The following is a 130,554-nucleotide window of genomic DNA, read 5'->3' on the forward strand; positions in this document are numbered from 1 at the left end:
GTGTGCCCTGTGTTATCACGCTGATGAAGGCTTGGTGCTGAAACACCTTATTTTTCTGACCACAATGAAACACAAGATTTGTTCTGTGTGAGTGCCGCAGTTTTGTCATTTATAAGTTTTAAGCCTTCGAGAAGTTTAGAGTGCTATTTTTTCAAAGGGCAGCAAACTCTGACTCTGAATCTCAAGGCCTATTCTTTTCACACGGGCGTTTGATTGATGTTTTCTTTCCTCTTGTCTTTTTCTCTTCCTTCACCTAATTCTGTTTGGACTTGGTAACAATAAACAGGGATCCACGAGGTGGCAGTATACACCACAGAACAGTCAAACACCAGGACACACAGTGTAGGTCAATTGGCTGCATGAGGTGACGAAGGATAATGATTATAATAAAACTTGAGAGAAAGATTCTTGTGATAAATAAATCAATTAAATAAATCCATTTTAATTAAATACTCTCCTTAGTTTTTGTGTCTTATTCTATAATTCATGTTGATTTACAGCAGAATGCAGCAGAACAGTCCAGTCTTAATTAAAAGTTTGATAAATATCAAGAACAGTTCTTCTGATGGTGGCACTAAAGCAGCGGTTCTCTTTCTTGGTTCATTTGATTTACATTTGAGATTGTTTACATTCTGGACTGACGCGCCTGTGTGATGCCTGATGTGACACTGAAGCTCATCGAGGACACATACAGGAAGTGTTCATGTGATTACTGTGAGCCTCTGAGCAGTACGTGATTTATAAGCAGACACACACCATTTCTTGGTAAACCCTTTGTAACATAAATTATAAAATCACTCCTTGCTATTTGGTGCCATAAATACGGTGATTTGGCCTAAAAATAAAGGGTTTTTTTTTTTTCAACAATAACTTTTAAGAAAGGAAACAACAACTTACTTCCCTTTTTTAAACTATTACTTTTGTCCTGTTTATATTGAATATATTGTTTATTCTTCACACTGTGTTTTGCACTGTTAATGGAGTTGGCTTTTTTAAAGGGATAGTTCAGGTTTTTTGAAGTGGGGTCATATAAAGTATATATCTATAGTCGATCTGTTCCCTACCATAATCACCGATCAGCGCAGCCTCAGTTTGGAGAAGCAGAGAGCCGCTCCAGCCCAGAGGCTCAGCTTTGTACTGCAGTGAACAGAGTCCAGAGAAAAGCAAAATTTAACCATCTAAAACAAGGCTCACCCAAAAAAAATATATAACAGTTCAAGTGTACGTTGTATAGAGAAAATTCACACAGCTTTACATCGCTGTCAGACCGGCCTTTCTTTTTGCACAACATTTACTCAACCGTAGAACCTCCGCATCCCTACGCATTAGCGCAACTGGGCAACAGGTGATCTGCGAGTGGTGAAATACAGTGCGAGGCCCAGTTGCTGGAAGGGAGCGGCTCTCTACTTCTCCAAACTGAGGCTGCGCTGATCGGTGATTACGGTAGGAAACAGATCGACCATAGATATGTACTTTATATGACCCCACTTAAAAAAACCTGAACTATCCCTTTAATCTCATCGTACATGTGTACAGTGACAATAAAGGAATTCTATTCTATTCTATTCTATTCTATTCTAACAAGGCTTGGGGGTGATGGAATACATGTAACAGGATACCGTTATTAAGATACAAAAATATAAAAAGTGTATTCAGCTAAAGCTACAAGACGAAACATATGTAGTTAGATTACAGATGTGTAAAAGTGCAGAAGTGACTGTTTTTAAGTATTCTATATTGTTGCTTGCTGTGTTTTTATTTGCTTAACTTGTTTTGTTGTATCGCATGCTTTTATTGTTGCAAATTGGTTTGTGTCTGCACTTCCTGTCACTGCTTGACTTATGCAATCCGCTTGACAAATTTGATTGCCTGATAACCTGCACCTGGTGAATCTCTTGATTTTATAACAGGCACCGGTGACCACCAACTGGCTTTCTGAGAATGGTGCAAGAGACCAGTGACGTGGTTCAACAGGTGGTGCCAACCACCTGGGTCATATATTAAGGACAAGGAGACTGGCACAGAAGAAAAAAAAAGGAAAGAAGGCATTGGTGTGGAGAGACACAGAGAGATGTGTGGTGGTACACCAGGTGGTGGAGAGAAAGAAAGAGACTGACAATCCACCACCTTTTCTCTGCTGCGCCCAGACTGGACTGCAGGTTTTAAGGGATGCTGGGATTTGAACATAGTTGGGACTCTGAACGCATTAAAAAAAAATGTTCAATAATTTTGAAACTTTTTTAACTTGAAATTTGGCTCTTTTTGTCTCCTCAGTGTTGCTTTCCACCTGATAAAGAATCTACTTTTCCCCCTTACATTTCTTTTTGTGGTCAGGAAACTCATTTAAGAATAAAGGTAAATAAGTCAACAGTATTTAAGACTATAAACAAAGACAAAAAGTACACAGTGTATAAAAAGTGACACCGCCTGTATGTCAGAAAAATGTGTTATTATCCTATCATAATATGCTACTGAGACGCGACAATAGAGATTTAAAAAGATCAAATCAGAAATGTCCAACATCACACAAGGATTATTCTAGCAACAGAAACATACATGAAACAATAAACAACCAAAGAAATTAAAACTGTGTCACAAAAGAGCCAAAGATCAAAGAAAATCAAAACATTTGCCTCCAGTTAGAAAAATCTGGTTATTTAAAAAAACACCTAACAATGAAGGAACTAGAAGACACAGCTACAAGATGAAAAGAATAAAATGAAAGAACACTGGACACATTTTCTATGTGAACGCACAGACTGGTTGATAAAGGGTAGGATGCTGCTTAAACAGGCTCACCTGTTTTAGGAAATGAGCATCAGGACAGGAATTCCTGCTACTTGCTGATTTAAAAAAAAAACCTGAATTGAACAATAAATAATGAAATAAAACCAGATTATTACAGGTTGGATGAGGAGGAGTCTCACAGCCTGAGAGGAGAAGCTGCTCTGTGGTCTGGTGGTACAGCAGCAGATACTCCTGTGTGGACAGACTGTGTGTGGGGAGGTTGGGTGTTGTCTTCTTGCATCCTTTGGGATCTGCCTTGGCACCTCACCACACAGATATCACTGATTCTCGGAAGATGTGTTTTAATCACCGGCTGTATAACATGAGTCATCTTTATTATGCCACTTCACGTCTGACCACACCCACAAGTGCATGTAGAGAACGAGAGAGAAAGATTTATTGAGAAACAGAAGTGAAAGCATTTTAATAAATTGTGATGAGGAATTCTGTAAAGATGGATTGATGGGGAGAAGTAAACAGCCACATTTCAACTCTTTCGCAGCTTGTTTTGTTCTTTTGACAGACGAGCTGAGAGCTGGCTGGTTAGTGAGGTTAGCCAGCCTTAGCCAGATTGTCCCTTCACTGTGTGGTTCAGTTGGAGGAGCTGAGCGTTTCACCGTTGGGTGTGAAAAAGTCTCATCAAATCAGTTCTTGTCCGACACACCCACAGTTGCACCACACCATAAAACAATTTACTGAACAACAGAAGTGAAAGCATTTCTCAAATTGTAACAAGGAATTATTTAAAGATGGAAACTGAAACTTAACATGGCAACAACCAATTGTGCAAGATGATTGGCTAAGAGGAGGGTTTATAAACACACCTGCACACTTTGATCAAACACTTTCAGACCTACAACTACAACTCTCACAGCTTTTTGAATGAATATTGGATAACAATTAAAACAAACAAAGCGAGAACTAAAGGATCACATTTGTGTCACCAGCAGGGACTGACATTCCTAGTTTTCTGTAAATCTTATCAAACAGTAAGATTTTTGTTTTCAATTTACAACCTTAGAAAACAAGGCTTGTCAGTCCCTGCTGGGATGGCCCACCGGGCCAGACCCAATCTGGTAAGTCACAACAATTTTGAACAATCTCTGTTTTTTTCTATATGTATGGTGTTTGTTAGTCCTGGCATTTATGTGTAAAACTGGCTGATAAAATCCTGACATGCTTAACACCAAATTTGAAGCAATACAAACCATTGCTTTTAAATATGTATTGTTAATTTAATGTCACTTGTCTTTGTAGGGTCCAAAGTGTCGCGCCATAGAGGTAAGTGGTTATTCTATAGATCCTACACCATATACAGTTATATATATATGTATATGTGTATATATATATTATGGATGAGCGAGTACAGCATTATCTGTATCTGTATCTGTTAACCATATGAATGATCTGTATCTGTATCTGTACTCTGGGGGTGACTGTGTTCTATGGATCAAATAATCTGACGCTGTTTTTCAGATCTGCATTGACTTTAATGAAGACCAGTTATTTCACATGGCTAGGGTCTAAGTTTGCACGCTGTGGACTGACCACATTTACAGCTGTGCTAAAAACACGCTCAGACTGGACACTTGTAGTGCGTGAAGTCAAAAAAACTGCTTAGAGCCAGCTGACGGTAAAAAAAAAAAAAAAAAAAGGAAAAAAAAATCTCCGACAGGCATAGACACAATGCGAGTCACATTCTACCAAGCACCACGTCTGAACGAACCCACGTTTACCAGATTGCATGCTTAAAATAACATACCGGTTTAAAGCCACACCCATTTTAAGACAACCTGACCCACGTCCTGGTTAAACCCCGCCCACTTCCAGGTTATGTCCCGCCCACTCCGAGTACAGATACAGATGATTGGTTAACAGATACAGATACAGAAAATGCTGTACTCGCTCATCCCTAATAACTGAGTACAAACCTAAGTAAAAACAAACCTGAAGCTGAATAAACCCTAAACGTTAACGGAAAATACCGCAAACCTGAATGACTGAGGGAGAGACAGACAGCTGTTCTGTGTGTGAGTGAGCAGAGCGGGACACAGAAACACATCTGTATGTGTGTAAGGGAGGGGCGCTGTGACTACTAGCCTATCACAGACACAGTCAGCTACCCAATGAGGATTTTCATTCAATCCGAGCACAGATATTGACTCGTATTACTCGTATAATACTCGTACTCGGCAAAAGTGCTTAATCCGTACAGGATACTCGTTTCCGAGTATCCGGCTCAACTCTAATATATATATATATGTATATGAATATATATATTGCAATTACAACCATAGTTTAAAAAAACAATTGTAAAAACTGTGAAATATCAAAATGACACATTGTTTGTAAACCAACATCAAGAGATATTCAGTTCAATACTTTGATATTGTGGTACTTGGATTAGGTTACTGACAACATTTTTTTTTTGAGCTAATTAAGGTCAAGGTCGAAGTAAATTTTATCATTTCCAAATTAAATTTTACACATAAACAGGACAGAGAATGACACAGCGCTGTTTAGCAGGCTGATGGTAGCAGGAAAAAATCATTTTTTGAATTAGAAACTGTATCAGATTAACCCAACATCCAAAGATCTTCAGTTCAGATCACTTGAACCTACTTCTGAGAACATGTAGACCCACTTTTATATGTGCACTTTGTGACTGATGGTAATGAATGTACTTTTCCTCCCTAAGCCGGACAGCAGCAGACAACAAATTCCAGAAAAGCGTCAGAGACAGGAGACACCATCGACCAGTTCCACCGAACTGCAGCCCTTCATAACCCAAAGGTACTCTAAGAAATAAAATGCTGTATTTAGTCAGTCGAGTTATAGCAACTGGTGCCATGAAAATGAGATTTAAAAATCTCTCAAGAACCCAAGACGAGCTTTCTGCCCTGCTCCTTATTCCTGACAAAGATTCTCATGTCCTCCATTTGCACTAGAATTATCAACTTAACAGTGGAGGAACGGAAGGTTTTTTGATGTGACGTGTAGGATGACCTCATTTGTTTGTGACTGTTGAGGAAACAGAAAGTCATCTGTGGTTCCTTCAAGCAAATGAGTAACTTGTTTGCTCATTTACAAGCTCACATGAGTTCCTCACTAGTTAATCAAAGTGTTGATTTTCTTTAGAGAACTGTTTTCCTGGACTTTGAACTGTAATCCATCGTATTGAGCAGTTTCAATGTGTTTTGTCAATTTCTATTTCAAAGCAGAGAGAGAATAAAAGAAACATTTTTCAGCTCTTTCTAGGCAGTGCATGGGGTATCTTACAAGTGAATAGTTAAACAACATAATTTTTAATTATATTATATTATTATTTATATGATTTTGTCCTGTGTGTTAGTTAATGTTTTACCTTTGTCATTACCCAGGGAAGAGGACCAGCAGCAGGAAGATCATCTCTCAAGCCCGGAGAATATTATTTTTACAGAATTAGCTCTAGAAAAATGTCATTTGTTTAAAGTCCAGGATATAAATTCATGGAAACCATTCATTTTAGGACTTATTGCTTACTGTAAAAGCCTTTGCTTGCCCTCAATTGAAAATACCAATAATTTAAACCCAGTGACATCAACAACAGCCAGTGCTCAAGATTCACAGGCTGTGGATGTTTCACCAAATAACAACTCCTTGGATGGTTTTACTTATGATATAAGAACATTTAGACACTTGTTAACAGAGAGGTTAAAACAAACCAAAGATGATGACGAAAAAACTGTGCTGTTTAGTGGAATAATTAAATTACATTCAATGATAGAAAAATTAATTATCCCTTCAGTTGATCCAGGTGGACACTTGCAGTCCCTCTTAAATGAACACCAAAAGAAACACTGCGGAGAGGAAAAGCAGTACGCATTTGCTATTGTGTATTTTAAAGATCGTAAAACTGTGATTTCTTCTTTATGTTATCCATGTCATTCAACAAAGAGAAGTCATTCTGATTCTATCATTAGAGATACATTACACAGTGAGGAAATATTACTCAAAAACCTTGATCATTTCTTTCAGAACAATGGAGCAAATGTACAGCATGTTTTTATCTACACGCACAACAGCCCTTGTACGAAGAGAGAAAAAGCTCATATAGATCCGTGTATGTCTCTACTGCGAAAAAAAGCAGATCATTGGCACAATGAATATGGATTTTCTACTGGTGTGGCTTTCAAAGAGTTTTGGGGACAAAGTCGTCCAAACTATTTCAATTATGTCACAGTAATTCCTTCAGACGGCAGTGCTTTTTATCCATACATTGGAAAATGTGAAAGTATCCCCTTCAAATTAGACTGGAAAGACTTCAATAAATTAAAACCCGGGGAGATCCTGAATCTCAAAGATGTTGAAGACAGAAAGAGGCCGAAACAATGTAAAGACATTCAATCTGTTATTACCAGTCTTAAAAAATTGGCAAAAACATTATTTGGTCTGAAAACACATCATGTTGAGAGGGGAGAGAGAATGATTGTCCAAAGTCTTGAAAACTTCCAAGATCTGGACATTGGGATAAAAATCTCCAAAACTCTGAGAGAGAAGTGGGTTGAAATGGTGAACAACAGTTTCTTGTCACTTATTAGAAAAACAATAACTGCTGATTTCAACGCTGCACAGGTTCATCTTGCTGTAGAAGATCTTCAGCTGGGGGAAAACAGCCCCTTACAGCTCTATCACATCCTGGATAGAAATCAGAATATGTTGAATTGATAAAAAATACATTTTTTGAATTGATATATAAACTCTGGGTAACAATTGTAATTATTGTACTGGTTACAATTGTAACTCAAGTTTGTTCTGGATCTTTGTTGTCTGCTCTGTCCTGAGCTCCTTACAATAGAATTTTAATAATCTAGAATGTGTGTGTGCTTTGCTTCCTCGTCATCGTGTGTGTGCGCTTTGTTGAAGAATGAAGACATTACATTGTTAATACAAACTCAACACTTCCTGTGTCCGTCTCAAATTTAAAGTCCTCTAGCATAAATAGCTCAGTAGGCTTTTTAAACATTTGCACAGACTTCATCGTGGAAAACTCGTTGACTTTCGAGGGCCACATAGGCACTTGAAATGTAGCTACTGCCACCTTGTGGGGCTTGTACATTACAAAACTGCCTGAAACACCTGCAGTGACTGAAATGGGTCCAGTGGCGGTTCTATACCAGTTTTAATAGGAGGGCCAGGTTGGGGCCGGCTTTTTTGTTAGGGGGCACATACAACCCGGAAAAAAGGATAAATCCTTCATTCAGACAAAGCAGTGTTTACAATTTCAGCAATTTTGATCGGGTAGCAAACTGCTGAGACACTTTATTTCTGCCTTTCCCTTCAGAACAAAATCATTGCAAGAAATCTGTCATTATATAATTAATACAGACTCCCTGTCAGGGGGGCCACAAGGGGGTCCAGACTCAGAGTTACGGGGGCACTGGCCCCTGTTGGCCCCCCGCCTAGAACCGCCAGTGAATGGGTCACTAACACTTTAGATATTTTACAACTGCTATTACTAGAAATAGGCCTAGTAGTTACAATAACACTAATAACAATTGTTACCATCATTATTATTATTATTATTATTATTATTGTAATATGTGATGTAATTCTTGAATACATCTGAATAGTTAGTAGTCAATGAATAAAACTGAATAAATCTAACATACTCTACAATTAATTAAATCTTTTATTTGCTTTATGTGTTCCTCAGAGGAAGTCTTTATTTGCATTTGTATTGAGGTAATCCAGAAGTAACTTAAAGTAATCAAGTAACATTACTTTAATATTGTGGTACTTGGATTACGTTACTGACTAAATTTTTTAACAGGTAATTAGTAACTGTATCGGACTACATTTTCAAAGTAACCCTCCCAACCCTGATTATAGTGAAACTTGACTGAAAGATGCTTCTGATAAGAAATCAATTATATAAATCCATTCAAACTAAGAACTCTCCATAGTTTTTCGTGTCTTATTCTATAATTTATGTTGATTTACGGCAGAATGCAGCAGAACAGTCAGTCTTAATTAAAAGAATGATAAATATTAAGAATAGTTCTTCTGATGGTGGCACTAAAGCAGCTGTTCTCTCTCTCAGTTCATTTGATTTACATTTGATATTGTTTGTATTCTGGACTGACGTTCCTGTGTGATGCTTGATGTGACACTGAAGCTCATCGAGGACACATACAGGAAGAGTTCATGTGAATACTGTAAGCCTCTGAGCAGTATGTGATTTCTCAGCAGGCACACATCATTACTTAGTAATCCCTTTTTAGAATAAATGATAGAATTCCACCTTGCTATTTCAATTTGGTGCCATAAATACAGTGATTTAACCTCATTTCCTGTTTGTAAAGGTTTTAAATCAACCGTAACAGGAAATGTAACTTTTTAAGAAGGAAACAACAAGGCTTGTGGAGTGAGGTAATACATGTAACAGGATAATGTTATTAGGATACAAAAAGAAAAAAAGTAACTGTATTCAGCTAAAGCTACAAGACAAAACATATGTAGTTACATTACATCTCCATATCTCTCAGAGAGAAGTGGGTTGAAATGGTGAACAACAGTTTCTTGTCACTGATTAGAGAAACAATAACTTCTGATTTCAACGCTGCACAGGTTCATCTTGCTGTAGAAGACCTTCAGCTCGGGTTAAACAGCCCCTTAAAGCTTTATCATGTTGTGGATAGAAATCAGAATATGTTGAATTGACAAAAAACAAGAGATTTTTTGAATTGATATATAAACTCTGGGTAACAACTGTAAATGTTGTGCTGGTTACAATTGTAAACTTCCTGTGGTCACATGACTACTTTTGTTAATGGTTACGGGGTGAAAGTAACTAATAACAACTACTCAAATTACTATAATTAAGCCATGTTTTGGAGTACTTAATTGTAATTTAATCTGTAATTTTACACATACTTAAGTATGCATGACACCCATGTAATCTACTCAGTGACTAAAATCATAAAATTTTACACTCTGAATTAATATATAAACCTATAATCAGCAACTATGTAGCAAATAAAGCTTCTGATCACAAACTGGCTGATGAAAACCCTGATGTAAGGTGTGTGGAGCAATTTAGACTGAAGATGTGGAGAAACAGAAACACTATTCTTTTCACACAGACTTTTGATTGATGTTTTCTTTCCTGTTTTCTTTCCTTTTCTTTCATCTAATTCTGTTTGGACAATAAACAGGGATCCACGAGGTGGCAGTATACACCAGAGAACATTCAAACACCAGGACACACAGCGTAGGTCAACTGGCTGCATGTGGTGACAATGATTCGAGCGAAATTTAGGTGAAAGATGCTTGTGATAAATAAATCAATTAAATAAATCCATTTAAACGAAATACTCTTGTTAGTTTTTTTGTGTCTTATTCTATAATTCATGTTGACTTACAGCAGAATGCAGCAGAACAGTCAGTCTTAAAGTTTGATAAATATTACGAGCAGTTCTTCTGATGGTGGCACTAAAGCAGCTGTTTTCTCTCTCAGTTCATTTGATTTACATTTGATATTGTTTGCATTCTTGACTGACGTGCCTGTGTGATGCCTGATGTGACACTGAAGCTCATCGAGGACACATACAGGAAGTGTTCATGTGAATACTGTGAGCCTCTGAGCAGTACGTGATTTCTCAGCAGGCACACATCATTACTTAGTAATCCCTTTTTAGAATAAATAATAGAATTCCACCATTCAATTTCCATTGATGCCATGAATACAGTGATTAACCTAACTTCCTGTTCATACAGTGTTCAATCAGCTGTTAAAGGATTTGTTGCTTCTAAGAAAGGAAACAACAAGGCTTGTAGAGTGAGGGAATACATGTAACAGGATCATGTTATTAGAATACAAAAAGAAAAAAGTAACTGTATTCAGGGAAAGCTACAAGACAAAACATATGTAGTTAGATTACAGATATGTCAAAGTGCAGAAGTGACTGTTGTTGCTTCCTGTTTTTATTTGCATGACTTGTTTTGTTGTATTACAATGCTTTTATTGTTGCAAATTGGTTTGTGTCTGCACTTCCTGTCACTGCCTGATGTCTGCAATCAGCTTGACTCACTTGATTGCCTGATAACCTGCACCTGGGGAATCTCTTGATTTTATAACAGGCACCGGTGACCACCAATCGGCTTTCTGAGAATGGTGTAAGAGACCAATGTCGTGGTTCAACAGGTGGTACCAACCACCTGTGTCATTTGTTAAGTATGAGGAGACTGGCACAGAAGAAAAAAAAAAGAAGGAAAGAAGGCAGAGGTGTGGAGAGACACAGGGAGACATGTGGTGGTACACCAGGTGGTGGACAGAAAGAAAGAGACTGACAAGCCAGTGGATAAAAAGTGCACGTGTCAACGCCTGTATATATAAAGGATTTGTAATTATCTTATCACAATATGCTACAGAGACCGATTTATTTATAGAGATTATAAAGATCAAATCAGAAATGGCCAACATCACACAAGGATTATTCTAGCAACAGAAACATACATGAAACAAAAAAACAACCAAAGAAATGAAAACTGTGTCATAAAACAGCCAAAGATCAAAGAAAAGCAAAACATTTGCCTCCAGTTAGAAAAATCTGGTTATTTAAAAAACAAAAAACTATGAAGGAACTAGAAGACACAGCTACAAGATGAAAAGAAGAAAATGAACAAATGCTGCACACGTTTTCTACGTGAACGCACAGAGTTGTTGATAAAGGGCAGGATGCTGCTTAAACAGGCTCAGCTGTTGGAGGAAATGATCAGGACAAAGTTCCACTTCAGGATCTTTTTATAAGCATGATACAAACAGGATTGTACTACAAGATGATAGTTGTAGTTCCTGCTACTTGCTGTATAAAAACAACATGAATTAAACAATAAATTGTGAAAATAAAACCAGATTATTACAGGTTGGGAGAGGAGAAGCTGCTCTCTGGTCTGGTGGTACAGCAGCAGATACTCCTGTGTGGACAGACTGTGTGTGGGGAGGTTGGGTGTTGTCTTCTTGCATCCTTTGGGATCTGCCTTGGCACCTCACCCACTGTATAACATGAGTCAGCTTTATTATGCCACTTCCCGTCTGACCACACCCACAGCTGCATGTAGAGAACAAGAGAGAAAGATTTATGGAGAAACAGAAGTGAAAGCTTTTTAATAGGGGTGGGCGATACTGCAAATTGTGGTATCGATCTGATACCAAGTAATTACAGGGCCAGTATTGCCGATACCAATACCGATACCGATACTGATACTTTTTACTTGAAAATTCCTGAACATTGAGTGATTTAGTACTTTTGCCTTTAATTAATTGACCATGATTATGATAACGATAAAACACAAGACAAAGATTTTAGCCAAATAAGAATATTATATTTAACTTAATTAAATCTATAACCTATCTGCATGTAGCCTAAATAGAAATACTGATGTTCCTTCAACAGATACACAAAAGTGTTATTATATTCTGCCATATTCAAACTTCAGGTTTGAGGTAGGCTCTATATCAATATAAGTATATATTTTTGAGTTACAGTTACAGTGAACCTGAGTGAGAGAAGTGAAGAGGGGTGTTGTGCTCACACAAACTCAAAAGAAATACGAATGCTTTGCTGAATTTATAGAAGAGAAAGTACAAGAAAAATATCGATCTCATCACGCTAGTATCGATCCGATACCAATACTCACCTTGGTATCGAGACTATCGATATTTGGATTGATCCGCCCACCCCTACTTTTTAATAAATCGTGAACGGGAATACTGTAAAGATGGATCGATGGGGATAAGGAAATAGCCACATTTCAACTCTTTCGCAGCTTGTTTTGTTCTTTTGACAGACGAGCTGAGAGCTGGCTGGTTGGTGAGGTTAGCCAGTCTTAGACAGGTTGTTCCTTCACTGCCTGGTTCAGTTGGAGGAGCTGAGTGTTTCACCGTTAGGTGTGAATAAGTCTCATCAAATCAAATCTTGTCTGATGCACCCACAGTTGCACCACACCATAAAACAATTTATTGAACAACAGCAGTGAAAGCATTTTTTTCAAATTGTAACGAGGAAAGGTTTAAAGATGGAAACTGAAACTTAACATGACAACACCGATTGTGCAAGATGATTGGCTAAGAGGAGGGTTTATAAACACACCTGCACACTTTGATCAAACAATTCCAGTGTTCACTTTCAGACCTACGACTACAACTCCAGACAAACGTCAGAGGCAGGAGATGTCATCGACCAGTTCCACCGCGCAGCAGCCCTTCATAACCCAAAGGTACTCTAAGAAATAAAATGCTGTATTTAGTCAGTCGAGTTATGACAACTGGTTCCATGAAACTGAGTTAAGTAAATGTGAATACACAGTCTCAGTTTTACTTTCTGCTGCTGAATTATCTTTTTTTCAGTCTACCAAAGTCAGTCAAATATATCCAGTTTCACTATTAGTCTTTATTCAAGTTATTACAAATTAGCAACTGTAAGATATGACAGCTTGTACAACTTTGTCAAATCCTTCTGAAGATTTCGATTCAAAATCTCTCAAGAACCCAAGACGAGCAAAATGTTGTTATCTTCAGAGAACAGTTTCCCTCGACTTTGTACTGAACTCCATCATATTGAGCAGTATTACCGTGTTTTGTCACTTCCCATTTCAAAAGGGAGAGAGAATAAAATAAAAAAATGTCAGCTGTACTTGGACAGTACATGGGGTATCGTGCAAGTGAATAGTTTAACAACATCATTTTTTATGATATATTTAGTCAGTCGAGCAAGCCTAAGAGGGGAAGACAACAAGTTCCAGATAATGCTGAGCGAGACGAGCACAGCATTTGACCAGTAAAAAAAAAAAAGAAAACTTTCTGGAGGTTATGGAGCTTAATCATTTTTGAAAAAAACAAACTATTAACTGTCAGTTTGACACAGGTAAAAAACAGCGTTCATCATATTTAGCACATGATTTCGTCCTGTGAGTTAATTGAAATTCAGCCTTGTTCATTACCCAGGGAAGAAGACCAGCAGCAGGAGGACCACCCCTTAAACCCTGAGAAGAATAACAATAACATATCCAATCATCCAATAGAGAACGTGTTTGTTAAATATTCTGATGATATGGATATGAATCATCTAACAAAAACAGTCCCACTGGATTCACCACATTTTATAAATCTGGCAAACTTTTATAATAAAAGTACCTCCTTGGATGACAATACTGATAATACTCCCCATCCAAGAAAATGGTGGTTTAAAATTAGGATAAAAGAAAGAAGCAAAAATCATTGCAAAAGAAAAACTAAACTCCTTATTGACATAATGAAATGGTATTTGAAAAAAAAAAAAGAAGTAAATAATGTTGAAGTTGGTGCAGGTTGGCCCTCGCAGTCTTTCATAGACAAATGTGACCGTATGATTCAAACAGGAAACAAAAAACAATACGCATTTGCAATTGTGTCTTACAAAAAAACTGTCCCTCAGATTTCTCCTTTGACTGAGCCAGACACTTTAGCAGTGAATAATTCCAATCCTCCCATAAAATATCTATTACATAGTGAAGAAATCTTAATCACAGTTCTTGATCATCATTTTAAGAACAATGAAAACAATGTTAAACATGTTTTCATCTACACGCATTACAGCCCGTGTAAGGAGAGAGAAGAAGAATGCAGAGAATCGTGTATGTCTCTACTGCAAAGAACAGCAGATCAGTGGAAAAATGATTATGGATTTAGTACTGAGGTGGTTTACAAAGAGTCTTGGGGAGTTGGTCCAGACTATTTTAATTATCTCAAGTATTCTGACATCTATCCCAAGGGTAAAGTAAATAAATTTTTTGAACAATTTATTGATAGATGTGACACTATCAACTTTAAATTAGGCAGTAAATATTTTGTTGAACTGGATCCTGAGAAGTTCGAGAACAAAGAAATCAAAAATATTCTTAAACAGCTGAAGGAACTAGCAAACTCAGTTGGGCTGAGAAAAGATCATTTGGAGAGGGGAGAGGAAATTATTGTTCGTCTTGAAAACATCCAAGATCAGGGGGAGAACATCGTGAGAAAATTGAAAACTTGGAGAACGAAATTGTATGAAATGATTAACAACTGTTTCATGATACCGATTAGAGAAACAATATACAAAGATTGCAACGCTGCAGTGGATTATATTATTGCAAAAGACCTTCAACTAGATGACAAAATCCCTTTCAAGCTTTATCACATTCTAGATAGAAATAAGAATATGTTGAAATAATAAAATTAATCCTTCTTTTTGATCACAATATCATGTAATACCAATTATTTTCATGTATTTTTTAAAATATCTTCTAAAGTTGGACCTTCGCTTTTTGCAGTGACACCAAACTTTAGGGTTCTTTTAGAATACATAAAAAAAAAACTTTTTTGAATTGGTAGTTAAACTCTTGGTACCAGTTGCAATTACTGTACTGGTTACAATTATAACCAGTACAATAATTGTATCAGACATTCTGTCAATATAACTTGTAAACTGTGATTTGTTGCTCTTTTCTGTACACGCGACATCTATTGCACGTCTGTCCGTCCTGGAAGAGGGATCCCTCCTCTGTGGCTCTTCCTGAGGTTTCCTCCATCATTTTTTTTACCCTGTTAAAAGGGTCTTTTTTTTCAATCAATATGGCAAGTTTTTCCTCACTCGAGTCGAGGGTCTAAGGACAGTGGATGTTGTTCACTGTACAGATTGTAAAGCCCATTGAGGCAATGTGATTGGCTATATGAATAAAATTGATTTGATTTACAATTGAAACTGGAGTTTTTACTGGAGCTTTGTTGTCTGCTCTGTCCTCTGTCCTCTGTCATCATCATCATCATCATCATCATCATCAGTCTGCCTGTAGTTGAACCATCACAGCTCTCTGGTGTTCCCTTGGCATGTCCGGACATACACAGGGCAATAAATTAGACTGAGGAGTGAAGCTTTGTCTCATGGAAAGACACACATGATGAACTCTCTGCTGCACCTCCAACCGGTCAGTGGATTCATCATGTGGGACGCTTTCAGCTCCATCCAGTCCTGTGATTGGTCGGTTTGTTCAGGTCCTGATGTTCAGCTGTCTGCAGATAGTCTCACTCATTTCTTTAATGAGTTTGTTTATATGGTTATTTCATCATTTTACTGCAAAATAAAAGTGTATTTGTCTCAATTAATAGTTACTATACACACCTCAGGTTGTTGTGTACCCAGGCAACAAATTAAAACAAGTTATCTAACTATGATGCTTTCAGAACAAAGACCGATCAAAGAAAAGTAGTCCTATGGCACAACTTGCCTCAACCTGCCCTGGAGGTAAAATGAGCCCTCTAGTGGTAAACAGCCAGCAGTAAATACTGACATCTCTCTATAAAAGCAAGAAATCTCTGTCTGTGTGTGTGTGTGTGTGTGTGTGTGTGTGTGTTCCTCAAATATCTCTGCAGATCAGGATCAGACTGACCTGAGATTTTCAACATGGCTGCTGCGTGGTTTAAGGGTGTGCAACGTCGGATTTGTTTGGACTACAATGATACCGTTAATAAATTGTTTCATAAATTATTTACGAATTCTGCTACCATTGTCAACTGTAGCCACCACAGCCACGTGCACAACAGAGCCAATCACTGCAGAGCTCACTCCCACGACACACTTTAAGAAACAAGCAGATTTATACCTGCAGCGGCGCGAGCTGGACCTGGATTTTGCTGGCGGTTCCAAGAGTTCGGTCCCATTCTGTTCTGTGAATCTGAATCTGACTAAACGAGTCTGGACCAAATCTGTTCGGGTCTGAGGAGATCCGGATACACGAGGACAACAAACTAGAATAGGAATCTGTGGATGTTCATGTGTGGCTAGCTGCTAGCCCACCCCCACAGCCCACCTCCTGAGTCGACGGACGCGCCGGCACGTCCAAAACTGGATTTACGAAAAATAATGTCCGCAATGCTTTTTCGAGAAAAATGCCATCACGTTTTCTTTGTGTCTGGTGCAGGAAGAATTGGTAAAGACGGGCTTTTGTCACGAAAGTGTCTACAAGCAGCAAGTGTTTGCAAGCAAGAAAACTCGTTTCTATTGGTGGAAAAAGGCACCACACCAACCAATCACAAAGTAATATGGCAAACCACGTGATTTGGTTGCTGAGGAACGGGGGAAGTTGTGGAAGGGACTTTGGCGATAGACTTACAGCAGCAGTGACGGTGATAGGGACAGCGATAGAGATAGCGAGTTTGAGAGTTGGGAGATTTGTGACATATAGCATGCTTGGAGTGTATAGTAGTGTGTTATGCAGTGTTTGGTGCAGTGTGTTTTAATGTGTAGTGGAGTTGGTTTTTTTGTGTTGTTAGTCAAAACAACAAGGAGACGGCTGAATGTGAAGAGGATGAGCTGAGAGAGACCTGAGTCTGACGCATTGCCTGCATTTAAATGTAAATAGTTACATACAAGTTTGCAAATTTCATAAACTCTTGCACAAATTTCACAAACAACAATTTATATTTGCATGATAAGTAATAAAAATGGTTTGTTAAACATATTTGTGCTTTTCACAGTAAAAAAAACTTTTTCCTACTCGGATTTGATGTTTTTTTGTGATTTTAGGTCCATCGTGTTAGTACATCATGTCAAAATGAAAAAATAACTATTCAGTCACACATGTGAGGTTGTGCTGAAAATAATGACACCAAACAAGGCAAGGTAAATAGTTTTTAAGGTGAAATAATATAATGGTATAATCAAAAGTAGTCAAAAACGGCCATTTATATCCCTGACGTCCCACCTTCAAACACAACCTCATTTGGCCATCCATGAAAAAGCTACTTAATCTCCCACTTTTCTATAGGAATACATACTTCCTACGGGCAATGCACTAGTATAAATGACACAGAATAAACTTTATTAATGCCATGAATTTAACAATGGCCCTTTTTACCCTCTTATTACCCTTACCCTTTACCCATTTACCTTTTGTCCTCTCGGGTCAAATTGACCCGGTCTCTTTTGACTGCTAATAATGCATCAGGTATAAAATGATCACCAATTTTTTCTGTTTCACCTTTTTGGTGAACATATTTCTTACATATCTAACATATATTTTACACTTATTTTTGTCATTTATGGTATGATATACCTCATTTACATAAAGTATACCTCATTTTAAATAACCAAATAAAATGAAATCATCAATTAGAATTAATTTGTAAAAGTGCGTGCGTGCGTGCGTGCGTGCGTGCGTGCGTGCGTGCGTGTGTGTGTGTGAAGTGGCTCAACTAGCTGCATGTGGTGGCGAAGGATGATGATTATAGTGAAACTTGAGTGAAAGATGTTTCTGATAAAGAAATCAATTGAATAAATCTATTTTAAGTAAATACTCTCCTTAGTTTTTTGTGTCTTATTCTATAATTCATGTTGATTTACAGAAGAATGCAGCAGAACAGTCCAGTCTTAAAAGACTGATAAACATTAGGAACCATTCTTCTGATGGTGGCACTAAAGCAGCTGTTCTCTCTCAGTTGATTTGATTTACATTTGATATTGTTTGCATTCTGGACTGACGTGCCTGTGTGATGCCTGATGTGACACTGAAGCTCATCGAGGACACATACAGGAAGAGTTCATGTGAATACTGTGAGCCTCTGAGCAGTACATGATTTCTCAGCAGGCACACATCATTACTTAGTAATCCCATTTTATACTAAATGATATAATTCCACCTTTCAGGAAATCTAGGCTTGGGGAGTGACAGAATACATGTAAAAGAATAATGTTATTAGGATACAAACGAAAAAAGTAACTGTATTCAGCTAAAGCTAGATGACAAAACATATATATAGTTACATTACAGATATGGGCCAAAGTGACTGTTTTTAAGTATTCTATATTGATGTTTGCTGTGTTTTTATTTGCATGACTGATTGTATTGTTGTATTGCATGCTTCTAGCAACAGAAACATACATGAAACAATAAACAACCAAAGAAATCAAGAAGATCAAAGAAAAGCAAAAATCTGCTTCCAATTAGCAAAATCTGTTTTTTTAAAAAACCATCAAACTTTGAAGGAACTAGAAGACACAGCTACAAGATGAAAAGAAGAAAATGAACGTACACTGCACACGTTTTCTACATAAAAGCACAGAGTGGTTGATAAAGGGCAGAATGCTTGAACAGGCTCACCTGTTGGAGGAAATGAGCATCAGGACAAATTTCCACTTCAGGATCATTTTATAAGCATGATACAAACAGGATTGTACAACAAGATGATAGTCGTAGTTCCTGCTACTTGCTGTATAAAAACAACATGAATTGAACAACAAATCATGAAAATAAATCCAGATTATTACAGGTTGGGTGAGGAGAAGCTGCTCTGTGGTCTGGTGGTACAGACTGTGTTGGGAGGATGGGTGTTGTCTTCCGAGCATCAGATATCACTGATGCTTGGAAGATGTGTTTTAATCACCCGCTGTATAACATGAGTCCGCTTTATTATGCCACTTCCTGTCTGACCACATCCACAGCTGCATGTAGAGAACAAGAAAGAAAGATTTATCTGAAACAGAAGTGAAAGCATTTTACTAAATTGTGAGGAGGAATACTGTAAAGATGGATCGATGGAGAGAATAAAAGAGCCATGACATGACAACAACCGATTGTGAAAAATGATTGGCTAAGGGGAGGGTTTATAAGCCAACACACTTTCACACTTTGATCAGACCTACGACTAAAGCTCCTTGAATGAATATTGGATATCATTCAAAACAAACAGAGCAAGAGCTACAGGATCAACTTATTGTACCCAGCAGGGACTGACATTCCTATTTTTCTGTAGAATCAAGGACTTAGACTCATAGATCTTATCAAACAGTAAGACTCTGTTGGTTTTTGAACTCAGAACCGTAGAAAACAAGGTTTGTCAGTCCCTGCTGGGATGGCCCACCGGGCCGGACCCAATCTGGTAAGTCACAACAACTTTAAACAAGCTCTGTTTTTTTTCTATATGTATGGTGTTTGTTAGTCCTGGCATTAATGTGTAAAACTGGCTGATAAAATCCTGACATGATAAACACCACATTTAAAGAAATACAAACCTTTCCTTTTAAATATGTATTATTAATTTAATCTCACTTGTCTTTGTAGGGTCCAAAGTGTCGCGCCATAGAGGTAAGTGGTTATTTTACCCTATAAATTCATATATATATATATAGATAGATAGATAGATAGATAGATTGATAGATTGATAGATTGATTTATATGAGAGACTTATTTAGATATATTCATATTCATATATATATAAATTTTTGCATTTCCAACCAAAGTGAAAAACAATTATAAAAACTGTGGAAAGTAATATCAAAATAACATACTGTTTGTAAACCAACATCAAGAGATCTTCAGTTCATTACTTTAATATTGTGATGCTAGGATTAGGTTACTTTCGAGATTTTTTTATGAGGTAATTAAGGTCAAAGTAAACTTTATTATCCCTGGGGGGAATTTACACATAAACAGGACAGAGAATGACACAGTGCTGTTTATCAGGCTGATGGTAGCAGGAACAAATCATTTTTTGAATTAGTAACTGTATCGGATTAAACCAACATCAATAAATCTTCAGTTCAGATCACTTTAACCTACTTCTGAGAACATGAAGACCCACTTTTATATGTGCACTTTGTGACTGATGGTAATGATTGTATTTTTCCTCCCTAAGCCGGACAGCAGCAGACAACAAATTCCAGAAAAACGTCAGAGACAGGAGACACCATCGACCAGTTCCACCGTGCTGCCGTTCTTCATACACGAAAGGTACTCTAAGAAATAAAATGCTGTATTTAGTCAGTCAAAATATGATGACCCATGAAAATGAGACCCCAAATCTCTCAAGAACCCAAGACGAGCCTCCCTCTCTGCTCCTTATTCCTGACAAAGATTCTCGTGTCCTCCATTTGCACCAATGTTATCAACCTTAACAGTGGAGGGACAAAAGGTTTTCTGATGTGATGTGTAGGACGACATCATTTGTTTATGACTTTTGAGGATACAAAAAGCCATTTGTGGTTCAGTGTTCAACAACCAACCTAACTTTCCCCAAGCAAATTAACAAATTTCTTGCTCACATGACTTCCTCATTTGTCATCAAAGTGTTGTTTTTCTTTAGTTTTCTTTACAGTTTCCCTCGACTTTGCACTGAACTCCATCGTATTCAACAGTATAACCTTGTTCTGTCAATTCCCATTTCAAAAGGGAGAGAGAATCAAAGAAAACAGTTTTCAGCTCTATTTATAACATAATTTTTTATGATGTTAAATTTATATGATTTTGTCCTGTGAGTTAATTAATGTTAAACTTTTCATTACCCAGGGAAGAGGACCAGCAGCAGGAGGATCATCACTCAAACCTGGAGAATTATCTTTTCAAAGAAATATCATATGAATATGATTCTTTTAATAAGTTATTTAAAGTCCAGTATATAGATTCAAGGCAGCAATTTATTTTAGAACTTATTGCTCATCATGAAAGCTTGTGTTTGCCCTCAATTGAAAATACCAGTAATTTACAACCAGTGACATCAACAACAGCCAGTGCTCAAGATTCACCGGCTGCGAATGTTTCACCAAATAACAACTCCTCGGTTGGTATTACTTACAATACAGGAGCATTTATAATGTGGTTCCAGGATAAGTTAAAAGAAAGCAAAGATGATGAAAAAAAAACAGATCTTTTTATTGACATAATGAAATTATATTTGAAATTAGAAAAATTAATTATCCCTTTAGTTGAAGCAGATGAGCCTATGCAGTCTCTCTTTGACAAACACCAAAAGAAACACAGCCGAAAGGAAAAGCAGTACGCGTTTGCTATTGTGTTTTTTAAAGATGGTAAAACTGAGATTTCTTCTCTATTTTATCCACGTCATTCAACAAAGAGAAGTCATTCTGATTCCATCATTAGAGATACATTACACAGTGAGGAAATCTTAATCAAAAACATTGATAATCTCTTTCAGAACAATGTAGACGATGTGCAACATGTTTTCATCTATACGCACAACAGCCCATGTATGAAGAGAGAAAAAACACATATAGACCCGTGTATGTTTCTACTACGAAAGAAAGCAGATCAGTGGCTCAATAAATATGGAATTTCTACAACCGTTGCTTTCAAAAGGTTTTGGGGACAAAGTCATCCAAACTATTTCAATTATGTCACAGACATCTCTTCTCCCAGCAGTGTTTTTTATCCATATACTGAACAATGTGACAGTATGTCCTTCAAATTAGACTTCAAGAAATTAACACCTGGGGAGATCCTGAACCTCACAGATGTTGAAGTCAAAAAGAGGCCGAAACTATGTAAAGACATTGAATCTGTTCTTACCAGTCTTAAGGAATTGACAGAAACAACATTTGGTTTGAAAACAGATCATGTTGAGAGGGGAGAGAGAATGATTGTCCAAAGTCTTGAAAACTTCCAGGATCTGGACATTGGGATAAAAATCTCCAAAACTCTGAGAGAGAAGTGGGTTGAAATGGTGAACAACAGTTTTTTGTCACTGATAAGAGAAACAATAACCGCTGATTTCAAGACTGCACAGGTTCATCTTGCTGTAGAAGATCTTCAGCTGGGGGACAACAGCCCCTTACAGCTCTATCACATCCTGGATAGAAATCAGAATATGTTGAATTGATAAAAAATACATTTTTTGAATTGATATATAAACTCTGGGTATCAATTGTAATTATTGTACTGGTTACAGTTGTAACTCACGTTTGTTCTGGATCTTTGTTGTCTGCTCTGTCCTGAGCTCCTTACAATAAAATTTTAATAATCTAGAATGTGTGTGTGCTTTGTTTCCTCGTCATCGCGTGTGTGTGCACTGTTTCCTCGTCATCGTGTGTGTGTGCATGTGTGTCAGCTCACCCCATCATCAAGCTCTGGTTTGTTCACCACCCTCTGCATGTGTTTCAGTCCAACATGAGTTAAGGAGTGTGAAGTAAACTTCCTGTGGTCACATGACTACTTTTGATTATGGTTACAGGGTAAGAGTAACTAATAACAACTACTCAAATTACAATAATTATTAAGTCATGTTTTGGGGTACTTAACTATAATTTAATCTGTAATCTTACACTTACTTATGATGAAACCATGTATTGTACTCAGTGACTCTAAAATCATAAAAGATTACACTTTGAATTAATATCTAAACCTTTCATCAGCAAATACGTAGCAAATAAAGCTTCTGATCACAAACAGGCTGATGAAATGAAAACCCTGATGTAAGGTGTGTGGAGTAATTTAGACTGAAGATGTGGAAAAACAGAAACACTATTCTTTTCACGCAGACTTTTGATTGACGTTTTCTTTCCTCTTGTTTTTTCTTTTCCTTCATCTAATTCTGTTTGGACTTGGTAACAATAAACAGGGAGCCAAGAGGTGGCAGTATACACCAGAGAACAGTCAAACACCAGGACACACAGTGTAGGTCAACTAACTGCATGTGGTGACGAAGGATGATGATTATAGTGAAACTTGAGTGAAAGATGCTTCTGATAAAGAAATCAATTAAATAAATCCATTTAAAGTAAATACTCTCCATAGTCTTTTGTGTCTTATTCTATAATTCATGTTGACTTACAGCAGAATGCAGCAGAACAGTCCAGTCTTAATTGAAAGTTTGATTAATATCAAGAACTGTTCTTCTGATGGTGGCACTAAAACAGCTGTTCTCTCTCTCAGTTCATTTGATTTACATTTGATATTGTTTGCATTCTGGACTGACGTGCCTGTGTGATGCCTGATGTGACACTGAAGCTCATCGAGGACACATACAGGAAGTGTTCATGTGATTACTGTGAGCCTCTGAGCAGTACGTGATTTCTCAGCAGGCACACATCATTACTTAGTAATCCCTTTTTATAACAAATGATAAAATTCCACCATTCAATTTCCATTGGTGCCATGAATACGGTGATTTAACCTAACTTCCTGTTCATACAAGGTTTTTCATCAGCTGTTACAGGAAATGTTGCTTTTTAGGAATGAAACAACAAGGTTTGGGAAGTGACAGAATACGTGTAACAGGATAATGTTCTTAGGAGACAAAAAGAAAAAAGTAACTTTATTCAACTAAAGCTACAAGACAAAATATGTAGTTACATTTCAGATATGTGACTGTTTTTAAGTATTCTATATTGTTGCTTCCTGTGTTTTTATTTGCATTAGTGAGTGTTTTGTTGTATTACATGCTTTTATTGTTGCAAATTGGTTTGTGTTTGCACTTCTTGTCACTGCCTGATGTCTGCAATCAGCATGACTAACTTGATTGCCTGATAACCTGCACCTGGTGAATCTCTTGATTTTACAACAGGCACAGGTGACCACTAATCAGCTTTCTGAGAATGGCGCAAGGGGACCAATGTCGTGGTTCAACGTGGTTCCACCTGGGCCATATGTTAAGGATGAGGAGGCTGGCACAGATGATAAAAAAGGAAAGAAGGCAAAGGTGTGGAGAGTGAGAGAGAGAGACTGACAACCCACCACCTTCTCTGCTGCACCTACACTGGACTGCAGGTTTTAAGGGATGCTGGGATTTGTACATAGTTGGGACTCTTTGAAACTGAATGCATTAAAATAAATGTTAAATGAATTTGAACCATTTTCATCTTGAAGGTTGGCTCTTTCTGTCTCCTCAGTGTTGCTTTCCATCTGATAAAGAATCCACTTTTCCCCCTTACATTTCTTTTTGTGGTCAGAAAACTCATTAAAGAATAAAGGTAAATAAGTCAACAGTATTTAAGACTACAAACACAAACAAATACTACACAGTGTATAAAAAGTGCACGTGACAACACTTGTATGTCACAAAGTTTTGTTATTATCCTATCACAATATGCTACTGAAACACGTCAATAGAGATTATAAAGATCAAATTGGAAATGTCCAACATCACACAAGGTATTGATATTCTATCAACAGAAACATACATGAAACAATAAACAACCAAAGAAATTATAATTGTGTCACAAAACAGCCAAAGATCAAAGAAAGCAAAAACTCTGCCTCCAATTAGCAAAATCTGGTTATTCCAAAAAACACCAAACTATAATTTTTGAATGCCTTTAGCACTGAATCAGGATACAAATTCAATATTTCCAAATCTCATATATCAAGTTTCTGCTATAGATCTTGCCAGATAATTAGCTCCAAATTCAAATTAAATTGGGATATGGATCATATTAAATACCTGGGATTAATCATTCCAAGAGAGCTAACCAATTTGTATGACCAAAATTTTAACTCATTAAGCCAAAAGATAAAGGAAGACATAAGGAGGTGGAATTTAATCCCAGTACTAGGTTTTGAGTCACAGATTGAGTCGGTAAAAATGAATATATTACCTAGGGTGCTATATTTGTTTTAGACGGTTCCAGTTGAGATAAACGATGAACGGTTCAATGAATGGGATAAACTCTTGGGCTCTTCAATTGATGAAAAACAAAGGAGAAATAGCACTCCCATGCCTGAAAGATTATTATATATCGGCACATCTGCAAGATGGAAATAAAATTGAAGAGAGGGTGTCAGGAGCTGTTCCAATCCAGACTCGCTTGGGGGATAAAAGACTTATCAAGAGTTTAATGGAAGGAGGTAATAAATTGATTAACTTATCGCTGAAAATTTGGCTAAAGGTTATTAACAAAAAGGTCTCCTGGAAGAAATTAAGATGCTGAACTGGTGCTCACATGACCTCGATTTTATCCCAAACAACCTGGACGTAAGTCACAAGGGATGGGCTCACAGAGGCCTTTCCTCATATTGTACCTTTTTCAATTGGGGGACACTGAGTGTTTACATGGATTAAATAATAGTGACTTCTTCAGATTTCTTCAGGTATGTCACCATATTAACAGCTTTGTTTTGCAGGGTAAAAAGACATTTGAAAATAGCTTATTAAAGGTTCTTATTAGTGCCTATAAAACAGACACGGGGCCTAAAGTAATTTCTAGACTATTTAGGGCTCTTCAAGAGATTAAGTTAACAAACTCCACTTATTTAAAACAAAAATGGGAGAGGGAATCTAAAAGTGGTATCTCAGAAGAAGTTTGGAAGGAATATTGTGAATTTCAATGGAGGATATCGAGCTCAGTGGTATGGAGGGTGTTTGGCTGGAAGAGTGTTTATAGATTCTTTATTACACCTGCTCAGAAATCCCATCACTCAGGCAGCGCCAGCTGCTGGAGGAACTGTGGCTCTCAGGAAGCCAACCACTATCACTTGTTCTGGGCCTGTCCAAAAGTAAATGACTTTTGGCGTAAGATTTACTTAGAATGAGTCACTATATTTGGAACGAAAATTAAATTCAAATGGGACGAACTCCTTTTGGGCCTTTTACGCTTAACTTCTGGTATCCTAAGTATTGCTGCCAGAAAAGCAATTACAAGGAAATGGCTCCAACCGAATGCTCCATCTATTGAGAGCTGGTATGACATCATCTATGAAATCTTTGTAATGGAAAGAATCACATTTTCATTGAGGCTCCAGCAACATATATTCAAGTAAGTTTGAGAAAAGTGGAAAATGTATATCGCCCCGAAATGCCCTTCTTTTGTTTGAAAAAAAGGGGGGAAAAGAATAGTTTATTTGTCTCATTATAACTGGTATGTATTGCATTTTTTTTCTCAAACTCAAGACACCCCATTTTTGTTTTGTTTTGTTTTGCTTTGTATAAAAAAACCTGAAAAGATGGTTCACTTTATGTAAGGTCAATTTGAGAGAGGACTATTGATTGTTTGTGAAGATGTGAAACCAAGTAAAGGAGAAAATGTCATTAAAAAAAAATGTAATTAAAAAACACCAAACTATGAAGGAACTAGAAGACACAGCTACAAGATGAAAAGAAGAAAATGAATGAACAATGGACAAGTTTTCTACATGAAAGCACAGACTGGTTGATAAAGGGCAGGATGCTGCTCGAGCAGGCTCACCTGTTGGAGGAAATGAGCATCAGGACAAAGTTCCACTTCAAGATCATTTTATAAGCTTGATACAAACAGGATTGTACCACAAGATGATAGTCGTAGTTCCTGCTACTTGCTGTATGAAAACAACATCATATAAGCAGATCCATTGAACAATACATTGTGAAAATAAAATCAGAACTACAACTCTTTCAATGAATATTGGATATCATTTAAAACAAACAGAGCAAGAGCTAAAGGATAAAATGTGTGTATCCAGCAGGGATTGGCATTCCTAATTTTCTGTAGAATCTAGGACATAGACTCATAGATCTTATCAGTAAGACTTTATTGTCTTTTTAATTTAGAACTGTAGAAAACAAGGTTTGTCAGTCCCTGCTGGGATGGCCTGCTGGGCCGGACCCAATCTAGTAAATCACGGCAACTTTGAACAATCTCTGTTTTTTCTTTATGTATGGTGTTTCTTAGTCCCGGCTTTAATGTGCAAAACTGGCTAATAAAATCATGACATGATAAACTCCAAATTTGAAATAATACAAACCTTTCCTTTTAAATATGTATTGTTAATTTAATCTCACTTGTCTTTGTAGGGTCCAGACAGACGGGCTGCAGAGGTAAGCAGCACCTTAAAGTCTGATCTTAAATGAATTAGGAGCCAATGTAGAGAGGCTATGATTGGTGTAATATGATCAAATATTCTTGTCTGTGTTAAGACTCTAGCTGCAGCATTCTGAACCATCTCAATATTTTTAGTGCTGTCAAGCGGGAGGGCCGAAAATAAGGCATTGTAATAATCCAGCCTAGACAAATAAAGGCTTGAATCAGTCTATCTCCGTCAGCCGCAGACGAGGGACCTAATTTTAGCACTTAAATCAAATCAAAAGTAAGCCCAAAAAACAGAACAGAAAGAAGAAAAGTAGAACTTTAAGAAATAACACATTTGTCAAGAGCTACTGTCGTCTGATCAAAGTGGCGTCTCTGTCAGGCAGGGGCAATGACCAGCATCTCAGTTTTATCTGAATTCAGGAGCAGGAAGTTTTCTCACATACATTTCTTCACTGCACACAAGCCGGTTTCTAATTGTTGACAGTCTCTGGAGATGCTGATGTTCACTTTCTGTATTGTGTGCGGGTGGAAATCCTTCCTGGGTAACAGAGTGGACATCACTATGTTAGAGTTCAGGAGGATGCAACATGCCTTCCCCCCAGGGGCGGTTCTAGGGGGGGGCCAACAGGGGCCAGTGCCCCCGTAACTCTGAGTCTGGACCCCCCTGTGGCCCCCCTGACAGGGAGCCTGCATTAATAATACAATGACAGATTTCTTGCAATGATTTTGTTCTGAAGGGAAAGGCAGAAATAAAGTGTCTCAGCAGTTTACTACCCAATCAAAATTGCTGAAATTGTAAACACTGCTTTGTCTGAATGAGGGATTTATCCTTTTTTCCGGGTTGTATGTGCCCCCTAGCAAAAAAGCCGGCCCCAACCTGGCCCCCCTATTAAAACTGGTCTAGAACCGCCACTGCTTCCCCCTTACAGCTCTAACAGACTGGGCCAATCTCTCCTAGAACATGTCTCCTATTTTTTGCATCAGATTTTTTTAGTGCCTGCTTTTCACCATAGCGTGCAAGTTTGTTTCATTAAGACATCAGAAGTGGTCTGACTGCATTCACAGTTGCACCACGCCTGTTGAAAACAAAAGAGAAAAATAAATGATCGAACAAAAGAAGTGACAGCATTTCTTAAATGGAAACAAGGAGTGGGTGAAGGTTTTACTGTAAACAGGGACTGACACACAGTCACAGTTCAGCTGCTGGGAGCTGGCTGCTTGGTGAAGCTATCATCACTCAGCAGGTGGTCTCTTCACTGTATGGTGAAGTTAAAGATACTGTGACACATGACTGATCGTCTGTTTTCATGTGTCCTGAGCCCATTGTCATTTCCTCTTAGTTTAATACAGGGTGTCCCAAAAAAGATATACACACTTTAAATGATTGTAAAGTTGGTGTTTGTTAAAATTCATTTAATTTTCAAATTTTAATAGAATTTACAAACATAATTTTATTGTTTTGTCACCGCCTGTTCTCAAACAGACACTGCTGACAACGCAAAGCAATGGAATCGCACACATCACGAAAAAATTCCCTTGGTATTTGCATGCATTCACGTTCAATGGCTGCTCTCAATTCAGCAATTGTTGCCGGTCTCATAGCGTAGACTTTGTCTTTTAGGTATACCCATAAAAAAAAAGTCTAGTGGTGTGAGTTCTGGTGACCGCGGAGGGTATTCAACAAAACCCCTCCGTCCAATCCACCTGTTTGTCCTGTAAATTGTCTTTGCACTTCAACAGCTTTTTCATACTTCCAGTAGCATTTTAGAATGAATTTCCTTTCTTCAAAGTTTAGTCTGGCTGCCATCATTAATTCCAATGGGTTTGATCTGCAAAGAAAAAACAAACAATTGAGTTATCAGCTGCTAAAGTGTGTATCCATTTTTTTGGGACACCCTGTATATTTCAGTAAGATGAACTTTTTAATGTTAGAGATATTGACTGTATTAAGTATATTTGTTTGGCCTTTATTGCTTTATTGAAAGGATAGCAGAGGTGACAGGAAATGGGATGAGAGCGAGGGGGGGGGGGGGGGGGGGGGGGGGCGGGAGACAACAGGTCTGACTTGAATATGTATGGTGTTTGTTAGTCCTGGCATTAATGTGTAAAACTGGCTGATAAAATCCTGACATGATGAACACCAAATTTAAAGCAATACAAACCTTTGCTTTTAAATATGTATTGTTAATTTGAATTCACTTGTCTTTGTAGGGTCCACGGTTTCGTACCAGAGGTAAGCAGCACCTTGAAGTCTGATCTTAAATGAATTAGGAGCCAATGTAGAGAGGCTATGATTGGTGTAATATGATCAAATATTATTGTCCGTGTTAAGACTTTAGCTGCAGCATTCTGAACCATCTCTATACTTTTAGTGCTGTCACGCGGAAGGCCCGAAAATAAGGCATTGCAATAATCCAGCCTAGATAAATAAAGGCTTCAATCAGTCTATCTGCGTCAGCCGCAGATGAAGGACCTAATTTAAGTACTTAAATCATGGCACTTATGCCTCTGCTAAATGCCCTAAATGTAAATGTAAATGTTGCACAGGTGGTAAAAAGCGATCTTGTTTCTTTGATGTGTTGATCGAAAGAGAGGGTAGAATCAAAAGTAACACCAAGGTTCTTGACAGTAGAACTTTAAGAAGTTACGCATTTGTCAAGAGTTACTGTCGTCTGATCAAAGTGGCGTCTCTGTCGGGCAGGGGCAATGACCAGCATCTCAGATTTATCTGAATTCAGGAGCAGGAAGTTTTCTCACATACATTTCTTCACTGCACACAAGACAGTTTCTAATTGTTGACATTCTCTGGAGATGCTGATGTTCACTTTCTGTATTGTGTGTGGGTGGAAATCCTTCCTGGGTAACAGAGTGGACATCACTATGTTAGAGTTCAGGAGGATGCAACATGCCTTCCCCCTTACAGCTCTGGGCCACTCTCTCCTAGAACATGTCTCCTATTTTTTGCATCAGATTTTTTTAGTGCCTGCTTTTCACCATAGCGTGCAAGTTTGTTTCATTAAGACATCAGAAGTGGTTTGACTGCATTCACAGTTGCACCACGCCTGTTGAAAACAAAAGAGAAAAATAAATGATCGAACAAAAGAAGTGAAAGCATTTCTTGAATGGAAACAAGGAGTGGGTGAAGGGTTTACTGTAAACAGGGACTGACACACAGTCACAGGTCAGCTGCTGGGAGCTGGCAGCTATCATCACTCACTGTATTCACTGTATGGTGAAGTTAAAGATGCTGTGACACATGACTGATCGTCTGTCCTGAGCCCATTGTCATTTCCTCCTAGTTTAATATATTTCAGTAAAATAAACTTTTTAATATTAGAGATATTGACTGTATTAAGTATATTTGTTTGGCCTTTTTTGCTTTACTGATGGAACAGCAGAGGTGACAGGAAATGGGATGAGAGAGAGAGAGAGAGAGAGAGAGAGAGAGAGAGAGAGAGAGAGAGAGAATTATTATTATTATTATTATTATTATTATTAGAGAATTATTTTACTGAATTATACAGCAATTTTGCAAAGAACAGTGACCAAAACAAAACACATGCCAAGTGGAAAACCTTAGAATTAGCAATTTAAGACAACCAAAACCCTCTAGATGCTTCAATAACAGAGCAGGAACTGACGGAAAGCATCTAATCCCTGAAAGCTAAAAAGGCCTGTGGAGTCGACAGCATCCTAAATGAAATGATCAAATATTCTGACCATAAATTAAAATTGGCTATACTCAAACTTTTTAATATAATTCTAGCAGTTGGCACTTTTCCTGACATATGGAATAAAGGTTTAATAACACCACTTTATAAAAATGGAGATAAATATGACCCTAATAATTACCGTGGAATCTGTGTAAATAGTAACCTGGGAAAAACCTTTTGCAGCATTATTAATGAAAGACTTATCAGTTTTATCAATGACCAAAATGTTTTGAATAAATGTCAGATTGGATTCTTACCAAATTTTCGGACAACAGACCACATCTATACCCTCCACACCCTGATTGAGCAAGAATTAGACAAGAAGAAGGAAAGGCCTACACATGTTTTGTTGACTTCACAAAGGCCTTTGATTCCATCTGGCATGAGGGTCTTTTCTACAGACTGCTCAACAGTGGCATTGGAGGAAATACATATGATGTAATAAAATCTATGTACACAAACAGTAAATGTGCAGTTAAAATAGGAGACAAACAAACAGCCTTCTTTCCCCAAGGTTGTGGGGTGAGGCAGGGATGCAACCTTAGTCCAATCCTGTTCAATTTATACATCAATGAATTTGCATGTCAATTAGATCAATCCACGTCACCTGGTCTCAATCTGAATGGCACAGAAGTTAAGGGTCTCCTGTACGCAGATGACCTGGTGTTGCTGTCACCAACAAAAGAAGGTCTACAGCAGCACCTCAACCTCCTGCATACATTCTGTCAGTCCTGGGCTCTGACAGTTAACCCAAAGAAAACCAAAATTATGATCTTCCAGAAGCAGTCCAGAAGGCAGGACAACACACACAATTTCTATTTGAACACCACGAAATTACAACATACAAAAAACTACACTTACCTTGGTCTCAACATCAGCTCCACAGGGAGCTTCAACTTGGCTGTGAAAGATCTGAGAGACAAAGCAAGGAGGGCTTTCTGTGCAATTAGAAGAAGTATCAAACTGGACATTCCAATTGCAATCTGGCTTAAAATTTTCCAATTTGTATTGGAACCAAAAATTCTCTATGGCAGTGAAATTTGGGGACCAAAACTAAACCATGAATTTGACAAATGGGACAAAACAATAATAGAATCTTTCCAACCAGAGTTCTGTAAGAACATCATGCACGTCCAGAGAAAGACACCAAACAGTGCATGTAGAGCAGAACTCGGCCAATTCCCCCTCATATTGAAAATACACAAAAAGAACAATTAAATTTTACAACCACCTAAAATCTAGTGACCCCCAGACATACCATCACAAAGCCCTAACCTGCCAAGAGCTGAAGCCAGAGAAGAGTCCCCTCAGCCAGCTGGTCCTGCGGTTCTGTCCAGACAACCCAACATGGCCCGGACAGCCTCGGGACCACAACACCAAGCCAATCAGACCAAACCAAATTATCAACCAACAAAAAGAAATCTATATCGCATACTGGAAGGAAACAACTAAAACACAGAGTAAATTAAAATGTTATCTGACCCTAAAAAGAAACTTCACACTAGCAAATTATCTGAGCACAGTAACAGATCCTAAATTAAGAAAAGCCTTGACTATGTACAGACTCAGTGAACACAGCCTGGCTGTAGAGAAGGGTCGGCACAGACAGAGCTGGCTGCCAGAGGAGGAGAAACTCTGCTCCCACTGTGACAGACAACAGGTCGAGTCAGAACCGCACTTCCTCACCTCATGCCCCAAATACCAGGCTCTGAGAAATCAACACTTTCCCAAAAATGATACAAATACCCCCTGAATTTGAACACACAACAGACATGGAGAAACTCCCATATTTACTTGGCGAAATGCCCCAATGTGAAACCATTGCAGCCAAATTCATCATCTCATGTCACGACCCGAGGACAGCCAGTGGAACCTGAGAAACAACTCAGAATTTACTTCTTTTAGTTGTTTTTAATTATTTCATTCTTACTTATTCGTGTATTTATTTACTTATTTCTCGTATCAACATAAACGCACACACACACACACACACACACACACACAGACTTCCATAGTCTTTGTGCCTGCCATAGACTGAGAGACAGGAAGTGACAATATTTTTTGTTTGTTTGTTTGTTTGTTGTTTTCTTATTTTTGTTATTACAGTCATGATATGACTATGACTATGATTTAGTCAATCATAAGTTATACAAAGTATACACACAGAACAACTAATTTATTGTAAATATTGTTTGCCTTTATTGTTATTATTATTTTGAATTCCAAACGCTTGCTTTGGCAATATGTACGGTGTTACCTCATGCCAATAAAGCCAATTGAATTGGATTGAATTGAAATTGAGAGGGAGAGAGAGAGAGAATTTTTGGAATTTTCCAAACCTCTTTATTTACTTAACACAATCCGTAAGTACAAAGACCTTTCTTTTTCAGAATGGAAACAAAATATTAATACAAAAAAAAAGAAAAAGTAATTAATAAAGAAACAATAATAACAAAAGCAAAACATGCTTTAATTCAAAATGAGTCCAAAGATCAACTCATGCTCTATAACAGAGCATAAAACATTCTTAAGGCTCCATATCTTGGAGAACTCTTCCACATTATTTGTGGTTCTGTAAAAACTGAAATCAATATCTAATCTGGCCTTAACCATTCTAACAAATAAAGTAGCTGCATCAACATCCAGAGTTTTCTAATTTATTCCTTCGACTGAGGTAGATCGCCATTTTAGCTTGGCCCAAAATAAAATTAATCAATTGACATTTCAATCTCTTCTTCTGTAGGTAAGGACAACCTAAAATGAACATTTGTTACCGAGCATCGTGAACATTCGCTGCAGCAGCTGAAACAAGGAGTCCAGTCTGCCACACTCCATGAAGCAGTGAAACACAGTTTCTCTCTGTGGGCAGAAAGGACACTTCTCATTTACATTTGGGTTAATTACAGAAATAAAAGCGTTTACAGCTACGATCCCATGGAGAATTCTCCACTGCAGATCTCCAACTCTTTTGGTTATCGGTGGTTTATATAGTGCTCTCTACGCAGGTCTGACCTCATCATTGAGCCCTAGATGAGCTCTCCAAGGGGTGTCAGTCCGACTGCTGAGCTTGTCCTTGTTGCGAACCTGAACCAACAGTTTGTACATGGTTCTTCCTTTCATATCATTTAGCCTGTTAGGTGGAGTGTTGCTGGACTCCAGCTGTCGACCAGTGCAGTTTTTAAGATCAGGAACAAGTGTCAGTGCAGGGAAGGGATCATCCTTGTTTGGCTGACGGTGTCCGTTACAGTGAGCTGTTAGTAAAGAGAGTTCAGTCCGTGTTAGCTCACATCTCCAAGTGTTGAGCAGGTGAGTTATGAACCTGACAGACCTGACTCCCACACGAGAGGCCAGAGCTGCAGCGTTGTTCAGACCTGGTCCACATAGTTGCACCACGTGTCCCAGCGTGACGACCCCCGCCGAGCGAAGCAGCTGCTGCACAGAAGATCCCGCTGTGCGCTCCACGTTGAAGCGGGTCCCGTGCACCACTGGCTCTTTCAAAAGCCAAAACAAGGAAACACAGTTGGCCAGATTCTGCTTGATGAACAATCCCCACACTGTAAACAGTCCATTATAAAACTGTGGAAGGTTGCACAGTTTGCGAGCACTCAGGTCCATCAGGAACAGAGGCGCAGCGAGACCCAACCCTCCAGCCCGTCTTAGTATTGCTTGGGTTATGGGCCTCCAGACGAGGTCTGCTGGACCGGCGAGGAGCCTCTGGATGAAGCGAAGTCGGAAAGCAGCGCCCCTGCTGGCCAGGTGGATGAGCCCCTGTCCTCCGTCCTCCTTGGGCAGAAACAGCACACTCTGTGGGACCCAGTGCAGACGGTCCCAGAAGAAGTTGATCAACAAAGCTTGTATCCTGGCCAGGAGACGCGCCGGGGGGTCCACACATGCCAGTCGGTGCCACAGCATGGAAGATACCAAGTTGTTTATTACTAAAATCCGTCCTTTAAAAGGACATGTGTGGTAAAATCCATTTCCACCTTTTTAGTCATCCCTCGACCATCTCTAAAACATTGTCCAAGTTCTTGCACTTAAAGGAATCATCACCAAGATACACACCAAAATATTTAAAACCTCCCTTGTTCCATCTTAACCCCTGAGGTAAAATGAGCTGTCTGCTTAACTCATCACTGGTTGCTAAAGCTTCACTTTTTCCCCAGTTGACTTTAGCAGAGGATACTGTACCAAACACATCAGCAGTTTCAACAAGGACATCAATATCGTCTTGTTTTTTTAAAATGACAACAACGTCATCAGCATAAGCAGACAATTTAAAAACTTGTTGACAACCAGGGAGATTTATACCTGAAATGCGCCGTCTCAGTTCATGTAGAAGAGGCTCTATTGCCATGGAGTAGAGCATGCCAGTCAGGGAACAGCCCTCTCTGACCCCCCTCCCAACCTTAAAAGGAGCGCTTAACCCACCGTTAATCTTTAGTACACTCTCAATGTCACTGTACAATACCTGGATCTTGGCTATGAGACCAGAGTGGAACCCAAAAGCGTGCAGTGTCTGCCACAAGTACTGGTGTTCAACTCGGTCAAAAGCCTTTTCTTGATCTATAGAAATCAGACCAAGGTCACAGCCCAATGAACTGGAGAGGTCCAAAATGTCCCAAATTAGAGAAACATTGTCAGATATCAGCCTGCTGGGTACACAATAGGTCTGGTCAACGTGAATGATATGCTCCATCACTTTTCTCAGCCTCGTGGCCAACACCTTGGACAAGATTTTATAGTCCGTGCAGAGCAGAGCTACTGGCCGCCAGTTCTTTCTTTGCTGTAGATTACCCTTCTTGGGGAGGAGTGTGAGGACCGCCCTCCTGCAGCTCAGTGGTAAACGCCCTTTGTTAAAACTGTCTCTGAGAACAAGCAGCAAGTCTTGGCCGATCACAGGCCAGATAGCCTTGTAGAAATCTGCAGGAAGACCATCAATCCCTGGAGCTTTCCCACTATCCAGGCTCTGCAGTACCACAGCTAGCTCGTCTGCAGAGATCTGTGCATCCAGCTCAGCGTTGGTTTCCATGGGAACCTTGGGTAGACCCTCATAGAAGGACTGCGCCACCTCTGGTCTCTCCTGGAACTCCTTCTTGAAGAGCTCCTTGTAGAAGGCGACTGCACAGCTCTGTATCTCTCCCGACTCCTGCAGCAGCTGCCCAGTGTCGGACAGCAGGGAATGCATGAGTCTTTTTTGTCCATTCTTCTGTTCAAGGCCAAAGAAAAAGTGAGAGGGAGCATCCATTTTAGCCACATACTGGAAACGGGAATAAACCAGAGCTCCTTGAGCAGAGAAACCCAGCAGGTCTGACAGAGCTGATTTTTTCCTTTTGAGAAGTTTAATATGTGTCACATAAATTGTTTTCTTCAATTAATTTGATTAGACAGCTCTTGGAGGCTCCATGTGGTTCTGGATGGTTCCTGTCTAGAGTTGCATTTGCAGTACAGTTAAAATCACCACCAGGAACAAGTAACCTTCCCCACTGCAGTTGTTGACAACAGTATTTAAAATGTCTAAAAAAAACACCCTTTCTATGCCTACGGTGGGAGCATAAACATTAATGAAGGTCATTTTTACATTTTCAAACACAGCTTGTATTTTCAACAAGCGACCTTCAATAATGTTTTTAGTGACACAAGAACTGGGTTAAAAACCTCTAGAAAACAGGACAGCAACTCCTCCACTGCTACTGCTCTTATGGTTGAGGACGACTTCTCCATCCCACCCTCTTCTCCATGCAGGCTCGTTCTCAGCTGTGCTGTGCGTTTCTTGCAGAAAAACTACATCTAGTTTTCTACCTGTGAACAAACTGAAAAGAGCAGCTCTCTTTACTTTGTGAAGGAAAGGCTGGAACCAAACAAGGCCGAGAGGAACACGCAGAAAAAGGAGGACAACAGTAAAAACTCACTCATGAGCAATTTGTGACCGAACTTTTATGACCAGCTTTTTGAGGTGAAACACCTCTTGGTCAGTGAACGCCTGCTGGCCAGGGCATCCTGCATTTTTTGAGAAAGATTTAACAGAGTCAAGGAACAGCTGTAGATCTGGGAAATATTCCTCCACTTTAACTAGTCTCATGCCTTTTGTTTCTTGTAAAAACGAGCGGATTCTGCCGAAGGAGTAAATACTCTGTATCTCCAGCTGTGAGCTCCCTGTGACATCACCTCCACTGTCCTGTGTGCTCATCAGACTGTCCACTGGCTGAGAGGAGGAGCACGGAGGGGTTGTCTTTGATACCTTTGACACCTGTTCACTGTTTGGTTTACTTTCTGGATTTTTCCTTTTGATTGACAGTTTAGAAACATCATCATCATTCATAACTTCTTCCTCATACAACACAGACTCCGCCACTCGGGTCGCAGTGTGACCAATATTGCAGCTCTGCTACTGTCTGCTCACCCTCCTGACTCATCAGACCCTCCATGACCTCGCCTTCCCGATCACTGTCAGCCCTGTTTTCCTTCGGAATATCCTGCGTGTTCCTCTGCGGCTTGGCCGGCACAGAAACTCCGCCACCGTCCCCGACAGCTGGCGGGAGCCGTGGCAGGAGCCGCCAGCCGGCTTCCTCCGGCTCTCTCCTGACACGAGCGGATCAAATGCCCTTCAGCTCCACAGCCAAAACAATAATAATAATAATAATAATAATATATTTAATTTGTAAAGCACTTTACATTTAGATAAATCTCAAAGTGCTGCAGGAAAAGCACCAATACAAGAAAAATATTAGTAGAAGAAAAAAAGAAAAAGAAAAAACACCTGAAAGTCAATAGCAACTTAGTGGTCATAGGCTCTGCTAAAAAGGAAAGTTTTAAGTCCTTTTTTAAAGCATTCAACAGTCTGTGGTGCCCTCAGGTATTCAGGGAGGCTGTTCCATAGACGAGGGGCGGCAGAACAGAATGCTTGGTCCCCTAAGGTGTGGAACTTAGTCTTGGGGGGCTGGAGACGGTGAGAGTTGGTTGAGCGGAGGGGTCGAGATGAGGTTTGTAGGGTTAGCAGTTCTTTAAGATAGGAGGGGGCGTTGCCATGGACGCACTGGTGGGTGAGGAGGGAGACCTTGTAATCAATCCTGTCGGAGATGGGAAGCCAATGAAGTGAATGGAGGGTGGGTGTGATGTGTTCATACTTTCGCACTCTCATCGGGATCCTAGCAGCACTGTTTTGCACATACTGAAGCCTTTGGATGCCCTTGCTGGGGGTTCCAATCAGTAGTGCATTGCAGTAATCCAGCCTGGAGGAGACGAAGGCATGGATGAGCTTTTCGGCATCGGGAAAGGAGAGTGAGGGTCGGAGTTTGGCAATATTTCTGAGGTGATGGAAGGAGTTTTTGCAGAGACATTTGATGTGAGCCTCAAAGGTGAGGTGAGGGTCAAATATGACCCCAAGGTTAGTGACAGACATGGAGAGGGGGATGACCTGCCCGGAAAACGTGATGCTGGTTATGGAGGATGACTGGATCTGGTGAGGGGTGCCAACAAGTATGACTTCTGTTTTGGAGCTGTCTAACTGCAGGAAGTTATGCTTCATCCACGCCTTTATCTCCTCCAGACAGGTGGTGATAGTAGAAAATGGTGATGGTGGAAGCAAAGTTGCAGAGGGGCTTGAGTCCATTTTAATGTACAGTTGTGTGTTATCTGCATAACAGTGAAATGAGACTCCAAAGCGACGGATGATCTGGCCAAGGGGGAGCATGTAGAGTGTGAAAAGGGTGGGGCCAAGGACTGACCCTTGAGGGACCCCACAGGTGACAGTGTGTGTCCCTGATCTTGCACCTCCAATGGAGACGTACTCTGTCCTGTCGGTGAGATACGAGTGGAACCAGTCGAGAGCGGTGTCAGTGAGTCCGATGGTGTGATGTAGCCGGTTTAGAAGTATACAGTGGTCAACAGTATCGAATGCTGCAGACAAGTCAAGAAGGATGAGGAGAGAGGGTGAGCCAGCATCAGCCGTCATCAGCAAGTCGTTTGTGACCCTCATCAGAGCTGTTTCAGTGCTGTGGGCGGAGCGGAAACCAGACTGAAACCTTTTGAAAAGGTTGTTTTGTTTCAGGTGATCCTGTAGGCGGGCAGAAACAGCTTTTTCTAGTACCTTGGAGAGAAATGGAAGGTTGGAAATGGGCCTGTAGTTGGCAAGGATTTCAGGGTCCAAGGAGGGTTTTGTAAGGATTGGTCTGATTATGGCAGTTTTTAGGGCAGGTGGAACATGGCCAGCTTGGATGGAGTAGTTTATCACTGTGGTGATCAGAGGACTTATGATAGAGATGTTTGTTTTCACCAGGGCTGTAGGAAAGGGGTCGAGGGCACAAGTAGAGGGTTTCATCCTCCTGATGATGTCCTCAACCTCTTGCTGTGAGACTTCAGGGAAGCAGTGGAGAGTCTTGGAGATCGCAGACTGTGGGTCAACAGTCAGGATAGGTAGAGTGGAGAGACAGCCAGATAGGATGGCATGGATGAAGTCAATTTTGGAGCTGAAAAAGGCCATGAAATTGTTGCAGTGTTCTTTTGTAGTTTCTATGTGCGGGGCTGTTTGTGGCTTGAAGAGATGATTAATGGTGGAGAATAGCTGCTTAGAGTTTCCAGTATTCTCTTTTATTATGTTGGAGTAAAATTTTGATTGTGCGTCTTTGAGGGATTTTGAGTAGGCCCTTTGATGTTCCCGATCCCCGCTTGTTTATGCACAGTGAGTTTCACACACTTCATTGTGTCCGAGGACACATGCACAATGTAATCATAATCATCGATCCTAAATCTGAAAACCAAATTCAGCTCCTCGTCACTTTTTTTAAGGACCATGAAACTTGTCTCCTGAAAGACACGACATGCTTCAGGTGAGGAGACTTGTAGCTGATGGGGATCATCTTTACGGGGGACACCAGTTGTCCGTGCCTCGCCAGCTCTTTTTCTAATAGCTCATACTTCAGAAAAGGGGGAACATTAGAGATAATTACTTTTTTTGCAGGGTTAACTAGTGATGACACAGGGGTGAAAGTACCTTTTAAAACTATCCCGCTCTCCAGCAACTGATTCACTTTGTCTGTGCTGTCCAGAAAAACCACCACCGCGCGAGTTTGCGGTGTGTCGGCGTCAGCAAGGTCAAGCCGGAGCTTCCAGCTGCAGCCATGCTGAGCAAAACTCCTCCAAACAATACACAACAACAACTACACTGACTGTTTCACAAGAGGAGAAAAAACAAACAAAAAAGGAGTCACAGAACTCAAAATCTCAGCAACAGACTCACTCGCACTCACCACACTCACTACCAGCATGCACTCTGATACACCGTTAAACAACCAGCTGACTTCTGATGAAAATCTATCTGATGTAACTCAGTGACTGATCATGATTATTAGTAGTGGTGGTATTGTGTTTGAATCAGGAGGGAATTAATAAAAAAAAAGACTCAGAGAGTTTTTAGGGGGAGACACTACAGAGTTTTATCTGATAGATATTACCATGAAACTTTCACAGTTCACATTGAGACAATTCTTCTTTCTTTTTTTGTTGCATCACACGTTTTCTGATATATAATGTTTAAATATGCAAGTTAGGTGGTTTAATTTAATATGAGCCTATCTGCATATGTTACGAGTTTCAAATGTGATTAACTGGAGTAACAAATGATTTTGTCGGGATCCACTGCTCTCACTCTCCTGGATGAAATCCTGGAAAACAGAATCACGGAATCAGTGAAGGAAAGAGTGAACCGCCATCTTCTTCCCCGAATCTCGGTCTGTTTTATTTCCAAAATCATTGTATAAAGCAATAAACATTCCCCAGTGAAATCATGTTTCAGTTTCAATGTACATTTGTTAGTTTAAGGTTGAACACATCAATACAGTTGTCCCTTCTTTCCACACATCACTGGGCAACAGCTCACGACCACACACATATTCATAGAAATCATGTATTTATAAAAATCAACATCACTTTCTTTTAATGCTTTTATCTCATATAGATATATGTATGTGTTTTTAACACAATAAATCCACCATTAAATCAGTGCAATAATGTAAATCATAGCCACTCTTTGGTTTTAAATCAATACTGAAATGACATTAGGCTTAAAACATGAAACACAATACACATAGGGAAAACGGTTTAGCTTATAATGCATTTTCAAACACAGACCGGACATATAACGGCTCCTGTAAAACTTCAGGAGTAACTCTCTTTAAGTTGTAAACAGTAGACGTTGCTTTCTTTAACATTAGCAATCATTCAATACATGTCAGGATACCTCGAAAACCGAAATAAAGACAGCCAGGGAGTGAGAACATCAGCACACAGAATCACGCTTACACAGACACAATACACACACGCTAAATGGCGGCTAGCGCCATTGTCTCCAGAAGCTAGCGTTTTCGCGGTTATAAGCGCGGCTCTTCAACTTGGCAATAAACATTAAAAATCCGCCAGCTGACTCATTACAGCTACAGTACACCACTACACACTTTAGGAGGAACAGTCTTTGTAAATTTTACGGTGTACAGACCTGGAAAACAGAATCATGGAATCAGTGAAGGAAAGAGTGAACCGCCATCTTCTTCCCCGAATCTCTGAGGGAAGAGGGAGGGGTCGCTCACCTTGGGCACCGCGGGTCACCGATACCTGCACTTTGGTTCCGCTTTACTTTGGTTCCCCCTACATTAACATTGTCTTTCACATGTTCACAACAACAGCTGGTTATTGCCGACATTAATAAAATAATGTGTAAAATGAAACACTCATTTAAATAACAGGTGTGGACCATGAATAAACAAAAATAACTTAATGTCCTCACATTAAGGTGTATCACACATACATTACTAAAACAGAGGTCTGAACTAAAATAAACACCTACATGTATATTTTGGTCATAGTCTCTATTTACAACCATGTATATTTTACTGTCAAAGAATGACAGAACCACTCTCTTGACTACAACTTGACTCAACTGACTTAACTTGGAATTAAAATCAGTCCTAATATTTTATGAAATATTGGTCATTGGGAACATTTTTAGTGATGTCAGCAGCAAACAGTTTGCTGACAGTCTGACAATGAATGTTCTGCCTGGTCATTACGCTTTTCTGTTAACGTTTGCTGCTGTGGTACACAGCGTGACTGAACTTTTGTCTGAACACATCACAGGACACATTTGTAATACACCCTTTAAACTTGAAAAACAACATTCCAGTCTCACACGTAATGAAACTTGGCATAGAAACAACAGGCGGTAGGGTATATATTCAGGCAACTGCCACCACTTGAATTAAAAGAATAAAAAATAAAGAATATAATATAATATAACTACGTGGCCGGGACTGGTAAACCTTGTTAAAAAAATATTTTTTAAATCGAGTATTTTCTTTTAATTAATAGTGCTAATAATGGAAACACAAACTTTATCAGCCCCTGCTGATGAGCGTTTCCACTCCAATTCAAATCCGGTAAGTCATAAGAATTTTATTCAAACTTTCAAACTACCTGTTTTTCTAAACATAGGTTGTTTTGTAGAAATGGCATTAATATGGGAGGCCGTCTGATAACACCTTGGCATGAGTTTAAAGCAATTCAAAGTAAAGGGAAATACAAACTTTAATCACATTTTTCTCTCTACTCTTCAGAACCTTAGACCACAGAGCTAATTGGTTACCGTACCCTAAATATTAAAGATGTTTGGATTGGACTGTTAAAAAAAAAGAGTAAAATGACCAGCAACACAGACAATTATGTTGAGTTACTGAAATAAATTCGAAGTCATTTCACAATAACATATTGTTTGTAACCCAACATCAAGAGATCTTCAGTTCAGATCACTTTAACCTACTTATGAGAACATGTAGACCCACTTGTATATGTGCACTTTGTGACTGATGGTAATGATTGTACTTTTCCTCCCTAAGCCGGACAGCAGCAGACAACAAATTCCAGAAAAGCGCCAGAGACAGAAGATGCCATCGACCAATTTAACCAAGCAGCAGCTCTTCATAACCCAAAGGTACTCTAAGAAATAAAATGCTGTATTTAGTCAGTCGAGTTATGACGACTGCTCCCATGAAACTCAAGTTAATGTGAAAACACAGACTCAGTTTTACTTTATACTGCTGACTTAAATTTTTTTCAGTCTTCCAAAGTCAGTCAAATGTGTCCAGTTTCACTTTGATTAGTCTTCATTCAAGTTATTACAAATTAGCATCTGTAACATATGACAGCTTAACAACTTTGTCAAATCCTTCTGAAGATTTCGATTCAAAATCCCTCAAGAACCCAAGACGAGTTTTCCGCCCTGCTCCTTATTCCTGACAAAGATTCTCATGTCGTCCATTTGCACCGATGTTATCAACCTTAACAGTGGAGGAACAGAAGGTTTTCTGATGTGATGTGTAGGATGACATCATTTGTTTTATGACTGTTGAGGAAACAAAAAGCCATTTGTTGTTCAGTGTTCAGCAACCAACCTAACTTCCTTCAAGCAACTGAACAACTTTCTTGCTCACATGACTTCCTCATTTGTCATCAAAGTGTTGATTTTCTTTAGAGATACACCAGATACAAACCCATTGCAAACCAACACAGCAGCAATGCAACAATGTAATTATGAATCAGGGCCCGTATTCACTAAACCTTTTATCTTAACGTTAGGAGTACTCCTAATCGGACTAAAAGTTTTTATGTAGGAGTCGTTTCTTAAAAGTAATTCACAAAGCCGCTGAGACCTACTTTTAGTTATGAAAACAGTGAACTCCTAAACTAGAAGTAACTCTCCGTTGCTATGGATGACGTCATTTTATAAGGACGCACTCAGAAGCAGTGACAACGGTGATTGGTTGTTGAGTGACAGGGCAGCCCATTGAAAAGTCATTTAGGCTACGCAATGCATGAAGTGAAAATAAGGAAGTTGCCTACAAGCCCATGACAAAGCCTATGAAAAGATATTGGATAAAGAAATGTATTTATGAGGAGAATTAATGTCTGACTGACTTTTAGTTGTCACTGTCAGAGAGGTGCAGATCGATTCTATTTCATTCATGACAGCTCCTCTAAATTAAATGACAAAATACATCTATGCCGTCTGGAGCTAAAAAAAGTTTTCTGTTGTGAAAAGTAATGATGTAATGAACATTTGTTGGTGCCTTCCATAACTGTCACAAATCTCCATAGAAAATTAAATCTCTTTATGATGTGACAACTCTGTTAAGAAAAAATAATGGTTTGAGTTTTTAAAATAAAAGTACTTTCTGAAGGTTATGGAGCTTGATCATTTTTGAAAAGACAAACCATTGACTGTCAGTTTGACACAGGTAACAAACAGCGTTCATTATATTTAGCACATGATTTTGTCCTGTGAGTTAATTGAAATTCAACCTTGTTCATTATCCAGTGAAGAAGACCAGCAGCAGGAGGAGAGATCACAAGAGGACAAGAGGCTAAGCCTGAAGAAGAAAAACATGTTCAATCATCTAATAGAGAATTCATTTGTTCCGTTTTCTAATGATATGGATAAAAATTCTATAAAAAAACTATTGCCATGTTTTATAAATCAAGCAAACTTTTGTGTTAAAAGTACCTCCTTGGATGTCTATACTGATATGACTTCCCGTACAGGAGGATTTATTCTGTGGTTTATAAAGACGATAAAAAAAATAAGCAACAAAGGCGGCAAAACAAAAGCTATTTTTTTTATTGAAATGCATAAAGAGTATTTGAATATAAAAAAAGAAGTAAATAATGCTGTAGGTGCTGCAGGTTGTCCCTCGCATTTCATTGACAAATTTCATTGACAAATGTGACCGTATGATTCAAACAGGAATGAAAAAACAATACGCATTTGCGATTGTGTTTTACAAAAACGGTGACTGTCTGATTTCCCCTTTGATTCAGCCACATACTTTAACAATGAATAATACCGATTCTACCATAGAATATCTATTACATAGTGAGGAAATCTTAATCGCAGTTCTTGATCATTATTTTCAGACCAATGGAAACAATGTTAAACATGTTTTCATCTACACGCATTACAGCCCGTGTAAGTTGAGAAAAGAAGACAACAGAGATCCGTGTATGTTGCTACTGCAAATCACAGCAGATCAGTGGCACAATAAATATGGATTTTGTACTGAGGTGGTTTACAAATGGCCTTGGGGAGTTTGTTCAGATTTTTTTAATTGTCTTCAGTATTCTGACATCTATCCCAAGGGTAAAGTAAATACATTTTTTAAACCAATTATTGAAAAATGTGACAAAATCAAATACAAATTAGACAGTCCATATTTCAAAGGACTGGATCCTGAGGATTTCAAGAACGAATATGTCCAATCTGGTGTTAAAAAGTTGAAGAAACTGGCAAAATCATCTGGACTGAGAAAAGATCATTTGGAGATGGGAGAATATATTATTGGCCATCTTGAAAAGGCCCAAGATCAGGACATTGGGATCAAATGCAAACTTTGGAGAAAGAAGTTGCATGAAATGGTTAACAACGGTTTCATGATACTGATTAGAAAAACCATATCCAAAGAATTCAACCCTGCAATGGATTATTTAATGGCAAATGCACTTCAAATGGTTAACAAAGGTCACTTCTGGCTTCGTCACATTCTGGATAGAAATCAGATTGTGATGTTAACAAATAATACATTAATACAATCAATCTGTGTTTTTGATCACAATGTCATGCAATACTGAATACATTCTTTTCTGTATTTTGTAAATATCTTCTTAAGTTGGATCTTCTGCTTTTTGCAATGACAAAAAAAATTTGGGGTTCTTTTGGAATACTTAAAAAAACATTTTTTGAATTGATATATAAACTCTGGTTAAAATCTTAAATATCTAGACTCTGTGTGCTTTGTTTCCTCATCATCATCATCATGTGTCTGCCTGTAGTTGAACCATCAAGGGGCAATAAATTAGACTGAAGAGGGTGAAGCTTTGTCTCATGGAAAGACAGAAATGATGACCTCTCTGCTGCACCTCCAACCGGTCAGTGGATTTATCATGTGGGACGCTTTCAGCTCCATCCAGTCCTGTGATGGTCCATTTGTTCAGGTCCTGATGTTCATCTGTCTGCAGATAGTTTCACTCATTTCTTCAATGAGTTTGCTTATATGTCTTAATCAATTAATTACTATACACACCTCAGGTTGTTGTGTACCCAGGCAAACTAAAACAAGTTATCGAACTGTGATGTTCTCAGAACAAGGACCAATCAATGAAAAGTAGTCTTATGGCACAACTTGCCTCAAGCTGGAGGTAAAATGAGCCCTCTAGTGGTAAACAGCCAGCAGTAAATACAGATGTATAAATGACACAGAATAAAACGAATTTGGGATTATTTTGTAATGTATTAATGCCATCAATTTAACAATGGCCCTTAAAAGTAAAACCATGTTTGCGTGTGCTTGGTAAACATGCTAACTCAACATCTTCAGCAAAAATTAACTGTGTGTGTCTGTGTGTGTGTGTGTGTGTGTGTGTCCAACATGAATTAGGGAGTGTAAAGTATACTTCCTGTGGTCACAGGACTACTTTTGTTCATGGTTATCAGGTGTTATAGTAACTAATAACAACTACTCAAATTACTAAAATTAAGTCATGTTTTTAGGTACTTTTGAGTATTTTATCAAGTCTGTAATTTTACACACTCCTAAGTATGCATGACACCATGTAATCTACTCAGTTACTTTAAAATCATAAAAGAGCACTGAGTACAATTTGAATTAATATCTAAACCTTTCATTAGCAAATATGTAGCTAATAAGGCTCTGATCACAAACAGGCCTATGAAAACCCTGATGTAAAGGATGTGGAGTAATTTAGACTGAAGATGAGAAACAGAAAACCCCTCTGGCTGAATGCTGCTATTGATAATAAATTAAACATCAACGATTAAAACTAACTAATACACTGAGTAATGTTTGAGTAGAATACTTTGTACTTGAATTCCGGTAGTTTTACTGGTAACTAAGTTATGATTCACAAATGTAACTGTACTTGTACTTGAGTACAGACTTTCAGCACTCTTTTCACCTCTGATGGTTGCATGGGGCGGCTCATTTTACCCAGTGGCTCAACTCACCACGTTCTCTCTTTCCGCTGTACTCACACTCCATGTTGGGTTGATTTTCAGTTAAATACACCAGTTTAGAAGCAAGCGACACCCTCTGGCAGTTTTCTGTCAACATCTGTTCCTGCTATGACAAGTCAAAATGTCTGCCGTGAAAAAGGTCTAAACTTTACAAAAGTCACATTCCTTTTAATATTTTTTTCCTTTTTTCTTATCGCTGAATGTTAAATGGATGTCCTCCTCTATATGGCTGTAAAAGGTAGAGACATGTACATTCAATTCAGTTACTACAGGCAACACCACACTGGTTTAGTTTCCTTAATTAGTAGTGTTATTACTGATACATGACCTTGTTAGATACCATTGTCCCAGCACACATACTGTAATCCTTTTTTGACATGGAGCTTCAGGAATTGGCACAAACAATATACAGATGAACATCCCTGTATACCATATGGATTTAAAAAAAGAAAATTAACAATAAATATCCAAAACAATAACTGCTCATTACCATTGACTATGACGCCGATGTATAAGTGGTGATGATATTAATGTACTTAGCATTTCCTCTCCAGCTCTCTGTTCACTGTGTGCAAGGCCTGTCTTTCCTCCGAACACCCTGGACAGTGTGCCTGGCTGCGACTGTCCCTGCTGCTGCTTGGGCCTGCGTTGGTCGCCTCTCCTCAGCATGCTGTTGGTAGGTCCTCGCAGGTCCTGTTCAGTTCAGTGCGACATCTTTCAGTGTCTCAGCGATCAGTGGAACCGCTCTTTGGAGATGTGTACATTATCATAAAGATCTTGCACAGTGAAAGAGGGATGATGGACAACATGAACGTTGGGCCATTGTTGACAGTCTCTGGAGATGCTGATGTTCACTTTCTGTATTGTGTGCGGGTGGAAACCTTCCTGAGTAACGGTGTGGACAACACTATGTTAGAGTTTAGGAAGATGCAACATGCCTTCCCCCTTACAGCACTAAGAGACTCTCTCCTAGAACATGTCACCTATTTTTTGCATCAGATGTTTTTAGTGACTGCTTTTCACCATAGCGTGCAAGTTTGTTTCATTAAGACATCAGAATTGGTTTGACTGCATTCACAGTTGCACCAAGCCTGTTGAAAATGTGGCAAGGAGCGGATATAGTTTTAAGGTAAATAAGGGGGAGGGGGGATAAAGATAAGTAGGGACGAAACCAATTTAGGGACCAACAACGCCACCTGGGGACTTGCACCCCAGGACCTGAACACCAAACAGTATAAAGGGCACAGGGTTGAGACTGATGAGGCAGAGACTGTAGATAAACAGAAAAAATGTTTTTATTTATAATGTTGGAAATTAAACCAAAAAAGAAGAGATTTCAAATAAAGTACAACATATTTTATTAAAAGATAATCAAAAGAAGACAACTATACCAATACTAAGACAAATGAAATGAGTATAAAACTAAAATCAGTGGGCTGGGGCCTCAGCGGGGGCAGACTACTGCAAAGAACCACCATCTCACTACTCTGGGGGACAACAATACAAACATTACAAACCAAACATGCACTAAAAGAGCCCCAGTGCCAACTTGCATGCAAAAGGAGTGAGGTTCCACCACGATGCCAAGCCTCGCATCTGAGGACACCCAGGCCACACTGAAAATCAAGAAACACTTCCTAAAACAAAGAAAATCAAAAGTTAAACAACCCAAATGATAAACAATGTCAACACAAAGACAACAAATGTATTCAAATTAACAAACTTAATAAATCTGGATCCAGAAAAACTAATCAAAACCATACAAAAAGAACAACATAGACAGATAAGGCCAAAACAGATGAAGAAGCTGGTCCAAAAGAAAATCAGGGAAAAGAAAAGACAAAACAAACAAACAAAAACAAAGCCAAAAACAGAACAAAACAGAACAGCAACAGGTGACCATCTTCAGCAGACAACCACCACCAGGGACCAGCAAGAGGCTGAAATGAGCCAACTGAGGCGTTTTATACTGCACCTGGGCAGGTGGAGGAGCCAAGGGAGGAGCTTGGCTGACTACCTGGTTGCATTCAAAAACACCTCACTAAGGTTCATTACAAAAACAAAAGAGAAAAAAGATGATCGAACAAAAGAAGTAAAAGCATTTCTTAAATGGAAAGGAGGAAAGGATGAGGGGTTTACTGTAAACAGGGACTGACACGCAGTCACAGTTCAGCTGCTGGGAGCTGGCTGCTTGGTGCAGCTATCATCACTCAGCAGGTGGTCTCTTCACTGTATGGTGAAGTTAAAGATGCTGTGACACATGACTGATCGTCTGTTTTCATGTGTCCTGAGTCCTTTGTCACCCTCCCTTAGTTTAATATATTTCAGTAAAATTTACTTTTTAATATTAGCGATATTGACTGTATTGAGTATATTTGTTTGGCCTTCATTGCTTTATTGATAGGATAGCAGAGGTGACAGGAAATGGGATGAGAGAGAGAGAGAGAGAGAGAGAGAGAGAGAGAGAGAGAGCAAGAGAGAGAAAGGACGACACACAACAAAGGGGCAACAGGTCTGACTTGAACCCTGAGCTGCTGCTTGCTTCCTGTTGTTGTATACACCATTAAACAACCAGCTGACTTCTGATTAAAATCTATCTGATGTAACTCAGTGACTGATCATGATTATTAGTAGTAGTGGTATTATATTTGAATCAGGAGGGAATTAATTAAAAAAAGACTCAGAGAGTTTTAAAGGGGAGACACTACAGAGTTTTATCTGATAGATATTACCATGAAACTTTCCCAGTTCACTTTGAGACAATTCTTCCTTCTTTATTTTTGTTGCATCACACGTTTTCTGATATATAATGTTTAAATATGCAAGTTAGGTGGTCTAATTTAATATGAGCCTATCTGCATACATTACTAAAACAGAGGTCTGAACTAAAATAAACACCTACATATATATTTTAGTCATAGTCTCTATTTACAATCATGTATATTTTACTGTCAAAGAATGACAGAACCACTCTCTTGACTACGACTTGACTCAACTGACTTAACTTGGAGTTAAAATCAGTCGTAATTTTTTATGAAATATTGGTCATTGGGAACATTTTGAGTGATGTCAGCAGCAAACAGTTTGCTGACAGTCTGACAATGAATGTTCTGCCTGGTCATTACGCTTTTCTGTTAAAGTTTGCTGCTGTGGTACACAGCGTGACTGAACTTTTGTCTTAACACAGCACAGGACACATTTGTAATACACCCTTTAAACTTGAAAAACAGCATCCCAGCGCCGCACACAATGAAACTTGCCATGGAAACAACAGACGATAGGGTATATTCAGGCAACTGCCAACACTTGAATAAAAAAATCTAAAGTTCTTCCACATCATTACTGAAGTTAAAACCTTGGCCAGGACTGATAAACCTTGTTAGATATTTATTTTTTAAATTGAGTATTTTTTTAATTTTATTTTTATACATATGATCCTAAAAATGGAATGCATGTTTCCACTCTAATTCAATTCCGGTAAGTCACAACAAATGTACCTGTTAAACAACATCTAAACGTATGTTGTTTTCTAGGATTAGCATTAATATGGAAGGCTGTCTGATAACATCCTGGCATGATAGGCATCAAGCCAAGTTTAAAGCAATACAAAGTAAAAGGAAATGCACATTTTTAACACATTTTTCTCTATATTCTTCAGAACCTCAGACCACAGAGCTAAGTGGTGACTGTGCCCTTAATATTAAAGATGTTTGGATTGGACTGTTAACCAAAAGAATAAAATGATCAACAGCAGATACTGAAATAAATTTGAAGTCATTTCACGATAACATATTGTTTGTAACCCAACTTCAAGAGATCTTCAGTTCAGATCACTTTAACCTTCTTCTGAAAACATGTAGACCAACTTTTGTATGTGCACTTTGTGACTGATGGTAATGATTGTATTTTTCCTGCCTAAGCCGGACAGCAACAGACAAATTCCAGAAAAGTGCCAGGGACAGAAGATGCCATCGAGTAGTTCCACCGAGCAGCAGCTCCCCATACCCCAAAGGTACTCTAAGAAATAAAATGCTGTATTTAGTCAGTCGAGTTACGACAACTGGTCCCATGAAAATTAGTCAAGTTAATGTGAAAACACAGACTCAGTTTTACTTTATGCTGCTGAATTTTCTTTTTTTAAGGTGTACCAAAGTCAGTCAAATATAAGTCTTCATTCAAGTTATTACAATATAGCACATATGACAGCTTATACAACTTTGTCAAATCCTTCTGAAGATTTCAATTCAAAATCTCTCAAGAACACAAGACGAGTTTTCCGCCCTGCTCCTTATTCCTGACAAAGATTCTCATGTCCTCCATTTGCACCAATGTTATCAACCTTAACAGTGGAGGAACAGAAGGTTTTCTGATGTGATGTGTAGGATGACATCATTTGTTTATGACTGTGAGTTGGAAACAGGAAACAGAAAGCCATCTGTGACTTCCTCATTTGTTAATCAAAGTGTTGTTTTTCTTTGGAGAAGTTTCCCTCGACTTTGTAATGAACTCTGTCATATTGAGCAGTATTAAATTGTTTTGTAAATTCCCATTTTAAAAAGGAGAGAGAATTAAATAAAACATTTTTCAGCTCTATTTATGAAGTGCATGGGGTATCTTGCAAGTGAACAGTTTAACAACATATTTTTTTATTATATCAAAGTTACATTATTTTGTCCTGTGAGTTAATTAATTATGAACTTTTCATTACCTAGGAAAGAAGACCAGCAGCAGGAAGATCATCACTCAAGCCCGGAGAATATTAGTTTTACAGAAATAACTCTAGAAAAACATGATTTGTTTAAAGTCCAGGATATAAATTCATGGAAACAATTTAGCTTAGAACTTATTGCTTATTATTATTCACCAAATAACAACTCGTTGGATAGTTTTACTTATAATATAGGAATATTTACACTGCAGTTAACAGAGAGGTTAAAACAAAGCAAAGATGATGACAAAAAAAGATCTTTTTTTATGTGATGGCACAATGTTCTACATTAAAAAAAACAATTATCCCTTAAGTTGAAGCAGGTGAGCCCTTGCAGTCTCTCTTAAACGAACACAAAAAGAAACACAGGAAAGGAAAAGCAGTACGCATTTGCTATTGTGTATTTTAAAGATCATAAAGCTGTGATTTCTTCTTCATGTTATCCACGTCATTCAGCAAAGAGAAGTCATTCTGATTCCATCATTACTGATACATTACACAGTGAGGAAATCTTAATTAAAGAACTTGACAGAATTCTGCAGAGGAAGGGAAGCACTGTGGAATGGGTTTTAATCTATACACAGAGAATAAGCACACATAGACCCGTGTATGTCTCTGCTGCAGAAAAACGCAGATCATTGGCACAATGAATATGGATTTTTTACTGTTTGACTTTCAAAGAGTTTTCGAGACAAAGTCGTCCAAACTATTTCAACTATGTCACAGAAATCCCTTCTCCCAGCTGTGCTTTTTCTCCATATATTGAAAAATGTGGCAGTATGTCCTTCAAATTAGTCAATAAAGGCTTCAATAAATTAAAACCTGGAGATATCCTGAACCTCAAAAATGTTGAAGACAAAAAGAGAATATACATGAAGACATTAAATATGTTCTTAACAGTCTTAAGAAACAATTGGCAGAAACATGATTTGGTCTGAAAATAGATGATGTTGAGAGGGGAGAGAAAATAATTGTTCAAAGTCTTGAAAACTTCCAAGATCTGGACATTGGGATAAACATCTCCAAATCTCTGAGAGATAATTGGGTTGAAATGGTGAACAACAGTTTCTTGTCACTGATAAGAGAAACAATAACTGCTGACTTCAACGCTGCACAGGTTCATCTTGCTGTAGAAGACCTTCAACTGGGGGAAAACAGCCCCTTAAAGCTTTATCACATCCTCGATAGAAATCTATTATAAATATGTTGAATTGATTAAAAAAGTAACAAATAACAACTGCTCAAATTACTATAATTTAATCATGTTTTGGGGTACTTAATTGTAATTTAATCCGTAATTTCACACATACTTAAGTATGCACAACACTCATGTAATCTACTAAATGACTCTAAAATCATAAAAGATTACAATTTGAATTAATATCTAAAGCTTTCATCAGCAAATACGTCACAAAATAAGCTTCTGATCACAAACAGGCTGATGAAAACCCTGATGTAAGGTGTGTGGAGTAATCTAGACTGAAGATGTGGAGAAACAAACACTATTCTTTTCACACAGACTTTTGATTGATGTTTCCTTTCCTCTTGTTTTTTTTTTCTTCCTTCATCTGATTCTGTTTGGAATTTGTAACAATAAACAGGGAGCCAAGAGGTGGCAGTATACACCAGAGAACAGTCAAACACCAGGACACACAGTGTAGGTCAACTAGCTGCATGTGGTGACGAAGGATGATGATTATAGAGAAATTTAAAGATTCTTGTGATAAACAAATCAATGAAAGAAATCCATTTTACCTAAATACTCTCCCTAGTTTTTTGTGTCTTATTCTATAATTCATGTTGACTTACAGCAGAATGCAGCAGAACAGTCCAGTCTTAATTGAAAGATTGATAAATATTAAGAATAGTTCTTCTGATGGTGGCACTAAAGCAGCTGTTCTCTCTCTCAGTTCATTTGATTTACATTTGATATTGTTTGCATTCTGGACTGACGTGCCTGTGTGATGCCTGATGTGACACTGAAGCTCATCGAGGACACATACAGGAAGTGTTCATGTGAATACTATGAGCCTCTGAGCAGTATGTGATTTCTCAGCAGGCACACATCATTACTTAGTAATTACTTTTTTTATAACAAATGATAAAATTCCACCATTCAATTTCCATTTGGTGCCATGAATACGGTGATTTAACCTAATTTCCTGTTCATACATGGTTTTCAGTCAGACGTTACAGAAAATGTTGCTTTTAAGAAAGGAAACAGCAAGGTTTGGAAAGTGAAGGAATACATGTAACAGGGTCATTTTATTAGGATACAAAAAGAAAAAAGTAACTGTATTCAGGTAAAGCTACGAGACCGAATACATGTAGGTACATTACAGATATGTCAAAGTGCAAAAGTGACTGTTTTTAAGCATTCTTTAATGATGCTTCCTGTGTTTTTATTTGCATGACTTGTTTGTTTTGTATGCGTTTATTGTTGCAAATTGGTTTGTGTCTGCACTTCCTGTCACTGCTTGACGTCTGCAATCAGCTTGACTCACTTGATTGCCTGATAACCTGCACCTGGTGAATCTCTTGATCTTATAAAGTTAGAAATGCTCGATTCTGTTCTTTTACCTGTCAGCTCTCGATAATAACTGTTATAAACTGGTAGGCACGACAAATATGAACTTTGATTGCATTTCCATGGAGTAATAATCATACATTTTCATCCTTGAGCTGCGGAACTCTACTGCATTCGGTAACCGACTCATCAGGGCCTCCACACAAGAGGAAGCTGCTGCACGAAAGTTGTGAGTTGTGTTCACTTTACAATAGAAATCCGGCAAAGCCAGCAGATGTTTGATGCCTCAAACTATGTGCTGGGACCCTATTTGTCCTGTTGCTGAAGTTTGGTGCTGTTATGAGCATTTTTTGTGGCTTTTTGATGCCAGTTTTTTGTTGGAGGCATATACTACAATGTATTGTTATCGTGCTGAATTTTCTGAGGTTTCTAAATCTACGTAAGATAGCAGTCTGCAAACTTGATCTCTCGAGGGGGGGGGATCTTACTTGGTGTCCTGGTGTGTTAGACCATGGATTAAATTTACACCGGAATATCCCTTTAAGAATGAGGTGACTGGCACAGAATTAAAAGAAAAGGAAAGAAGGGAGAGGTCTGAAGAGAGAGAGAGACACTTGTTCTTATCCTATCCTAATATGCTACCGAAACACGACAATAGAGATTATAAACCCTAAACCCAACTCTAATACCCTGACACAATTTGATCCAATTAATGACAAAAACCTTCAAGAAATTATACAGCATTTGAAGTCTTCCTCCTGCAGCCTGGATATTTTACCAGCAGGGTTCTTTAAAAAAGTTTCAGACTGCATGATTCCAGACCTGCTACAGATTGTTAACACATCTCTTCTCTCAGGTGTCTTCCCCCAAGCCATTAAGACAGCAGTCATTAAACCACTCCTGAAGAAGAGAACTCTAGACACATTAGTAATGAATAACTATAGGCCCATTTCAAACCTCCCAATTTTAAGTAAAATAATTGAAAAAGCTGTCTTTCAACAGCTGAACAATTACTTAATAATAAATGGCTGTTTTGATGTTTTCCAATCAGGATTTCGACCACATCACAGCACTGAGACGGCCCTCGTTAAGGTCTTCAACGACATTCATTCAAACACAGACAGCGGAAAAATCTCAGTCTTCGTATTACTGGATCTCAGTGCTGCGTTTGACACAGTCGACCATAATATACTACTGGACCGACTGGAAAACTGGGTTGGACTCTCTGGTACAATACTAAAGTGGTTTAAATCTTATCTAAATGAGAGAGATTACTTTGTGTCTATTGGTGACTACACATCTGAACGGATGAAAATGACAAGCGGAGTACCCCAGGGCTCCATTCTGGGGCCTCTACTATTCAACATTTACATGCTCCCTCTAGCTCAAATAATGGAAAACAATGAAATTTGCTACCATAGTTATGCAGATGACACACAAATTTACATAACCATATCACCAGGGGACTATAATCCCATACATACCCTGAGTAGATGCATCGAACAAATCAATGATTGGATGTGTCAGAGTTTTCTTCAGTTAAACAAAGATAAGACTGAAATAATTGTTTTTGGATCCAAGGAAGAACGACTTAAAGTCTCTGCTCAGCTTCAGTCTGTAATGTTGAAAACTACAGACCAAGTCAGAAACCTTGGTGTGACTATGGACTCAGACATGAATTTCAGCAGCCATATTAAGACAGTTACAAAGTCAGCCTACTATCACCTTAAGAATATATCCAGGATAAGAGGGCTTATGTCTCGGCAGGATTTGGAGAAACTTGTTCACGCATTTATCTTCAGCAGACTCGACTACTGTAATGGTGTCCTTACAGGACTCCCTAAAAACTCCATCAGACAGCTGCAGCTGATTCAGAACGCTGCTGCTCGAGTCCTAACAAGAACCAAAAAAGTAGATCACATCACTCCAGTTCTTAGATCTTTACACTGGCTTCCTGTCTATCAAAGAATAGATTTCAAAGTCCTGTTGTTGGTTTATAAAGCATTGAACGGTTTCGGGCCAAAATACATTTCTGATCTGCTGCCGCGTTATGAACCATCCAGACCTCTGAGATCGTCAGGTACCGGTCTGCTTTCAGTCCCCAGAGTCAGAAGTAAACATGGAGAAGCAGCTTTCAGTTACTATGCGCCACATATTTGGAACAAACTCCCTGAAAATTGCAGGTCTGCTCCAACACTCAACTCTTTTAAATCAAGACTTAAAACATTTCTTTTTGCCACTGCTTTTAACTGAAGCAATTCAAGTCTTTGAACTGTATTATTACTCTGAGTTTTTTTTTTTTTTTTTTATAATGCAATTTTTAATGTTTTTTAAATGAAATGTTTATGTCTTTTAATGTAATTTGTGTGTGCCTGTAAAGCACTTTGAGTTGCCTTGTGTCTGAATTGTGCTATACAAATAAACTTGCCTTGCCTTGCCTTGCCTTGCCTTGCCTTAAAGATCAAATCAGAAAATGTCCAACATCACACAAGGATTATTCTAGCAACAGAAGCATACATGAAACAATAAACAACCAAAGAAATTGAAATTGTGTCACAAAACAGCCAAAGATCAAAGAAAATCAATCTGCCTCCAATTAGCAAAATCTCCTTCCATTTTTTTAATTAGTAACTCGAATTGACCAACATCAAGAGATCTTCAGTTCAGATGACTTTAACCTTCTTCTGAGAACATGTAGACCCACGTTTATATGTGCACTTTATGACTGATGGTAATGATTATACTTTTTCTCCCTAAGCCGGACAGTTCCAGAAAAGCGTCAGAGACAGGAGACACCATCGACCAGTTCCACCAAGCAGCAGCTCTTCATACCCGAAAGGTACTCCAAGAAATAAAATGCTGTATTAAGTCAGTCGAGTTATTATGACGACTGGTCCCATGAAAATGAGATTTAAAAATCTCTCAAGAACCAAAGACGAGCCTCCCTCCCTGCTCCTTATTCCTGACAAAGATTCTCATCTTCTCCATTTGCACCAATGTTATCAACCTTAACAGTGGAGGGACAGAAGGTTTTCTGATGTGATGTGTACGATGACAGCATTTCTTTATGGCTGTTGAGGAAACAGAAAGCCATTTGTTGTTCAGTGTTCAGCAACCAACCTAACTTCTCCCAAGCAAATGAACAACTGTTTTGCTCACGTGACTTCCTCATTTGTCATCAGTGTTTAGAGAACAGTTTCCCTCGACTTTGAAATGAACTCCATCATGTTCAACTGTATAACCGTGTTTTGTCAATTCCCATTTCAAAAGGGAGAGAGAATAAAAGAAAACATTGTTCAGCTCTATCTATAACATCATTTTTCATGATATCATATTTACATTATCATGTCAATCCATCCATCCATTTTCATCCGCTTATCCGGGGCCGGGTCGCGGGGGCAGCTGCCTGAGCAGGTACACCCAGACTTCCCTCTCCCCAGATACTGCCTCCAGCTCTTCCGGGAGGACCCCAAGGCGTTCCCAGGCCAGCTGAGCGACATAGTCACACCAGCGTGTCCTGGGTCTTCCTCGGGGTCTCCTCCCGGAGGGACATGCCAGGAACACCTCCCAAGGGAGGCGTCCCGGGGGCATCCGAAACAGATGCCCGAGCCACCTCAGCTATTATCATGTCCTGTGAGTTAATTAATGTTTAACTTTTCATTACCCAGGGAAGAAGACCAGCAGCAGGAAGATCATCGCTCACACCCAGAGACTGAGAATCTTAATCTACTTTTTTTTTAAAAACCCCAAAAAACCATCGAACTATGAAACACAGCTACAAGATAAAAAGAAGAAATTAAACAAACACTGCACACGTTTTCTACGTAAACTCACAGAGTTGTTGATAAAGGGCAGGATGCTGCTTGAACAGGCTCACTTGTTGGAGGAAATGATCATCAGGACAAAGTTCCACTTCAGGATCATTTTATAAGCATGATACAAACAGGATTTTACAACAAGGTGATAGTCGTAGTTCCTGCTACTTACAGTATAAAACAACAGGAATTGAACAATAAATCATGAAATAAAACCAGATTATTACAGGTTGGGAGAGGAGAAGCTGCTCTGTGGTCTGGTGGTACAGCAGCAGATACTCCTGTGTGGACAGACTGTGTGTGGGGAGGGCGGGAGTTGACTGACACTTAAGTCAATATAGATTTAAAGGGTGTGTTTACTTTTTGCTCTCTGGTGAGCATATTTGTCTCAATAGCTCATGGTTACATTCTTGGAAGTTGAACGCCCATGCACACAGTGGTGACGCCCTTTAAAGTTCATAGCCACTCATAATGAAACTTGGCATGGCAACTCCAGATTGTGCAAGATGATTGGCTAAGGCTGGAGTATTTATAAGCAGTACTTTTCTTCACTCGCTCCTATTTTATCACATGAATATTGGAGATCAGTTGAAACAAACAAAGCAAGATTTAAACCCAAAAGGAAATCCTTCCTCAGCAGGGGCTGGCAATCCACATGGAAAACTGCTGGTCCCTGCTGGGACAACACAGCACTCTGCACCAAATCTGGTAAGTCACAACAACTTGGAACACATTTTTTTTCCATATGTATGGTGCTTGTTAGTCCTGGCATTAATGTGTAAAACTGGCTGATAAAATCCTGACATGATTTTGTTTGGATATCCAACCAAAGTGTTCAACAACTGTAAAAACCGTGAAAATTAATTTTATAATGACATATTGTTCATGAACCAACATCAAGATATCTTCAGTCCTGATCACTTTAGTCTACTTCTGAGACATATGTAGACCCACTTTTATATGTGCACTTTTTGACTGACGATAATGTTTTTACTTTTCCTCACAAAGCCGAAGAGAGGCAGACAAGAAGTTCCAGAAAATGCTGAGCAAGAACAGCGGCAGCCCTTCGTAACCCAAAGGTATGAAATAAAATGCTGTATTTAGTCAGTCGAGTTATGACAACTGGTCCCATGAAACTGAGTCAAGTAAATATGAAAACACAGACTCAGTTTTACTTTATACTGCTGAATTTTCTTTTCTTGTTGTACCAAAGTCAATCAAATATATCCACTTTCACTTTGATTAGTCTTCATTCAAGTTATTACAAATAAGCAACTGTAACATATGACAGCTTATACAACTTTGTCAAATCCTTCTGAAGATTTCGATTCAAAATCTCTCAAGAAACCAAGAATAGCCTCCCTCCCTGCTCCTTATTCCTGGCAAAGATTCTTATGTCCTCAATATTATATATAAAGTTGATATGAAATTATATTCAAAGTATTACAAGTTCAGATTTACAAGACAATCTGTCTGCTCCTAGAAAGATTCAGCACATAAGCAAAACAAGTTGTACCTAATAATGAACCTTTATCTTTAGAGATAGAATAATATCAACGTTCCAAGGGTACTAGTAAACTGAGAACAAAAGGTTTTCTGATGTGATGTGTAGGACAATATAATTTGTTGATGACTGTGAGTTGGAAACAGGAAACAGAAAGCCATCTGTGGTTCAGCATGTGACTCACCCACCAACCTAACTTCCCCAAAGCAAATGAGTAACACTTTTGCTCATTTACAAGCTCTCTTCCTCATTTGTCATCAAAGTGTTGTTCTTCTTTCGAGAACAGTTTCCTTCGACTTTGTACTGAACTCATATTGAGCAGCATTAACGTGTTTTATCAGTTCCCACTTCAAAAGGATAAAAGAATAAAATAAACATTTTTCAGCTCTATCGAGGCAATGAATGGGGTATCTTGCAAGTGAATAGTAAAACAACATAACTTTTATGATATTATATTTATATGATTTTGTCCTGTGAGTAATTCATGTTTAACCATTTGTCATTACCCAGGGAAGAGGACCAGCAGCAGGAAGATCATCTCTCAAGCCCAGAGAATAATATTTTTACAGAAATAGCTCTAGAACAACATGATTTGTTTAAAGTCCAGGATATAAATTCATGGAGACAATTTAGTTTAGAACTTATTGCTTATTATGAAAGCTTTTGTTTGCCCTCAATTGAAAATACCAGTAATTTACAACCAGTGACATCAACAACAGCCAGTTCTCACGATTCACAGGCTGAGGATGTTTCACCAAATAACAACTCCTTGGATGGTTTTACTTATAATATAGGAACATTTACACTGTGGTTAACAGAGAAGTTAAAACAAAGCAAAGATGATGACAAAAAAAAAGCTGATCTGTTTGTTGACATAATTATATTATATTCAAAGATAGAAAAAATAATTATCCCTTCAGTTGAAGCAAGTGAGCCTTTTCAGTCTCTCTTAGACAAACACCAAAAGCAACATGGCGGAGAGGAAAAGCAGTACGCATTTGCTATTGTGTTTTTTAAAGATGGTAAAACTGTGATTTCTTCTTTATGTTATCCACGTCATTCAAAAAAGAGAAGTCATTCTGAGTCCATCATTACTGATATATTACACAGTGAGGAAATCTTAATTAAAGAACTTGGTAATCTCTTTCAGAACAATGGAGCCAATGTACAACATGTTTTTATCTATACGCACAACAGCCCGTGTACGAAGAGAGAAAAAGCACATATAGACCCGTGTATGTTTGTACTGCAAAAAAACGCAGATCAGTGGCTCAATAAATATGGATTTTCAACTAGTGTGGCTTTCAAAGAGTTTTGGGGACAAAGTCGTCCAAACTATTTCAATTTCGTCACGGTGATTCCTTCAGACGGCAGTGCTTTTTATCCATATATTGGAAAATGTGACAGTATGTCATTCAAATTATTCAGTAAAGACTTCAATAAATTAAAATCCAGGGAGATCCTGAACTTCAAAGATGTTGAAGACAGAAAGAGGCTGAAACTATGTAAAGACATTCAATCTGTTCTTACCAGTCTTAAAAAAGTGGCAGAAACATTTGGTCTGAAAACAGATCATGTTGAGAGGGGAGAGAGAATGATTGTCCAGAGTCTTGAAAACTTCCAAGATCTGGACATTTGGATAAACGTCTCCAAAACTCTCAGAGCGAAGTGGGTTGAAATGGTTAACAACAGTTTCTTGTCACTGATAAGAGAAACATTAACTTTTGATTTCAACGCTGCACAGGTTCATCTTGCTGTAGAAGACCTTCAACTGGGGGACAACTGCCCCTTAAAGCTTTATCACATCCTGGATAGAAATCATAAATAATGGATCTCAAGTTTTCTCTGGAGCTTTGCTGTCTGCTTTGTCCTGAACGCTTTACAATAAAATCTCAAAAAGTCTGTGTGCTTTGTTTCCTCATCATCATCATCATTACCATCATCATCTGCCTGCAGATAGTCTCACTCATTTCTTTAATAAGTTTGTTTATATGGTTATTTCATCATTTTACTGCAACATAAAAAAGTGTATTTGTCTCAATTAATAGTTACTATACACACCTCAGGTTGTTGTGTACCCAGGCAAATTAAAACACGTTATCTAACTGTGATGCTTTCAGAACAAGGACCAATCACAGAAAAGTAGCCTTATGGCACAACTTGCCTCAATCTGCCCTGGAGGTAAAATGAGCCCTCTAGTGGTAAACAGCCAGCAGTAAATACTGACACATAAATGACAAAGAGTAAAACTAATTTGAGATTATTTTGTTATTTATTAATGCCATCAATTTAACAATGGTCCTTAAAAGTAAAATGTGTGTGCTTGTTCAAACATGCCAACTCAACATCTTCAGTAAAGATTAACTGTGACCTCTGTGTGTTAGCTACAGAGAGTGTGTGTGTGTGTGTCTCAATATGCTTCAGTAGAGACATACACATTCGATTCAGTTACTACAGGCAACAACACACTGGTTTAGTTTCCTTTATTAGTAGTTTCATTACTGATACATGACCTTGTTAGATACCATTGTCCCAGCACACATACTGTAATCCTTTCTGACATGGAGCTTTAAGAATTGGCACAAACAATATACAGATGAACATCCCTGTATACCATATGGATTTAAAAAAAGAAAATTAACAATAAATATCCCAAAAATGGCATAAACACAAGATAAAAATGCAGGGCCGTATCTCGATAAGACAAAATGTCTTTTAATTATGTGCTGCCTTCTTTTTACTCAGTGTGAACAATATATTTAGAAGAAGAAAAAAAAAGGAAAGCAAAACCTTTGGCCCTAAAATAGTTAATAACCAGTCAGAGTAGAGTACACAGAAGGATGCGAATGTACCAACATCAGATTAGACTCAGTCTGGAGAATCCCCCCTTTGTGATCGAGAAGTTTAAACATCAGACGGACAAAAGATACAAAAATCACTTCCAACACCAGAAGTCCACATGTGTGAAATCTGAACTTCTTTCGGTTTCAGAGCGTGTGATTTATCGAGACCAAGAATAAAACTAAAGCACACAAATGATTAAAAAAAAAATGTATTTAAGCCCAGAGAATGAATAAGGCAAGCAAGCTCATACTGTATATACAGTTCCGGTTAATATTTACATGGTGTTTACATATTGTTTAGTAACTTTACTGACAGTTGAGGTGGGGTTTGTCTCCCCCTACTGGGTCATATTAGTGTCACACTGCAGACAGCAGGCCTCATGCTTTTAAACCTCTCACTACAGAAGAAACACAGGCCCAATGCAGTGACTAGCAGCTCAGTCGAACCCATCCTAGCACAAAAGTCCAGTGTAAAGAAACACCCACAGCCTGGTTTGAAACTCCCTCCACATCAAAATAACATCACGGTGATGAGAAAAGAACTCCTTGCAGTCTCCTGATGTTGGATTTGGTGTGATTATTTCCATATTGCTTCCAAGATAGGTCCAAGATAGGTAGAAATACCGAATAGAGGCAACCACACAGCTGGCTGGAGGAGAGCGACTCTGTGACTTTCTAATGCTGAACACAAACAATATACAGTACAGAAAGCAGATATGTTACCTCGCATACAACTCTTCCATGAGTGCTGCATTTCTTGGGAGAGAGTTCAGTTACAGCGTTACCTTAGCTGATCATATTTATCACTTGTATCACATGACCAAAAGGACTGGATCAAACAGAAGCGCAATAAATAAATGAATGATCATGGATAAATATAAAGCTAAGAGGGAGTGATGTCTAGAAGAGGGATAACTAAGCCAACACTAAACAAACCACTCCATCAGCAGTACAGTACACGACTTGAAGCAGAGATTAAGAAAGTCGACTGTTAGTGAGACTTTCACTTAGCAGAGCCAGAATCGGTCAGGAGGTGTAAAGGCCGAATGAGGGAAAACTGAACTTGTAAACTCTTCCACAGGCTGTGAGACCTAAAATTCGCTCATCAAGTTAAAGAGCTGAAGCAGGTTTCATCACAAACAATCCTTTAAAATTAAACAGTTACATGAGCTGGGCTACGGTGGTGGCTGAGAGAAAAAAAGTCAGAACCGGATATGAGGAAGTCTACAACTATCATCCACTGCAGGCCTTGAAGCTGATCTCAAATACCTTCTTAGTCCTCAATAAGAAAAAAAACAAAACCGTCTGTGCTTCAGAGTCAATTAAGGATCTAGAGGGTGAGACCTTTCACCACTTAGGAGGAGCACAGAGGGCAAGAACGTGATATTTTACTGATACTTCAACCTCAATCCAGAATGTCTCCCTGTCGGCAGCAGAACATGAATCAGTGAGACCAATGAGACCGGAAAACTGCTCATGACCAGCTTGTGTTCTCATCTAACAAGGGGGACGTATGTATATATCTCGGGGTTAAAAGAAGAACGAACGGAGCATTTATGAATATATCGCCAATCATTATCAGACTAAATAAAATGTCTAAGAAACAGCCCCCACTGTTAAATCGGAGATGAGCTCACAGTAAGTAAAGAGTGAGACAAAAATATGCAACGACCCGGTAAAAGAACTGCTCCCTACCTACAGGAGGCCACATACTGCTAAAAACCAAACCTTGCTCTAAAATCCAGCAAGAGTGACACAATTGCAGTGCTTGATATATACAATGTGTGTGTGTGTGTGTGTGCGTTTTTGTGTTTTGAGACCAAACGGAGGAAGAAGGGCCTGCAGGCTGTGGGTGGAGCGAGTGGAGGCCGGTGGATGAGGACAGCAGGCCTCATGGCGGCGTCTCTGCATTGTTAGTCGTGGTCTTTTTCTTCGTCGGCTTCTTCACCGTCTTGGTTTGAGTCTTGCGGGGGATGGGGCAGAAGAAAGTTAAGAACAGTTAACACGGTTGATTGAACCAACTATAGAGACGTTTTGATATAATCATGAAGTAAATGGTGATGTTAATGACACCATCGTCATCCAGATTGGCCTCCTATAAGCCTGACTGTCGCTATGCAATTGTGACCGCCACTAGGTAGGAAATCTCCAGGAAAATGAAGGCTCCATTAACTGCACAAAGGAGGCATGTTGCACGACACAAACAGTAAGAGGATTTGTTTTCCCTTGTTGAACCCTGTTGATAGGAGGCAAAGGTGGCGAAGATGGAGGGTGATAGAAACAGGGTTGAAACAAGAGTGAACCAACGGGCATTCGCTCATTCTAGAGAGCTCTGGTGTTGTGTCACAGTCTGTTCCCCTGTTAAAATGTGCTTCTCCTTACCCCCAGGACTTGAGATGGTTCAAGTCTGGCGCTCTCTCTACTAGATCAGTAGGTAACAAAACCTGCCTGGCTATGATACAACCAGGTGTTTCACCCTGCCTTTATCATAGCACTGGTGATGGTTGTTTCTTGTTTTGGACAGTAGCCTTGCTGCTAGCGGTAGCCATGTTGCTAAAGCTAGCAGCCAGAAAATTTAATCCAGGAGCTGCAAGAAAGCCAGGAACCACAGACACAAACATATTTGTTTCTGGTTGCTAGCGTCTGTGCGATAGCAAAGCCAACGAAAAGACCACTAGGAGACACTGAAGGGGGGTTTGAAATGGTGTCTGTTGTCGCTTAGAATGACAGAAGGAAAAGGAGGATAGAGACTACAGTTAAGAGATGAAAATTCAACATTATGTAAATGTATTCTGTTGCTCTGGAGGAGCTTTGTCCCGTCTGAATACAACTCTGATGATGTCATCAAAGTTTCCCAGAACTATGAACACGATGTCACGTTTCTGATGCGGGTGATCAGTGATCAAAAACTGTAAACTGTATGAGAGTGACACAACCGTTTACACTGTAGTGGTGTTTCTATCAGCAGACAGAGCACATCCACTCATTGACTACACTGACTATTCCTACTTCAGGACGTCAGAGAAACCTTTCAGATTAAGACGGGGAAGGTGTAATGAATGACGATTGCATGAACTGCGTTATGAGAATTGTAGGACCCAGCGTTGACTCGTACTCTGGATTAAATGTCAGGGTAATTCAGGTCTTTAAGATCTATGTTATTTGCTAGTCCTGCCTTTGTGCACCTCTGAATCACTTGAAGTACAAACAATCAACACATCACGTCCTGTCTCCCACTAAGTTTTTTTTTTTTAAATACACTAAAAAAAATTGAACTACTTGGAAATTGATCAAATAGAACAAATAATTGAACAAATAATTATCATAGTGGTACCAAAGATAACTGAAGAGAAAAGTCAAATAAGCATTGATGAATGCTAAAATGTAATTTGGACCTGGAGGATCAACAGTTTGAGGAGGTGGTAAACATGCAGATATTTGCTGCACATCAACATGGAGTTGCCACTAAAGTCTAAAACAATACTGGTCTAAGCTGTACGTCATTTTGCCAAATAACTGATCATCTTTCTTTCAGAAATACTATAAATATTATATCTTAGAGCCGACATCCCTGACAATAAGATGTAAAATTTACATAGAGTAATGTTTAGGTGTACAATCAATGTTCTCTCTCGGCACAATATACAGCATTAACAATCATCTGCCTTCTTACAGTAAGTCTCGTTCTTGTTCTCGTGTGTGTGCATGTTCATTGCTCTACCTCTGTCTTAGCAGCAGCAGGCTTCTTGGTTGCCCTGATGGTAGACGCTCGTTTGGGGGCTTTTTCTCCCACATCATCATCAGAGTGTTCAGTCCTTGCGTCTGATTGGTCAGAGCTGTGCTGGGATGACGCGTCGTCAGCCAGAGATGTGGCCGCCAAAGAGCGGGCTGCAAAATTGAACGAAATTGGTGGTCACTCAATGACAGAGGAGCTCCGGTTTCAGACTGAAAGTGGGCGAAAAAAAAAGGAATCACCAAATGATTCATCAGTCAGCTGAGAGAGCGGAGACTGAACATTAGATTTCTGCCTTTCCTTGCCTCTGAGCTAATGTGATTTATTACACAAACCTTAAAATGGATGAAATTCCTTTTGCATTCATTTAGAAGACTGTTTTAACAATTGTGTATTTGCCATTTGCAGACCTGTACATCACTTTAGCCACAACCTCTGACACCACCCAGTGGCCACATTTCAAACTACAGACTTTGTTTTCCACCAGTTTTCATTGGATTTCATCGGCTTTATGATAGAGATCTCGCCCAACTGGCATATATTCTGCCCAGCCACCATCGCAGTATGTGGGTAAAGGAATTAAAAGCTACAAGAGTGGCAGAAAGCTTAATAGAGAGAGGTTAATAGAGAACAAGTCACAACCACAAATCGCTGCATTTTCCAGAACACAATTAAAAACATTGGAAACCACAGTAAACATATGAAACATTTGACTGGTGGATTTAGTTGAATTTGACTTCTGGTGGGTTTATCTTACATTTACCATGAGTGTAAACATATCGACCTTAAAGACATGCACAGTAACTTACATTAAGACAGTGGTTTCACATTATTCTACTGGTCTATATATGACAATAATGTGCTAAAAGAATGGACCAAAATCACAAAAACAAGGGAGCAAATGAACATGGATGTAAGTAAAGCAAGTTTTTAAACATTTTTGCAAAATTGTCTCAGTGGAGGAAGGAATTTTACAAGACAGGTTAATTAGACACAATGTGTAATGGTGAGAAACCAAAGTAAGCAAGGTCTTCAACATAAATCCAAATGTTTCCAATTAATGTTCGTTGTTTTCTCCAGAAATTGCCAGAATTGGCAGGAAAGAGCCATTTCTGGCACAGAGTCAGAGCCCAGGGTGACATTTAAAATTGCTTGCATTGTCCGATCCAAAAGACATTCTTAGGTAGCTTACAATGATATAAAAACTGTGATCCACAAATCCTTACATTTGAAAAACTGACACCACCAAATGATCGGCATTTATGCTTGTTAATTTCATTGTAAAGATTGCTGGTGATTTATTTTCACAGACTGATAAACACAAATTGTGCAGTATGAAGCACCTCCCTGTCTGGCCACTGGTACTACATAATCTGATTTAAGCAGGTTATGAAAACAGACAGAAAAGAAGAAATGGGGGGGGTCTATTATTTTATTGTTCAGTATGCAGTTAAGATGCAAATTTAGACTCCAATGGCTGAGATTTGCCAGGGTACTAGCAGTCGATTAATCACAGGAGATTCACCAGTTTCTTTTTTCCACTCATCAGTTGGCAATTCTCGTCAATAAAATCTCAAATGTAAACAGTAAGTGGTTAACTAATGAGGGTGGGGACAAGTTAAGTGAAATAGCAGATTCCTTGGTTGGCTCTGAGAGGCTGTTTATAAATTAGTCTGGTTCTTATTGGGCTAAACATTTGTACCCCTATAACGTATGACATGAACAATCAATCTGCAGTGATGCACACTCCATTCTGTAAATGTACGTAGACACAGGACATTTCACAATGTCTGAGTCCTTTTACATCACATGAAAGAATACAAAATTAATCACATAGGTTCCTTTTTACAGATTTGTTCTAATGAAGGCTGAAAGCTCTGAATTATTGGCAAGAGGATCGAGAGGACCTCTGTGTTTGGATTCTCTTCACTATGCTGTACTCGTCTACAAAAGGTCATCAAAAGCAACACACATGCACAAATCATCCTGAAGATTTCAAATTACCTGCTGCTGTCTGATTCACTTCACTATTTTGTTCTTTCAGACAGGGTTTTGCAGTTGCACATGGTTTCAGTAGAAATTTAAAATGTGCCACTTTGCTCTGTTCACTCGTTGTTTGTGCGTCTGTGTGTGTGTCTCTCTCTCTCTGTATTCAGTTCACAGCTCGTCAGGCCCACACAGCCAACCAGCCAGCAGTGTTGTGAGACACAAAGAGTCCTGCTTCCAAGCTTCTCCTCCCACTGGAATCACATGCTTTCACCCCCCACCCCACCCGATCCACACTTCTTTGCGTCCCCTCCTCTTCCCTGCAGTCCTGCAGCGCTTTAAATCACATGATTCCACTTGGCCCGACTAGCCTCACGCCTGCTCATAAATAAAGAAAGTCCTCTAAGTGACACTCCAGGCCAATCAGCTAACTGGATGCCCAGTCAGTGTATGTGTATTTATGTAAATGTATGTGACTCAGTGCTGCTCCACATGAAGCTGCTAATCAGGCAGCGTGTGCTGTGGGGGTAATGTGGCCTTACTTTGCCGTGCAGCGGTGCTCTTGGCCCGGGGCAGCGTGCTGGCCCCTGAGCTCATCTCGTCCATGGGGTCCCGTCTCATGCGAGTGTCTGAAGTGTGCAGAGCCAGGTCATCGTCAGCGTTGATGAGAGTCAGGTCCTGCATGCTGAAACTCCTCAGCTTGTCTGAGAGCACACCCTGGCCCTGGACGTCCGAGCAAAACCAAACACAGATGTGTGTGTCAGATATGTGACAGCATGAAAATATTTATAGCGTACGTCTGCATCACTAACGCCCCAAAAGTTATATTCTTGCTAAAGTCCTCACTATGTAGCAAGTACAAACACACATATGCAACTAGGTTACTTATAGGAAAATGACACAGACTTAATTTCCTTATCCTAACCTTAACCACTGACCCAAACATCTGCCGTTTCCACACTTAGGGACATAGCTTTTGTCCCCAGTTGCACCCGCCGTCCCCAATGAACTAGTTTTGAGTATGAAATGTGTATATGATAGTAGTCTGACCCTCAAACACATGTACCTCTGAGCACATCACTTGAGAAGAATCTCTCATTCTAACATCAGAAATTAACTGCACCGTCTGATCTGGATTTAAAGACACAATGATCTACAATGAAGATATCACAAATGTGAAGAAAACATGCATTTGTCTAGATTATTACTCACAATAGCCCCCAACTTCAGACCGCAAAACTCACTTTAGTGGCTGCAGTGACGGCAGCATTAGCAGCCAGGTTGAGACCCCTCTTTCCGAACCTCATCATTGTCTCATAACTCCTGTCTTTGGCCTGTGCGATGTACTCATCTATCTCCTATGGCACAGGACAGGAAGTAGGGGACAAAAAAATAAAGGAAAAGAAGACATTTGTGTGACAGACTTAATGACTTAAAAAAGGGTCCTCTTCCTACCTTTTCTTTGTTGGACAGGGTTGGGTGAACAAACTTGCGGTAAAGGACACTGGAGCCCTTTGTGTATGGGGACAGGAGCCAGATCACGAAGGCAATCTTTAGCTCAAAGTAAAATGGAAACCTGAGTAAGGAAACAGACATACGATCAGAAGAGAGGAAAAGAAAAGCTCAGAGTAAGGTACTGACACCAGAGTTCACCAAGAAGCTGAACAGAAAAAAAAGGGATGAATATTTGTGTTTTATGATGCTAAAGTGAAAACAAGATACTTCGATAAGAGACCATTGTACTGAATATATCAAGAACACTTCGCAGCGCATGAATGCGTCTATTGATATTATATAAGCAGTTCACTTATTACAAGCAAGTTGAGGAGGGTCATGATCACGAGCAGCTCCTGACTCACCACGACAGCAGCAGGTCTGTGGCCGTCTCTGCCGTCGTGAACAGCGCAAATACTATCCAGTACATCATCCATTTCACCTGGATGGACACACACACACACACACAAACACACACACACACACAGATGTGAGTAGAGAGAACAAAACAGAAATAGCCCCCACAGTATCCAGTGTGCACGTGCCGGGACACGTGGAGCCAAACAGACATGCCAATGCAGAAATGGAACATATGTTTCAGTGCTGTCAGATCACATCAGTGTGCATGGTTAATGTCCCGCAGACAAAGCAAATGTGGGCCATTGTGTAAGCTAAATGAAATCCTTTTTAAGTAGGCACTAAAAGGCGAACTAGCACATTCAGTGGAAATACATTGTCAATATCAAAACATATTCACATATCATGTTACTAAAATAGAGAAAAGGCACTGAATGATAACAGTATGTTTGGAGGCATTAGCAGGCGGCAGGCGTGCAGCCGAGTAAACGCACATAAAGCTGAATTATTCGACTCATTAAAAATGAGTCAAACCAGAGGAAAGAGGAATGAAAACATCAGTTCTAAAAATGGCGTCCTCCACTCTCCCTCTCTCTCTCTCTCCCCCTCTCTTCCTTCTTCCCTCGTTTGCTCCATCTGTGGCCGTCTGCTTGAGTAGCAGTTGGGTGGGGGGGGGGGGTTGTCATGGTAACCTGCCAGGAGGAGACTGTTCTCCAGTGCAAATCTAGGCGGAGGGCCAGAGTGCTGCTCCTCTGCCTCCTGGACCCCCCTTCTCCCTCTGGCTCATCCCTTGCAGTGATGAGGTAAGCAGGGAGGACCCCGACTCTCAGCCAAACACAGAATGGGATTCTATCTTTCTTGTCCTGGTTTCAACTGGGACTTCATCTGTTGTGTTAGATATTCTGTCTGATGTGAGCATTCATGTTCAAATTCTCAACTATGGATTGTGTTTAGGGTTAAATATCAACAGTGAACAAAGACAAAATTTGAGGATATGCACGCACTAGAGGGTTTCATGACGAAATAAGGGAGTGCACATTTGAACTATGAGTCATTTCAGTATCAAGGGATTGGGGAGTTTCATACGCTTGACATGCTATGTGTGTCGGATCAGTCTTTCACAAACTTGTGGTTTATTTTTTCTGACAAAAAATTAATAAATAGTAATTTAATGTGTGAAAATGTCTTTTCTGTCCAGTTAATCTTGTTGTGATGCATCACATTCATTTTGAGTTAACTGCACTAAATGTTGCAGACAGGTAATCACAATCTGCACAGTGTAAGGCTCTTACGTAATTAGGAGGTGCATGCACATTCATATACTCTTTGCAGGTGCTGTATAAAAATGATTTGCTAAACAAAATGATAGAAAACACACTACTGACAGACTACTGTCTTGTTCCCAATTCCTCTCCTATTGCAAAGGGACCACATATGGTGTTCAACATGTTGTTGTGTCCATAGAGAATACAAGAATTAAGTTTGAGACACAAATGTGGAGGTAAGAATTCATCTTTTACACCTAGTGTTGAAAAAGGAACCGTATCTGAACACATTATTCGGATAAAAATAAATAAAGTATTGAGGCAGCTGAAAATCAGCCCCAGAATTTGTGGTTTGTTGAGTTAGGGAAAACTTTATAAACATTGTGAAACGATGTCTGAGACAAATTCCTCCTTACTTGTCCCCTCTTGTAAATTTTGCATATGTGTTACTGTTATGGCCTCTTGGGCCTCTCATCCAGGTTCTGCTGTAATGTGTTTATTTCTGTTCTCGCATCTTGTAGGCCTGATCCCGTGTGTTCCTGAATGGGGATGTGCCAGCGCAGTTATCCTTTAAGTTATCTTTTCTTTGTACAATAATTTTGTGTCAGGTTTTCCTGGTTTGTCGCAACCCATTTTCTGAATGGGTCCTGCTGATATTCCATCCGCTTTTGTGTTAACCAAAAGAGGCTGCTTGTCAGAAGAAGTTGGACCATTTCCATTTGTGATTATAGCAAACAAAATGGGTGTCTTAAGCCAAAAAATTATTTTCCCTAAACCTAACCAAGTGGTTTTTGTGCCTGAACCTAAGCAAAGCAAAAGCACAGTATTGTGACAAGAAAAAATATGAATTTCAACCAAAAGAAATGTTCAGTTTGAATTGTGGTTTTGCAGAAATTTACTTAGCCAACATTTATTTTGGTGACTGGACGGATCCAAACACAGTGCTAGTCCAACTATTTCCAGATGTGGTCAGGCAGATCTGATCCAATTCCATTAAGGATCTAAGAATGTAACCCCTGGTAACATGAAGGGTGGTATGTCCCAATTAACTGTCATGCCTCATCTGGGAGATCCTGATCTGAATAAAACGTTTTGGTAAGGAGTCTTTGAGCAAAAGTCCTCCAAGAAACAGACCAGTCAGGGTGGCAAACCTCAAAATAGAAAGTACTCAAGGTGATCAATATGCGTCCTCCAAAGTCAAGAGTGTGCCTGGCCTAAATTCTATCTGTGGGACTTGTATTGCACTCCCTCTCACAACGTGCATTCAAAATGCCAGTGTAAAAATAGCAAACAGCAGCCCGCGGTAAAATATCCCAAAAGCCAAACAGAGCAGACAGGGGTCAAAATCGGCTGCTGTGATTTAATAACCAGAGGTGATACTCACATATTCCTTCACATTCTTCGTTTTGACAGCCTTGTATGAGGAGTATGCTGGATAGAGCGTCCCGAAGGCGAGGCTGCAAAAAGCAGAGGAGCAGAGAAGCCTGGGTCAGAGGAGGGGGACTCAGCTCGAGAACGTGGCCTCTGGGTGTTGACGCAGACACCTAACAAATGTCTTCCTGCTTTTTAAGCAGGTTAGCCATGTTTGTTCTGAGCTTATGTATGCACACATGCAGCTTTCTGTATTACTGGGCCTCTCCTTCTTCTTCTAACATTCAAGTAAAGCCAGCCTCGCTGTGGTTTTGATCTGAATGGTGATGCTACAGTACACAGCTAAATGGGAAGTGTCTTGTCAAAACACACTGGCCTGATAACCAGGACAAAAAAACAAAAAGGAGATCATGGAGTCAGGAAAACTGCAGTGAGACAAAGTGGAAAAACACACAAAGGTCTGGCAGGGGTGGGTCACCATGTGTCGGTCCACGTGCAGACTGGGACTCTGTGCACACAGAGCCGCGGGTTTGATGTGCATTTGGTGGCATCCTGTGCCACTGTGGGGATTTGTGCTGATGTGACAGGATGTTAAATGCTGAGTGAGGGGAGAGCAGGGAAAAAACAGTTCAGTCAGTCAGTGCTTTGTCTGTATGCTTACAGTGGATTGCAATTCATAACAATCCAAACTGAGGGATGAACGTCTACCTATGAGACCTGTGCTCCCGGCTGTCTGCAGCCTGAACATATCTACTGTTTTTCTCAGCATTTAAGTGGGTCTAAGTGTCTGAGCTGCTCGGTCATGTGTGCAGTGCCTCTCAGCTTTGTACAGTAAGCCGAGGCGACTCCTACCAGGCCTCTAGGCCAGTAGACTCCCGCAGCAGACGCCCTGTGCCTCTTAATGTCCCCTTCTCAGGTTCACTTCAGAGTCGAAGGGCGTCCTGTCCTGTCAGTGATGCTCGAAGATCAGAGATATCTAGTGGAACATATATTTATGCTGCTGATACACACATTTTTAGTTTTTCCCAGCTACAAACAACTAATTTTTGTATTATACATTTTTTTTAAAAAGAAAAAAAAAATAGGAAGGGCTGCATGTTTAGCGCTCAGAGCGACGATGAGAAGCGATTGATCCTGTGTCGGATGTGCAGCAGCCATTATGGTGCACATCCAGTCACACTGTTCCATCTCCCATCGACACATGACTACCTGAGGTGCAGTGAAGTGGAAGAGCCAGCTGGACGCCGCTTAGAGTAACCCGTGTGTCATCTTCCACTTATGTAATCCAGGCACGCGGAATATTCATAAGGAGGATAACATCAATAACAATCTCCACACCTGGGCCTTTCAAAGACGTATTTGTAGTTACATTAGAGGATTACACAACCAAGATTAATCACAAGAAAACAGGCACGTACATCCAGTTGTCAGACAATTATGTCACAGGAAGTAAAAGTGTCTGCACAAAGGATGAGGATGTTGAGAGCTGGTGGCTTTAGTTGAGTCATCCACACTGCTGGGATGTGGTGTGTACAGGTGGAAGCTGAGGCCCTGCTCATCTGGAGGAAAAACATTTGTAACACGTACTTATATTAAAAAATAGCCGAGTCATCCACGTTGATGTGGCCATGTTCCTGCACATAGGTGTAGTCACGGACAAATACACGGACGGATGGATGGACGGATGGACAGAACCACATCCCTGACTGGCCTGCTGGGCCATCATATTTCACCCACTCATGTCACCATATGGTGCTGCTGAGATGTTCAGTCCACACACACAGGCTGTGGTGGGGTTTTAGAAAGGGAAGCCATAACAGGCTGTTTGGAGTCCTTGTCTGAAGCGAGGCTGGCATATTAAACCGGTTTTAGTTGAATAACGTGTCCGGTTAACGACTCCTTTCCCCTGACAACACATCATCTGTCAGGTGGTTACCGTTAGCTAGCCAGAAGACGTTAGCTAGCAGCGGCTAGCAGCGCTGGATGCGGACTGCACCGCATCACCGCGTTAACTGAACCGACGGTTGGTGCAGACAGCTGAGCTCACGCGACACCCTGGCAACAGAAGCGTTCTACATTCACCTTAATGTAAGAAGTGATCTGCGGGAGAGCACACAAAGCTTAGCTGAGGTTGGCGCGGCACGGCTCGGCTCGGCTCGGCATCAGACAGCTGATGAATGGAGGGAGCCGCCGCTGACACACGGGCTAACGTTCAAACACAACAACAGCCCAGCCCCGTACTCACACTACTATCCTCGAAATAATCCACGATACCATCTTGCGAGGACCGCCGGCCGTGAGCCCTTTTCTCCGCTTCCAGGAAAAACGAGAGGTAATTAGCTAGCGGGCTAGGTGCCCCCCATTCCCCTCCAGGACGCGGTTTAGCTGTGGTGTGTTGTGAACCGGGAGGCTGGCCGGTGCTGCGCCGTCAGGTGGGCCGGCTGCAGCTGAGGATGTGCTGCAGTCTCTGGCTGAGAGCTGCTCCTCTCTCTGCCGCTGCTGGAGAGAGACGGGCTCTTAAAGGGCCAGGCACGGCCACGCTGCACAATGACACATGTTCACTTAAAGGACAGAGGGAAAGCAGTCCAGAGCTGTGAAACACATGATCCAATAAGCTCTGTTAAGAAGTAGGAGTACTGAGAAAGAAGCCGGGGAGCCTATGGTGAAGTGACAGGGACTGACTAGTATTAAAGGTGCACTTCGTAGTTCTGGGGAAGAATTTCTTCCGAAGAAATGTAAAATTTTCAAGAGAGAAAGATCTTCATTGACAGTTTTTCATGCCTGAACAAACACTGTTTTCATGGCTGAATACACTGAACAAATAACGTTACCTTAAGGGACAACACAATTTCATACCGTTTTACTTTGTTTATATGTGGCGGACCCTGTCACCTTTCTAACTTCAGACATATTCTGGGAACCTTGTTTTTCCTGAGAACAGCTTGTGTATTCAGTTTTACAAGATATAAATATTTCTGAGTTTGTATTATTACCTCATTAATATTCAGAGTTTGAATTTCATCTCCGAAACTACATTTTGTCCCTTTACAGATGTTAAATCAGACCTTGTTTGTGATATAAAAAAGGACCCTTCTGTGTTGGTTCCTCCTTGGTTCCTCCTTGGTTCGGTACATTCACTCCTCTCTGTAAAATTTTCAAGAGAGAAAGATCTTCATTGACAGTTTTTCATGCCTGAACAAACACTGTTTTCATGGCTGAATACACTGAACAAATAACGTTACCTTAAGGGACAACACAATTTCATACCGTTTTACTTTGTTTATATGTGGCGGACCCTGTCACCTTTCTAACTTCAGACATATTCTGGGAACCTTGTTTTTCCTGAGAACAGCTTGTGTATTCAGTTTTACAAGATATAAATATTTCTGAGTTTGTATTATTACCTCATTAATATTCAGAGTTTGAATTTCATCTCCGAAACTACATTTTGTCCCTTTACAGATGTTAAATCAGACCTTGTTTGTGATATAAAAAAGGACCCTTCTGTGTTGGTTCCTCCTTGGTTCGGTACATTCACTCCTCTCTGCCCTCATTTCTGTGATCTAGTTACTAATTCAGACCTGAGCAGTGAAAGCTAGGCCACACAGGACAGATATGAGCATTGGTAAAAACACAATCTGATATATAACACAGACTGGTGTTAACACTGGAAGGCAGCCAAGAGAAAACACACTTACATTAAACACTACACAGATTACACACCAGACATTCAGACAGGCGAATTGATCAATCACTTGATCAGACAACAGAATTTGGTCAACTACATTAATACTCAAAATACTGCTGATGAAAGAGCTACAAATATTTGTACTAAAATAACTATATTTGCTGCTTTTTATTATTTTTTTGGGACTTAATCACAAAATCATCAACAGATGATAATGAAAACAAAACTTTGCTGCAGCCTATATTAAGACATCAGCACACACAATGTAAACACGTACAGGGTTTGTGGATTAAAAAGACCATTAAACAAACAGTAGTTTTTGTAAACTTTATTGTGAAAAATCAAACAGACTGCTAAGATCAATATATATATTGATACAATGTTAATGGCCAGTAGTTCTGTTCAGCTGCAATTGTGATTCTTGAACAATGTTGTTGGAAGTCTGCAGTTCATTCAGCTCACGGGACAAAGATAGGTGACCAAAAAAAAAAAAAAAAAAAAAGAAAAAAACACTGCCCTCTCTGGAGTCCTCCTGATCATTACCTTGTGGTGTATAAAAAGAAAAGACTTCTTACTATAGAAGTGAAACAAGAAAACAAAAATTACAAAACTTTGGTCTGCTTCCCCTCACTGGCTGCTTCTCAAATTCATTTTGGCCACAGAGGGCAGAAGCAATCAGCTGTTTAAAAACTCCAACAACAAAAAAGTCTACAAAAACAGGTTAACCTCTCTCCTATTGAAGAAAAATAATATCAAAGTTGTCAAAATAGGAAAGTTAGCCCAGTGCTCACATTTTGTCAGTCACTTATATGGTAGCTGAACCTCTGCTCAAAAGGCACGTCAGCTGTTACCTCCCTTACTCTCACATCTTACATATACAATGAAAACAACAGAACAAACACACTGACCTTAAATACAGAGTTAATCAAAAACAAAAAAATTGGAAAACAACTAGACAAGTTTGAGCGTACTGTGTAACAGCGATAAACGACCTCCTTCATCGGATCGCTGACTAGCCCCTCCCCGTCTAATCCCTCCCCAGATCAAATGTTCTCTTCTCTTCTCAAAACCCAGACCTTCACTGCCCCAAAAACACCTACGCTCTATCTTTGTACTCTGCTCTCTGCAGCTTGTACTTGTGTGTGTGTGTAGGTATGTAATGCATATTGTGTGTGAGTAGTGGAGTGGTCGTCAGAGGCTGGTTGTTTTGAGACAGCAGTAAGTATTAGGAACTAAGGGCGTGCTAGTTTAGGTTCGTGCGCCTTCAGTGTCCCAACAGCATCCTTCACTGCGTGATAGATGATATTCTTCACCTGGGGAAAAAAACAACAGGGAAAGTATGTTTAACAAGGGACAGACATGGAAACAATCAACCCACTTAGACTGGGTATAGTTTGAAAATTGTCAGTACTTGTACAAACACAATACCTGAGATTCAGTTTGATAACCTAACCCTAACACTTTTATTTCAGTTCTTCAACCTCTAAAATATCATATGTGTCAGGTTTGCCTGCCTGTTAAATTATGAAGTAATGCTACAAAACAAAAAAACAATATAAATAAATGTCAATAAATAAATCAATAAATGATGAGTGGGTAAATATCCAACCATCATCATTTACGGTCAACAGAATGAAAGGTCTCAATAATTTTAAGATGTTAAGTCAAAAAAAGTATATGCGACAAAAGGACGACTGAATTTGTCAAAAACAGAAGATTTCTTCCCTATGACTGACAAGCCTGCACACATTCCAGACAAGCATTGAGTGCATTGTCCTTTCATGCTGCTGCACTCATGTGTCAGTACTGTATAAATTATATTGTTTGCGCTAGATTTACGTCGATTATTTTTTTTCAATTACTCGAAGAACCTATTAAACCGAGTCTGCACTAGAAACACACCGAGTAGAGTGCATACCCCTGCCAGGGCCCAACAACCCCCTTTAGTTCTATCAAGCCTAATTCAATATCAAATAAAACGTAAGTCTACTAGATTCATATTATTGTATATTGTATGTATAGTGTATATTGTATCCACATCAAGCTGTACTCACTCAGAGACTTAAGGTCACCAGATTTTTTTCAACAAGATCCATGCATTATTCCCAGAGAAATAAACAAAGATAACATTCAATGTGACACCCTTACTAAATGAGACGAAAGGCACACCAACCTGTAGCTTGTCTTCGTGGTTTGTGTGAGTAGTGGAGAGGTGTCTGAACTCCTGGGTCAGCCTGAAACAGTGCCTCACGTGCTCAGGAGACACAAAGTCCTCGGCCACCTTGATACAGCTGTACAGGTTGTGCACCTGGGAGGGAAAGAGCACAGAATGAATAAGCATGCAAGTGAAACAAGAAAAGACAAATGCATGAATGATTTCCAAATAAATAGACATGTACAGAAGGTTTTCTGTACACAAAAATAACACATCTGACCTGGTGTGGAGCTCCAGCAGGGATAAATACGGCATCTCCTAAGAACTGTACAATGGCCCAACCCTGAACGCCATATTCTTCATAGAGCCTGCGGCGGAGCAGCTGGTCCAGGTACCAGCTCTGGTCATGAATGGGGTCGTGGTCTGGAGGGTTCTCTTGACCCTGCTCCTCTCCCACCTGACACATATGCATAAACTATGGCATGATCTGACATGTATAAACAGGTATAGTAAACAAGGACACAGCTGAAGGAAATAATCTGGATTCAAAATATTCTGCTGCCATCAGGCCAAAGGTATTGCACCTTTCCTTTGATTCATCCCCGTCTTTGTAAACAAGGTCAAATTGTGTTACAACTACAGCCAATGACAATGCAGCTCAAGAGATCAGAGGCTTTTTTAGGCAGAAATGTAGTGGCTGCTGACCTTGCGGAGCAGTTCTCGGATCTTCTCAGCATCCTTGGCAGCGTAGATGTGCCAGAGAGCTCCAGGTTTCTCTTTTGCGTCGTACACCCTCCTCTTGGTCATTTCATCCACATCGCCCTCCTCAATGGTGGTCATGACCTCTGGACGACCAAACATAAGAAACAAAGCACACAAATACAAGACACCAAAGGGTCATGAGCAGTGCCTCTAAGATGACAAGATTTTACAGAGTTTCCTCTTCAGGGTTTGACCTGTAATTGTTGATGTAAACATTAGTCAAACATAGTTGTCTTTTCCTTCCTCCTTGATGACTCACTAAATGTATCATACTTGAGTCCAAAGGGTTCCAAGATCCATCTGCATTTCTCATCATCTGTGGCATTATACTTATATAACTGAATTTATGTAAATCCATCAAACTGTTTGGCAACAATGGCGAAAAGCTGTAGTTCTCAACTGGTGCCTAATGACCCAGTAGCTGCTCGCAAGTCTTTTACAAGTGGGCAGCAGGATTGTGAGCAATAAGAGTTCATAGCTATTCTGGAGTGCACGATTTTTCAGAGCTTCTCTTAAAATTGTGTTTGTTGCAGCATCATATGACTGTCATGACACAAACATCCCAAGCAGGAGTCCTGGGTGTTCATGTTTTCCCTAATGAACTCTGAAAAAGTTATCTAGCTAAGTACATGAATGCATTGTAGATTACTGAAAAATCAATTTTTTTTGAGAAATCAATGAAAATGGTTGAAAATTTCAATGATGTTTGAGTTGTGACTGAAGACAAATGTGGATCCTGTGGAAGGACCAGTTGACAACCACTGGGGCAAAGAAAAGGACGAGTTACAGACTACACAATCACATTCACTGTCACAATGTTCACATCCACAGCCTGAGGTTGATCATACAGAGCAGCTAACACTACCATTGGAAATATATACTTCTCATTTTAGTAACTGGTTATTCAGAGTTATCAGAAAGATGACACAGTGAAACAAACAAACACATCTCTGACAAATGTGTTTGCTTCTGTGGACCATGATCTTTTACCAGCTAAAAGGTTTTTTTATGCCAAGTGTTTCTCTTTGCTACATACCTATCCATGTGTATTTAGGGCTGTGCTATATATGGAATATATTAATATATCAATTAATGTTCAATATGGCAGGTGACCATATCATCATAATTTAGTTTTTAGTGTTGCTGGTCAGCTTCAAACCACACAGCTCCAAATCGACATTTGAATTGACTTCAGCCTGACTTGTAGCTGCCTAATAGCTTTATCACAGTCTCGACCAACTCTGCTATGAAGACTACAAGGAGATGGCTGTTGTAACATTATATAAACAAGGACTTCTTATTTCATTTCTGTGGCAGCAGCTCTCTCTCTCTCTTCTCTCTGACAGCAAGATAACACACACAACACAGCCCTAGCATCTCTCGCTACCTCACAGAGCCATCTTCTTCTTCTCACTCGTCTCTTTCAATCTGGCTGAAAAGCTCACGACAGGCTGAGGCATAATTCGGGTTTTGTTAGGGTGATGCGTCAGATTTTTGTAACGTTAATTTCAAATACTAAATAACACGTTTTCAGCTTTCTATTCCTCCAACAGATGTGGGATTACAGCAGGTGTATAATGTGTAGCACTGTCACTGCTGCATCCATTTTTTTTCTCTTCTGTAATTGTTTCATATTTATTTACTGCATTAGCCACTCAGTGAAGCTTTTAACCTATAGGTAAATTCAAGTATATGGCCAGTCTGACATAAAGTTCACGTCTAAAGCTATACCTATTTTAAATGCGACTGGTCCCTCCTCTGGCCTCAGCCAACTTTTGAGAATTGACAGTAGGCTCTTTTACAGAGACTTTTTATGACGACATAATTATCAGATATCGCAGCATAGTCTAAAATATCTACATGTTAACTCTATTGGCCAGGCCTCTGTGCATGCATTTAACCATAAAAAAGTGAGGTGTAAACTGACCCAATTTCTTATTATCTGGTCACTAACATGATTCCTTTACAGCCTTAAGTTCAGCTGCCAGGATTAATCAGTAAATGTCTGATTATTGGGATGTGAGTGTAAAATCCCCTGGTCGTAAGAAGAAAAGGGACTGGTGTGTGAGGACAGCATGCCTGTGGTCACACTGTTGGGTGTGTGTCAGTGTCACTCTGATGAGTGACAGGAAGCCAGCAAGGGAACAGGGAAGCCAATTCTAGATGCCCTTCATGGAAACTTTTCTCCCACAGTGTAAGAACCAGAGCACAGCTTGCCTAAGCTAACAGGAAAAGAAAAAACTCCCCATGCACTTATTATTTGTAATCTTCTGTGAACTCCATGTCAATTCATGGAATACATGTTTTTGCATTGAATGACTGCCAAACAGTACACATTTTAAGTCAACCCTGAAATCTATATAGAAGAAAATCAGAATCTCCAAAAAGGCAACAACAGGAATTTCAATGCCACCTGTTATTAAATTAAGGTGTTAATAAAGGTTTACATAGGAATGTGCAAACATACCACAGTAGAAACTAAAAGATTGGGTCCCTGTGCTCTGGCCCCTACTTTACAGATAATAACAGGAGGATGAGGGTTGGACATGGGAGAGTGAAGAAGGGGAGTTAGTCAAGAGGAAGGGCATGCTACTGAAGTGATACAATTGAAAGTCTACAGACCTTTGCGTCCAGACATATCTCCCTCTGTGAATGAGAAATTTTGTCACAATGTAAATGAGTGAGACCCACTGGAGGGTATTTTCATGGTCCCATTCAAGCCAATCAAAGCTAAAACATCACTAACTAAAGCGATAAAGTAAAGAGCATGGTGTTCTGAAACAGCTGTGAAAATATTCGTAAAGACTGTTCGGGAGGGATCAGCTAGATCAAGGACGAACGATTAATATTCTGTTCCTGAAATGACAACTTAAAAATGTGCATGTAATATTGTAAATAAAAAAGGTTTTTAGGTAGTAAAATTATTCTCAGTCAGTTTGAAAAAGAGTAGTGCTTTTGATAACATCTGATAATTCAATTAAGTGTGTACCTGACAAGTGTAATGTACGAAATGGATTTCAAATGTGAGTTAGAGCGAGAGTGAGAGAAAAAGGGAGACCAAAGGGATTTTTTGTTTAAGTCAACTGACCTTGCTCCTGGTCTCCCTCTCCTTGAGGGATGCCAACATACACCATGACATTGACAGCATCAGAGACATCCAGATGAAGGTTAGTGGTTCCCACCTTCCTGTCCTCAGACGAGGTTAAGCCTGAGTGAAAGAATTACATTGAGGGAGTGAAAGAGAGCTGATGAAGACAAATGAACAATGGAGGGAGGGGGAGAAAGAGATGTGCCAAACTCTGACAATCCTTCTCACCGTAAGCATTATACATCTTAGGTCCAAGGTCAGGACGCACGAAAAAGTTGGGCAGACGGGCAGCAAGGTTTAGACGACCATCTCTCTTTGTGTACTCGGGCAAGGGCAGGTTATCCATCAGATCGTCAAATCTGCCAAAAAAATCCCAAAGCTAACATCAGATGCGTATATTTTGTATCTTACAAGGTAAATAACTGGTTTTACCAAAATGAAGTACAAATCATCCAAGTACCAAGATGGATAAGTTAATGCTAACATTTATTATTTAAATTAGGTCAAGAGTTGTGTGTCCGATACCATAAATGTATACAACAGATTCCATATGTACCAGGTGCCTTGAAAATGGTGTGACTACAAAAGTTTCGATCTAATTTTTGCATGTGATAGTTATTAATCTTAATTGCATATTTAACTAGTTTGTATACTACAACTGCCTTAAATCTTTTTTATACATAATTAGTAGTATACACATTTGTAAATGACCTCCAGTGGGCAGCTTGGTTGGTGAGCAAAAATTCATTAGACACACAAGAAGTAACTTATTTCTCGGTTTCTCACCGTGTGGGCATCATGTCCCTGAAGTCTTCACCTGGAGGCCAATCCTTCAATTTCAACACCATGGGACTGCCCTCAGCATCTTGCAGTCGCTCTGCATTCAAAGAAAAAGAAAGTATTAGCTGCCATGTGTGCCTTCACACAGAAACAGTTACTTAAATGACAGAGTGGTAATCCAAACTAAAAATGAGAGTCATTTAGGACAAATAATTTAGGAACTCACTGGAGATGACCTGGAAGCCGTCCCAGAAGTCTCGCACCTTCACATCAGAGATGATAGCACAGTTTCTACAGTTGACCAGGTCAACATCCTGGTCTCCAAACTCCCTACTGAAGGCATCAGGCTGCCACAAATGACCTTTCAGGCGTTTCTCTATCCCTGACACCAACACAGGCTGGACAGAAAATCAAACAAAAGTCAGTGCCTTAAGTTTCCCATGGGAAGCAATCTTTATAATACAAATCATGATTCTTACTTGTCCCTGCTTCCAGCACTCTCTGAAGATCTTCCAGTTGTTGCTGTTGCTGGGATCCTGTAGGCAGAGGAGCCGTCCGTCACAGAGCCAGGAGTGTGAGGTATGTGGTTCCAAGACACTAAGGCCCATTACGCCGTCCTTGCGCCCCCCCAAGACACCAAGCTCGCCACCCTCAGAGTTTCCGGTCCTACGGCCTTCTGCCTTCTTGGTCTCCACAACTGAGGCAATGATGTGATCGAGGAAGTTTGGAAGGCTGCTCTTCAGCTTGTCACTCTGACAGATAAAAGACACATTTTGATTACTGAGTGTACTTCCGCTGACATCATTTTAAGTAAAAGTCTAATTAAATCAAAATAATTAAATATCTGGTTCATTACTTCTACAATAAATGATAAATGAGACAGTCTATGATCAATTTAGTAAAATCTAATCTTTTACTATTTCAATTATTCTTGTTGAAACTGCTTTAGCTGACTCACTGTATTTTGAACTTGGGATACTCTGACTAACTCACTTGCATTATTTCATATTTATTTATTTAAATAGCTAAAGGCGTGAAGCATAGTTTTCCTGTCTTTTATTCCCCTAAACTGTTCCATGTACAATGTTTTTTGGGCTGATAAAAGTCGTATACGTACGCCTGCTGAGGTAAAGACGGAGGGGAATGGTACCCCACTCTCTCCAGGGCCCTGGGGGAGTTTGCCTGGTCCGGAATTGAGCAGGTCTCGGAGACTGGATCCCTCAGGTTTGGACTGGGTCATGCTGGAGCCCAGTAACAGACTGTTAAATAGCTTAGGGCTGGAAGCAGAAGGCTTTGACAGGGCACTGAGTGAGTCCAGGCCAAAGGGAGGCCGGCTGTCCCGACTCATCATGGAGCGAAGTGAACCGGATTCTGTGAGGAAGATGGCAAGACGAATGCTGTAATGCAACTTCACCTTTAACATTGATTTGGACTTTCTCGTGCACTAACATTACAGTGACTCAGCAATTGCTCTTTCCCTCTTACCCTTGGTGTCATCCTTGGCTTTCTGTGTGGCCAAGTCTGCCAGCCAGTGCAGGGCAGAGCTGTTGCCCTCGCCTGAAGAGCGCGGCTCCTTGGCAGAGGACTGGCTGATGTTACAGGGGGAGGATGTACCACTAGTGGAGTTACTGGTACTGCCCACAGTTTCTCCTCCCCCACTGTCTGATGGTGCTGTTGTTTGCGTAGGTTCTGTTTTTATCGTTGATGTTTCTCCCTCTGATTTTGGAGTGGGGCCAATACCAGACGTTGCAGCTGCGAGGACACCGCCACTGCTTGTTGAAGACTGCCGAGAAAACATAACCAAAAATTAGAGCCATTGGGTTCAACACTTCCCATCATACAGAAATTCAGAACTAAGGAAAAAATAATGCTGCACAAAAGTACCTGTGAAATCCCATTAGGGGCACTAGGGCGCACTAGAGGCTTGGTGTGTCGACTGGCACAAGGGCAATTGGCCTTAATACCCCACTTTCCTCTGGCTGAGTGCACCATGTCCCCTATGTTGTAAAGAGCTAAAAGAAATAACATCGATCATTAAAGCTCTTACTGTTTCAATAAATTATCTTATTTTATACTTGATACTCGTGAGGAAGGAGCTGATAAATTTTGGATTCCATAATGTACTTTACCTGTCCCAGGTATGATCTGCGTAGGCATGAGGTTCTGGGGCTCATGAGGTTGGCCTTTGGCACACTTCAACCATGCGAAAACCTCATCCTCCGGACCTTCATCTACATCTGAGGGAAAGGACATATTGATCAATGCACCCAACATTAAAAGATCTCACTACACATTGACATGTTTTAATAATTGGAATAATATTATTGGAATAATAACCCTGTAGTGATACAGTTTGCTTTATAGACTTCTATCACCGTGATGACTCACCCTCCCTTGGCCTGTTCCTACGGAGCCGATAGCAATCCAGACAGACTCCAAAGCCACACTTGCGGCACACCCAGTGGATATTGAACAAGGTGGTCTCACACACATCACACATTTCTCTGACACCTCGTACAGCACGCTTCCATGCCACTTTCTCTGAAGGACCATTAAAAAAAGAAAATATCAGTATGTAGCATGTTTATGTAAACATATGCAGCACAAATTCATAAGACAAGATAAAACACAAACTGTGGAGAAAACATTGGCTCAGGTGAGGTCATTCAGATGTTTCTGTACTCACGGTGAGGCTCCACCATCATCATGGCCTCCTTCTCAGACATGACCAACTGACAGAACTGGTCTCCCACATTTGCCAGGATGTACTTGGATGTATCGAGGTCAAGGCCTTCTTGGACAGCTGGTGCAGGTAGCCACAGACCCATGGCCATGGAATCGCTCTGTTGAGGACTGAGGAAGCCTTCCACACGCAGCACACCTTTACGAGTGAAAGCCAACCTGGTAATGGGCAAAAAAAAGAGAATAAATTCAGTAACAAATAATTGTTGGCGAAGATTGCTTCGTCTATTCTGACAACTTTCCTTTCAGATGCAATGTGAGACACTGAGCGGCACAACCATATAAACGCTTACCTTCTGAAGTGGAAGAAACGACAGGCCACGTTTGGGTCATCATCATCATCGCTGTCTTCATCTGCAGTTCGATATTTACGGTAACGCTCCAGGCGGCACTCGCGGCACTTGTGCAAGTGAGGGGCCACATTTATGCAGGAACCATCCTGAAGAAAGGACTCACCAGACTGCTTCAGACGACGCACCTTGCTCTGGTCTTTTAGTACAGACTGGCCCACTGAAGGAGACAACTTGGGGTTAATTCCATTGCTTAGTTTGCCATCAAAAATGCTTCTTGGGTTTTAATGAGAGGACAATACCCACCTTTGAAAGGCTTGTTACGTGGTCGGCTCTTCGCAGCCCCTTGGACTTTAGATTTCTGCAACATGGCCCCATCCTTGGGAGGCTGTGGGGGTCCTCCTGGGACTTGGCCTTTGTCTGGGCCATCCTCATTGTCACTCAGGTCTGATAGGTCGCTGTTGCTGCTGGAGTCAGAGTCACGCTTAGAAGATTGGCCCCTTTCCTCCAGGGTAAACTTCTGGGACTGGTTTTGCTCAAAGGACACAGGGGCCTCCTCCATTCCACCAGGGCCAGTGCTTCCAAACATGGGGCAGCCCGAGGTGGATGAAGGCATCTCAGCAACTTCTTGCTCCCCCTTTGTCACAGTCCCTTCACTCTGTAACCTCTGTGATGAGGCTGGTGCTGGAGTGGAGGAAGAGCTGGGTGATGCGGCTGCTGAGAGGACTGGGAAAGAGGAAGACAGAATCCCCTTAGGTGGCTCTGCCATGGTGAACAGGTTTGGCTTAGTCTCCGAGGCCGGACCAAGGGTTTGTGGCTCAGCCCCACTGAGGCCAGCAAAGGAGGTGTGGGAGGTTTTGTCCCCATATGCCAAAAATGGATTAGCAGGTTCTTTGGAGGCCTGCAGAAAAAGGTTCTGGTGGCTATCTGAAGTATTAAAACCAGACTGTAGCCCTGAGCCCCCCACAGAAGTCCCATTATTACTGCTCTTCTTAGAAGTACTTTGAGCCCCAGAGGCAGCACCAATATTTAGACCAGAGCTTCTTCCTCCTACAGAGCTACCCATGCCCTGGAAGACCGACGATGATTTGTTGAGCACACCATTTCCAGTCGGATGGGTCTCAGGCACTTTGGGCTGCTCGGGCTTTTTCAGCCCTTCAGTGGAGGCTGCGGACTTGAAAAGGCTTGGGGGTTCTTTACTCAGGCTCTCTGACACGGCGGTGAAGTAATTTGTGTCCTTGGACTGGGTCTGACCAGCAGCTAGGCTCGGGCTGGAGCCAGAATTTTGGGTCATGCACTGAAAAAACAAGTTTTGGTCTTGCTGGGATTGAGACTCAGTCTTTGCTCCACCAAAGCCAAAGCCAAAGGGCCTCGGAGTGTCCTGGGAGGTTGTGGTAGTGGCAGGAGCTCCGTTAGTCTGAGAGGTAACTTCTCCAAATACAGAGGCAGTGGGCGCAGCCTGGGGCAGACGAAAGCCTGATGCAGTTTTAGATCCCTGAAAAACAAAACGATGTGATAAAGTTAAATGGCAGAAACCATATTGTGATCACTTGCAAAGGGATGTAATGGTATTGATGTTAAGCACCATATTGACCGACTTACCTCAGTCTGGCTTCCCCAGGCAGGGGCTTTAGGACTAAAACCCACAGAGGCAGAAAGTGCCACGCTTGGGCCGCTGTCATGTGACCAAGAAATGGTGACAGGCCCCGGGGAAACAAGAGCAGCTGTTTTGGAATAAGCTGACTGGGAGGCCTCCTCTCGGTCTGGTTGGGGGGATGGAGAGGCCTTAGGGGCTGGAGCTCCAGGGACCAGGCTTGGCATCTGGCCTAGTGAGGGGAAAGATGTGGTGGAGAAGGGAGAGGGGGCTGGTTTGAGGGGAGGAGGGGTGGGGGTGTGAGTTACAGCAGTGGTGGAGTCTGCTGCCCCTTGTGTCGAGATTGAGCGACCATTTTCTTTGACGTGGGCAGGATAACGCGGAGGAGTAGCATTTGATTGATCCATCTGGAGAGAGGAATTGTTGTTGGGGGATGACACTCTGCCCTGAGCAAAGGTTCCTTCTGAAGAGCTTCCGTTTTTAGTTGTGCTGCTGACTCTTTCGGCCGAGTCTCCAGCCCAGATCCCCATTCCTTCCACTGGAGATTTGTTGGAATCACCACAGTTTTGGCTGTCAGCTCCCGCATCTGCTGCTCCTTTAAAACGTTTCAAGTTCAAGTCATCCTCACCTTCGGAGGCAGTCCTGCGTCTGCGTCCACTGTCACCCTTCATTGTTTCATTGTCCTTCCTACGACGCCCATTCTTACCAAGCAAAAATGAGGGAATATGTGAGGAGGTAATTCTATTAATACACTATAAAAATGCCACTTAAGAGCTGAAAATACTTCACTTTAACAATACATACAGAACAGTGCAACCAATTACATAGTATAGTCAATTTATAATATGACAAACTTACCTCCTCCTCAGCCAGCATGACATGTATTACACGAGGATCAACCATCTGATTTTCTTTTCCCTGCAGCAAAAACAGAGCTTTTGAGTGACTTTGACAAAATGACCAGAATATATATAGCGAAACAAGAGCGTTATCTTAAGAATAGTTAATTTTAACAGATTTCTATGGTCAGCCTGATACTTATGATTACTACAGTGCAATGTTACTAATCTTCATAAAACATTTCATTTCCCTTTTTCACAACATATCGCGCTGCACTGACTCAACCACCGTATCTAGGTTTTTTTCCAGCTTTTGGTCATAACACATATTCATGCCGCCATGTAAAGTATAGCAATATTAGGTAGCTCTAATCCACCTCTAAGTTTACTTAATTTTACAACTTTCATTTACTCTTGACCTTTGCCCAATACAGAGGAATACACTAAACCAGTGGTTCTCAACCGGTGGGGGCGCGGACACTCTCCCGGGGGGGGGCGCGAGTAGGCTACAGGATGGGAGGAAAAAAAAAAAATCTGAAAAAATAAAATAAATCATGAAAATTCCCCCCATGTCGAAATGCAAGTGGTTGGACTATTATTATTTCTGGCGATGTTTTGTCAAAAGCGACTAGCTACAAATCTAGTGACTTTTACTGGTGTTATTGGAGACTTTTGTGGTGTTTGGAGACTCTGACTTGAAAGCACGTATGGCTCTGCAGTTACTGTGCTCAACGAGCAGCGGGTGCTGCCGTGAGTCCCTCCCCCGTCCAAAAGCACTCACAGGCGGTCAGTCTCTCAGTAGCCTCGCGCAGCAGTCCAGCCTGCAGTCAGAGCAGAGAGGAGACACACAGCACTCCGCGTCCAGGCTGCAGATGAATCGCTGATGCGCATGGCCGCCGCTGTTCCCGCCCCGGCGTACAGAGCGGGGTGTAAATGTACTGTATATTGCCAAATAGCCGGGTTTCAATTAACCGCAGGGTCCCCTCAAAACGCCAGGTGCAGGTGTATATTTTGATAAATAACCTACGGTTCCAAATAAATGCCGAGTCTAATTCATTTATTTATTTATTTATTTTTAATCAAGGAAGAAAACGTGACCACTGACATTGCACGTTTTTCGTCTTCGCCTTTTTCACATATTGTGCTGCTTTCTGTCAGTCAGTATCACATTGATGATCGCCATGGCTCCGGTGCAGCAAAAAAATAAAAAGTACGACTAGAAATTCAAACTTTCTGCTGTAAAATATGCAGAGGAAAACTCGGGAGAAGCCGCCGCTAGATGTTTCTCTGTCGACCCCAAGAGAGTGAGAGACTGGCGGAAAAATCAAACGGAGCTTCAGCGTCTGTCCGAGGAGGACAGCAACAGGGCCAGGCTGCCTGCTGGAGGGAGGAAGGCGGCCAGCGTGGAGCCTGAGATAAACATGCGGGAATGAGTTATCAGCAAACGGGCACGCCACGAGAGAGTGTCCCGCAAAATGATCAGGGCGATGGAGAAACAAATGTCCGCCACCGTGAGTGACAGCAGAGATGAGGAGTTTGCAGCGAGTGCTGGTTGGCTGACGACATGTTGAGGAGGGGGGGGGCCAACTGCAATAAACCAGCTTGGGGGGGGGCCCAGCTTGCAAAAGGTTGAGAACCCCTGCACTAAACAGTTCTCCTGACACACCCCTTGCCACTCTGCCTCCAATTCTCCACCAATGGTGATTACACAGAGCGAAGCATCTCCGCCTTAAAGACGAACCGCTGTGTAATTCACACAGAAAGCTGGCGCTGTGGCCCCTAAAGAGTCGTGACAGTACACGTCTTGATGATGACATCGGTGTGTTTTAAAGGGGTTTCCCCGGTGTCCCCCCATTAATCTAAACCTGCAGACAGTTTATAATCATATGGATGCTGTTATAATGTGCAGTGATTGAGATCCTGACCCACCAAACATCCTGGAAAGTGACAAAGTTACGTTTTTCACTCTAAATTACATAATTACATAATCACCATCTGTCTCACTCGTGGGGACGGAGGCTGTTTTCCAGGGGAAAGTTCATTGAAGTCTCGGCCTGGAGGGCTGATGGCCGCGGTAATTTATTTTCACCACAAACACTCGGTGAGTTAACGTTTTTGCCGGTGACAGACGCTGTTTTTCAGGCAGAAATGTGACGAAGAGTAGGTAGGACAGGCGGAAGAACAGACAGGAGTAAAGATGCATCTCCACGTACAGCTGTGGTATTTTTGTTGCCAAAGACAGTTACAGTTACTACGTTACTTTTGTTTGGTCATGTAACGTTGCTTTGTGGAAAGTTTGTCTTTATCAAGTTGAGTGAGGGACCTGTGCAGTTATCAGACAGCTGGACTGCCCCGGCTTATCTGTTCTCACTGGTTCGGTTCGCCAATAATACATCCCTGATACTAACTCCAGAGGCGGATCAGCGCCAAATTTCACCCCTCACCGCATCTGAAACTTTCACACAGAGGAGGATGCGGAGAATTGGTGCAGGATCCCCACATGCAAACGGCATAGGGGCTATTATCTAATGAAATATATATAAATATATATTCCAATTCCCTATTCTAAAGGGAGTGTTATTTACCTTATCTAAGGTAATCTCCATAATGTGCGAGATAGGATCGTGCTGTGAGACCAGTCCTGAAGCCCAGCACTCCTCAAACTCTGGCTGGTACACGCGAACCCTTCGTCCTTGAATAGTGTATGAACCTGTAGGCATTGACAGGAAGAGAAGTAGTTAGAGTTACATTCTGGCGGATTTAAATGAAACACATATGCTGAATGGATGGTGCACTAGATCTTATTCAAATAATGGCGTATTAGTTTTGTTTGAGGAGTGAAAGCATCACCACAAATAGCTGAGCAGAATCACAAAAAACTTAAGCAGCATCATGGCAACACAGGGCTACAAATAGCCACAGTCCACATTTTCACAGTGATACCTTCTGCATCAGCCTCAGGTGTTAGTTGGTAAGTGAGCAACGTTAACTGAAATGTCTATTTAAACAATACTACTTTATGTTGTTCAGATTGTTAAACTTGCTTAAATATTGAATTTACAAACCTAATCTTTATCATAACAAGGATCAACAACTGGCGGGGGATATTTCGGTATTTTTTCAGAATCAAAATTCCTTTATTTGTCCTGCAAACTGGGATATTTCTGTGTCACAGCAGTTAGCGGACAGCAGTATTACAATAAACAATACTAGTAAAAAATAAAAAAATATAATACAAAGGTAAGAAATAGAATAGACTTGTATATACATAATATTGTACAATATGAACAGTGTAATTATATACTGTGTGGCAGTGTATTGTTATTAATAAATAGTAAATATGGGTATGGAAAATTGCCCAGGTAGTGCAAATCCTGGTTTCAAAAGGATTACCAAAGATTATCTTTATATCAAATGGGCACATGTGCTCATTTGCAGGCTAACAATTTTATTTTGGATGACTACTAAAATGTGTTTACATGCTTTAATGCTCAAAAAGCAGTGTTCTCATAATGTCCAGTGCTGCAGCTCTGTATTGGCCCTCTGTCTTTAACTTTCAAGATCTTCACCATGTACAAACACATACAAAACTGAATGGAAGGAGATGGAGAAAAGAATAAAGCATTCTATCCCATTTTTTCCCAATCTTAAGCATGAGATCATTGTATCTACAAACCTTACATACACATGTATCCGTTTTATGTCTGGTTAGATACTGCATTATAGAGTATATTATTCAGATGCTGTAAGATTATTCCAAAAATAGTTCAGAAGTAAATAATACTATACAAGATGTGTAGCCCAAACAGTTTGTGGACATAAAAGCACTAAATAAAATCACTCTCTTCATTTCATCTAATGCACATCAACAACTCAACAAGAACCAGGCTCAAAAATTATATAGTGCATTAAACTGCGTCTATGTATTAAGTTGGTGCTGCAGCACAATTTGACCATGAAACTCTGAGCCAAGTATCAGTACGAAAAAATGTGTTCCCTCTGTTGCATATTGTGTCTTCGCTATGTCTCATCAACATTTTCTCCGTAATAATTTACAGTGACTGTTTTAGTGCATCTGTATTATACCTTTACTGTTTAACATTGTATTTCATCTACATTTTGAATTTCAAATGGACATTAACTTCAAGGTTGCTAATTTGAGCAGGTGCCCTAAATAAAAACATCATACGGTAAACACAGAGGGGTAGTAAAAACATCATAAAACCTGGTGAAGGCTGAGTCCTACCCTTCCTGAAGATCTCCTGCAGTTCAAAGTCAGTGTGCCAGCTGGAGATGGCAGCCTGCAGGGAGGGCTGATCCAACAGCAGAGGGTGTCTTAAGTCTTTATCAACCTGCACAAGGACACAAATCACACTGTCCTTGAATTGTGATACTAGTGCAGCATGGATGTGAAACAGAAACATGTGAAACTGCACACTAGAATATCACAGAAACTGTTGCTGTTGTTATTACATTTGTCTATTATTTTGTTTTACAATTACAGAACAAAAAACAAAAGCGCAGTGGGATTAAATTAACAATTAATCAAATTAGAGAACCATAAAATATGTTTGGTAATTTCTGATGAATGTGATAAATAGTTTATTACGAAGTAACTGGTTTCAAAACTCGTAATTTTTGCACTCATCACTTCTAAATGATTAACAAACAATGTAAAACAATTGTACATACCTCAAACCTCTGGACAGTTTTGTTATCAGCCAGGAATTCAAAATTCTTGCTTCCAAAATACTCCACAGGAACCAATGTTCCTAATCCGACTCTGTCTACCAGGGAGCGGAAGACCTGAAGAAAAGGACACTGTGTTAAAAAAATTCTACTGCAGGGAGGCAACAGGAAAGAGCTGAATTTTCTAAGTGATACTTAAGCCATCTGGGCTATGTTTACACCATCAATGATTCTTAGACCAGGATGCCAGACCCAAACATAGCGCCTATTTAATCGAATAAGAATTGCCCTCCTGGCGCATAGGCAAAAATAATTTCCAACTTTAGGAGTGTTTTTCAAGCTTGCTTCACCTGCAAATTCCTGCTCTGCCCATGGACTTTACATTGTGTTGACAATGTAGGTTATCAAATCTCTTTCCTCCACTCAAGTAAAGTTTTAAAGTATAATTCCTTCCTGGATGAAAGAATTATAATATCTAAGTCATAACTGACCTTGTTTGCAGTTTGAGATGTCCTTTGACAGAAAGATCCTTTATAATGGCGATGTATGGGGAAATTGCTTTTTGGGTTGCAGGTAAATTTATGGACACTGGGCAAAACTAGAAGCAAGGCTGAGCAGTAGGAGTGGGGAAAATAATCGATTCTTAGATGAATCGCGATTCGGAAGTGGCTGATTCTGAATCGATTCACAAAGGCACACAAGGCGGAACTCAGAAGTGCGGAAGTGCAGCGCCCGGACAGTTGACGGCGTGCACACAACAAAAAACATGGGATGTGTCGTGAATGTCTGTACTCACAAACAACTCATGGGTGGAATGTCTGAGGCATTTGTTCACGCCGAGCGGCTCGAGAGCAGTGTGGAGACCGCTGTTAGCTGTGGCGTTGAGTGCGCAGCGTCCAGGTTAACTTGCGACACCTGTAACTAACTATCAGGTATTTCTGTCATTCCGTCGTGCGTTCAAATGGTTACTTAAAGCCATCGTTCCCAGCCGCATACATCGTTATTAAGCTGAATCCAAGTCGATGTGAAAACTGTACACTGTCAAACAGCCCGCACAGTATGTTGAAATCCAGCCCGAACTCAGCGTGAGGTCAGTCAGCTGTGGCAAATTGTGAGATGTCCAGATCAACCTGTGATACAAACACCTGTATCGACCGTCGACCAGCTGCAGCTGTATTAATGTACTACATGTGTGCTGCTACAGGAACACTTTTCTTTTCCTTTTGGTTATTTGCAAAGCTGGATGTTTGCTAACAAATATAACCTTCCAGTTGACTTGCCACATTTCTTTCATTTGTTTTATTAATTAAATATATTGGAAGTAAATTAAGTATGGATAATTACAAATACTTTGCTTTGAAAGTACCAAGTAGTCACACAGTGAGAAAAAAATAGGAAGTGATTAGCAAACTCAGATTTTATTTATTTATTTTTTCAAATCATGCATGGAAATAAAAAACTTGCTGCATCGAGAATCAATTTACAATCGAATCGTTGACCTCTGAATCGGAATCGAATCGAATCGAATCGTGAGGTGCCAAGAGATTTCCACCCCTACTGAGCAGCGCAATTGTATCCAGATCTAAATAATACATTCATGGCTACACACCACAGGTCTTGGTGCCTTAAACTTTGTAGTCATTATAAATTGATAATACTGGATTCTCTCGTTCGGCTCATATAATCACATGACCTTATACAATGGCCATCGGTTTTGAGCACAAACAAGACAGAAACAAATATTCGAGCTGGAAGCTTAGTTGGAGTTCAACTGGGGTAACAGGTTCTATGAGCCCAGCCTAGGTGTGGAGGGTGGGCCTGGGCAGTGAAAGGTACCTGTAGCCCATTTAAGGGTCGTCCAAGTTGATACTAGAGTGTGGGAAAAGTGCAATTTTTATTTTGAAATGACTCTAAGGGGCCTACTGAAAACAGAAAAATACACACACAGGAGAAGCTATCTTCTCAAAAATATGTTAAATGTTGTGAGAAACGAAAGGGTGAGAAACAAAAAACACTAAGTGAACAGAATATAGAGTTAATACATAGAAACAGTGTAATGAAATGTTGAAATGAAACGGGCTTGTTAATGACTTAACAATGTTCAGTGTCCAAACTTGAGAATAATAATCAATCTAAAAGCTGAATTGAACAAAACCATAGCTGCCATAGGTTTAACCCTATTTGGCAGCAGTGGTTAGCCTTCTAAAAAACCACCATTGGTTCTGATTTAGTTACGCTAAATCTAGGCATGATATGGACTACCCTGCTTTCCACTGTGTAACTGGGCACTTACCAGAGCAGGCCAGACTGTGGCCGATGCTGGGGCTCCAGTAGGCCCAGTGCCATCACCCCGATTGGCCCAAACAATGGAGTCTTCCACCAACACGGCTTTCACCCCCTCATCATACACCTGCACCCAAGAACACCGCTGCGAAGCATTCTCAAACTCCACAAATACCTGCAGTTAGAAAAAGAGAGAGAGCCAGAGCATAAACATCACACTGACATCAGATGGTTAATATAAAACGGCTATGCTATCTGCACTAGACTGCTACCTAAGGAGCTGACCAGCATTCATCAGCTCTGAGTTTTGTGCAACTATAACAGGTTGATTCATTAAAAAATTCAGTTTGAGGTGGAAATATGTGTGAAATAAGATTTTCTGGTAACCTAACATATAAAAAAAAGACTGATGCAAGTGGACTGGCAGGATACCATCTGCCAGTGTGTACAGCAACACAGAGCCTCTTCAGTGGACAAGAGCTCATTATACACTCAATCAGTTAAATTACTGTGATTTAGTCCTGATTAAAATGAGAATACTCAAAAAGGAACATTTCCAGTCTGTTTGGTGTACATCATCACTTTGTAAACCTTTCATGCTGTATCATTTATAATGATAAATATATATAAATAGATATAATCTGCACACAGCAGGTTTTTTATGGTGGCCCTGAGAGCTCACAGCACTGCAACTTAAGAAAATACACGCAAAAAGACAAAACACAAGCAAATTAAGAAAACATCAATTTGACAACACATGCACAGCATTTAGAAAACGCTCTGCAAAGACCACAACGCAACACAGCGATGCAAAAAGACCGAAACACAACGTTAGTGTTTCCAGGACACTTAAAAGTGATGCACACGTCCGGACACGCTTGTTGTTGACGCAGATTTTGATTTACACCACTATTAAGGTTCTCTTTTCGTCAGTGGCGTTGGAAAATTAGATAAAAAGTAAGTGTTTTTCATTTATTTTAACATTGCGATCGCATGATTTAAACTATTGTTAGCCTTTTGCTTGTAATTAGCGATAGTTTAACAGCAGATCACTGCAATAGGCCAATATTATATTATATTATATTATATATCATATTAAATCCGCGTCAACAACAAGCGTGTCCGGACGCGTGCATCACTTTTAAGTTTCCTCTGGAAACACTTCCTATGTTTTGCGGTCTATTTGCATCGCTTTTTTCTAATGTGTTGCTTTGTGGTCTTTGCATTGTTTATTTTCTAATGTGTTGTGTTGTGGTCTTTGCATCGCTTTTTTCTAATGTGTTGTGGTCTTTGCAGTGCATTTTCTAAATGCTGCGCATGTGTTGTCAAATTCATGAAGATGTTTTCTTAATTTGCTTGTGTTTCGCCTTTTTGCATGTGTTTTCTTATGTTGCAGTGCTGTGAGCTCTCAGGGCCACCGTAGGTTTGCATGTGTTCCTCTTATAACATGACAATACACAACCTTGTCTTGTGCACATTTAAGTACTACACAGTGGCCCTGTTCTGTTAAAGCAAAAGCTCGACAACACACTTCACTTTATGGGGAACTAGTGTCGAAATCTGTCTAAACTCATGAGGTCTGCTTGCCAACCATCAGTTATCCCGCTGCCTTGGTTTAAAGAAAAAAAAGATGATAAATTTGCTTAAAATGAAAGAAAAAGCCTTATGGATGTTGGTATCAAACATAGTTTGCAACGTGAGCACTGTATTTCTACCTTTTACCTCACCATTGTCACAATGAGAGATACAATAGCCGTCACCATGGTAAGTCTGCATAGTTGTGAAATCCTGTCTAGTATTGCCAACCATTATGCAGTGTTTTGGTGCCCAGTAAGTCTTTAAACCCATTAATTGGTTACTAAAAACTGGACATCGTGGGTCATATTGCAGTGTCTCACAGTACCTTTAACATTGTATTGTATTAATACCTAGTTAATATCCAAGTATAGAGGTTCAGAACTTGAATTTCTTCTCCAAAACTAAATACATTTCTTTAAATAAATGACCACTGGAAAGGTTGCCCTTGCATAAAGGGCTGTCTAAACAGTAAAATGACACAACTATTTTATAAATTGGTGCTGCATGACCTGTAGACTGCAGTCCTTACAGTCAGAGAGTGGGGGTCTCTGGGTGCAAAGTAGAGAGATGTTTACCAGAGTTCATTTGCATGAACTAGCAGCACTGTAGTGACACAAAGCTGGTTGAAAATCAGCAAAGTTCCCCTTTAAGTGATTTGTTCAACAGTATGCAAGTTATGCATCATCTCCTCTGTGTCAAAATAACAGGGTAAAACTGGTATGCACTGATGCACAATGGATGATCCAATAGAACAATGGCATTAAGTAACTTTGACAACAGCTGGGCTCCCTCTATTCATGCTCTATGAAATTAGGCCCATGGACTTTTATCACACCTGCTGAAGACAACATGACACAGTCGTTAAGTGAATAGTGAAGGTTTATTACTTTGTTGAATGTTGAGAAGTGAAACCATTCAGACACAGCTAAACATTTCACATAAGCTGTTGAATTTAACAGAGCAAGCTGTGAGAACCCGACCGTACTGTTATCAGTCTGACTCCCCCATTCGCCCCTTCTAGTCAAATCAGACTGCGTTTTCTGTCTTGTCCAAAATGCAAGTTTGAAAATGAAGTTTGTAGTGCTCACAGCACTGTCAGTTTACATTTCAAATATTAAACAGCAACATCACACAGTTTCCACAAACAGGGTGCCTATTCTGTATAAGCCACAGACCTCCAAGTGAATAGTTTTAATAGAGATAATTTCTTGAGTAGACAATAAATATGTTTGTGAAAACTGTTCACAAAAAGGTCTGGGGTTTATGAAGATTAAGAACACTGTTTGTATTAAGACACATTGCTGTTGATTTTTATGTCTGTTTTTATAGCTCTGACCACCACTTTTCTTCGTATTGGGCTGGCAGCAGAACTCTCAGAAACAGTTATCTCAAAACCTTAGCAAGTAAAACTGAAAATACCTTCTTAGCTAGACAACATCAGCGGTGTCAAAGCAGCTACTACTCAAGGCACCAGTCTTAGAAGCCAGTGTTTTTGATGTCAGATGTCAGTTTAAGTGACTGGTGAGATTCAAAATTCTTATCTCTGGTCAAAACAACTAACACAGCCAATCACTGCTATCTCTAAGGAAGTACACACTCAGTGTTTCCCCATATGCACCTTGCAGCAGCGGACCACCACTGCTGAAATATGACCACCACTGCTGATTTAAAAAAAAAAATTTTAACGAGGAGAGAGGAAAGGTGGAGAGTGGGCTCAGTCTTGCCTCTTAAGAAACTAACGTTATATCATTTTGCGCTATGGACGCTTGGCAACTTTCACTGTCATTGTCTCTATACCGTTACCAGTTGATACAGGTGATGCACCGCGCTAATCTCCACTATTCCGTGCCGTGATGTGCCGTCTCTCAGCATACACCACAACGGAGGTAACATTAGCGCCAGGTTTGGAGAAGGTGCAACGAGAAACTTTGAGTTTACTTTATAATGTCGGCACAACGATTTTAACAAGGCCCGGGTAGATGTCGACCATGAAGCAAGCAACACTGATCACGGATTCAGGATTATCATTCGGGGTAGATGGAATTGTGCAGAGTTCACAAGTGAGGACTACGACTTTGAGTGGCGTTCCAGTGTACTTTTTCTAGTAGTATCCCAAGTAATGTGGTGAACCTTGTGGTGAAACCTACTAGTAAAAATCCAGATGACACCTTAAGTCACAATACTGTATGGATGTATATGGTTTATCAACAAGCTCTTTAAAATGTAATGTTAAAACTTCCTCCATAAATTTTCACAGGCCACTGAATCTAGACTCCCAACTGAAAGGAAAAAAAAAAAGAGTGAACTGAGAGACCACAGATGTCATGCTGTTGTAAGTCTTGCAGGGTTACCAATTTTTATTCATAAAACCCAAACATTTCCAGTATCACGGATGTAACTTTGGCTATTAACACTTTTTCACAGAATTAGCCATATCCCCGAAACTTTCCTGGTTCAAAAATGTCTAGCTGTTAGCAATGCCAGTAGCCAGTTGATTATCATCATTTTTGCACAGTGTTACTTGTGAGGTTGTTTAGACACGTCATTCATGAGAAAGCTGCAAGCATCAATAAAGAAGGGCCAATCAATCAGCAATGCACTAGACCATTATGATAAAAATCCACAACATGGTTGCATTAAATATCTTGATACAAGATACAAAAATAATGGTAGGGCAGAAGATAAAACATTCTGCCACTGGAAATAAAGAAATCGATTAATGTTTTTATCATTGATGGATCTCATCTATCAGTAGCCTAAATATCTCTTTAGGTAAATGCACACCTCAGAGAGACCCAGACCTGTTCTAGTAAAAAGATTTAAGTACACATTAGTACACTCTCATTTTATAGAAAAATGAAAACTGTAATCATTTTGTAGTAGTAGTAAGAAACCCAAAATCCAGCAAGAGAACAATCACCCATTATTTTCATTTAAAAAGCATAGTGTTGTAGTACTCGAGATTGGTCTTGGTCCCTAGACCACTTTTTGAAGGTCTAGGTCTAGTCTCGATCTCAGATCAGGAGGACTCTGGATTTTATTTCCAAGAGCAGTTAAGACCGCAGCTGCTGGGATATGATTGTATTCAATTGTTATTGTTTGCAACATACTGTACTTAATGATGGTTTCTGTAGGAAGGAAAGACTCACCCAGAAAACCTAATGCATGTAACAAAATATTGTACTGTGTTACATTAATGGCAAAACATGGAAAGAGGGGGGTTGAATAAAATGGTTAAGTTGCCTTCAGCTCCTTTGTGTTTGTATTTGGTTGGTTCATAATCATACAATAGCCAAAGTGTACAAATATTGTACATTATTATGTTTAAATGTATATATGAGTCTATTCCATTTCTTACCATTTTATTAAATCGTTTATTTTTTACTATTACTATTAATATTTATTACTGTCGATAGGCTGCTGTGGCAAAGACATTAATGAAATGTCATTAATCCTCACTCCACATAGTTTTCAACTAACGTTAGTTTAATCATGGGAATCACCGTTTTAATAACTTTTACCTTTGCATACCCAAAATGCTTTAAAAGCACTTTGTTTATCTCAATAAATACTTTTTTATAGTAACTAGACAACTGCCAACTGCTCTAAAAACTCGATTTTGGCTACGAAGCGTTTGCCATTATGTAGGTCACCCACCACCACCCCCCCACCCCAAATTCTTTACAAATCTCACTTAAAGGGGTCCCTGCGATTTAGCAGCCCTGCACAGATTAGTCTAAACGTAGCTCGGGAAGACTGACATCCTTCAGTTCGAACAGTTTATTACATTTACAAACTTGAATGTTGGTCCGAACATTTTAGTTTGAACTCCACAGTTAAGTGGAAGGAATTCCTAGTTCACCCTCATATGAACTTGTGAGGCCTTTAACTGGACTCACGTTCGCTAACGATGGCAGCTGACAAGCTAACGCTGTATGTCCACTGCTTCTGTCAGCGATTTGTTTCAGCGACTGTATCGTGATCGTCTAATTAGCGTTGACCCACTTGTACTTTCCGGCTGATTGCTGCGTGCTTACGATAAACATCGCTGGAACTGAATGTCAGTCGTTCAAAACCTAAAAAAAAAAGCGAACAAAGCAAAGGCCAGAAAATCCCCGGCCTCGAGTTTAGCTTCGCCTCGCTGCCTGCGACTTGTTACGTTAGCTTGCTAATATATAGGTAAATGGGCTAACGGTTAACTGCCAACAAATGCAGAATTGTTGACGGTTAGAAACGAGTTCAGTGAGCTGAAAAAGCAGATAACATAGCCGACAAGTGTTTTGTTAATCAAATGGTGTGTATTAAGCTACGCAGTTGGTCTTGTATGTAAACACTGACCGTCAGCCCTGCAGCGGTGGATGTTGTTGTCGCCTCTCCTCCGCTAACCTCCGGCGCGGCCAGGCCGATAACGCTCACTGCCTGCACCGTCCCCCGGAGCCAGTCCCGGGCCCAGGCAGCCTTCTCCGGCTCGGAACCATTTGCGGACCTGCCCTCGTCGAGGAGCAAAAGCAGACGCTTCCCTATCAATTCGAGAGAGTCCCCCATGGTTTGCTCGCAAGCTAGCTGCCTTCAGTGAGCCACCATGAACAGTGTACGTTAACTTCTCCGCTTGGGATGGGAACTCAAGAATGGAGACAACAAGCAGAAGAAAGCTGGAAGCGACTTCGTTCTATGTGTTAGTGCACAAGAGAGCCCACTTCAGCCGATGCACCCGGGGGCACGCAGCAGCGGAACGAGTCACGCCAGGAATTCACACAGTCGAGATGTTATTGTCCTCGATGCTAACGCGACTATCCTGCTCTGTCCGCCATTGAGTCCTGCAACAATCAAACGCACTCCTCGTCGACAGGCAGCACTGCGGAGACACCAGGCGAGAGTGTGAGAACAGCGGCCTCTAGCGACACGCCTGGGAATCAGGTTAGTGACTACACACTGGAGTTTTCAGGGTTTCCGCAGTGTTGAAGCAGAGCTGGACAACCTCGCCCTAAAATAAAGACGTAAAAAAGTTAAATCTATTCTTTAATGCATTATTTCTATTAAAGAGGAACCAGTAGCTTAACGGTTTTTGAAGCATATTAAACAGATGTTTAGTGGTTCAAAAAAAATCACAATAGTAATTTATTTTTTACATAACATAACCAATATTTTAATAATTATTCCTAAAATTGGATGTTACAGTTTGGAAATATACAATTTTAATTTCCATGCTGCAATTTCTCATTTCCTCCAATATACTCCTATATTGTTTTTATCTGCAGTAATCTAATATTTTTCCAAATTTCATATAATTGATTTATAAAGTTTTTGTTTAGGCCATCATCCATCAGATAAATTGATCATGAGATGAGATGCCCCACAATACAGAGGGCTCACCTCCTGGAGAAATCTCTGTTGGAAACTCGGTGTCTAATCCCAGATCTTTAAAAATGTACAAAAAAAACATTACCATGGTAAAAATTTAACTTTTGCAGTACTACCTGCAGAAAGTCCCTGACTATGATATGATTTTAATTTATTTTATTTTTTGAACAAATGGGTGTGTCACCGTGTGGTTACAAATAATTTGCATTAATAATTCTTATAAATATAGTTACATGTGGCTATTGGGCAGGTTCATGTTTGTTTGTTTTTTCACTCAAGAAGCTCAATGTTTAATAGATGAAGTTCTGTCCACCAGGTTTTGAGGTACAAATATCTGGTATTTGTGGCGCCCCCTATGTTTGTAGCCCAGGATGTTTTTGTAAACCTGTTCCCAACCTCAACCTGAAGATATATCTAGAGTTTTATGACGATTAGACCAATGGTTATTGCATTTAGGCCAGTCTATTCTAAACCCTGCCCTTTGCGAGGATATTTCGATTGATAGCCGCCATGTTTTGCTGTACACCCAATTTGGTCTTGATTTAATCAACTTTGACTGTTTTCAGTTTTTGCAAAGTATCACCAAATCCATCATGGCAGTGTTATATGTGCCAAGAGGCTTTCTTGTAGAATGAATACTCTGTTTGGGGCGTGGCCATTTCAAAAGCGTATTTTTGGGTGTTAATTTTAGCACAACCATGTGGCCACTCTTTTAAGCCAATAAGTGATAGGCCACGCCCACTTGCATCATCAATATGGCATATGCACACCAATAATGGTGAAATGTTGTTGATTTTCAGATATAAGATTGTGACATTTGTGGTGGCCGTGCTCAAAATGCTTTGGTGGACATTCACTGCCTGGCCAAAAAAAAAGTCGCCACCAAAAAAAAAAGGTCACACACTCTCATATTTCGTTGGACCGCCTTTAGCTTTGATTATGGCATGCATTCGCTACAGCATTGTTTCGATAAGCTTCTGCAATGTCACAACATTTATTTCCAACCAGTGTTGCATTCATTTTTTTATCAAGATCTTGTATTGATGATGGAAGAGTCAGACCACTGCGCAAAGCCTTCTCCAGCATACTCCAAAGATTCTCAATGTGGTTAAGGTCCGGACTCTGTGGTGGCCAATCCATGTGTGAAAATTATGTCTCACGCTCTCTGAACCACTCTTTCACAATATGAGCCCCATGAATCCTGGCATTGTCATCTTGGAATATGTCCATGCCATCAGGGAAGAAAAAATCCATTGATGGAATAACCTGGTCATTCAGTATATTCAGGTAGTCAGCTGACCTCATTCTTTGGGCACATAATGTTGCTGAAGCTAGACCTGACCAACTGCAGCAACTCCAGATCATAGCACTGCCCCCACAGGCTTATACAGTAGGCACTAGGCATGATGGGTGCATCACTTCATCTGCCTCTCTTCTTACCCTGACACACCCATCACTCTGGAACAGGGTAAATCTGGACTAATCAGACCAAATGACCTTCTTCCATTGTTCCAGAGTCCAACCTTGATGCCCCCTACCAAATTGAAGCCTTTTTTCTGATTAGCCTCACTGATTAGTGGTTTTCTTAAGGCTACACAGCTGTTCAGTCCCAATCCCTTGAGTTCCCTTCGCATTGTGCGTGTGGAAATGATCTTACTTTCACTATTAAACATAGCCCTGAGTTCCACTGTTGTTTTTTTATGATTTGATTTCACCAAACGTTTAAGTGATTGCTGATCACAATCAATCAGGATTTTTTTCCGACCATATTTCTTCCTCGAAGACGATGGTTCCCCACGATCCTTCCAGTTTTTAGTTATGCTTTGGGCAGTTCTTAACCCAATTTAAGTAGTTTCTGCAATCTCCTTAGATGTTTTCTCTGCTTGGTGCATGCCAATGATCAATGGGAAAAAAAAAAAATTATTTGACCCTTCTCAAACAGGCTAACATCTTTTCCACAACCACGGAATGTGTCTTTCAACATGGTTGTTTAAGAAATTAGAAGCTACTCATTGCATCAGTTAGGGTTAAATAACTTGTTGTCAGCTGAAAGATAATTACCCATGCAATAATTATCCAATAGGAGGCTCTTACCTATTTGCTTAGTTAAAGCCAGGTGGCGACTTTTTTTGGCCCAGCAGTGTATTTCCAACATCAGCCTGGACATTTCTACAGAGTTTCATGATGATGATGATGATGATGATGATGATGATAAATGGCACTTCACATCATATGTTAAACATACCTAAACAGGGCAAATTAAATTACATATGCAGTTGTACAAAACACAACCAGTAAACAGAAAATACAAACTGTCATAAAGAAACTTTTTATGACTCATTGTTTTTTCATTTTAATCAAGTTATGTCAATTTGAACTCTAGGGGTAAGGAGTTTCTCACATTGATCTCTTTAATAGACTATGACTAAATGCTGATTACGCATTTTCATCATTTCATTGATCGCCTTAGGTTCCTGGTTATGTTAAGTTTAGTGCTTGCAATTGTAATTCATATTTAATGTCTTTTATTATTCATGTTATTTTCTATAATAATAGTAACAGTAATAGTGGCACTGTTGTTTTTGATTGTGGCCACTAGAAGGTGCTACACTGCCACTAACTCTTCATTGCAGTGATGAGGTGCGTCATGAGTCTGTGGATGTTCGAAATGAATATTTGTGATTCCGATCCGTAAAAAAGTTGATATTTATGTTCGTCCAAACACCACAAAGAAAGTAGCCTGGCTATAAAGCACTGAGCTATCTAAGTTTAGGATAGAGAGACGGAATCAGTGGAATCATCTAACTTTAACCTATGAATATGTGGAAGTGTGACTTCTATTTTGGTGGATATAAAGCATCATAACCTTTTCATACTGTGATATTTACGGCTGTGTATTTTTGCATTTGGTTCGCGAGTCCTTTGGACACAAATACAACCGTGTCAATACTGGTGAAATATGCTCTGGCATACATAGATAAGTTGACATCATCATGTATAACTGGAACTGTGCAAATCAAGAATGTTGTTTGGTCTCACAAGAGTTTTAGACATAGACAATGCTTTTACGTAATAACACTTTGCAAATGAAATGCTGTGAAGCGGATCGGAGTAACACAGACGTTTTCTATTTGAAAAACACACCTCCAAATTTATTCATGAGTTATACAAGATAAGGTACATCATACACTATATACAAAATCTCAACATTAAAATATCAAAAGAAAAGATAATAATACAAATATTTTCATTTCTATAAAAACCTGCATCTCATTATAAAATAGGCCTACTCTTCAGGCCGACTCCGAGCCTCAAGTCAGCTTTTATGTGTTTCTTGTGAAAGATGATATTTATAAATCAGGGTGTGAGGTTATTTTGAAAGAGCCACATGTGCCAAGCATGTATAGGTTACCTATGTAAACTAATGCCTCCGTGCCTGTAAAAGTATGCAGTATGTGCAAGGACTTTTGTGTGCAGAATGTGTGTGTGCATAGAGAGTGTGTTGAAGATTTGTTATTCTGGTCGGCCACTATCATCAAGTCTCATACAGGTGTTAGAGGGGATTTTTCATCGATGACAATTTATAAAAGTCACTTTTTATCCGACCACATTCAAAGTGTGATCTCAAACTGTCCAACACCCTGCTACAATCAGACTTTAGTTTCCCTTCATTGGTTCTAAAATACACCCGGAGGAATGCACACTCTTATAAAAGTGGGCTGCACAGGTATTCCAGCAAGTCTTAAATTTCCACAAACACACAGGTAGTGCTCAAGATGCAGCAACATTTTTCAGTCCAGCAGTAATAACATGAAAGTCCCAGTGTTGAATACTGGCAGTATCTGTTAGGGGTGGGCTGATGAACTATGCCATCGTCCATCACTGATGGCTGACATCAGCTGCTGACCCCAACCATCGTAACATTGTTATTTTAAAAGGTGTCCCACCAGAGAACACGATGAAGTTGTGTGTCCCCTCAGAGTAGCCGTAATGTGGAAGTTTGTGATATGTGGGCGAGAAAGTGAAAAGAAGTTTGTTGCTGTTCACTTTGCTAACATTACATCTCCATGTCCTGTTTGTTATTGTCAGATTAAACCAGCTCATTGAGGCAAACCCAAGACACTCATTTGTGGCAGCGGTGGTGCTTGTCTTTGGACCGCTGTTAGTGTGTTTCTTTTAACCGTGCAGTGGTTATTCACATTTGCTTAGCCTCCTCAGTAAAGCTAGCCAGCTAACTTTGTTTTAATCTTCTGAGGCTGTGCACAGTTAGATTACAGACACGTGGTGCTGTGACACGGGAATGTATGCTGGGGGATGAATGAAGACAATTTCCTCTGCCTTGTGAGACAGTTGGAGGGTGCCGTCAGAGTGGCAGTGGGAAACCACTGTGACTGTTGTCTTACGGCAACACTGAGGGGACACACCGCCTCAAATTCAGAAACACATGTTACTACCCCCCCCGCCCCCACCCCCAAACAACAATGTCATCGGTCATCATGATATTTCACTATGGAAATCGTCATATGCCAGTTTGGCAGATGTCGCCAACCCTAGTGTCTGTGCTTGTGTGCTTCTTGCGGGTTACTGGACTCTCATACAGCTGTGTGGCACACATTCAGTCTGTTCCTCTAGCTCAGGGCACGGGACGCCAGCATTTGCAGGCCGCAAGAGGATGTAACGTGTGCGGTGGCGGACACCGCCTCTGGAGCACGGACCCAGACACAAACCCCAGGATGACCAAAGAGACACTTCACAGTCCAGTGGTGTCGCTGAAGAGAGGGAAAAGAGTTGTCAGAGATATACAGTATGTGAAAGTAAAGAAAAACAGAATCTGCGGGAACAAGGGCAGTTTCCGTGCACATCTACTTTCATGTGATACAAATTAATTCAATAGAATCACTCATTTTGACCCTTTGCAGGTAAAATGTTTGGGCCCGTGTGATGCTGTGGTCTTACCTGAGAAACGCTGGGGGCTGATAGAGTTCGGGAGGATATGATTGGACATTGGGGCCTGATGGCCAGGTGATCTGATCTGTCGAGTGATCTTTATGCTGGCGATGGGTGGAAGCTCCTTTAAACGTGGATAATAGAAGGAGTTGGCTGGATGGTTTGGCAACTGAGATGTGATCTGAAGTCGGCAAAGAGCAGTGAGGCATAATTCATCAAGAGAGACAGCAGATTCTCAACAAAAGTTCAAGCGCACAATAGCCCACTTTAAAACATATGCTGGGAAAGGATAGATGGTGTGTTACGTAAGAGAGGCCCTTTTTTTACTCTAATCATTTCAGGTCAGGCACGAATGCCGCCAAGTAATCATTTCAGTGAAGACAGCTAGGAATGATGCCCCAAATGAGCCATGCTGCAAACCTATTTTAAGAAGAAGACGAGGGCCATCCACCTTGCTTTGTCTTTGGAATAACCACAAAAAAGACTAAAGTAATGAGTAAATGTGCAAAGAAATTATGGTTTTTGTACTTGGGGACATTATAGTTCACCTTTGTGATGTTTTCAGGTGGGCTGGTGGGGAAGTTGGGAGAGGAGAAAGTGAATCCACTGTCTGTCCCAGCATCATAAGGCTGGAGGTCAATGGTCACTTCCTGTTTCCACTGCCTGCCCTCACAAAGGTTCAGGCTGTCCACACCGACGAACCAGTCAGGGCTGGGGATCATTTTCACCAGCAGGGACAACTGTGGGTCAGAAAATGGAGAGAGAATACAGTTAGTTCAGACTAATTCAAATGAATTGTAACAACTCTGTGACCCCTTAAATTTTTTACCATGCACCATCCCCTGGTCAAAATATTTGTCTAATACTTTGGTTTATGGCTAGAAGACTAACAAGGCTCTGATCGGCGTCCTCAGCTGTACTATGTAAATTGTGTTCATGCTTAAATGTTAGAATGCTGAAATGCTAAGCTAAGATGGTACACGAGTTAAGAATTTGGGTTGGTTTGTTGATGTCTGTGATTTTGTTCTTTTGCTGATACAATTGTCTTGTATCTGCTGTGTGTGCATTTTGATGAGATGATGGGGCTTTCTGTGAATGCAACTACAAAGAAAATGCAATGAAATACAAGAAGACAAAAGCTACAATCAGCCCTGCTTGACTCAGCAGGCTTGAGTGGTTATCTGAGCACAGCTGTGATTATTTTCGGACTAATCAAAAGTGAAACTGTAGCACTTTGGATGGTTACAAGATGAACAACTTTGGGGGAGAACAGGAAGAAAAAAATAAACAAATGCAATCAATTGGTGTTAAGAAAGTTGATTACCCCTCCAAAGTACTATTGTCTGTCTAAATACGCTGTGTGTCGAATAAGTTAAAGGATTGATAGAGAGATATGAAGTTACACACAAGCACTGTTGATGTCAGGATTTATAAACTTTGTATTTTATAAATGCATTAACTTGGGAATGCATGTGTGCATGCATGCACCCACTCAGTTTCCTGTGCAGGGTTAGACGGTCTCCTGTGTGATGGATGTTTCCTCAGAGCTGGTGACCTCATACAGGAAGTGGCCTGCATGGGGTCAGCACACGCTGAGGTGGCAGACGCCCAGAAAACAGCACATTTGAAAACGCCTCCGCACTTGTGGCCTGATATTCGAGGACCACGGTTAAGCCACTAAGGCTTGCATGGCTTTTGGATGGAGAAGCGCTGGAACAGACATCTAACCAGTGCACCAGGCGGACCCCAGCTGACACTTCCTGCCCCCTATCTTGACTTTTCTTGACTGTGACACAAGGCAAGACACTGAGAAACTCAATCAGAAGCAGGTCTGTTGCCTTTTAGAAACCTCCTCTGACCCCCTCCTTCATTCCTTCCTTACTTTTATCCCTCCTCTTGTCCTTTTTAACCTCCTCTCAAGCAGCCTTTTTTCCAAGAAGCCCCATCCTGCTGCCTCCAGTCATTAAGGACGTCTACACAGGGGTATGCCTCCCTTATCACTGGCTTGATCAGTCAGTGCTGGTTCGCAATATGCTGGCAAGGAAGTATATCTAGAGCACAGACAATTGCTCAAAGCTCCCGTTATCCCTCTAAATGTTTTCTCCATCACAGCAAAATCTTCCGCAGAGCCCCAGAGAAAACGAGCTGTCCCAGAAAACATGGAACTTTTACACCTTAATGCCCAGGAATCCTACTTTCTGTAGTGCCACTGATCTTAGAAAATACTGAATCTTTACAAGTAAGGCCACTCGCATCCTGAATTGTGCTTATTTGGGTTTATCCGTCTGTTTGGATCCTGAGCAGCAAAAACAGTCGGCTCATGAATACGGAGATGGAAATCATATGTGTTTGGGATTTTTGGGGCATTGCGTATGATTCTTTTTGATTTGTGGGGGAAGATAAAAGCAATGGGATTTGTATACAAGAGTGTGAGACAGAGAGAGAGAGAAATGCACGACTATGAGAGCTAGCTGGCAGTAGATTCACATCATTCTGTCTGTCTTGGTCATGTTGAACACAAACACGAGAGTCATACAGTGCTAAAAACAGACAGGCCCATTTAAAAGGCGCCACAGACATCTTGTACCTAGATGACGAGCTGTTAATCTGCTGTCCATGACAAGTACTTACCAAAGATGCCCTCTGACAGGGTTGTTTATGATTTATAAGGGCCCTCGGGTTCAGGCAGTGGAATTACCAATAAACAAATGTAGGTCACCGGTCTCAGGCAGGCACACACCTATTCCTAAAAAACGCCAGTAAAATCTCTACCCTTCCTCTTCACCTCTTCCTCTCTCACTCATCAGCTACATATGCTTTACACATAAAGGAATGCTTTATTTCAAGGTGTAACTGTTTCAGTCGTATGACACATTTTTCCACAGTACCGTACCTCATTCCTACCTCAAATCCTTTGCCTTTGATTAAGCCCCAGGCCCAAATTCAGCCCAAGCCTCAGAAGAAAAAAACTAAACGACCACGACCCTCCGCTCCCAAACTCACTTATTATTTAACAGCAGCATTATCCTGTAATCCAGTGATGAGCAAAGATGTACCCTAGTTGGAGATTTAGCTTCTGGCCCACATTTATCAGCCTTTTTTTATTTTATTATTATTATTTTTTTTACCACAAAAGTGGGGCAATACATGTCTTCAGCAGCCTGAGTTTGCCAGATCAAAAGGATGTCTTCCAGGGTTAAGTTGATTTAGTGTCAAATAGGGATAGATCCCAAAGGATAGTAGCACAAAGAGGGAATTTTTCACTAAAAATACCCACTTGATTTGGCTAAGTCAGACTGCTGAAGACTCGTATTAGCTTCGGCTAAATGTCAGAACGCAGTTTTGCACAAGAGGAAGGAGTCACCTCAGGGCTGGTATGGTAAGGAAGAATGATCACAGCAACCAGTAACGTTCTGTGTGCATATGAGCATGTAAGAATATCATATTAAGATTTGAACCTATTCTTTACTTTAACCCTTAAAGCTATGTGTTATTAAAATGAGTGTTAAAAAGCTCTGTATTTGAACAGTAATCATCACAGTAATAAGGCGGCTGTAGCTTAGAGGTAGAGCCAGCCTCTTGTTGTCGGAAGGTTGCTGGTTTGATTCCCCTGGTCTGCATGTTGAAGTTACCTTTGGCAAGATACTGAACCCCAAAACTGCTCTCGATGTGCTGGTTGGCGCCTTGCATGGCAGCCACCACCAACAGTGTATAATGTATGTATGTATGAATTACTGTAAGTCACTTTGGACAAAAGCGTCTGCTAAATGCTCTAAAATGTAAAAATGTAAATGCAATCACTGTTACAGAATCGTTCCGTAAAAGAGAAAAGATTTTTCTGGTATCCCTGCGCACTTAATCGGGACACAAAACTCTATAAAGAGTCGGTCCTGTCTGCTTGGGCAAGGTCCAGAGAGACAGACCCTCCTGTTCTGGTACGTACACCGGCTGTGGCGGGAATGGGATAGCTACCAATTCCAGCATCGGCAATGCTTTCTACCAAACAGACCAGGCCAATGATGTCCAAAATCCCAGACAATATATATTCTCATATCATGATAAAGATATATTGATGTATTTCACAGCTCTAGATGCAGTTTTGTTAGGGGGATATAGTTATGTCAGGGGGATGACAACAAGACTTCAAAAGATAGTCCAGCACATAAGCCCCCATATGACATAATGTCATTTTCACTTTGTTTTTTTTCTACATATTAAACAAACAATATTATGTGTTCATTAGTGAGATTAAAAGGTGCTGGCAGGCCAATGTGGTTACTGTCGGACGGAGCCAGACTAACTGTTTCTCCCCGTTTTCAGCTTTTATGCTAAGCTAACCTAACCGGCTGCTTGCCGTAACTTCATATTAACCGAGCAGACATGACAGTGGTAACGATCTTCTCATTTAAATCTTGGCAAGAGGGTGAACAAAACATGTTTCCTAAATAGCCATACTACCCCTTGTACTGAACTTCATCCTGAGCTCACAGAGTTCAGTAGGACAGGCGGCAGACATAGTGCAGACCGCGCAGGATGGATGTGGGCGTTTGTGGCTGCAGGGCTTCAGCACTCGGGCTAAACATAGTGTGATTGGATAGTGGAAAGAAGTGGTGAAGTGTTTGGTCAGAGCGGATGGCCGACGTTATGTGGTGGCCCGGGTCACCAGATGACTGAATAGATTCAGTCAAACAGACGGCGTGTGTGACTTACTGTGTCTGAGCATGTCTGCGTGCTCCTGTGAATGACTATTGCTTCTACTTAAGTTTTATTCGTGCCTACCAGTGAGCTCCGGGGCTGCATGAGCAACTCAGTGGAGCTGTGCCCGATGCCATTAGGGATGCCGGCCGTTCGGTACATGGCGCCGACTGTGCGTCTCTTCCTGGCCTCCTTGGCCGCCTTCATCAGTTCCACCGTCACCCCGATTTCAGCGAAGCTCTGCACGCCTGCACTGGCTGGAGCACCCTCCTCCCAGAGCCGAAAATGCCGATTATGGCTGACCGCTAAAAAGAGAGAAAAGAAACACAAGAAAGCGGAGAAGACAGGAGTAAGATGCTTATTCGCTGGAATGCATATCAATGTCAATGAAACACCACAGAGCCTCAGCCAGACGGTGAGATCATTTCCACCATGGAGCCTGTATGTATGTCTATGGTTGCCTCCTTCTTCCTGCAATTAAACAGATAATTCTGAAGGAGCCACATGCATGTCTCTGGCATTATTGTACGGTTATAGTTACGTCCTTTCTCGATCTATCACTGATAAAACCACAGCAGTGGCTGGAGCTGCCAGTCCATAGGTCAGGAGCTCGAAGTCAGCAGCCAGATCGAGGGCAAAACTCTTTCAAACATTTTTTAAAACTGTTATTGATACTTTTTCATTCTGTCTGAGCCAACAGAACTATTTTATTCACATTCTCATATTTAGTCCTGGTTATCTATGAAATCTGTTGAGAATCAGGAGATTGATTTAGGTTAAACTGTTTCTACCGCAGGTTCTGGAGCTCCATATTGAAACCCACATAGCCACTGGCCTGAGCCAGTGGTTTTAAGGGCAGAGTAAGGTTAGCCAGAAACACGCTGACAAATGCTCTGATGGTTCTGCCTTACCTCACTTTTCAGAGCTGCGTACAGGCGCACATACACACTCGTTCATTTATACTTAAACACTCTTGACACATGTGTTAACACACACACTGCACCGCGCGACACACATAACCTGCCCAGCACACTTCACACACTATCTTGTTTCTCCCCAAACTGCCATTTGTTACGCACTTAATTGCATTTCCATCCTAACAAATTTCCCACAAGCGTCAAGACCTTGAAACTCAATAACACATCACGTTTAAGCCCCACCAAGACGTTAAAGCCCACTTCCAGCCCTCACTAAATTGCTTGCGTCTTTTCTCCGGCCAAGACAAACTCCATTCCCTCTTCATCTGGCAGTGTCCTTGGTCCCTCACCCCCAGGTCTCCACAATAACACAAAACCATCGCAGGCCCCCAAACCCCTCGACAGGTTATGCTTTTCTTTGTGCTTTGAAAAAAATCAATTTCTAGCTTTTGACCCCTACCTGCCCAATGAGGCCCCTGTGTTTTTGTTCTTTTGTGACAAAGAACACTCCTTGTCCCCTGATGTGGAAAACTTTTACTAAGTGTCAGTCTTCAGCCCGACTAAGAGAAGAATAAACTGCCTAATTTATTCTTACGTAAATGTATGAGTTTAATTTGAACACAACCTCACCAAATGCTTATAGTAACAATACATTAACTCGGCTTTATGCAGTATGTCATATGCCATAAAGAGGGCAGCAGACCATATGTGTGTAACTCTTGGTCAATGTCGTCTCAAAGCGGATTGTTACTAAAGGTTCATTTTGGTCCCCCTTGTGTCCAAAAATGAATATACATTGAGTCTTTACAAGTGTTGCTCCTGGATATTGGCATCCCAACATGGCTGGTCCTCGGACCACTGTTGATTTGGCGTACACAGTGAAAATCTCCCGTGGTTTCGACAGAATACGCTACACTACCTCTGGTTTTTGAAAGTGGGGGTCGTGAGTGGTTTTAATTGATCCTTGTTCACGATAAACCCTAACCCCTGACCTAAGCGGTTCTTTGTTCTAGACCAATGCTGGGAAAGTGGAGACGTATACAGTGACCAAAATTATGTGACTGAACGGTGGTTCTCATACCTGTGTAAAAGCAAACTGGTTCTAAAAAGGTTCACAGGTTGAATCCTGAGTGACTGAGAACCTTCAGCAACTTCAGAGGTCGAACCAACTCCAGCTTGAACCAGCTTAATCTAGCACCAGCTCAGAACCAGCACTTGGTTCGCTTTGGGTCTGTGAGACTGAGAAGGACAGAGAATTCTCTTCACAAATATTAACAATGAGAGAAGTTGACAAACGTCATTTCCATGACGTGCCCTATGAGGTCGTCTCTGTTGAACTATTGGCTCTACTGCCCCCCATGATTTCTGGTGGCTCGTCCACATCCGTAAACTCTCACAAATATGCAACCCAAGGTACGGACAGAGAACTCCATCAGTACCCATATCTATTGTTAAGTTTGGGTGCCAGGAGGTACAGATAAGATGAGCCTCAGGGAGATTCCAGACTTCCTAAAGTCTGCTCACAGAAGTATGCCAATTGTGAAGGACAGTGAGTAACCATAGCAACATATGAATTAAACATTTTTATGAGACACAGAATCAAATATTCCTCTATGATCATACATTTCACCCACGCACCCTGTTCACCGGTGCCCAAAGACATTAAAACCATTATGGGTGTGTCACAATCTCCGGTGCCTCTCTCTATATGAAGTAAGTAGGCCATCACCCTCTTGGCAGGGCAGCAGGGCACCAGTGACAGACGCATCACTGTCTGTGGCTTTGTCTGGTTTCCAGCTCTAACACACACATGCATACACACACATGTACAAACATCTGCCAGCCATCCCCATTCTCCACGGCTCGGAAAAAAGAGCAGAATAGAGGGCCCCGAATCGCATCTTCTTCTTCTCCTCCTGGCTCTGGGGTAAGCGGTCTGACCCCAGCTATCATCACCCACCTTCACCAGCTCCGAAACCTCTCCTCCAGTGTTTAACGCCAACGCTGTGGTAAACCAGCGGATATGTGGGAAGGAGCGTAGCATTGAGTTGAAGAAATAGAGAAATATTAAAGATATGGCCGGACAGAAGTTGGAAATAACCACCATCTGGTAGCATTTAGACTGTCATCCTGCTCTGTGTCTTGCTGCTTTGCTCATTAACATCTATTATGGGTATGTGTCTATGTGTCGATGAGGATCTGCTTTAGGTGGAGCTCAGGGTTCCTTCATCTCTATGTTGTCATCATTTTGACTAAGGGAGGCTACCTAATATCCCTTCACTCTCTCTGCTGTTTCAAGCCTGAAATAGAAGTCGAAATCCAACGGATTGTCAGACTTTAGAGGTTACATTTTTCATAAGTAAGAGCTGGTTTTCCAATAACCTGTTTCGCAGCTTTCTCACCTATGAGTTTGGACCACTGTGCAGGAGGCCGGAACAGTGGATACTGCTTGGGGAAGGCCTGTGGGCTCCAGTGACCTGTAAAGACCAGTATGTAGGAAGCAGGACCCTTGGCTGTGCATTCGGTCCCATTGAGCGGTCGCAAAGGCCCCGCAAATGAGAGGCAAAGCTTGAGAAGCACAACGAGTAGCTGCTGCAGCCAACCGCAGGTCAGGTGCTCTGATGACATCATCTGAAAGAAATGGAGAAATGAAAAATGGTTGTTTAAGTTTTCCTCGCCCGTGGTAGATGTATCAGGTTTGCACATGATTGGGTGCCCAGCTCAAACACAGGTAATGATGATGCTGCTTCTGTTTCCTTGAATTTATTCGATGCGGGTTCTTTTTAGAAGTACATCAGCACGTTATGTTTGTCCAACAGCGAGTGCATGAAAGGAATTTAAAGGAACAGTTCACCCCCAAATGATAAAAGGAATATAATAGAACTAGATGGGACTCAAAGGGCCTGAAAAACAAAAAACATCTTTAAGTTCATTTTCTCAAGTAGTGTATGTACTTCACTACAGTTTTGAGGCACTCGACCAGTGCCATCAACCACATGCTAATGTTAGCATGATAACATGTGCAAGACAATGTTGATATTCTGGATGTTTAGATATTATGTTTAAGTACAATTTTGGGATACTGTTACTTGAGTGTATCCATTTTGTGCAATGTTATACTTCTAATCCACTAGATTTGTATCCTTTATACTCCACTACATTTATTTGATAACTTAGATTTTACAGATTGAAAGATCTAGCCAATGTGGTGCATATAATAGGGTCTGTTGATTATCCTGAGGCAGACATCCCTAAAGCTGTCGACTCCAAAACTTGGCAAATCACACCAAGACTATCTAGATGGGTTAACAGCAGAACAGGTACGAGGAAAAAACATGTCATTTTGAATACGGGATGAACTGTCCCTTTAACATGAACTTTTTTAGGAAACCAAACCCAGGCAATCCTGGAAAATCAGTATAACGGGAAGTTCCACGTCCCTGCCCTCATATCACAACACATACGTTTTATCTAGGAACTAAGCTCATTGAACTCATCGGCCCTGGAGCCTTCGATTTAAAAAAAGCCCTCCCATCCCCCTGTCCTGGGCCTGTTGGTGTGTGTGGGTCCACGGCCAATCTGTGGCTACACGGCAAAACGGTTAACATTCATCGCTGTCACTTTAATGTCTGCCACAGAGGCAGGCCTAAAATAAAACAACACAGATGACATCTACGAGGACAGATGCAAATCCTGTCTGCTCTGGTGCTCTACTGACCTCACCGACTGACCATCCACTGACCACCGGCTGCTGAGTCAGACTGTGAGGAGAGCGGAGGAGGCCACGTGAATGATAATTGCCACGGTTTAAACCTTATAGTGTTGGGATGAGGTGGACTGCCTTTTTTTTTTTTTTTTACGAGGCTTTGTGGGATGATTGTAAATCAGAGCTACGCTGCTCGTCTTCACTCTGCACAAGCTGTCTCTCCTCTCCACCTTCACCTCCCATATTCTCATCCCACCCCTGCTCTCCAACCCGGCTGTCTGTTTCACAAGGTGCAGAATTAAAACGACAGCCCGACAAACACTTCTTTTGCTCTGTGTGTGCAAGTTATACTAATGTTCTACGTTTGTAAGGCTGCATGCAAAATGTGAGCTCTGAAATATTGATTGACTAGTATATTTTCAGGGCGGATAACAGATATTTGGAACCAATAAAAACATTTGCAGTGAAACAAAAATCAAAGAATAACCAGCGATGGGATGTAACTTGGTGAAATTTACTTCGGTGCTGTGCTGGCACAAACTTTGGGAGCATTTCCATTTTCTCCTTTTTTTCTACTTTCTATTTATTTGACAACTTCAGCTTCTAGATATTTTGAACATTCAGATTATTCCGTGTTAATAGGCTACTTCTTGTGATGTGTGATCAGAAAGTGTTGTTGGTGGGACACTGTGTCCACAGAGCAGTGACTACAGACAGAGAAAGAACGCTGCATCAGAGCCAAAGAAGGGAATTTTTCAAATTCAATTATTACAAAAACTGCTGATACTGACCATCCGAAAAATGCTTAATATCAGCCCTGACAATCGGCCGGGCTGATAACTGGGCAAAACCAGAAACCACCAAAAGAAGTACAGAGCGGGGATGACACAGTTTTATTGTTTCTAAAAATAGAAACCGTCTTGTGATGGGATCATACCAGCTGTGACATATAAATATCTGGCAAAGTGCTCAAAACCACTTCTTTGGTTGTTCCTGCTACAATAGTTGTTACCAGGATAACATTTTAACATGATGACGCATCCACCCACACACTCACACACACATACTAATGAGGTGAAAATACTACCAGCCGTGGTTGGTAAAAAAAACCAAAACACTTATGTGATGTGTCCAATTTGACACTTCTGGCACTGGAACTGTTGTGGAAGTGCACTGAAAAATAGGTGATGTTATTTCCTGTTAAATAACAGATGTTTTAACTTTGAGTTTATAACATGATGACAGATTGATTTTTCTCTTTTGTGTGTTACACAGAGGGACAATGATGCTGTGCGGCTGCAGCCTTGTGCGACGTTTCTAAGGGTTACTATACTATAACTAAACCGCCAAGCAGCTGCAGAATGCAGACAGTTAAATTTGGGGTAAGTCGACACACACTCACTCACACATGCACACGCGCACTTGCACGCAAACACACATACACACCGACACACATAAGAGTCATGTCCTGCTGCACAATGTCCCTGAAGTTTATTTCCAGAGGTCAGATAGTATTACTCTGCCAATATAGCTGCAAAACTCCAACTCTGACACTTTTCTGACCGCAGACTTCCACTGAATGTTGCTCCAGTGTTTTATCAATTCCCCGTCTCCATTAAATGTATATTAACCACTGCACGATTTAACAGCCAGCCATAAAAATACCTCAAGTATGGAGACACACAGAGCCCAGCTTTGATCTCACTGCTCAGTCATCTGATCACCTCACTGGCTGCAACTTTGCAGCTCTGCAGGGGGCCGGTAAAGCCCCAGGTCGAGCTGCTGAACCTCTTCCAAAAAAGTAACTTTCTTTTGGAAAAATGTCTTGATAGTATTATTTTTCAGACTGATCAGCGGTTTTTCACACTTGCAACCAAGCTCTGTGGGTTAATGGAGGTTCAGCTGAAGGTTTTTCACATCAGTGTGAGATCTTAACTGCTACCTGTCTGCTCCATTTAGTATACAAAAGGAGGTCAGTCCTGCCACCACAGGCTGCTGCAAAGATTTACCTGTATTTGGCACTTTTACGCATACATTCCAGACAAGAGAGATCAACATTTATAACTGGGAAATTTCACACACTCAACATGATCTCTTTCTCTAAAGGATTTGTTTCTTAAACACAGTGGAGATACTCTGTCTGGTTACAACAACCATTACTCAGATGACCCCATTCTACACTGTGCTCAGAAGACCCTTCGACCTTCCCTCTGAACTTGTCACACTGACACCATAACACACTAAAGAGACATTTCTTGAATTTCCACACTTCCACACTGAACTTTATCAGTCAACACACACAGTGAGCTGCTACTAGCTGATGTCTGCTCTTGAAAGCACATGCAGCAATAATAATAGACTGCGTGGTATTTGTTATGCATGCAGAGGCACACACTTTATTCTCAGTTTACACACACATGTGCGCTCACACCGCCGACTCTCTCAGCGCTCTCATCAGCCGTAATAGATAGACACATGCAGCAGTTTTTCTGTTGGGCACAAGACACAATAAAATGAGGGGATGTGGCGCGGAGCCAAACGTGGCGGCTGCCGCTCCATGGGCACCTTCACTGTGTAATTACAGCAGACTCATGCAGAGATAATACACACATCCAGCTTGCCTCATATATGCAGGTATGCACGCACAAGCACAGATTTGTGCACACAGTGGGAGGTAGGTTCATTTTTAACAAGGGGATGGTGGGGATGTAATTTGCTGTTTTCCCTAAGAAAACACTTTTTCCCCATCTAGTTCTTGGGATCAGGAGCAGTGAGAGGAAAGATGCATTGAGTAACCTTTTTACACATGTGCACCTATCTGCACAGGGACAGACAGAAAGACACACTCGGCCAGGAATGAATCTTAACAGGTCAGAAACTGGACTCAGGCAGGAGGAGACAGTCATAACAGTGTGGGCAGCAGACAGAGACGTGAGTAGGACATGCAGATGTTTGGGTTTGCCTTCAGCATTAAACTACATCCACATTTTAGCAGAAAAAACAGTAATATATATTGCATTATTTAAAAAATCATCCCTTCTGAAAGATGCAATTCCAACAAAAAGGGCAGAAAGCTGTATTAATTAACTCATACATTTATTTATGTATCTGTGGTCTTTTTGTTGAGGATTAGCAACCACACTACAGTTTTATCCCAACAAAGGTACTTTCTTACACTTTATTCTTATTCTTTATTCTTTTGCAGATCCCCCCCCCAAAAGTGTCAAAAAATAACTTTTGTAAGATTACATTTTGTGTATGTTACTTGTGTCTTTTCCAGTCTGGTGCTATTTAAACGTCTGCTTCACTGCATATAAAATCCTGTAGTTTTTCCACACAACACCGACAGGTCTAGTTGCGGGTTATTTTTGAGGACACAATTAAAAGATGTATTGATTTAATGATGTGTTGTTACAGATTGAACACCGCAAAAGTTTACAAGAAGTGCTGCAACATTAAAGAAATTCAAAACTCATAACTCATAAGAACATTTATTGTATACAATATTAATGACGTAATAATACACACACTTTCTTCTGCATACCTAAATAAACAAGCTGTTCTCAGAAACAAGCGGAAATAAGGTCCCCAGAACTGTGTTTTAAGCTAGAAAGGTGGCCACATATAAACAAATAAACTAATTCAGTTTATTCAGCTATGGCAATGAAGAGAGTCTGTTCATTTAGTTTGTTTAGGTATAAAAAAAAAATCAGAAGATGAAGATTTTCCTCCTCTGATTAAATTCCCTCCCCAAATGACACAGTGCACTTTTACAATGCTGCTTACACATTAATGCATCAGTCTGAACAATCCCTCAACACTCTCTGAAGTAGCCACTGCATATTTTCAACTTATCTGTATATATTTTGTAGGCACTAATTCAACAATACACTTTTATAATGATATACATTTTGAATGCATAACTGTTACTTCTAAAGAGTATTTTTGCATTGTGGTATTGCTTCTTTCCCTTTAGAAACAGATCGGAACATTTCTTCAGCCGCTGCATCCGTTTACTCCGAAATACCATACTTCATCCCAATGAAGAAACAAGCTGACTGGATGTGATATGGTTTTAAAAAAAAAAAAAAAAGGTGGAGTGCGGTGCTGTGGAGAATGAATGGAGTGTCGGTGTGTGTCCTACCTGTGTCGGGTCGGTCGGCGTCAGAGGAGAAGCTGCAGCACAGTCACTCAGTTCTCAGAGAGGATACAGCTCCACCGTCCGCCGCAGCCTTATCAGCCTCTATCCCTCTGTCTTTATCTCTCTCCCTCTCTCTCTCAAAGTTTCTCTCCTCCTCCTCCTCCCTTCTCTCTCTCTCTCTCTCTCTCATTGTATCTCCTCACATTTTCTCTCTCGCTTTCTCTTGCTGCCTCTCGCTTTCTCCTCCCCCTCCTCCTCTTCTCTCCCCCTACCTCTCCTTGTATGGAGAGGCGGTTAACAGCCTCTCCTCCGCTGTCCCTCTCTCCCTCTGTCTTTCTCTCTCCAGCCTCTCGGTGGCTGCATAAACTCGGCAACCTCTTTGCTGACAAGATAATCAACACCACATTGGCCTCCCTTAACATACACCACTCAGCATTGTGTGTTTTCTTACTCGCTTTATCAGACGCGAGAGGTGTAGGTTTGCTGAATAATGGCAGGAGAGGAGAAAAGGGGAGAGATGAGGAGTTGGGGCTTAGGTACAAACATGCAACCTGGACAACAGACGTCCGGACAGAAGCTTTTACTTTCCGCAGGTCATTTACTGATTGGACATGTAGGGAATTAAAGAGTTTCAACTGGTCCTCTGTTCCCCCTTTCAGTTCTGTCCTGTGGCAGATCCAGCTGTGATCTCAGCCGAGAAACCCCTTTTCCTCAGGTCAGTGTGTGTGTGTGTGTGTGTGTGTGTGTGTGTGCGCGTGTGTGCATGTGTGTCAGAGGAGTGTGGTCATCAGTTCCCACAGCTGGTACACACATGGGCGACCAGGGAGGTTTCTCTCATCGGCCGCCTTCTAACTTATCAACTAAACCAGGCCTGGTGCGTACGTGTGCGTGAAATCTCCAGGAACTTTTGTTACTTTCCATGGCCGTGACGCAACGAAGCAGCCAACCTGTATATTCTCGAACGATCACACAGGCACACACTCATGCACACGTACACATTCTTGGGCACAGCTAGGCTTCAGATCTGCTAATCAACTTGGGCAACGTCAGGCACAACCGAACCCTCAGTGGGACAACTGCAGACCTTTAAACCAACTCGGCCACGTCACTGACTCGCCTGTGAACCTTCCAGGAATGAGTGGAGACAAAGAGGAGGAGGAGGAGGAGGAGGAGGGGGGTTGTATGTGGATCAAGTAACAATTTGGACTTCGTGTCTTGCAGTCATAAACAATCAAGTAAACAATTACGCCCTGTGCCCATCTGTTTCAAGATTTTTCTTCAGTCCTCCATCTCCATCGAAACCTCAGTCCGCTCTCCATCCATACGTCCATCCATCTGTCTATCCATCTTTTATCTCTCCCTGCACTTGAAAGTAGGTTACAGGAAAAAGCCAGACTTCCCCGCTGCTGCCTGCTGATTAATGACGGTGAGCTCAGCAGCCAGATTGACTCACATTAATGTGAAGCATCACTGACACACCGTCAGCCACACAGGTGCGCATGCATGTGAGCGTGCGCCGCGCACACAATATCCACGCTGGTAGCTTACGGCAGAGGACGTTCAGGCGAACCTATGCGGGAATTGATGATTATTTTGATTGCAAGAACACAGACGGCCATAGTTTTGAGTTTAACCACAGTCTGCAGCACATGCGCGCGCAGACACACACACACACACACACACACACACACACACACATACAGGGGAATGATTGCAGGTTGCCTGACTGACGCAAATCTCAAATAAAGCTGAAAGTTTTCTTCCTGTCAATCATGTGCTCACATCAACGTTAACCAAGCCAAGTGAGTGAAGCGATGAGAGGAAAACCATGAGCTAATCACTGAGCGCTGGGACGGGGCCATACTAGCTCTTATGTCTTGGCCTCACCGCCACAAACCCGCCAGACCCCTAAGAGAGATAGACATAAGGAAAGAGCAGTATTAGGAACAGATGGATAATGCTGATGGTGTACTGTGCTGAAATAAGATCGAAGAAGGACAGAGGAAAAGAGATGCATATTTTTGAATCCCCTTTTGAGTTTTTGAAAGTATCAGGCTGTTAATGTTTGTGTCATGACATTTTGATCATCAGAAAATGCGGTCCTGGAGACGCCTTTTGTCACGGAAACGACCACAGAGGCAGTTCTGATTATATTTGCAGGCGTCTGTCTGTCTGACCTGTCTGTCTCTGGACAGACCTCGTCAGCATTGCAACATCACAACCGTGGAAGTTGCAGTTACCAAAATTCAAAGGTGAGTATTTGGGAAATGAAGGCAAAGGTCGAAGACGGCCGTGGTCCAACCAATGAAGAGCCCTCATGTGATAATATAGAAATCACTCTGGAGTAGTCATTGATCAGAACGTGAACATGTTGACAGGCGTTGCAGCTGGTGTGATCCCTTCAAGGCAAGATGATCTAAAGTTGTGATTCATTTTTATTAAACGAGACCATTTATATCATGTTGTTTTCATAAGCAGCAGAAGGGAACTATGACTTTGTTCTTGTTGTTCAGTCCTGGTAGTAAAATCATTTTAATGATCTTCATCTGTACTGAAGGCAGCATGCAGTTATGCAAGGAGCTCTGTGAGGCCGTACCTCAGAGGCCATTAGAATACTAACATGCACACTATGAAAATGTCAATATGTTTAGAGGGTGTAATGCTTATCATGTTCATCACCTCAGTTCTGCCACTTTCTTTTCTTAAAACCATTACAAGCATTCAACCCAAATGCGGTAAAACTAGCTCTACAGCTGTCTGTCTGAGAAGGCAAATTGCAATTTTATCTGATGATGTCACCAATATCGTTTCAATTCATCCATCTTGATATTTGAGTTTGGACCAAAGAGGTCAGGTGTCAGAGTTGACGCAGTCAGACGTCACATCTGAGTCACTCAGAGGCTGGAATAATATTTGATCATTCTAAAGACAACCGCAGACAAATATTTATCCGCTCTGCCTCGGGGTTGGTAGTACGATCACCTCCAAGTGGGGAGAGCTCATCTGTCGGGGGACTGATTCATCACACGGACATGTACGCTCAAGTGCTAACTTTCTCTGGAACACACATCCCAAACTGTCGTGCTGCTCTCCTCTCTCCCCATCAACGCACGAAACAATCCTTGGCTTTGTTGATGTTCTCCGTTAAGTGATCTTCCATGACCTTTGACCCATTTTGAGTCGCTTTCTTTTTTCATGTTACCCACACACCTAAACCAACAGAAATTACCTGAGCAGGATGATCTGTTTTACCCAGCAGTTTACTGGAGGTACTGGCCCAGAAGCAGAACGGGTACCAGTACTCCCATTTTACTGGTCTGACCACTGTGCTCCCGGCCTTGATGAAGTCTGAAGCTCTCAAAAACCCTCCCTCCCCCACCTCCTCCTCCTCCACCTCTTGGACTAAACAAACAAATAAAAAAAATCTGGCTGCCCAGCGGGGGGGCTGTCAGGAGTAATGTATGGCGCTGGGCGAGGCGTGTGACGCTCCGCTGCACTCTGTTGCACAAGAGTCGGACTTATAGGAAGCAACAGGCCGAAGTGTGTTTGAAGTGTGTGTGAATCAGGTCTGTTAAAATACTGCTCGCATCCTGGGCCTCCTTCAACGACACACACTGGTCTGTTATGTAATGCGCCTGTCCCTCGCGTACACACCGGCCAGCACAGGATGTAACAGTGCCTCCGATCCAAGTATCCATAATGACTGAAATCTAAAGAAAAGGATAAACAGAAGGCTAAATCAATTAGTCGATTACTGCTTTTTAGACTGAAATATCTGCACAACTGATGGATTGCCATCTTGCAAAAACATTGACAGCCTCCAGAGGATGAACATGACTTCTTCCTCACCATCTTTCCCTCTCGCACCACAGTGAGGTTACGGTTTTGTATGAAGGTCGTGATTGCAATGATTTTTATTTCTTCTTATGCAGTTAACTCAAGATCACAAGTTGAATTATTTTGTTATTTTAAGGGAACAAGCATCGTTATCTCCAGATAATGAGATAACCAGTTGTGACAAGAAGGTTGTTTCCTCTTATTTCTTATAAAGTTTATCAGTTTAGAAGTCCTTGATCTTGAAGTCCATCAGGGTTGAAACGTCGAATAAAGAATCTGCAGATGGAGCCAGACTGTGTTTTCAATTATCAGTTCAGAAGTGCCATGCTAATGTGTAAAGATACCATCTTGTGTCAACAAACCAAAAGTTTGCATATTAAAAGCTCTTCAGTATGTTTGTAGGCGCCCAATCCCAACTCACAGAACTATGAATCTTAGAAAATTGTCCTCTTATTGCTAATGATTTAGTTAACTCTGTTAACCTGTTATCAATAGAAAACAAAGCTTTGTGAGTTCGACATAAGTCAATATTTAGCTTCAGATCAGCACGATATTCTCACAATATCTCTGGAGATTTGTAACAAAAGAGGCTGTCAAACATCTTTTGCTTTGTTCAACGTGTTTTGTCAACTTTTTTTGCAAATAAAAGATAATAATTGGGAGGTGGAGAGAGCCACATTTTAAAAAAATGTGTACAAAAAGAACTGTTGGTATCAATGACTCAATTACTGCTTAAAATGCAACAAGATGAACTCATAAACAAAAGATGCACAAGGCTGAACATCTTTAATGGATTATTCAGATGACACTATTACACAACTTGGGGCGGCTGTAGCTCAGGAGGTAGAGTGGGACGTCTGGAAATCGGAAGGCTGCTGGTTCAGCTGCATGTTAAAGTACCTTTGAGCAAAATACTGAACCCCAAATTGCAGTTGGCACCTTGCATGGCAGCTTCTGCCATCAGGGTGTGAATGGGTGAATCTGACAAATGTTGTAAAGCACTTTGAGCAGACAGACTGGAAAAGCACTATAGAAATGAAAGTCCATTTACAACATCAATATATCATTTATTAATATCACAGTTATCATGAATATCTTGAATTTCAACTTAAGATAATGGCATTTAAAAAGACAAGATTGGATTGTGTTGTTGACTTCTGTAGTTTTGAGTAAATGCCTCACTAACAGGTTGATCACTTTTTTGTAGGCCATATGTGAGCAGATTGTAATGTGACGTTAAAACTTTGACCTACCATTAAAGCTGCTGGACTGTGGATTTCTTTGTGAAGGACTTTCATCACCTCATCTTCATTGACAGTCTTGTCTCGTCTCAGTGCCTCACTCAGCTCTGCTAACAGAAACCAACAGCAGCTAACGTTACTTTGAAAAATGGAGTCCGCTAACGTAAACTAAACCAGCACAGCAGAGAAATTATTTAGACAGACAAATGCTGCATTTATTTCAAACGTTTTAGGAAAATTAGAAACTGTGCTCTCCAGGTTTCCAACACAGATTTCACTTTAAATCACTGTAAAATCCTTGTCAACCAGCGAGGCTGAAGCCTCCAAGCTTCCAGCTCTATAACTGTGCGGCCCAAATTAGATCAATCTGGATTTGGCTGAATAATTATGACAACCCTGCTGCTTGGAAGCACACAGAGCAGTGTTATGCCGACAAGGTCCCGCTGGCAGGTGTCCCTTTTATTGAGAGATATCCCACTTTAAAAACAGGTACAGATAATCCTCTCATAAATCCTGTCTGGAGAGTTTGGACAGATACACAGATATCTGGTACCTCCATAGCACCACAGAGTCACACCCTTCATCACAACCCTTCTGCCCCCGCTGCTCTCGGGGATAAGATTATTAAGTTATGGTATAGTTTGACTTTGAGCATCGTTTTTTTCTATTTTTAAATGCTGCCTCGACCCGTTTCTTTAAGTGCCCAGAGGTTAGGCACCATATTTGTTTACCACAGGGTGCATAAGAACCTTTAAAATGTTACAGCTGATGTCGGTTGAGCAATCAAAGCCAACAGGGGAAAGGATGTGGAAATCTGTTTTACACACTCTGAATGGGAATTATTACTTAATCATAAAGACGCTCAGTCGTTTTCTTACTAACAGCTTTTATAAGCTGTCGCAGTGCAGCGTCATTCACGAATACTTTGCATCAGACAGACTCCACACAACGACCAAAAGTATTTATTAGATGTGTCCTAGATGTAAAACAGATTTGGGGATCGTCCCACATTTGTTCGGGGATGGTTAAAAACCTCCACCACTACTTGAGATTTATTGGAACCAGAACCGAGAATATCAGAGGAGTGGATAAATCTTGCTTGCCTGTTTTCTTTCTTGTCTGGGGACACTCGTCAGTAATGCCCCAGGACTTAAAGCACCATTCATTATGGCCTTTATAGCCCTTACATGGTCGACTGAGAGCCCACCCTCCACCTCCTCTCGGTTTAGAAAATAGCCTCATATATGGTCTGTGAGAAAACACTGTTTAAAGGTGCGATTTGGAAGAATTTAAGTGAACTAGAATGACAAACAAAATGTGAAGAAACAGCAGTTTTGGTTGGTGATGTCTGTGTACTGTTTTGCAAAGATATCTACTGAAATTAGCATGCTAACCAGCTAGCTCCGGCACGACCGGGTCTAGAGCTCTTGTGTTCATCTCGTAAACACCAACGCTCCTCACAGTTAACTGAGCTAACTGAGCTAACGACAGCTGTAGTATATCTGTAGTAAGTCCAGCCACTGTCCTGGGCAAGGGGTGTGTCATGTGTTTGTTTTGTTTTTACATGAGAGTAAAACAGTTGTGCGGAAACAGATGTTCTTCTTTGGAGTCATGTCTCCAGGTACACAATCCCAGGATCCTTTTTCGAAATGGAGAGTAAATTCTCTTCTAGAGCCTGAATCACAATGTCCAAGAAAAGAATGACTTTTTTTATACACGACCAGAAAATATGTGAGTGATTAGCATAAGTCTGACCGCATTGTCTTCAGCATTGCTGCTGTTTACCCACTTGTTTATTTTTGTTATGTGGGTTGTAAAAAAAAAAAATTGAATTTCACTCTTCTATCTGAATTCCCTCCCTCTTCTAGATCTAGTGGAAGACAGTCACTCTGACAGTTTAATTTTAATTTCCTGTTCCCATCTCACTTCTTCATAGAGCGAGTTTCTTCCATTCTGTTTTTGAGTATGTTATCATCACAAGATAATACAGACTCTCCTTCTGGAAGTACTCAGAACCACCTACATTCAAGGGGAACTTCACCGACCATAGACATCCAAGGTCTGTGTACGGGTTTTGGGGTGTCGACATTTGTGGCTCGAGAGTGAATGTGTTGGACTTCCTCGTGTGATGTCACTTGAGTCAGTGTCAGTTTGGAGCTCAAGAGTTTTTTAAGTTGTAATTTTAGTTCACTTAACTTGTAAGACTAAATGTTGGCGTTATGTCTCAGACATCAATGCATCATGTTGCAGAGTTATCCACTTAAGTTGGCGTGCTAACCAGCTAGTCCCGGCCCGTCCTGACCGCTCTGCACCTCATGGAGCGGGAGTCGGATAGTATGGCTCAGACTTAGTCACCCTCGGAGTCATAGTCCTGGTTGTAGCTGCTCTATATCAACTCAGTGTTGTTTTCCCTGTCATCAAACTGGCAGCCATTAGCCTGTTGCCGATTACAGTGCTGCACCACACTAGTATTCCTCCCTGGGCCCTCCCCGTCTCCCAGGCATCCCAAGGCTCTTGTCCCGGTGCTCCCAGTCCAACATGAGTCACCTGATGTGGCCGCTAGCTGCACAGCTAACTGAGCTAACTAGCTAGTGGCAATTAGGGTGAGCAGTTAATCCAGTGACCAATTATTAGTTTGAAGTATTAATTTGACACATTGCACCTTTAAAGATTGAATAAACATGGGGCTCTGTTGTTCATTCATTGCTGCTTGAGAATACATTAGTTGCTGCTAGGATGACGGAGCAGACCTGTGGCATAAAAAAAGGCACATCTCCGGTTGTTGTGCATGGATTTTGGTTTTGGCGCAGTGTGTAGTTTTAGAGAAAGAAATTCAAACTCTACAAAAGAACTAATATTTACAATATTAATGAGGTAATGACACAAACTCAGGAATATTTATCTTTTCCACAAGTGAATAAACAAGAGCACCGTTTGAAGCCATAAAGGTGGCAGGGTCCGCCACATAAAAAGCAAAGTTTGCAGTTTGAAAAATTGTGTTGTCCTTTATGTCAGTTAGCTTATGCAGTCATGAGCACGGAGAGAGTTTATTTAGTTTGTTTAAGCACAAGATCCTTTCATCAAAACTGTGAGTCTGACAGTGTAAGACGTGCGAAGTAAAACTGGTGAACACTGTTTCAACATTTGTGACTGTATTTGTCTGAGATACTGACAAAGCAAAAAGCTGCTTGCTTGAGGTTATAAAAAAAGCCCTCTTGGATGGACTCCCACAGGTTACTGAACCAGCCAACAGCCGGCCAGAGTGAGTGGACATCTTTCAGTCCCCATCACTCCACTTTAAGAGCAAGCTCCTGGTTATATCCATGTGGTAGCAATTTTGGGGCTGATAATCCCCCCACCCTCCTCCACCCTGCGGGTCTACACAGAAGCCCCCTTTTCCCGTACACCCCAGCTAGCCTGCCCACTCGTAAAGCCGTGCCTGTTCTGGCACTGCGTAACCCCTTGTTGCCATATAAAAGAGCTGACAAACTTGCGGTAGCAAACACTTTTGTTTATGGCAAAATCTCTAAACACAGCTCCACGTCCTGAACCTGCTGAGTGCAAAGTGGGACGACCTACTGGTATTAATCGTCACCGACTCGCTGACCACTATAATCAAGCACAATTAGATGATGAACAGCACAGTTAAAGGTTCAGTAAACAAGGAGCCAGTCAGGAATGACTCCTATCGGATAAAAAAAAGCAGGAGAGCAATCTGTTAATTTTTAAGATTTTATTAAAATACGGTGTGGAGTTTACCATTGGAAGTTACCATCACAAACATGATTGTTTCTAATAAAAAAGTAAACAAAACAAAAATAAAGCTTAAGAGCCTAGTTACAGGAGATTTTTTTTTGTCTTTTTTTTGTTTGTTTGTTTTTGCAGTCTGGTGAAAGAAAAAAAAATCATTTCACAATGAGAGTGAGTGGAAAACAAAACAAAAAAAAACACGTTCACATGTTGTAAAAATACATTTCCCAATTTTTAACATAACACACAGTCACTTTCAAACATTCATTCATTCCTTGTTAGATGGTTAGATGTCAGTGCCAAAACAAAGCAAAACAGAAAAAAAAAAAGTTCAGACCTGTGCACAAACGGGGGGGGGGGGGGGGCGACGAGAGGAGATCGGTTTCTAAAAACGCAGGAGGCTGTTCTACGTTCTGAGGGCGGAAAACTTGGGACAAGGGACAAGAGACAGAGGGCGACTGCTGGAGGATATGTGTGCATTTGAACCCTGAGAGAGAAAAAGTGACCGATTCTTAATTTTCTGCTTTTTCTTTTTTTTTTTTTCTTCTGTTTGACAGACCACACCAGTGTCCGCTATGCCCTCCTCCCCCCTCCCAGCTCCACTGGAGGCTCTGGCAGCACTGTGAAAGACGCCATTAGAGCCCCGGAGTGGTGGCAGCAGTGGTAGTTGTGGAAGGACGGGCCGGGGCGGGGGGGCATTCTCACACCCAAGAGTGAAATATCAGCTGTGGCT

General features: G+C 40.7%; 5 protein-coding genes and 2 long non-coding RNA genes across 10 annotated transcripts; 4 read left to right on the forward strand and 3 right to left on the reverse strand.

Annotated features, from left to right (window-relative positions):
- Nucleotides 1-3,630: 3,630 nt before the first annotated feature.
- On the forward strand, nt 3,631-5,581 carry LOC115569254 (uncharacterized). The gene is made up of 3 exons (XR_003981526.1): nt 3,631-3,863; nt 4,045-4,068; nt 5,486-5,581. It is a non-coding gene; the product is annotated as an uncharacterized LOC115569254 (long non-coding RNA).
- Nucleotides 5,582-19,638: 14,057 nt separating this feature from the next.
- Nucleotides 19,639-22,486, forward strand: LOC115569180 (uncharacterized). The gene is made up of 4 exons (XM_030397126.1): nt 19,639-19,720; nt 19,903-19,926; nt 20,477-20,571; nt 21,127-22,486. Exons 1-4 carry the CDS (start codon nt 19,694-19,696, stop codon nt 22,451-22,453), a joined length of 1,473 nt encoding a protein of 490 aa, XP_030252986.1. The 5' UTR covers nt 19,639-19,693; the 3' UTR covers nt 22,454-22,486.
- A 36,184-nt stretch (nt 22,487-58,670) lies between these two features.
- LOC115568689 (uncharacterized) lies at nt 58,671-61,591 on the forward strand. The gene is made up of 3 exons (XM_030396198.1): nt 58,671-58,893; nt 59,194-59,264; nt 60,200-61,591. The coding sequence occupies exons 1-3, from the start codon at nt 58,756-58,758 to the stop codon at nt 61,515-61,517; spliced, it is 1,527 nt and encodes a 508-aa protein (XP_030252058.1). The 5' UTR covers nt 58,671-58,755; the 3' UTR covers nt 61,518-61,591.
- Nucleotides 61,592-62,155: 564 nt separating this feature from the next.
- On the reverse strand, nt 62,156-75,282 carry reep2 (receptor accessory protein 2). Its single transcript, XM_030396199.1, has 8 exons — nt 74,984-75,282; nt 72,752-72,824; nt 70,111-70,187; nt 69,707-69,827; nt 69,496-69,609; nt 68,794-68,974; nt 66,254-66,420; nt 62,156-64,495 (listed from the first exon to the last, which is right to left on the reverse strand). The coding sequence occupies exons 1-8, from the start codon at nt 75,013-75,015 to the stop codon at nt 64,424-64,426; spliced, it is 837 nt and encodes a 278-aa protein (XP_030252059.1). The 5' UTR covers nt 75,016-75,282; the 3' UTR covers nt 62,156-64,423.
- Nucleotides 75,283-76,739: 1,457 nt separating this feature from the next.
- Nucleotides 76,740-102,054, reverse strand: kdm3b (lysine (K)-specific demethylase 3B). 4 transcript variants are annotated; one of them, XM_030395884.1, is made up of 25 exons: nt 101,565-102,053; nt 95,659-95,823; nt 93,369-93,482; nt 92,902-93,028; nt 91,262-91,386; nt 88,696-88,755; nt 87,846-88,538; nt 86,550-87,738; nt 86,247-86,463; nt 85,898-86,112; nt 85,600-85,752; nt 85,341-85,448; nt 85,096-85,223; nt 84,697-84,994; nt 84,329-84,582; nt 83,691-83,963; nt 83,438-83,609; nt 83,218-83,308; nt 82,660-82,790; nt 82,432-82,551; nt 81,966-81,989; nt 79,287-79,426; nt 78,862-79,038; nt 78,600-78,734; nt 76,740-77,739 (listed from the first exon to the last, which is right to left on the reverse strand). In XM_030395884.1, exons 1-25 carry the CDS (start codon nt 101,769-101,771, stop codon nt 77,659-77,661), a joined length of 5,397 nt encoding a protein of 1,798 aa, XP_030251744.1. In that variant the 5' UTR covers nt 101,772-102,053; the 3' UTR covers nt 76,740-77,658. The 4 variants fall into 4 exon arrangements, with proteins under 4 accessions (XP_030251744.1, XP_030251745.1, XP_030251746.1 ...); XM_030395885.1 differs by having other exon boundaries at nt 92,923-93,028; nt 101,565-101,771; XM_030395886.1 differs by lacking the exon at nt 81,966-81,989 and having other exon boundaries at nt 101,565-102,054.
- Nucleotides 102,008-121,633, forward strand: LOC115568542 (uncharacterized). Its single transcript, XR_003981422.1, has 4 exons — nt 102,008-102,143; nt 118,128-118,234; nt 119,679-119,783; nt 120,829-121,633. It is a non-coding gene; the product is annotated as an uncharacterized LOC115568542 (long non-coding RNA).
- On the reverse strand, nt 105,747-121,134 carry spon2a (spondin 2a, extracellular matrix protein). The gene is made up of 6 exons (XM_030395888.1): nt 120,997-121,134; nt 115,549-115,777; nt 112,314-112,534; nt 108,083-108,274; nt 107,544-107,715; nt 105,747-107,356 (listed from the first exon to the last, which is right to left on the reverse strand). The coding sequence occupies exons 2-6, from the start codon at nt 115,775-115,777 to the stop codon at nt 107,169-107,171; spliced, it is 1,002 nt and encodes a 333-aa protein (XP_030251748.1). The 5' UTR covers nt 120,997-121,134; the 3' UTR covers nt 105,747-107,168.
- Nucleotides 121,634-130,554: the final 8,921 nt, after the last annotated feature.

Source organism: Sparus aurata, chromosome 18 (genome assembly GCF_900880675.1).
Source record: "Sparus aurata chromosome 18, fSpaAur1.1, whole genome shotgun sequence".
Taxonomy (NCBI): Eukaryota; Metazoa; Chordata; class Actinopteri; order Spariformes; family Sparidae; genus Sparus; species Sparus aurata.

Coding starts and splice junctions, on each gene's coding strand:
- spon2a (XM_030395888.1), bottom strand. CDS start 115,777: ATGATGTCATCAGAGCACCTGACCTGCGGTTGGCTGCAGCAGCTACTC. Junction 112,535..115,548: donor ACAGTGGTCCAAACTCATAG/GTGAGAAAGCTG, acceptor CTCTCTTTTTAG/CGGTCAGCCATAATCGGCAT. Junction 107,357..107,543: donor CAGCCCCCAGCGTTTCTCAG/GTAAGACCACAG, acceptor CCCTCTCTTCAG/CGACACCACTGGACTGTGAA.
- reep2 (XM_030396199.1), bottom strand. CDS start 75,015: ATGGTATCGTGGATTATTTCGAGGATAGTAGT. Junction 70,188..72,751: donor CGAAGAATGTGAAGGAATAT/GTGAGTATCACC, acceptor GTGTCCATCCAG/GTGAAATGGATGATGTACTG. Junction 68,975..69,495: donor CCGTCACTGCAGCCACTAAA/GTGAGTTTTGCG, acceptor TCGGACGTCCAG/GGCCAGGGTGTGCTCTCAGA.
- LOC115569180 (XM_030397126.1), top strand. CDS start 19,694: ATGGCCCACCGGGCCGGACCCAATCTG. Junction 19,927..20,476: donor CAAAGTGTCGCGCCATAGAG/GTAAGTGGTTAT, acceptor TTCCTCCCTAAG/CCGGACAGCAGCAGACAACA. Junction 20,572..21,126: donor CCGTTCTTCATACACGAAAG/GTACTCTAAGAA, acceptor TTCATTACCCAG/GGAAGAGGACCAGCAGCAGG.
- kdm3b (XM_030395884.1), bottom strand. CDS start 101,771: ATGGGGGACTCTCTCGAATTGATAGGGAAGCGTCTGCTTTTGCTCCTC. Junction 86,113..86,246: donor CGTTTCTTCCACTTCAGAAG/GTAAGCGTTTAT, acceptor GCCCATTACCAG/GTTGGCTTTCACTCGTAAAG. Junction 82,552..82,659: donor TAAGATGTATAATGCTTACG/GTGAGAAGGATT, acceptor TCTTTCACTCAG/GCTTAACCTCGTCTGAGGAC.
- LOC115568689 (XM_030396198.1), top strand. CDS start 58,756: ATGAATATTGGAGATCAGTTGAAACAAACAAAGCAAGATTTAAACCCA. Junction 58,894..59,193: donor AGCACTCTGCACCAAATCTG/GTAAGTCACAAC, acceptor TTCCTCACAAAG/CCGAAGAGAGGCAGACAAGA. Junction 59,265..60,199: donor CAGCCCTTCGTAACCCAAAG/GTATGAAATAAA, acceptor GTCATTACCCAG/GGAAGAGGACCAGCAGCAGG.